Source organism: Gallinula chloropus (assembly GCF_964237585.1).
Source record: "Gallinula chloropus genome assembly, chromosome: 6".
Classification (NCBI taxonomy): domain Eukaryota; kingdom Metazoa; phylum Chordata; class Aves; order Gruiformes; family Rallidae; genus Gallinula; species Gallinula chloropus.
The window spans coordinates 31,981,590-32,102,655 of NC_140091.1; the positions used below are offsets into that span (position 1 = coordinate 31,981,590).

At 41.7% G+C, this 121,066-nt stretch overlaps 3 protein-coding genes across 4 annotated transcripts; 1 reads left to right on the plus strand and 2 right to left on the minus strand.

Annotated features, from left to right (window-relative positions):
* Window positions 1-43,853: 43,853 nt before the first annotated feature.
* On the minus strand, window positions 43,854-47,917 carry S1PR1 (sphingosine-1-phosphate receptor 1). The gene is made up of 2 exons (XM_084266205.1): window positions 47,849-47,917; window positions 43,854-46,675 (listed from the first exon to the last, which is right to left on the minus strand). The coding sequence occupies exon 2, from the start codon at window positions 46,541-46,543 to the stop codon at window positions 45,404-45,406; it is 1,140 nt and encodes a 379-aa protein (XP_084122331.1). The 5' UTR covers window positions 46,544-46,675; window positions 47,849-47,917; the 3' UTR covers window positions 43,854-45,403.
* A 3,524-nt stretch (window positions 47,918-51,441) lies between these two features.
* Window positions 51,442-97,800, minus strand: LOC311193221 (putative oxidoreductase ZK1290.5). Of its 2 annotated transcripts, none has more exons than XM_084265965.1 (8): window positions 97,710-97,800; window positions 83,012-83,260; window positions 76,060-76,161; window positions 65,332-65,423; window positions 60,286-60,468; window positions 59,710-59,769; window positions 57,455-57,556; window positions 51,442-51,697 (listed from the first exon to the last, which is right to left on the minus strand). In XM_084265965.1, the coding sequence occupies exons 1-7, from the start codon at window positions 97,792-97,794 to the stop codon at window positions 57,461-57,463; spliced, it is 867 nt and encodes a 288-aa protein (XP_084122091.1). In that variant the 5' UTR covers window positions 97,795-97,800; the 3' UTR covers window positions 51,442-51,697; window positions 57,455-57,460. The 2 variants fall into 2 exon arrangements, with proteins under 2 accessions (XP_084122091.1, XP_084122092.1); XM_084265966.1 differs by having other exon boundaries at window positions 57,426-57,556.
* Window positions 97,801-97,864: 64 nt separating this feature from the next.
* DPH5 (diphthamide biosynthesis 5) lies at window positions 97,865-117,828 on the plus strand. The gene is made up of 8 exons (XM_084265830.1): window positions 97,865-97,911; window positions 98,023-98,205; window positions 99,864-99,988; window positions 103,180-103,288; window positions 113,564-113,684; window positions 115,562-115,601; window positions 116,607-116,710; window positions 117,577-117,828. The coding sequence occupies exons 2-8, from the start codon at window positions 98,071-98,073 to the stop codon at window positions 117,798-117,800; spliced, it is 858 nt and encodes a 285-aa protein (XP_084121956.1). The 5' UTR covers window positions 97,865-97,911; window positions 98,023-98,070; the 3' UTR covers window positions 117,801-117,828.
* Window positions 117,829-121,066: the final 3,238 nt, after the last annotated feature.

Sequence of the window (121,066 nt, forward strand, 5' to 3'; positions counted from 1 at the left end):
TGGCAGGGACAAGGAGTACATGACCACTGCCAACACTGTTACAGAGCAGCCGGGGTCTTCAGGTAGGCACAAAAGCTGTGTTCCTCCTTGGTGCAGTCCTGCTGTGCTGTCTGCTCTGTGTGCTACAGCTGAGGCCAGGCTCCTCTTCTACCTTCTAGCCCCAGAGCATCCCAGCAGAACTCCAGCAGTCACTGAAGCACAGCCTGTACAATTTTACACCTTCTGCTTGTCTGAGTCCTGTTGACACTATGCCACAATTCAAGAAAGGTCCCCTACCTTGAATAGCAATAATATTCAAGATCAAACACACCTAAAGTTGAAGCCTCAGTCTGCTACAACACAGAGTAAACTGAACTTAGTGCCTGGTGACTATAACCTGATCATAAATCTTTATTATTCCAAAACAAGCAATTCCAGAAATTCTGTTCTTTCAAAGATACTGAGGTTTCCATTTTGTTCAGATTTCAAAACTGAATTTAAAGTGTCTCTTACAGCAATGAAACTGTGTCTCAATTGATTTTAATAAATCCTTTATAAAAGGAATAACTTCAAGGTAAAAAAAGAAAAAGAAAGCTTTGAGCTGTTCAATTGTATTCTGTTCCCTCACTGTAATCAGTTGTGAGCCTAGACTTCAAAACTCTTCCATAATAAGCAACCTATCAGACAGACCCCTTACCAGGACTTTTAGCAAATAAGTAAACCCTTTGAGAAGCGTCCTGGAATTCTGAACTAATTTAAACTGATTCCCTACACAAAATAATATCAAGAGGAAGAAAAAGTAATCAGTAAGCTAGTCCACAGTAAATAAATTTCTGAGGCAAATGTAAGGTGGACAATCCTTTGAAACAATGAAAGCCATCAATGGCAATATTCATTTAGTAGTACATGAAATAGAAACACGAGGCATTTATGAACTGTAGCTCACACCCAAGGCCTGACAGTCACTAGCCATTTTCACTGTCACATGCAAGGAACTAACCACTCAGTGGCAACACCACCTGTAAGGATGCTGTCAGTGAGGAGTGACTGACACTCAGGCAGGCATTTCTGACTAGAACAGTAGCACCTCACGATTTAATGATATTTTAATAGGAATGGTAACAGTGCTCTGCTGAAATGAATGGATGGGAACTGCTTTGGAAAAAGCACTGTATGGTCTGATGTGTTTATACACGTAATGAAAACACCACACAGCAGTACAGAAGGGTTTGCGACTCATCCAGCCATCTACCAGGCAAAGGTCAATGTAATTAAGAGTTTAAAGACTTGTGACTGGGAAGTGGAGACCAGACTTCACAGGAAGGAAAAAAAAAAAAGGTTCTAAACCAAGACAGTGTACCATTAATTTCTTCCTGAAAGACAGATCTATTTCCATAATAAAATGTTGTAGGAAAAGGTTGTTATAACCCTTTTAAAAGATGTCTCAGCCATATTAAAAACACCAAGGACATCGAGCTTTGAGACCTAGTTCTGGGACGTAAGACCATACAAAGAAGCTTACAGTCACACACAAATCACATTTGATCAGACATCAAAACCCATTCATGAAGCAAGTCTAAAAAGCCAACTCCTCCAACCTTTCACCCCCTTTTCTAGGTTGCCAACTTGAAAACATCACTTGTATTTTTAATAGATGATTACGCTGCACAGAATTAGGAAAGCACAAAGAAGGTGATCACAAGAAATGCTGGAAAAAGTAAGCAGCATTTGAAGAATACAATTCTAAGAAAATTGATTAAGAATGGTTAGAGGCCAAGACAATAATTTTGGTTAGAATCTCACAGAGCTGAAACTGCAAGGGAACGTCAGATGTTTCCAAACTGGCTGTGATCTACGTAGAGCTGCTCAGATTTACATACTCAACTCCTCTGCTTTTGCTAGCTGCAGTAAATTCCTGCTCCAAAATACCTGACAGAAGATCTGTCCAAGGCAGAACGCAAGTAAGGTGTGTACACAGAAAACCTGCATCTGGCTGCCTGCACGTGGCTATCAAGCACAGCACGCCACATCAAGGGCAGCTGCACTGAAGGACTGTTACATGTTTGAGAATCCCAGTGTTATATATGCTGTGAATATGCTGGAAGCTGCCAAACTTTTCAGAGTCCAGACATCTAGAAACTCTAATCAAAGTTATGTCATCTTTAAATGTTACCAAGGTACAAAACCCAGCCTCCACCAGGAAAACCCAGGTGTAAAGCATAACTAAATTAAATGAAGATGCATGTAACTAGATTATATTTCCATGTTAGCAGTTGCCAAAGGGATGTTTCCTTGGCTCTGTGAAGCTTGAATCTCATGGCATAAAAAAGATGAGAGCACACAACCTGCAGCCACACGATGTTCAGCACGGGTACTACTCCGATTCGCACTGCCGGGCGTGCCGCGAACCCACACGCTTAGGGACAAAGTGGTGTCACCAACCCAGCAGCCACCTGAGGTGTGACAGGGAAGGCTCAGAAGTGAAGCTTGCTCCTTTTTGTCTTGTGGAAGGGTTGCATCTCTCACAAATCCAGGAAGGTGGCAGCTTGAATGAGAATAATTCTGAAGCTTCTGATAAATATGTGAGAGCAAGTTCCAGCCAAAAAAAACCCCACATTCTGACTGCTGAGTGGTTACAAGAACTAATATCCAGTAGGGATTTTCTTAAAATAATACTAAAACTATTGAAAAGATTGGGCTGCCTAAATTTAATGCTTACTTAGTAGAAATCTATATAGCTTCGCTAAACTCAACACACATACACTGATTTTTCTCTGAATGAAGATGTAAATGCAACTGGGACACAAACAGGCAGGTTCTGTGAAACTTCATAGGAATTAGGCACACAGACTTCCACAGAAATTCATCTACAAACCCCTAGAGATGGAGAATGACTAAGAATCTCTACACAGATTTTTGATCTAAGTAAAGAAGTTTTGGAATGCCCTACTGTTATGTTACAAAAGAAAAAAGAAAAGAAAGAAAAAATTAGGAAAAGCCATGAACTCAGGTGTGCTTCATAAAAGGGTTTTAGCAATCCCATGAGGCAGTGAGAAACAACCTAAATTCCACAGGGCTGGATCCATAAACTCTACTCTGCTACCTATACAAGAAAAGTGAGAGCTCAAAATGCAGCTAGGTGACTACATGCAGCCTTCTTACATAAGCCTGCAGGTGGTGTTTAGATCTATTTAATATGAAGCAAACAGAAAAAATATGCTTTTATGATGAGCCCAGAATACAAGAAAGATGTGGAACTGTTGGAGAGGGTTCAGAGGAGCCACGAAGATGATCAGAGGGCTGGAGCACCTCCCCTACAAAGAGAGGCTGAGGGAGCTGGGCTGGGTCACCCTGGAGAAGAGAAGGCTGCAGGGGGACCTCATTGCAGCCTTCCAGTACCTGAAGGGAGCAGAGGAACAGGAGGGGAATCAGCTTTTTAAAAGGGTAGATAATGGCAGGATAAGAGGGATGGATTAAAGCTAAAGGAAGGAAGGTTTAAATTAGATATTAGGGGGAAGATTTTTACAGAGAGAGTGGTGAGGTGCTGGAACAGGCTGCCCAGAGAGGTGGTGGATTCCCTGTCCCTGGAGGTGTTCAAGGCCAGGTTGGCTGGGGCCCTGGGCAGCCTTGTGTAGCTCCAGGCCTGGAGGTTGGTGTCCCTGTCTGTGGCAGGGGGGTTGGAGCTCTGTGATCCTTGGGGTCCCTTCCAACCCAGACCATTCTATGATTCTATGAGGGATCCTATCCCACTCATTTACAAAATGCTAATTAAAGTGTTAGTCAACTGCTAGAGCATCATAATACTAACTCAGCTTTATCCCATTATTAATGAAGAAAGGCTTAACAGTTTGGTTAAACTGCTCTCTTTCATACCACTGGAAGGCAATGGAAATAGGTACCTCAAACAGAACTGCATCAGACTATATCAAAAGGTTTTGTTTCTAAACAACTTTCTGAATGAGTGGAAATTGGATTCTAGGGACTGCTTGTGCCAATTATTTGTTTGAATACCCATTATAAGCAGATGCTCTATAAAAAGCAAGGTTTTCAAGAGGTCTTGGAAACCAGAAGACAACAAAAAAATTCTGTCAATGCAGAAATCAAAGCTTTCATTAAGCAAGGGGAGAATAATTTTCTAACACTACTTACCACAATTTTAAATAATATTACCCCAAGAAATATATCTAAGCCCATCTAGCTTAACATCCTAGTGCTTACCAACTACTGCTCCCTATTTATTTACAGGACCCCACTGTATAACTCTCAAACTGGTAATCCTACCACCCTACCACCTACTAAGAAGCTTTGCTGAGTTCAGACATTGAAAACAGGATTCAGTTGCCCATGTACAGGCATGTAGCATCATTTTGGACAATCAAAGTCATCTCAGACACATACAGTTATTTTTGCATAGCACATAATACTACTCACTCAGTGCAGCATGCCCTGGAACTCACCATAGAGTCTCTGATATAATATGATTCATCACTATTTTTCTGCTTTTTGGTGCAAAGGTATAAACAAAACAAATGACTCTGAACCACACAGAAAGCTGCCATTACCACATGTGTAATAATCACTTGTATAATCCACTTCAGATTTCACAGGAAAGATCTACCCCATTGCCAGATCTAACCTGGCTTACCTGAGACACTGATCTAAGCAGTGGTGAAAACTGAACTACCAAATCCAAAGTACAGGTACAAGAATTTTAAGGATTCTGTGGGTTAAATTCTTATTGAGGAAGAATGTCCAGCCTATCTTACTCTCCTGCCAATGAGAATGGAGGGGGGAGCCCAAGAAGCTGGGAGGAGGCACAGCCAGCACAGCTGACCCAAACTGGCCAAAGGGGTGCTCTATACCATATGATGTCATGCTCTTGATAGAACTGGGGAGTTGGCCAGGAGGCAGATCAGCTTGAGAACTAGCTGAATATTGACTCTGGGTGGTGAGCAATTGTGCTGTGCATCACTTGATTTGCATATTATCTTCCTTTTCTGTCCTATTAAATTGTCTATCTCAACCCACAATTTTTCCTTTTTCTTCCTTTTTGATTCTCTCCCACATCCTACTGAGTGGGGGGAACAAGCAAAGAGCTGTGTGGTTCCTTTAGCTGCCAGCTGGGTCAAACCACAACAGAGGTTTATATACATGGATCTCCACATCCTGAAACTGCTAATGATGATGAAATATCCACCAGCTGCCATAATCAAGGAAATAGTAACTCAACTAGTTAAAATACTGAGAACAATTGTCTGCTAAAGTATATTAACTCCAGGTAGCATCTCTGTAATTCACCAAATAGACACCTATTTCAAAGATAATCCTCAAATTATAATTTTCTCACTCACTGGATTTATGTGATTTAGCATGCAGTCATTTTCTCATTAAGACTTAAACATACAGTACTTGAACAAGTGATTGCTGTCTTTAAACCATAATTGAGCATTTCCTTCCTGGTGCTCCTGCCTGGGATACCCAGAGTGTGTAAGGGTTTGTTTTTAAAAGCCAAGATGCTGTAGGTATCCACCACCCTCAAATTACTTCACACATCCAGCTGTTGTAGGAAACAGGAACCCAGTAGGGGCCTGGGCAAGAAGTAAGCCACAAAGCCAGTCAGCTTTTCTACAACTTCCTTAACTGCAAGCCAAGCAACCTCACTGCATATAGCCCATCTAAGCCTTTTAAAAGTTTTACCTTGAAACCTTTAGACCTTCTTTTGTTCTCTCAAGGTTCTATCAGATGACCCTGCAGCAATGACAGTTGCCCCACCAGTACACACATCCTGAGCCAAGGACCTGGTCATTACAGAGCAGCCTTTCAGCCTTCCCCAGGACAGCTGGAAACAGCTGGATGGGGATATATCCACACACTTCCATAGCAGAAGGAAGGAACTGACCAGATTGGCAACAACTGCTTTGGAATTAGCTAATACCAGGCAGGTGTAAAGTGACTTCATTTACTTTTAAAAAAAAAAAAAAACCCAAATCTGTTAAGAAAAATATTTTGCCTTACAGGTATAGCAGAGCATTAGAAAACTGGATTTACAACAGTGACAGAGTCCCTTTACATGGGGGATTCTGCAAGTATCTTAGATGAACAAATACCAGGATTTCTTAATTTACAGCTCACAGGCCCCAGACAATTTGCAAAGCAGTTTAGCCTGCTAGCATATGAAGCTACCAAACTACCACAGGAATTACCAGATCTAAACACCACCTGCCCCCTCCAGCTCCCAAATTGCCCTTCTGAGAAGTCACATAATAGTGTAGCTTTCAATGAAAAAGTAGCCAAAAAACAACATCCATATCTCTTTAAAGATCAGTATTTTCTTAATTTTCATGTAGTACAGTAAAGCATGACAGGGACATACTGGATCATGAATGATCCCTGAATTTTACAGAGGTTTCAAGCATTAAAGCATATTTCCAGCACAATACAAACCAAGTTTGAGATATGACATAAAATTAAGATGTTTTTCTGTTCGTCATATTCATTAATTCAGAGGAAACAATATATCCACATATATCCAACCATAGCTTCAAATGATGACATTACAAAATTAAATTCTGGGGTTTTGCCAAACAATAAACCTTTAATACACTTCATCAAAATGGTGGATACTCACCTACCAGAACTACCTAGGTAGCATGGGATTTGGGGGTGAGGGAGGACTGGACATCACACAACCACACCACTGTGAAAAGAGAAGTTTCAGATACCAAGGCACTGAAATCTTGCAACCACAGTTACAAGCCCAATCCTATTCTGCTTAGCTGGCCAGTCATACTTAATGAAAAACCAACTGAGGCAGGCACTGTGAGCTCCTAAGGTATCTGCTAAAAGATCTACTCAGTAGTGACACCTGTGTTACAAGAGGACTTATGGTTTGGCAAATGGTACATTAATTTCTTAATTAATATTCATAAAATCATTTGTACAGCTCTATTTAATAACAGCCTTGTTGCAGTTTTGCATAGTTGGGTGCTGGGAGAGAACAGGGGCTGTAGAAAAGGGCTGTTGTGAGGAGCTGCTGGAATTCTCTGCGGCCCTGAAGTGTAAACATCGGCCAGTTCAAGGCCAGAGTCGCCTCTGACCAGGACTCATCTGCTTCCTATTTCTTCTTGACCTGTTCAGTGTTTGCAAATACAACCTAAAACTACCAATAAGATTTCCCCAAGTTATTCAAGGATTTAGCACTCTATTTTGTCTCATTCTATTTTGTTCAGTAATTTGTATTCTTTAGCTAAAGGATATGGCTTTATAGCAGAAGAAAAGTTTATCTTTTGGGTCACAGAAAAAACATACCAAGCAAACATGCTTGCAGGTTATGGGAAATGTCAACAAAATTGCTGAATGAGCATTGAGAGCAGCATTTACTGGGTGCTGGAAACAAGGAAGGGGGGAGATGTCACAATTATTTTTGTGATAAAAATTCAGTTAGAATCATACAATGCCCTGTGTTGAAGGTACCCAATAAAGATCATCAGGTCCAACTCCTGCCTCCACACAAGGCCAAACAAGTAAGAGTATCTAAGAGCATCTGCCTGAGTGCATCGTCCAGACGCTTCTTGAACTCAGTCGAGCTCAGTGCTGTGACTGCTTCCCTGGGGAGCCTGTTCCAGTGCCCAACCACCCTCTCAGTTGCTGAAAATGAACAGCTTAGTCAATAGTCACACTGTCAAAGCGTCACAAATCCTCTAGCTTATCATATTACTATAGCCTTGGAAACAGAAAATCCACACTTGAAAGCAGCTACCCAGTGACTCTGCAATAAACAGATGGAAAATCTACTGTTACTGGTTCTTGTCTGAACTTACTTGGCACTAGCTTTTTGAGTTTAGAAAAAAGAACTCTCTATACAAGGGACTTCATTCTTTACAACTTTCCACAAAAATCAGTCTCCTACATAAAGGTTGCATAGAAGATTTTAAAAAAAAACCATTTCACAAGCAATGTCTCCCTTCAAAAAGCTTGCTTTCTCCTTGTGTGAATGATCCAAACAAGCATAATATCCTCTTTGAGAAAGAGAAAAACAGAAGGAACCTGCATGCCCTTCCTCCTTTACAATATATGCAGGCACCAACACAATCCCCCTCGAGGGTACTTCAATGACAACAGCATACATTGAATCCACATCAAAAAGACAAAATACATCTCTTCTATGAATTGTGTAGTGCATATTCTGCATACTGTGCCCAGCTCTAGAAACACATCAAAACAAGGGTCACTTTCCAGCATCACAGCTGACAGCTATGATTCAAAGAGCTTACCAAGGTCAAAGGAGGGAAGAACATTTGCATAAATCTCAACATAATTACACTGAATTATGCGTGAACACAATTCTTCAAGCAGATTATCTGCCACAATATTGTCTCTTGAACACCTCTCAGACCATACTAAATTTTCTACTTATAAAATCCTCAGATGCTATTAGCTATGATGGTTTTCACCCACATCTACTACCACATAGTACTCCACATCCTATTACAACTAACTTCACTGTGTACATACGTCTAGGCTGGCTACTGCTGCATAGGCATGTCAACACAGGCAGGAGAAATCCATTTGCAATTGCTTGTACTCACAGTCATCATCACAGTTCTGCAGCACTCTCACATTCAGTTGGAGTCAGGCTGAAGCATGGCCTTCCTTATCCTGTGGGATCAAAAACAGAAGTCTTTTAGAAAAATATCAACATAAGGACATATAGCAAGCTACTGCTAATGGAATGGCTGAAAGGGGTCACAGAGAGGATGTCCCGCAGATCAAAGAACTGAGGGACAATTGCAAGACAGCCAAAGAACAAACCAAAATGAAAGAATTCTGGCAGCAGTGAAGCTACTTGTCAGTGTTACAGAGCAGGGATAGAATCCTCTCCCAATCTGAAGGCACAATACATAGGTCACTGAGGACACATCCAAACTGATGAAGGTTGAGGAGGAAGATCTCAACTGCTCCTCCAGTTCTCAGATCAACACAAGAACCAGAAACAGTCTGAACTCCAGGAAACACTTTATGGCAGGTTTCATTGCACATTGGGGCAGGGGGAGCATTTCACAGCACTGCACAGTATAAAGCACAAGATTTCATATCAGCACCTTAACAAGTGTATTTCATAGGATTTTAACAGGATATTTCAGTTTGCACAACATCTTAAGAAGCAGGAGAGATTCTTTTGGGAGAATATGATGAAGCAGTGATTTGCATTCATGTAAGAATTCAAAAAAGCAGAGAGGTATCAGCCTGACAAGAGCAAGAGGCTGAAAACACTTACTCTCTCCTGTTCAAAGCATTTCCTGCTGTAATGCATTTTACCATATTTGCCAAAGACATAAAATGGTATTTTTAAGACATTATGTTTTACAATGGCTGTAATATTACAAGGCAGAACTGCCCTGCTATTTGCCCTAGCCTGGACAGCTATGCTTTACTGTATGTCCCAAGAACTACTCTGGCAAATTGTTTCATTCTGTATGTTTTTGTGCTTTTTTTTGACATCTAAACAAACATTCTTCCAGCTTATAGGCATTAAAAAAGCTAATAAATCCTTCAAAATACACACCTACACTGCTGCAACCCTGTTGATGCAAACTTCCCACCTTTGTTCTGCCACTTCACCAGCTCCCCACAGCTTTGCTACCCACCTCAATGCCAGACTCCCCTGAACAGCCACATGCAAGCAAATGCACACACACCATACAAAGTCATGAGGGTAAATTATACTTCAAATACAAGTTGCAAGGGAAGAGATTAAAAAAGTAAATGTCCAGTTTCCATACCAGGAAAAGTCCATAATAATGGTAGTTCAAACACAAGATTAATTATTTTTTCCCCCTAATCTGTGATGGACTCACTACAAGAAGGACATTGAGGTCCTTGAGCAAGTGCAGAGAAGGGCAACCAAGCTGGTGAAGGGACTGAAGGGCAAATCTTATGAGGAACGGCTGAGGGAGCTGGGGATGTTTAGTTTGGAGGAGAGGAGGCTAAGGGGAGACCTTCTCACCACCTACAACTGCCTGAAGGGAGGTTGTAGAGAGGTAGGAGATGGTCTCTTCAGCCAAGTGACAGGAGATAAGACAAGGGGAAACGGCCCTAAACTGTGCCAAGTGCAGGTTCAGATCAGATGTTAGGAAAAAATTCCTCACTGAAAGAGTGAACAGGCTGCCCAGGGTGAGGGTTGAGTCACCAAGCTTGACTGAGTTCAAGAAGTGTCTGGATAATGCATTCAGGCACATGGTCTGACATGTTTGGCCTTGTGTGGAGCCAGGAGTTGGAGTTGATGATCCTTATTGGGTCCCTTCCAACTCAGGGTATTCTATGATTCTAACAGAGAATGTGTTTAAAAGGTGGGTAGATGAGGTAAATTAGAGATATGGTGTAGCAGAGGACAGGAACAGTTGGACTCAATCTTCAAGGTCTTTTACAACCTAGTCATTCTGTGAATCTGGAAAGGGTAACAACCATCTGCTACTTTCAGTTCTCTTGTGGACCCTGTATTGAACGATGCAAAGGTTTGCCTTCCAGAGCTTCAAACACTGTGCCAAGATCTGGAGGAGAAGCTCAGAGGGGGAGGGAAGAAATAAGACTAAAGGTGGGACCAAAGTCTGATGCCCAGAGAGCTCAGCCAAGGGATGGTCCTTGGGCCTGCCAGGAGTCCAGTGAGGTGACTCAGCAGGACCCGACTGCAGCTACACAGCTCACAGCTCCCTGGAGAGCCTTACTGTGGGCCAGGACTTAGAAAGTAGCAAAAAGGGGCTCACAAACAAAAAGGTCACCCAGCCTGAGACCACGCTCCAGACAGAGGGACTGTGCTTGCACCAGAAGCAGCCAGCCACAGCGAGTTTCTGCCACCTACAAGCCTGAGCCCCAGCACTGCACAAAGCACCTCTGGTGCCTTGACCCACATGTTGGTGCTTACTAAGACAACTGTCCTAGACTCTCTTCAGAAAGCCAAGCTGAAAGCCTGGTACACACTGGCAACTCCAAGACCAAATATAAATGTATCCTTTTTTTTCCAAGCCCCAGCATATTCAGGAAGCGTGCAAATAAATGTGAACTCCTGTAGTATTTCTTTCCAAGTTCCATCATTTCAACTGTTGTTGACTGGACTCAAACATTTGCACTTTCATCCCAAAGCTTTCACAAAAATTGTAGTAATTCCTCTCAATAAAACTAAAGAAAAATACTAGCAACTTCAGCGTCTTTAGAATCATAAAATCATTTAAGTTGGAAAAGACTTTTAAGATCATCAACTCTAACTGTAAATCTAACACTGCCATGCCACCACTAAACCATGTCCCAAAGCATGATATCTACACATCTCAAATACCTCCAAGGATGGTGACTCAGCCACTTCCCTGAGCAGCCTGACAAAACTTTTGGTGAAGAAATCTTTCTTAATATCCAATCTAAAGCTCCCCTGATGCAACTTGACGCCATTTCTTCTTGTCCTATTACTTGTACTTGGGAGAAGAGACTGATCCCCACCTGGCTACAACCTCCTTTCAGGTAGTTGCAGAGAGTAATAAGGTCTCCCCTCAGCCTCCTTTTCTCCAGGCTAAACAACCCTAGTTGCCTCAGCTGCTCCTCGTAAGACTTGTGCTGTAGACCCTCCAGCAGCTTTGTGTAGGTTCATACACACCCCCCTACACACACACCCCCCTACACACACACCCCCCTACACACACACACCCCTCTACTTCTGAAAAGGTGCAATTGTTTTATTCAAGTTCCACAAAAGTCAACCTTCCCAAAATGGGGCCAGAAATACCAAACATGAAACAAAACATGAAAATTCATTAAAAGATAGTTACAAATCATTCCATAACATCATTCCTGACACTTCATTAACTATTTATGATATTCTGTAGAAACATTAAAAAGGAAAAATGTGCAAATTAACATTTATTAACATTCTATTTAAGAAAACACTAAACAAATAAGCTGGTTTTACTGAAACACATCATGAAGGTAATGAAAAATACCCATGAAGAACTCAACAGATTACCTCCCTATTATCTTTGCAACTACAATAATAACAAATTATAATAACAAAATAATATTCTATTACAATATTGATTTTTTTATACCACAAAGTCCAAATTATAATACACTCATAAATTTTCATACAGAAAAAATTCCAGAACACAGCTCACATACAAAATGTGAAAATATACTTTTCATATGTAACAAAACCATTAATGGTTTCATAAAAATACCCAATATTTCCCAACACTCTCATGAATCTCTCCTGATGTTTGCATTAAATAATTTCATAAAGCATTAAAAAAATATATCATAGTTCCAGATATCAGGAAAATTGGCTCCTGTGCTCATGGCAAGCATCCTCAGTGACTACAGTTTTGAGAAGGCTGTCTCAGTATCTTCTTGCAGAGCCCTAGCCTCTCAGTCTGCTAACTCCTGTCACAGACCAAAACCATCCTTCCCCAAGCCCCCAACGCATGCTATTATTCTGCAGCAGCTCAGATACTTGCATGTTTTCTTTCAGGGATTGAAATCAGCAGCAAGCAAGCAAGCAATTAAGACTAGTGATGGATTAGATGATCAGAGTATCTCAGAATAACAGGAGCCACAACCAACACTCATTTACACAATGGCTAGGGTAGCAAACCCATGAACAAACCCCAGGATCACAAACCTTCCTTGACAAAGAAACAGGTCTTTGATTTTCATTTTAGTGCTCCAAAGCTGGAGCTTCACAAATGTCACAGTGCAACAGGGAATAGCTTGCTAAACCCCAGATTTCCCAACATTTACAAGCCACCAACCACGAGTCAGCCAGCCATCACAGCCATAAGCTGAGGCAGGTCTCAGGGTGGTGACATTCCCCTGCTCCAAACACATCTGGGCAGCCTCAGGTCAGTGCAGGTGAGTTGTCAGGTATCTTGTACCAAGTGCCTGTGGCAAGGCTCTGGCAGTGGTGGCTGCAAGGGGGACCTCTGTGAAGCTGATGCCTCGAAAAGCCAGAGTCAAAACTCAATGGCCTTGGTGACTGTTAAGCAGGTATCCTTGTCATTGAATCAAAGCAAGGTCAGAGCTGCTCTATGCCAGCCACAGCCAGCTCTGCAACAGCCCCACAACTGGGCACAGCTGAGTCCCTCGGCCCAGCTGCTGGTGCCTCTGTGAAAAACATTTAAGAAAGGACAAAACACTGCCTAGCAGCAAGGCAAAAAGCTCTACAACCACTGAGGTCAAAGAGGACTGGAAGAAGGTGGTGACCCTGACACCAGAATGAATGGGTGTTCCCTTGCAGCCTGTGGAGGACCCCAGGTTGGAGCAGGTGGAGATGGCCTGAAAGAAACTGCAGCCCATACAGAGCCCACACAGAAGCAAGGTGAAGAGTAAGGAGCAGCAGAAAGCAGTTATGAACTGACTATAGCCCCTATCCCTCCAAATCACTCAGCGTGGTGCTTCAATTTTCTGTATTTATCACCATCCAAATCTACTTTAACATTAATATTTAATATTCCCCAAATTGAATAGATTTTTCTCATTACAATAATTGGTAAATGATCCAGAGAATACCATTATGAGGAAGACAGCTAGATAACATCATCTCTGCCCCCATCTCAACCTCCTGATATGGTGGTGGAGGAACTGCCAGGGCTGCTGCAAAAATTGTCCTGTAGCACTTGCAAAGGCACCGCCATGCAAAGCCATAGCCATCTCCAAGTGGAATTTCAAGTACACACCCACAAGCCCCTGCCTGCATTTGCCTCAGCCAGCCTTGCATTGCACTGTTTCAGTCATGCTGAAAGCTAGGCCAGTGAGTCAATCCAAGAGACTGAGCTAGTGCTCAGGGGATAACAAAGGAGGAATTGTATGAATTTATGAGATCCCAGCATATACAAATACAACAGCTTGCTGGTGGCTTTTGGGAATAGCGTAGCCCACAAAGATCAGGAGAAGGATAAGACATCATGGGATGCCAATTAAGATTACCAAGCACTTAATACAGGAAGCCCTACTATTTGAAAAGAAATACTAACTGTAGTAGCGCAGAGTTGGTTGGTTTGTTTCTGGCTACTTGTATTCTCATCTGTCTGCACAAGAATTCAGTATGAATCAGACTGCCAAGTTCCAGCAGCTTTGGAAATCATACTTCTCTTTCCTCAGGCATGGACAATGCATAGAGCTGTACTCAGGGTGCTGAGCCAAATTTAGTGCCTCAAGAAGGCAGTTCTGCCTGAAATGACTTCTCAAATTAGGATTTAAGCCTTATTTAAACCAACAAAACAATTTTTAAAGATTAAAAATTTAATTAAAAAAGGTAATGTAGCTCTAATTTCAAATGTATCTAGAAATACAGTGTTAGAAGTGGACCTCAAGAAATAATCAACTGTACATATATCACTCCTGACAAACACACAACTAATCCGGTCTAAAAAAGCTCCACCACCTTTTCACAGGTGGTCAGTTTCCTCTCTGCTTGGAGAAAAATGCCCCCAGGCAGACATCAGAGCCAGCTAAAAAAGGATAAAACAAGACAGACAGTGACCACACGTAAATACTCCCTGAACAAAAGACAGTTATAACAGTGATCACCCAAAAGCACTCACACGAGGGAAACAATCATAGAATCACAGAACATGTTATGTTGGAAGGGACCCTTATAGGTCACCTAGTGCGACCCTCCCTTTCCCCATTAGTGAGGGAGGACATCTTCACTAGATCCTGACACAGAGATGCTGTACTAGTCAGTTCAGCTAAGCCTTGAACCCAAACTATGCTTGTACCTTTTCCTGTGGCATTTATTCACATTCTGCACACTGACCCTTCACTAAACTTTAATTTTTCCTTGAAAGTACTAGTAAGCCTTATTCAACCCACTTATCCCCACCTCAGCCATGGGCAAAGACAGCTTGATTGCTGCACTTGATGTCATTTGCATTTATCTTGCTCTTGTTAGCTCTTAGTGCCAACCCTCTTCATATAATCCTGAATTCTGGCAGGAAGTCACGTGGGTTAATGTAAGTGCATTTGTTAAAAAATAAGTATTAATACACACACCACTAACTCGCATTCTTTAGTCACAAATAATGTATTTCCTGAGTAAATTAACACCTCTTTCAACATCTTTATAATAAAACAAATTAAAGCCCTGTACCCAAATACCTTCTGATTTTATAGCCAAACCATACCTGTTGGGGATGCTTTGCTTGGGTAAAGTTGTCTTCAATTTTCACTACAGCTATCAAGTCATGCAGTGGTATATATATAATTTTTTTATGATTCTCTAGTTATTACACCAAGAGGAGTAGATGGATAAAGGCATATTTCAGCCTTTTGTGATCTGATATATATTTGGATATATTACTTTTAGCTATATAGAGTCACGAGTTATAAGTACATTGAAAATCCAATTAGAAACAGATACCAGGTTTAAGAGAAACTAACTAGAAGAAACTTTTTGCTCCTATATAATAATAAAATACCCTAAATCCAAATCAGCTACCAAACTAGCATAAACTTAAAAACAATTGGATTTACATAACTTTTTTACTGCTCCTGAATTGAAAATAAAGAACCATGCTGCTGATGTCTTGATTTCTAATAACCATGTATTTATATACATGTGAACTAGCTAAGTAGTGAGAGACACTAGGTCTATAAAGGTGTATACCCAAATTAGCTGGAGAGTTTATAGAAGGGTTCACCTGAGAATGAGAGCAGGGCAGCTCCAGAGAAAGGCAGCCAGCTTTAACCATGACCTCTGCCTCTCAGGGCAGATCAAGTTCAAGTTCATGGTGATGAAGCAGATCTGATGCCAAGATCAGTGGTCAGCCCACAGGTCATGATCAAACACGACCTAGAGATTAACAGACAGACCCATAGTGAGAGGGCAGGCCTGCTACCAAGCCAGGTAATCTATGCATGGACCAAGGTCTGCATCAAAAGGGTCCATAAACAGGGGCAAAGCACAACTCTGACTAAGTTACAGCATTGCTCAAGACAAAACTAGTAGCCCAGGACTGAGCTTAAATAGTGCTCCTGGGCCCATGGGCTGGGTGGGGAGTTCCAGGTGAGGCTGATCAGGGCCATTAACACCTACCAGTGCTTCATTCACTCTGAAGAACTACAGCCAACAAGGAATAAATTGTTACCTGTTATCAGTGCTCCTGTTCCTTGTGGTATCATTAAAGGAAATTAAAATGGAGCAGGTGAAGTTGCAGGTATTTCCCAGTCTGCCTAAATCTCTTCTCCATGACAATCATAACAATTTAGGAGCTCTGTTAATATTTAGGTTACCCCCACACACCCCCTCTGTATCTGCATGGAAAGAATTTTACTCAAAGGACTGCACAGCTTACAGTAGAACATAAAAGTAAAATTAATTGGCACTTTCTAACAGAACAGATTTCCATTTAAGTCTTTCTAGACCACTATCCAATGTATTGTGCAAATTAGACAGGTGATTTTCTTATCTACAAGATCTTCAGAATGCAGCAAATATTGTGCTCATGTATAACTGGGAAAAAAGAGGGTAAAAGAAACCACACAAAAGTCATCTCAACCCAAGGAGAATCAGGCTCTGCAAGAATCAATTAGGTCTGCAAAAGGCAGCTGCTTTACAGCAACCAAAAAACAAGTAAAATTCAGAGAAAGCTCCTACTAGCAGACTTCTCCAGTGAACTCACCTCTCATGTTCAGATGGCTCAGGTTGTTTATACTATCTTCTGTATGAGCAACTGCTCCATTACTATGTTTTTCCTTGTAGTTATTTGGTTTAGCTGTCAGCAGAGTTTACTTTAAACTAGTTTGAAAATAAATAAATAAGTGCAACTAATGTAACACACCCCCTATTCAATACACAGTGATTCCTGCCCTGCACACAGGTGTAACTGTGACCCAAGCTATCTCACCAAGGCCAGAGTGAAGGTCACATTCTCAAGAGTCTGATGTGTTCTCTGAAGGCTGCTGTTGGAGCCATTTGGAGAAACCACAGATGGCGAGAAGAAAGGAAGAATAATTTCAAAACCTAGTCCAAAACTGTCCTAGCATGAAAAGCCTATCCTTAATTTGATTTGAACCCAATAGAGTCTTGCCTTTCAAATACCTTTTAAAATTAATTTCCTTCCTGTTTCCTACTTTTTCATCTCCACAGCAGACAAACTTTTTGAACATTAGGAGGGAGCAGTCCAACCTAAACAAGCATTAGCATCATTCAGCATTTTAATCTGTAGAGTCTGGAGCAATTAACTCAAAGTAACAGTTTATTTCACAGTGTTTTGGAAATTACACAGTATGCAGACAGTTTCACAGCTCATCAGTTTTAGGGCATTTTATAAACAAGTGCTTGTAATTTAATATTAATTATGATCGAACTCATGGATGATTTTCTAATGAAGTCAGATGAATAAATAATAATTTAAAAGATATTTTTAATTCCCAGTTAAGAAACCAGTAGTAAACTCAAAAGATGTTTCTAACAGCCCTTCTTTCTCTAGTGCTTTTGGCTTATTATTGAGGGCAGCCTTCTATTTATCTGCAAAAAACTGTTGTGTCTGAAAGTGATGTGTCACAGATGGAAGAAAGTTCATTTTGGTTCGATGTTTAAATTGGTTTGTTTTCTGCAAATTTATAGTATTTGGTGAACATATTTTTTAATTCTGTATAGCCCTTTCTAATAGTATTTATTACTAACACACAGCTGATTGAAACAAGCATTTATTTCTTTCTTAATTTCACACACATTACTGGCAAGTAGGCCTGGCCATGCTTATATCTTGATTTAGCACAAAGCAATCAAATTGTCTGCATGCAAAATTCAGAGCAATGTTGTCCCAGTTTTAACACAGTTGGAGGACAGCTATAACAAATGACTCAAGGATATTCTGAGTAGTGGTAAATAGAAGGTAACTGCTAGTGCATGAACAAAGCCATTTCTTCCCTGTCCCCTATAATTTGATTTAAAAATTAAAATGGGATAATTACTATATGACTCTTTTGTCAATGTCAGAATTAAAAGTGGTAAGACAATAGTAGGCTTTTCTCCAAAACCATGCTAGGACTACTTGTTTCTTGTCAGTTTATGTTCAAAACAACTGTATACTTAAATTCTGAGTTCTGAAGTTTACAAATATCTTCTAGTGGCAGTCAACAGTGCTTGTTTACATGGACAAAGGGCCCACAAAGATGATGTCTGGATCTTCTGGAGCATTCTCTGAAAAGCAGTGATCCTGTTTAACACTCACACATGAAGAGTTATTCAACGTCTGGTGCAAACGGGTTCCTCCACAATGCAGACCTGTGATAGGACTTAAACAGCCACATCTGTTGCAGGGATTAAAACCACCCTGCAGCAGCAGCTACACAACATTTGGCTGTGAAAGGCTGAGTAACATCAAGAGAAGGCCTCTGAGATGATAAAAAATGGAGTGGCAATACTTGTGAGGTGGCAGGGTTGGAGATGCTTAGTGCATGCTGTCCAGCCTTAAATTACTAGCTGGTACAAGAAAAGAGTTGTGCCCATATGCCCTTTCAATTCCCTACAGAAAGTTCTATTTGAACGCTTAACTTGCATGTTAGAGGAGCCAAGATTGTTAAAGCTCTTTGTGTGACCTTCTAGCACGTCAAGTAGAAGAACAAATGTAAAGAAAAACAGAAAAAGGCTAAAAAAAATATCAACTGTTAAATGATGCAATGTAAGTTAAAACAAAAGAAAAAATAAATAGAGGCCCTTGGATACAATAGTAGTAGCCTCTGCCCCTTGGGCTCATGTCTCCAGACAGTTAGTGAGGAATAGTTATAAGAAAAAGATGTGCTAATAGGCATAACCCTACAGGAATTATGAACAATGAAATCCCACATGGAATTTACCTGGTTTCAAGTTTCCCTATAAATCCCAGGTGTGGAGAAATTCCCTGGCATACTATCTAGGATTAACAAACTTTAAGAGACTAGAGGAGACATTCCAATGGACTGCTACTTCAGTCCTGTGGAACAAGCTAGCTATATATAGCTCTTCACATTTCAAAAAGATGCCCTCAGAAACCGTGCACTCCTCCTGCTATTTGCCTCTTTGCTGCTGCCAGTACCACAAAAAGTGAGGGCTGGCAACATGGAAGGCACCAGCAGCTTTTGTTAATTTGTCTTCATTATTTTTCCTGTTTGTAAAAAGGGTTGCTGTCCTAGTGTGTAAGCATAACAGATTAGGTTTTTGACAAGATGCAATCTCATGGAGAGAGAAGCTTAAAATTCGACTAAAGTTCAGCTTGCGTTCAGCACCCCTGAAGTTCACATTCCTCCTAAACAACACCTGTAGAAGCACTTGATGGAGAAACTGCACCAGGTGTCTTTCTATTCTCATCAAAACCTAAAACCAAGGCCAGCAGAAAGACTTTGCTCCAAAGCTCCACACAATAAGAGAGCACCTCAAGTTATATGCAAGTCTTCTGTTCTTTATGTAGCCAGTGCAAATCCAAAATTACTCCATTTCCTAAGGATAACCCAGATTGACGCTGATCTGGTAAAAATGAGACCAACCCATCAACTAGAAGAGAACCAGTGGCTTATACAACCATTGAAGTTTTCTTTTTGATGAGTATTTGTCATGCATGTTTCTAAATAATCAGTGCTGTTTATCTGTACCACTGAACACTTTATGAGCCTTCACTATTGTACACAAGGCTCTCATCACCTGTTATTGTTGTTGATGCAATTCTATCTCATGCAATTCAAAGACTCATGCAAACAGGAAAACGAGGACTTTGTTACAAAGACCTTACCATCTGTATGATGCACCTGGAGAGCTTTGTACCTAATGACAGGATCTCCTAAACCATGATGAGCTCTGAATTGGGGAAGTTCTCAGGTTGCAAAGCCCACTTGCCACATACTGCAAAAGAACTAGGGGAAGTTGCCACGTTTCACTTCCAAATAATACCCCTGTAACAGTAAGGCAAGATGGAAGAAGTTTCAGAATTTGTGCAGTAATTTCATTGCAGAGGGTGGGAGTAATTCTAAGAGTGACACTCCTGGAGATGGGAATGAGACATGAAACAGGTACTAACTGAGACCCCTACCATAATGAAATCACTACTTTTTTCTTGGGTGAGTGCTTTGGGGAACAGGTGCTTACAGTGTTTCTAACCTGCCTGCAGACTGATGGCTGATCTCCTAGCATACAGGAGGTAATAAGCTATCAGCACCTATAAAAACATGCTTTTGGTCTGGGTCATGTTTAGCCAAATGCCACAAAGTCACACCACCTCCTGCAGCACTGGGGGTTCAGTAGAGGGCATTGAGGGGCAGCCTTATATCTCAAACAGAGCTGTTATGTTAAATTTATTTATCAGCACAGAACTAAATATACCATAGGGCATATACTGAGGAAGTACAGCTCTAACTCTACATCAGGCTTTTAGCACAGCTACAGCTTGCTTTTATTTGTGTCATCACAGCAGGCTCTACGTGACCATGTGCCATTCAAGCACAGACAGACTGAGAGTGGGGTACAGACTTCCCTGTGCCCCTCCTCATCTCTCTGATCAGGACTTGAGATGCGAACTCCAAAGGCATTCCCAGAATACAGTGGTGACTTTAACAGACCGGTTCAAATCCTAACCTGTTAGTTCAGATCTGACTGGGTGATTATTAATTTATTAAATAACAGAGCATGCAAAAAATGTCAGTGGGTGCTGAAGCAGGCACCCGTATTATACTATTGTTACTTATTAACATTACCTGTGGAGAGAGAAACTGCAGCAAGATCCACTAGCCAAGTCTCAGACAGGCACTGCTGGGTAGCAGGGTTTGCCCTGTCCCCTGCCTTGCTCAGTGTTTAAGTGTCATGCACTGGTTGCCAGCAGGAAGCATTTTTTTTAAAGGAAAGTTGAATTACTTTCATATAAAACAACAACTCCTCACATTTTCTAGAGCTGATAGTTATTTTGATTAGGAATAAACATCCAACCCTTTTACTGCTTGTATAATTAAAGAATCACACTGTTCTTCCTGTGGTTTTTCTTGCTTATGATTTTCCATTGTAATCCATTAAGTGTTATGGTACTAGCAGGGATTTAATCAACAGTAAGTACTTCTCATACATCAGCATTTGCACTCAGAGTATTGTACATTAAATAGCGTTTCTAGTGAGTTAGCTGACCTTTCCCTCTCAACTCTGCACCTCCTAATTACAACTTTGCTTTTTTTGGTATGAAATATTGGCAATATCAAATCCGGCTGCAGCACTGGCAAATCTCAAGATGTTCACAGATATGGACTATTTGCTTTTACAAACCCAACCTGCAGATGTGTTCAGATTATCTACATATTCTGTATTCATGAGGTTTACAGCTCTAGCTTGCAGGCAGAAAAAATGCTTTGATTTTTTTGTAAGCCTCTGAACAGAAGGCAAATTAAAAAAATATAATATGCTTACTACCACACACAGTGCTTTAAACTCTTGCTACATGTCCCCTGACAATTCCTTTCCCATCAATTCTCCTGCCCTGGAATATCTCCCTGAAGTTTGCTGACATGGCAGGAAAGGACATCTTCTGGTTGACATCTTTAAAATTAATTCTACTAAAGAACATTTGTTTCTTCTCTTGTACCTAAAAGCAACTCAATTTCATTCCTGACTCAGAGAGAAATGAACAGCATGAATAAATGGTCTTGATCTTTAACACATCATTATTTTGCAACACAATGGGTAGTTTATCTAACTGTAACCCTAAAGTCCAAATATTGAGCCCAGCTCACATCTCACAGTCATCAGGCTGGTAGAAGCTGACCAAATACATTGTTATTGATGAACAGTACATTTCTCTACTTACATCAATACAGGCTTAAATCAATACAGTAGAGCTTCATGGATATATTTCCACAAAAAAAAATAGAAAAAATGTGGTCTAAAAAAAGAGCCACAAATTGCTCAGCAGTTAGGGCATTTAAGCAGGCCATGGAACACCTCCAACTGTCTCTGCCATTCCAGAGCAATTAGAGTATGCATAAGGTCGGTATCATCTGCACCTGAAGTCTGAGCATGACTGAAGTCTGTGGAAACACTTCCTGTCCTACCAATGGATCTCAGTGTTCAAGAGGGCAACCAACCACTAGCATCCACAGCATGCACAAATGCTGCAGGTTCCCTTCTCTGAAACTCAGCTGACACACAGAGATAAAATACCAGACTCCAGTCTCACTGGCTTTACTCACTGCGCCTTTTGTCTGTGTCATGCCCACACCTCACGCCTGCCTGTCACATCCCCAGGCTATGCCCACACACTCCTCTCCAGGCTTTTCATCAGGCAAACAGCAAAATGGCATTGGAACCTTGGAAAATTTTCTTTATTATGCTATAACTTGGCTTCTCTCATCTCATTTCCAGGTGGCTCAGTTTTGGCTGGGCAAAGGTTTTTCAACTACAGGAGACTGTAATACCAGTTTGTTTGCTAAAAAAAAAAGTAGCCAGTTTCATCTAGGAAAAGATTCATCTGCTTTGATTAAGAATATTGAAATCCCCATCCTTCTCCCTCACTTTGTGTCTTCCTTTTATATTCTAGCTCTAAATACATGACCTGAATTTCAGTAGGATGCTAGCAGGACTCTGGGGCTCCCTGAGGAACAACGGGGTATTTGAATCCTGGACCATCATTACTTCTGGAATACTAATATTTTTTGCTGTGTGTATTCCAGTCCATTTGATAATTATATCCACCATTATGAGGTGCAAAATCCAAGACAATGCAGAGGACAGTTGACACATTTGCATTTAAGAAAATATCACATATACTACAGTCAAACTCATACCCTGCTGGAATTTTAACGGGTTTTCCTCCATGAAAAGCCTTCAATAGCACTATGGTGTTGGGGGTTTTTGTCCATCCATGACTTATGTCAGTAAAGCAATCATGTTTTAATAAAAGAGAGTGCTTCTTTAAGACAGTAAGGGAAGTTGTCTTCTTGATTTAGTTTTACAATTTGGAACTGCTTCAATAAATACAGTACACCAAGTGCTGATGCAAAATATGTTTAAAAAAGAGGCCTTTTTCCATAAAACACAGAATAGCATTTACAGATGTGTGTCCACACCACAAGTACTAACAACTGAGTGAGGACAACAGACTGTTCAGCATAATCTTCAATACAATTTGTTCCTTTTGAAGTTTAAAATCTCAGTAGATAATGCAGAAGAAAAAATTGTCTCCTAATGCCAGTTACTAGTATTTTGGCCCAGTCAGGCAGCTGAGGAAGATTTTTCTAAAGCTATAACACGTGTGTGAGAAGCATGTTGTCCTGGTTATAGAGTGAAAAATGAAGGTAAATGTAGCCATGTTCACTGACTGCTGCTGTTGCCACCAGAGAGGCAAGCTGCAGGCTACCTGTCTTTTCTTCTCTAAACAGTTACAAGGAGCCTGGCATCTAGAAAGGGTCCACAAAGGGCTACCACTCTGTCAGCTCCATGAACTAGATTTAGAGGAGGTGCCTGAAGGGCACAGCAAGCCCACACTATCAGCACACAGCAGCACTGCCACCTATCCCCCTGCCAGCTGGTGCAAAGAGGAGACAAAAATTCCCTACGAGCTACAGTCACAGTTTTGATATTCAAAGCAGAGAGAGAGAAGACCCTGAGAAACAGGCTCAAGGGCTAACCAAAACCACTGAGTTTTGAAAGATAAAGGAAAAAGACATAGTGAGGATCAAGGATAGCAGAGAAGCGATTGGAAGGGCAAGACAACCTGGAACTTGACCATTAAAAAAAACAATTCTTAAAAGCACTGAAGAAAAAATTTGGTGAAGTTAGACTGCAAAAGATACATTCAGTGGAGATTCAGGAAAAACAGAGGAATGGGCTGTACAAAGTAGTCCCAGAAATGTGGAAGCAAAAGCATGGGAAAACATGAGGAAAATTTGTTCCTAGTCTAAAGTACATTCTTCTAGTATGATACGTAAGACTATTGAATGCTGATGGGAAGAAGATAATAAAACAGGGGGGTTTTCTTTAAGAAAAACTCCCTTCTGTACTACAGCTTCCTTGCAACTCAGTGGGAAGCATTTGGATAAGACAAACCAGCACACATAAGTCACTCCTCAGCAGAGCAAATAAACTCACAGTTCCTTATGCACTGGGTAGATTGCTGTCTGTACCTGAGTCACCTAACCTGAAGCTCATTCAGACATCTCCATGCTGCACTGCAGTCAGTTTGTTACTACAGCATTAGCATAACCAAAGCCTGAGAAATACGAGCCCTTACAGCTACCTGTACACTTTCAAAACCAGAAGGCTTGCCATCTTCCCGCTAATATGTTGCACTGGCTACTGTACTTCATAGAACTGATTTAGGGGAGATGAAAAAGCTCTTTGTTGTCATAGAAACAGTAGGACTTTGTGCTACTGTGCAGGCTGATATAGGAGGATATTATTGTTTGGTCTTTTTCCAGGCATCCAGATTGAAAAACGCTGAAAAGCTTTTAAAAAAAGCCCCTGAAATTTTGCCAAATGATCAGATCTACAATTTCCACAAACACATTCAAATATTTACCAATTGTTGTGGATAAACTGATAAATTTGAAAAGCCCTGGGTATGGCAAACACTGTTGAAAATATATATTCTTGACCTCAAAAAACAAACGAGCAATGGACGTCTTGTATGGCTACAGGAATAAAGTCTGTAATCAGTTATGAAAAGGCAATTAAAACAATCAGCCAGTTGTCTTCAGTTTCCACCCCTTAGCTGAGACTAATATTTTAAAAGCCTATAGTTAGCATGGTAATTAAGGTTAATACCACAAAAGCAGATATCCCAAGGGCTTAACAGCTGCCAAAAAAAAAACACCACTAACTGTGAGGAAGGTAGAGTGTTTACGACTTTTCTTTTACTTTCTGTTCTTTGTAACTGGAGAATAACAGTGTCGGTAAATCATTAAACAGAATGTGTGGTAGTGACCAAACTTCCTAATGTTCCAGGTAAACAGGTGTGTCCCCCTAATAGGGAATCATAGAATGGCAATGGGTTGGAAGAACCTCCAAGGATCACAGAGCTCCAACCCCCCTGCCACAGGCAGGGACACCAACCTCCAGGCCTGGAGCTACACAAGGCTGCCCGGGGCCCCAGCCAACTTGGCCTTGAACGCCTCCAGGAACGGGGCATCCACCACTTCTCCGGGCAGCCTGTTCCAGAACCTCATCACACTCTCTGTAAAATTCTTCCCCCTAATATCCAATTTAAACCTTCTTTCCTTTAGCTTTAATCCATCCCCCTTGTCCTGCCATTGTCTACCCTTTTAAAAAGTAGATTCCCCTCCTGTTTCTCTGCTCCCTTCAGGTACTGGAAGGCTGCAATGAGGTCCCCCTGCAGCCTTCTCTTCTCCAGGGTGAACCAGCCCAGCTCCCTCAGCCTCTCATTGTAGGGGAGGTGCTCCAGCCCTCTAATCACCTTCGTGGCTCCTCTGAACCCTTTCCAACAGTTCTATATCTTTCTTGTATTGGGGGCCCCAGATCTGGACACAGGACTCCTGATGGGGCTTCACAAGGGCAGAGTAGAGAGGGACAATCCCCTCCCTGTCCCTGCTGGCCACCCCTTTTCTGATGGAGCCCAGGATACCATTGGCCTTCTGAGCTGCAAGAGCCACTGCTGGCTCATGTTAAGTTTCTCATCCACCATGACACCCAGGTCCTTCTCAGCAGGGCTGCTCTCCAGGAGCTCTTCTCCCAGTCTGTATCTGTGTCCGGGATTCTTCCGGCCCAAGTGCAACACCTGACACTTGGCAGTGTTGAACCTCATTAGGTTCCCCCAGGCCCATCTTTCCAGCCTGTCAAGACCCCTCTGGATGGCTTCCTTTCCTTCTGGGGTGTCGACCACACCACTCAGCTTGGTGTCATCCGCAAACTTGCTGAGGGTGCACTCAGTTCCATCATCCATGTCATTGATAAAGATGTTAAAGAGCACCGGTCCCAAAACAGACCCTGCTTGTCACTGGCTTCCACCTGGACATAGACCCATTGACCACCACCCTTTGTCTACGTTCTGCCAACCAGTTTCTTATCCACTGGATTGTCCACCCATCAAATCCACTTCTCTCCACTTTAGAGAGGAGGATGTGGTGGGGGACTGTGTCAAAGGCATTGCACAAGTCCAGGTAGATGACATCGGTCGCCTTCCCTTTCTCTACCGATGCTGTCATTCCAAAGAAAAGACAGGTTTGCAGCCCAGTTACAGTTCATAGGCCACAGAAATATAGGGCAATTGGAAGAGGTTTAGATCATCTCATTTACTTTGGACAAAATAAGTTTCCTTTTACTGGTACATCTATTTTTCTTCCTTATATTTTTTCCCAAAAATATCTTCAACCTACACAATATTTCTTGGTTATTGCAGCATAGAAAGATAATTCTGAAGGCAATATTAGTTCATAGAAAGCATGGACTTAACTATTTGATTTAGCAAAAGGGTGAGTATGACTAGGATAGATTATAGTTTAGCTGTACACTGGGCACAGGTGGAGGGAAAAAGCAATTTAGAGTATAAAGGTGACCTCTTAATCCATCTGCATTGAAACTTCCCATTCTTATCACAACAGTCCAATTTTCTCTCCATCTGTTCCAAACAGTTCAAAACCATGTCCCATTTAGCATAGAAATCACTGCTGCCTTGCTAGAAGCCAGACAAAATGATCCAAACAGCCTTACATGTCCCATATGAAGAAAAAATAAATATCCTGTGGCTAGCAGTCAGCCTGTGTCTGTCATGAGGGCATGACATCATATGACATTTATGAGTTAATGTCCAACTGTTCTATTGCCCCATAAAAATATTCTGGTTTTCTTACTGAAGGAATCTGCTTCTATTACAGAATATATCTTACTCTTCTCCTGTCTCCACAGAAACAGAATGCTTTAAGAATTGTAAACATGCACTTCTTTAACTCTCAGGCCATGAAAAACTGGATGGACGTGACACTATATTGAGCCATGACAAAAGTAAAGCAAAACTGCTGGAGAAGCAGTTCGAGCAGGAGCGCTCTTCTTACATTTGATACCTAACTTCTTGGACAGCAGCCTAGGACTGCAGCAGCCAGCCAAACAGCCTCCTCCTGTGGCAGATCCAGCATCCATTCTCCTCCAGCTTCCTTCTGTGGGTTTAGGCCCTTCACATTCAACTTAATTGCCAGCTCCAGGAGCAACCTAAAGCGATGCAGGAGGCCATAAGCCATTGGGAAAAGAATAGCATGTGATTGACAAAATTGTCAGTAAAGGGCTAGTGATTTACCCTGTAACTGGGTTTTTTTACTATATATATAATTACATGAAACAGAAAAGCAGGGTAAATGGGGGGGGCAGGAGGGGAAGGAGGAGGGGAGGCTGCCATTTTCTAGATTCTCCTTATTTCGTTGACTATCAGACCAGTACCACTTGTTAGATCTCAACAAACAAGGGGAACCTGCAGCAATACTCTTTCTAACCTAACCATAGAGTACGATCACACAGTGACTTTTAGACTACAAGCCCTTTCAATAGAAATCCTGTGGTACCACCAACTGGGGGGAATCCAGTCCAAGCCCTTTTCCTTAATGCCAATTAAGAACTTTTTAAAGACAAAGGAAATTTGACTCAACATGCCACTTTTTTCCAAGGCAGAAGTAACATGAGTTCCAAAGCCCATGAGTTCGGGCTATGTACTTGATCAGTAAAATAACCCACTTGTTGCCTAAGCCTCTGATTATTCGAAAAGCACTGGATGCTCTGCTGACTCTGTAGTTATTCAGTGACTTGAACTGTAGTTCTTCACTGGCCCATATCTAGACAGGCATGTCTGTCACTGGAATTTGTAGTAATTATGACAACATAAATAAACAGTGACATCATGCAGACAAACACTACAAAGTCCAGTTGGCATTGGAATTATCCTTCATTTAGCAATATTATTACAACAGCTATTAACTGACATGACACACTTTTACTTTGCAGAAAGTCACAGAATTATTTAATGTGATAAAATATAGTTTGATCTGGAGCCCTTAGACGTCACTTAGAGATGTGGAACGATGTGAAAATACAACTGTATTGCATCTAGACATTTAAAGAGCTGTAGGTCAAGTGTCTTTTCTTCTTTTTGTCATATAGTTGTCATTGCTGGATTAAATCCAACAGGAAATTCAGGTCTATTTCAAATACACAAAATAATCATATGGGCAGTCTTATACTGAATTAGGTCCCAGAAATGACAGGACATGTCCACTTCAGGACATATGAAGCAAACTACAGTGACATAGTAAAAATCATAGTGCTCACATTATATGCATTTGTGCCACACCTGAATATGAGAAAATGGCAAATCCATTCAGGTGAATGCTTCTTCAGAATATTTCCTCAGAGCTAAAAACAAATTCTTGAAGAATATATGGTCTTCCCATTAGATGACAGGAAAATGAAGGTAGTCTGTACACAACAGACAAGGAGTCAAACTGAGACATAAGCAGCAGGTATCACTGGCCTGAAGTTAAATTCCTCTGAAATTTTCCTGCTTGAAAATTGCAGGCTTGTGAAATTCATGTAGCTACAAATTTTTCTTCTGTCATGTCCTGAAGGGGGGCTGGGGAAGCAGTTTTCCACAAGACATAAATGAATTCCATTGCAAGAGTGACACCCTCCTATTCTCCCAGAAGCCACAAATTCTTTATTGGAAGACACCAGAGCCTGTTATACGGTCAGTCTAGTGAGATACTGAAAAGACAGGTGAGATAAATTGCTTACAACTACCCAAACTGAAACTCTCAGATCCAGAGATTACACAGATTTTGCTTCTGGAAAGAAGTAATGGGTGTCCAAGGGAGCAGCATATGCTGTGCCAGGGTCACGCTCTGAGTGCTGCAGTACCAGCTGGAAGAAATCTGGCAAGAAACTTGTGGATAACCAGAATCTGCAACTAAGGAAAAATAAAGAGGAGACCTTGCACAACAGAGAACACTGACAGCAGATATAATTTTCCCTGCCTTATGTATCATTTATATAATGCTAGAAAATTACAGTACTAACCAAAGAGGGGAAAACTGGACAGAAAACTGCTGATGTCATGGCTTAGTATATCAAAAGAGTAAGGTTAAAAAAAGGGTGATGTTAAAGCATCAGCTGAAAAGCTGACGTTGCAAATTTTGGATCCTGTTTGAATTTACTTTTATATGAAAAGCTTGTTTTGATTTTATTTCTTCTTCTTACAGATTCACAATTTATTGCTGCAATATATAAAACTTACTGCTCATGTTTTTACAGTGGAACTTTCCTTTACAAATGTTACGGAGGTTGGAAAAGGTGTATTTATCTGCCCTCTGCTGGAAACACACAGCAAAAATACAGCACTGTCAGCACTGTCTTACCTGCACAGGAAGAAAATGGTTCTCCCTCCACATAGAGAAGACAAAATTCGTCACAGATTCAGCAGTTACAGGAGGGTTGGGTTTTGTTTAGTGTACCTAGTCAAAATAAACGTTGTCTTATTTGTCCACTGTTGACTTCACTCTACTACAGAAATACTGGGACTGAATCTAATCCCACTTAAACTGGATAGTTGAAAAGTATGGCTGTGGAAATCAAGGGAATTATACTGTTACAAAACTGTCTACATGAAAGCTGAATTATACTGTTTGAAATGTACCTGGTAAAATATAGTTTACCACATTCATGGTGGTTTACCAAAATCTGACTAAATTCTCACAGAATATTAAGATGCATGAAAACACATATGCATTTTGCAAAAAGCATTCCATATTATCACTACTTGCACTACAACTTCCAAGACAAAGTTTTAAGACCGTCCCACAAAAATTAATGCTAACAAAACTAAACATTTCAGGTTAACAACTGTTTCAGAGTGCAAAAGCCTCTACTGAATCTTTTGATACTACAGGCTCTGCAACACACAAATCAGCAGCACATGTGTGTCTGTGCATGTTAATATTACACACATACACAGATTCTACACAGAAGGAATACTGCAACACAAGTGGCACACTCTGCAGCAGAGCTCCCCACCTTTGGGCAGTGTGTGCACGTCCCACCCTCTTTCAGTCTGTGACCCTCCAGATGCAATGCAAACTGTCTGTTTCTCTGCAGCCAGGCAGGACGCAGCTGATGGGTGAGGCTCAGCAGAAGATTTGGGGGTCTAGTGGGGATTTATTCCATACTCAATAAGACTAGTTACTATTTTCTAAGATATTGCCAAGGATGTCTGGGCCATTCAAATTATATAAATAAATTGCAACAGGCTCCAACCCATGACTTGACAATTTTGGACCAAAGCAGGCATTATGAGGTTTAAAGGCTGATTATGTCCTCGTGGGGAAGGAAGGAAAAATTATTTTAAATTATAGCAACTGGGGCAGAAGCCATATCCTTTCAAATCATGATCAGCTGATGAAAACTGATGGCACAGCATAAAACCAAGCAACATTAATCCCAGCCAGTTACTTTGGTCCAGCAGTGTATGCCCTGTACTTTAACCATTATTGCTGTTCTAAAAGAAAAATTAAATAAAACCCAGAGGGATGTGGATTTTTGTAATGGCTTATGCAGCTTCAGTTGACACAGGCCTTGTGCGGGATATTTCTAGAGACTTAACATCTTACAGACAACACCGTGGATGTTGGGGATGGATGATATCTGCTAAGCCATCTGTTCTACAGCACTGCCAAGGCAAAACTGTTCCTACTGCATATTTATTTTACTTTTTCGTTAATTTTAAATACTCCAGAGGATGAAGCTTCCACTGGTCCCCTGGGGATGCTGGACTCATTACAGAATGCTTTTTACTGGTGGGATATTTTTCCTGGTGTTCAGCTTAAAGTTCCCCTTTTAAATTTCATTTTATGACCTTCATCATCCTCTTTTTTACGTAAATATGTTTTTAAAACAGTAAAGCATGCATACACATAAACTGTCAGAGAAAATAGCATCTACTCTTCTCCTAGAGAATGTCAGGGCAGTGAAGTCTTGTTTCGCAGGTATAGGCAATAACTATTGCAGTGTTATCCAATATTTCTAGTAGGAGGGAACAGACAACAGTTCCTGGACACTAACTATTTCTTTTCCTGTATAAAAGCATCAGCAGCAACTTGTATCTAAGCCAGAAGCTCTTCAGAGGCATAGTAGACAACATACCTCCAGTTGTTGTCTATTTACGAGAAGTGGCTGAGGAGAGGCTGCAGAGATGGAAGAGGGCTGGGTGCAGTCCCCACAGTCATCACCCAACCCCGAACTAGAAAAGACTAACGTTGACTCAGCGTCACACTTTCCACCTGATGCTCAGGCAGGTTCAGAATCACACAGCAAGCCCAGCATAATTGCTAATCTATTTGAAACTCTCAGGCTAGCATTTTAGTGTACACGTTTTGGGTTTGATTGTTATGTGTCAATATTCCTTAAATTTGGAGTGCTGGTAGAAGGATACCACGTACTGCTGTATGTCTGTACTGACTACATTTTGCTCTCAAAACTGATTAAGATCTGACATCTTTAATGTTTTTTCTTCACTGTTTGCTCTTTTAGCCTATTTCTCTATGCATAGGTTGTTCTCCAATGTAAAAGGCTGTTTGTTCTGTAATTAGGTTAACTGGGGGCGGGGAGGGGTTGGGAGGTGTCAGTTAATCAGCCTGCTACACCCTTACTAATTTAAGGATTAGGTTAATTTAAGTTATTCCATTACAAAACGCAATGCCTATTTTTGCTCTGTTTTTAATAGAGTAGAACCCTTCTGTGTTGTTAAATCTCATTTAACTTGGATATCTAAGCAACATTTAAAAGCAACTTGTTCATAATTGATGGCTTTTCTACATAACTTAAAGGTGGGGGGTTTGTGTTGTGGATTTTGGTGGGTTTTTTCGGGCAGATTAATTTAATTTTAGACAATTTCACTACAAATTATCTCTTTCACTATTTCTTGCTGCTTCAAATGGGAACATTACTTGTTTTCACAGAAGCCACTGGCCCATAGCAATACTGAGAAATTTATTAGCAGAGGCATAAAGTTCATCTACATTTTTAAAACAGTTTACTACTGCATCTGGGTACAATATACAGAGTCTCCATAAAATTCCTAGGAATCTAGGACAATTATTGTCTCTGATGAGGTTCCATAAGATTCAGTGGCACATTCTGGCTCATCTAGAAATAGATTTGCAGTCACAGCCCTGTAGCTCATTTATGGAAACTACTGTCTCAACTTTCCTATTGCCTTTACAATCAAAAATCTGGTAACAGGATCCTTTCTTCTGTTCACATCTCCCTCTTTTCCTCACTACTTCATAACAGACAGAAAAACATAAATGTTAAACGCCACAAACCCAAGAAGAGAAGCCTGAAATCTTCCCTTATAAACACTGACATTTTATCACCGAGCAACTACTTTAAATCCTTTCACTGTACACATTTGATGTTGTATCACAGTTCTTCCTTTAGCAAAATATCACACGAGACCAAGTCATCCCGCTACGTAATTCCTTGCCGGTAGCATTAATAGCACTCGATTACACGAATCAGGAGAAGTTTAACGCTCCCGTGTCCAATCAGTTCAGCCCGTACCCGCCTATGACCGTGGAAGCCGCGAGGTGGCGGTCGCGTCCCGTCGGCGGGGATGCCCTGGGCAGCCCGGACTGGGAACGTCCCCAGGCTGAACTTCCACTGCTGCGGAACAGCTCTGGAAGTTTGCTCAGAGAGAAGGGGCATCGCCATCGTCTCTCTCATATATAGCTGGAAGCTGGAAAGGTGTACTGGGAGGGATCCTGAAACAATTCTGCTCGGGCACCGTTCCCTTGACTCCAGCATCCGCCCGGTCCAACAGCGCCGCGGGGCCTCCGCCCGAGCGCTGCGGGACCACCCTGACGGCCGGCGGGAAGTTGAAGCTTTTCTCTCCTCCCTGCCACTGCTGCCGTGACAAGCAGCACGTCTGAGGCACTACGACCAAAACACCTGAGATCTTGAGAGCACCACCCTTCACCACTGAGGAATGTGGTTTTAAATTAGCTCACTAGTCACAGAACACAGTGGTTTTTAAATTTGATCTTAGGGCATAAAACAGCCAAGACAGGAAAAGGCCTGCTTGCTAGGCTGCCATAAACTGACCCGACCCAACAAACTCCCTGCAATCTTTACAGACCAGTTTATCATGCTGACCCATCCCTAATGGAAGACATAGCAGCGTTTCCCTACGTCCAGTCATGCTACAAACCCTTAAGTCCATTTTTCATGGACTTCTACAATTTCTTGCTCCATGCCTGGCAGAAACAAGAAAGGCAGAGGCAGGTTCCAAAAACAGTGAAATAATTACACCTGCCAAGTTCCAGGAACAGCCTATGTCTAAGGATGAGCAAAATCTCAACAGCCTCAGGAGTGGTTCACCTTCTCCAAAATCTTAAGTTTCAAACAAGGATGATAGCACATTCTTGGAGATTAAAGATTTAAACTAAAATAATTCACATGTTGTTTGAAGACTTGAGACAGAAAAAATTGATCTGGCACAGAATGAGGGTGCAGATGCCTTTGATCCATGGGAAAACCTTCAGCTTCACCTCCTAATCTGCTAGCAGGTTAAGCATTTAGTCTTCTGCAGGATATGACTTGGTAGAACCCTGGACTCACCTTTTTTTTTACTTTTTTCATTTTAACAGAAACCACGGTTTCATATGCAAAATACCAAAATTTGTCTATTTAAAAAATCCTGTAATTCTGCAGAGAAGTTGTGTGCATAAAGTGGGAAGTTTAACTTAGAGCTTGTCCTGACCAAGCAGTTCTCTTTTCTGATCTCCTGTAACTTTTGGCTCTGCAGAAGCCCCCTGCCCCTTGATCCCCACATTCTTCTGGGTTTGTCCAAGTTAACTAAGTTAGCAGAGACTGGGTTAGTTCAGAACTTAATTGTTAGGTACCAATACTTTCAGAGTACACCATCTGCAATGCATGTTCCATACCATGAATTAGACGGAGCACGTGTTATTTCACAAAATACCTCTATGACTGTGACATTAATCACTTTTCACAGAGAGAAATAAACTCTCACACAGCTGCCATTCACTCGTTTTGCACTATTCTGGATTCTCAAGAATGAGTGAACAAAACAGCTCATTTTCTGCTGATGCAGACTTTCTGGGTTTGCTCAAATAAACATTCAACCATGCCTGGCAGGGTGGGGCTGAAGTTGGTTTTTTTTTTTAAACCCTCACAATGTCATTCTGAAACTATAGGCGTGATCAGCTTTGCAGAATTTCCCTTTCATGCTCAGCAACAGCTGAGCCAGAATACGAGGAGCAGCAAAGGAAAAATTAAGACCTGCAGGTCATTCGCTTATTATCACAGTCCCAACAGACACAAGCTGACAGCAAATCTTTTATCAGTAGCAAGAGTTCAAGGTCTGACCTAAAGCCAGCCTCTGTATACTAGGCTGTGACCACTGCAAGAGTCAGGTGCAGGTCTGGTATAAGAAGTCCAAACTTCCAACAACTTTGATAGAATTTCCACCACCTTTTGCCAGGAACAAATTTGATCTGAGCACAGGTCCTGCATTTAACTGAGTATCACCCCTGTGCAGCTCTTACTGTCTCTTTTCTGCTTTACGAGGCTTTTCATTCATAGCCTCACTGCTAAGTAACTGTTGTACAATAATAAGACTAAGAAAAACGTGCCCTCTAGAAACCAGTGACCAGGACCCAGTGACAGACCACTGAACAAGGAGTAAAGAAGAATGATGCCTGACCTGCTTAAAAAAACCCAAACAAAACAACATGCAAACACTCCACAGAAAGAGGAGTCAAAGGCAAATGCCGGACAGTGTTTACATTCTCCTCCCATGTATCATCCATGACAGAAACTCCTGTACCTCAACCACAACTAGTCAAACAGGCCTGACATTTCTCTGTAATGGATACAACAGTAATATACAACCTGTGTGAGTCTGACTGAACCCCAAAGTATCATCTGACAACATGGGAAATCTGCTCATGAGCTCCTTGTAAATTATGTTTATGTTCACCTATGCTAGACCAAAGCTTTATTTAAATTGCAGGCCTCATCTGAGTCCTCCACTACCTCCACCTTAGTGTAAGTAACAGCAGAGTGTCACCAACCTTCGAGGGCTCTCAATTTAAATAAAGTATTTCCAGGCCAGCATGCCATGTGACAAAGAGAGTCACTGTGACAGACCAAAGCCAGCTCAGCAGCCAGCTACCCTGGGACAGAATGAAACACAAACCTGACACAATTGTTACTGCCTTCATGTAAGGAGTTCATATTGTGTCATCCTTTATACTTCTACAGTACAACAAACTGTAGGGATTACAGTTCTACCTGAATCTGCAGGTTTTGCAAGCTTTTTAAATTAAATGCAAAATATGCATCAGACATAAAATGTCATGGGATTCATACATCAAAACTCTGAGCATGTTAAAGCTATCATTGTACAACCTCAAAAACCCAGACAGGCATGGACCTGCTCGATGTACCCAACCCAGGGAATGCTCATAGGTGACAAGCTTTTTTTAGTTCCTTGGCTCTGCATAGAAAGTCTCATACATGCAATTATAACAGTGAAATTCCTACTTCTGATTTGTGGGAACTCTTCCACTTTCAGTTTCATTTAATTATTGCCAGATTAAGATCACAATGAGGAAACACAGTTAAGGCATTGCAGTTGATTGATGGATGGGGGGACAACTCATGCTAGTGGTTAGACTGCCATTATTTCATGGTTAATATCGTTTCTTTTCTGACTCACTGTATTATAACAATGACGTTCATTTAGAAGGCAAGTAGTTTTACTAGGTTGATTTTTCCACAACAGAAAGAGAGTAGAGGTCACACACAAGGTGAAGGCTACAAGTGACGCATATCAAAGTGCCTTTAAACACAGCTAAAAATGCTTTGCTATTTTTTCTGCTTGGTTCAGAGCTTTACTAACACAGGAATACAGTCAAATGGGATGAAAGCATGATCTCTAGGAATATTTACACTTTCTCCAGTGTACCTGAGCAGAATTGTTTGTTGTAGTCCCTACTATCCCTGCAAATAAACACTTCAATGAAATGAACAAGTCCCAAGGAAACTTCAGTAAGAAATACCAACACTTATTTTATCAACAGAGCATCTGCACAAACGCACACAAGATCAACAGAGTCTGGTGTGAAAGCTGCACGATAGTCTGCGTGAGAAAGCCTCCTCTGCCTAGCTAAGCATTCATTCGTATCGTAATTCCCAAGGTGTCAAGCAGGACTGGTGCCAACCCATTCTTTGCCTTGTGTCTTTACTGACCTGTTCCCAAAAGCTTGCCCACAGGTGGATCAGAGACAACACTCAGGCAAGTTTGGAGGACTACAGTAAAGGCAAAACCGAAATAAGCACTTTGCCTATGGTCTATGCAACAGGGTTTGAGCTTGTGCTCTGCGGGTTTTGCAATTAAACTCCAGCTACCAAGACCTTTTTTTATTTTGGGCTTCAACATCACATAGCATCGTATACTCACACTGCGCTTCAGCAGGGGAAGTATCTTGCAGCCACACAGACTTAAGTTCCCACACATAAACACCACAACTATGGCAGGTCGACACCGTTCCCACGCAAATATCACAGACCCCCATGCTGTGAGGGGAGAAATCCAGTGAGACCCAAGATCCCCCTTTCTCCTGTACATGGGCCACACAAGGGCCACTTCCCTGCCTCACCCAGCTCCTCTGTGCTGGGCCTCAGCCTTACCTGCTCTCCCTCCTTAACAGCCCAGGGACACAGGTTTCCCTGCAGCTCAGGCAGGAGCTTTCTCAGCTCTTACCTCTCCCATAGCAGTGCCCATGCTGAGGCACACCCAGAGCATGGCGGGTTTGAGGGCTCTCTCTGGCAGATCCTCAGCCTCATACAGCCAGCTGCAGTGTCAGTGCTGCTTAACTGGTCTAATAAATACCAAAAAAAAAAAGAAATTTCAATAAAAATGCCCTCATAAGCAATTCGAGATCTGCAATACACTTCGGAAAAACAAAACAAAACTAAACGTTCTGGCTGCTTTCACACTGTCCCAAAAGCTCACCCAGGGTCACTGTTCGTACTGAGAGAGCTGCCAGGGAGAGCCGAAGGTGTTCCAGAGCCGGGGGGAACCACCACCGGGCACAGCTACCCCCGGACAAGCGGGAAGCTGTGACCAGACCTCAATTTCTCCCGGCTCACACCCACCCCCCCAAACCCGCCGGTTCCCTCGCTGGCCTTTAAGGGTTGTACCTGCTCTAACGCAGATGACTTGGCGCTCCTGTGAAAACAACCAGCAGTAAACAGGAGTGTGTGAGCGCTTCCCACAGAAACACTGCCTCAGTGGGGGGGCTAACCTACTTCACAGCTGCTGCGCTGAAATTCTCACCTTCAAATTCAAGGCTTAACACCCATTAACCCGGCGTTCGCGGAGGCTGAGCGGTGTATCGCGTTTTACTGAGGCGCCGGTTGTAACCTTTCCAGAGCTGCGAAGCCCCGCGGCACTCCGTGAGGCGAGGAGGGGGGAGCTGTGAGGCGAGAGCGGCTCTGAGGCGCGAAGGGCCGCGAGGCCGGGGCGGGGTTGTGGCGGCCCACAGGCCGGGGCCCTGCCACCCGCAGCCCTCTTTAAACTTACTTTCCCGTTATGGCAGGCGCTTTATATTCGCGCACTCGTTACCGAGATAGATTTCGCCCTTTCTGCTTGGTGGTGGTGGCTTGCTTTCCGGTTTTTTTTTCTTGGGTTTCGGTGGGGTTTTTTGTTGTTGCCCCGCTGCCCTGCCCGCCGTGCGGGACCCGCGCTGCCCGCCCCGGCTGCAGGGATGGCCGCTGCCTGCCCGCCGGCCGGCCCCGACAGCAAAGTCAGGCAGAACACGGTGGGAGGAAAGGGGAGAGGAAGGGAAACGCTGCGCAGGGAGAGCCCAGCCGAGCCGGCTCGGGCCGCGCCGGTAGGAAAACTCGGGGCAGCAGAGGAACAGCACGCAGGGAGGGGCTGGGTGCGAGGGCAACGGGAGCGGTTTCAGCGGCCTCGTAAAGGGCCCAGGGAGGAAGAGAAGGGTGGTTTTCGCCTCAGAATAAGCAACTCGGAGCCGCTCCTCATCTCTCTGATGGCTGAGGGGCATGGTTTCCCGAAGGTGTCCTGGCGGCGGGTGGGCGGGTGAGGGAGGCCGAGGGCCCCGTCGCCCCCCCCGCCGCGGCGGGCAGAGGCCTGGCCGCGGGGTGCCGGGGCCGTGGGGTGATGTGCGACCTCGGGTGCCGCAGGAGAGCTCTCACCTTCAAGGACAGAGGTCGCGTTTCTTAAAAATAGCAATTAAAAAAAACCCAAAACCCACAACCACGGCACCCTTATTTACATTCCAAAGTACTATCGTCCTCTTGAGTCTTCAAACATTGAGATTCAGGTAAACACCAACCCATCAACTTCACACGTCTGAACCGGTTCTGCTCTCTACAGGCAGCCTGCTTTTCCTCTGCAGCTTTAAAAAAGTTCTCTCTCTGCATCCCCAGCACACTTCCACAGCGTCGCTGCTGGGCTGAGTATTGTGTTTCCCCATTCTCGTCTCTCCGGAGGGAAAAGGCTTTGGTCGCTGAGCCTTTTATGTTCGTTCATCCTATTAAAGCGCCTTGCTTTGTTGTCCTCTGAACCCTCTGTAATGCCTCCGCGTTTTTCAGCAAGTTTAGTGAAAAGCAAAACTTCACCCTGTATCATGAGAGTCCTGACTACAGCCGCTTCCACTGATGAACCATTTCGAGTTAAAAGGTGCAGTATTCCTTCTCTGCAGCCTCAGTTGTGCGGACAAGTTCCTCTCCCTCACACTGGTATTATTTATTAGAAGAATAAAGTGCAGCCACTTTCACGTGGGAAATGGACAGCCTCTGAAATGAAAGTAAATCTTAAAGATTTCTTCAAGCAACGTTTGTAATACGATGTGTAAGAACAGTAAGAGCTGATAAAATGCAAGCTGTATTGAATTTCTAAGATGGGGGGTGGGGAGAGGAAAAGTAAATGCTTTTTGGAACAGAGTTGTAGGCTGCTTTGAAGACACATCTCTGTGCCAATGTATAGGATTTGTTCAAAAGGTCTGTTTATCAAATAATCCCGATTAGAGAGAGAAACTGCGCACCAGCTCTGCGCAATTTCTTATCTTGTGTCAAAGTCAGCAGAAGAAGTGGGAGTTGCTTTGGAAATAAAAGCATCTGAAAGTGCCTGGTGTTTGGGAAACGGCTCGCATGTATTCATTGTGCAACAGGCATCTGAATGGTCTCCAGATTACAAGAAATCGTTAGACCATAGTTGTGTCTTCCCTGAAAGCAAGAAAGATAACAATGCAGCCTTTGGTGAGTTGTTTTTTCAATAATAGCACCTCTTCAGAATGTGTTTTCCAGCCAAGATCTCATCCTTCTTCCAACCATGAGGATAAATTTGCACATATTATTAGAATATTTTTTTTCCTCCCACTTTACAATAACTGTGATACAGCTGCATCCAGCTCATCAAAGCACAAGGAAATATTGTGAGTAGCTGGGCAATAAATAACCTGGCAGGCCATTCTCTCATACTCAAAATGCCACAGATGCCAGCTCTTTGGATTAGTACCACAAAATTATAAATATTCACTTGAAAACATTTTTGTGTGTGATTATATATATATAATATGTAATATATTTATTAATATGTCGATCACCATTTATGTATTTTATATATCGAACTCTGTGGGAAGGTGAGAATTCATGGGACTTTGCCCAGTTTCTTGGGAAAGAATTACAGATCTAAGGACAGAGTTCAAGAGTGACAATCCTCAGCTTTGTGTCTGTATTGCCAGAGAGGATTCCTTCCCTTCAAAGGGATAATATCAGACTGTAGTCCAGCCCACTCACCTATCCCAGGCTGTCTCTGAAACCAGTTCTCCTGTACACTGTCAATCACAATCTTAGGCCAAATCAGAGTTTCACGAAATCGTGGCTACACTTTCTCCATGACCATCTAAATTCTGTGTTTCTATTGCTTATAGCAATTCACATCCCCACCTTCCCATGACACAACTGCAGGAGCTCTGTACGGTCAAGAATTTGTCTGAGGCAGCATCCCAGCAATTGACAGCAGTGTCCTGCTCAGCCATGAAGTCTTGGCTTATGCCCAGTGTACCTGTGCAACGTTACCTTCAGCAGCCAGCTCAGGTCCGCACCAGAAAGTGTCAGCTGTCAGCTGTGATTCAAGCCACAGATATTCTCCTTGATGCTAACACTGCTTCCATCAGTCATTTTATGCTGTCTAGCAGGTAATTCTAACCCAGTGTTTATGCAGCAATTTCCCTCTAGCCTGTGTTTTCCAAATGCTCCTTATCAAAAACCACGCAGTCTGTGTTTTGAGCCTGCTTTTTGCAGAGAAAATGATTCCACTTAAACGCTGCAAATGCTACGTGTACGTGTTAATATTTAATGCGGCTCTGGTCACACGAGCTATTTAGATGTATAGTTATTGTGCCATCTACTTAAAAATGGTTCTTCTCCAAGGAATCATTCCTATAAGCTCAAAATAAATATCGGCCTTTGTATCAGGTTTCTGTTCCGCAGCTCCTAAGCCAGTCTTGGTGGAAGGTTTGCAGAGGGTTGAGGGAGCTTTGTCAGCTCTGCCTTATTAGGACTTTTCCATGTCGGAGCATTCCTGGGTGTGGCCAATGGGATTTCCTGCCTTTCTGTCCAGTGAAGGTAGCAGGGAAGATCTGAGTACAAGGGGATGTTTGCAGCTTCGTTCCTGTGCAAGATATTTTTTGATAGGGTGGGAGATCTGGCTGTGCAGAGCTTTGCTTGGGGGTTTTGTTTGTGAACTGCTGCGTTGACACGTCATCTCCCACAATTTGTGAATGAGCAAGTGGACACAAGAAGTATGTCACTCGGTTCCCACATCATAATTCATGCAGTGGATTCCCTAAATCCGCACTAATTATGTTCCCAGCTTGAAAATAAAAAAAAACAACCCACAAATGTTTTATAAATGTCTTAATTTATATTAGATGCTCGAGTTTCTGATCTCTCTAGGCACGCACTTCAGCAGACAACTTGTATGGGAACAAGGTAGCTGTGCCACATGCTCTTGTACCAAGCTCCTGTGCACAGAGTGATTTGATTACTGTTAATTATCATAGAAAATCCTGCACATAGAGTAGTAGTTGAAGGAAGATTTCTTGACCTTATGCATTTGTTGCAGACTGTGTAAAAAACAGGGTTCTACCAGAATAAATTAGATGATAGAGAACAAGCAAAGTCACTCTGTAAATTGAAAGACAGGATTAAAAGTGTGTGTGCAAACAGATTATAGGAACTGAATTTAGATGGATTTTGTTTGTTTCCCTGATGGCTCAGTTGTAGTTGCATTTATTTTGTTTTCCAAGAAAATCAGTATGGACAAGCACTGCAATATACTAGCTGTTCTCCCCGGGAATTTCAGGACGCCATAGACGACAAGGCCTGTCCTTGGGGAATTTCCAGCATTTCAGAGCTGAGAAGGTTACAAAGCTCTGGTCTACATACCTACGTTTTTGGATGCTTTGTCAGCCTGACCCTTTTTACAACATCTGATAATGCCTCAGCCCATACAAAATACAATCAGTATTGAGATCTTCCAGCCCAAATCAGGAAATTGGGCAATTGCTACATTTATTGGTTAACAGAGAAAGAAAAGGATAGAGAACAGTAGTTTTACACTTTTCTGACACGTAGTGGTCCTGGCTGCCTACATTGTACAGCAAAGCCCAAGGTTTGTTCCTGCTGAGCTGCCTGTCTGTCTGCCTGTGGGGCATTCTGGCTGCAGCCCCTCTGTTGCTCAGTGCACACCCTGCTGTACCTGGCTCTCACACAGGCATATACCTACCTGGGGAGTTGCCAGGGGAGCAACGGACAGGTTTTATGGTCATTTTCCATCCCTGTTCTATTCCTGACACTGGAAGGACAGCTAGGAAAAAAAATACAAATCAAAGGGTCAGGTTACTCTGGAGAATTCAGGCTATTTTATTTCCTGTAGACATTAGGAATAATGTACCTTTTCAGTCCTCAGTTCATTTTCTCTGCCTGTTTGTCACATGGCCAACAACCAGAGAAAGCCGTACGGCTTTTCGGTGCTCACAGGAGGCAGCCCAGGGCCTGGGAAGGGTGCGTTCATCATTACACTCTTCCAAACTGCAGTACACACACATCTGGCCTAACCTGCTGGCACATGGTAACGGGTGTCCTGGCCAAGGAGCTGCAGAGTTTCCCCTGTACAATTGACCTGCTTGCTTTTCACCCAGCAGGAAACCTTATTTTTATTGCAGTTATTATTTTATTACACTTATTGTTCCTGGTCTGAATCTTGTCTGCATGCATAGATGTGGCCTGTCTATGGAGGAAACAGATTTCAGTCATCTTGATCAAGAGCATAGGAAACGCTTCCCATGGCCCAGTGCCACACCCCAGGGTTTGGGTTTCTTTCACTGCTTGAATTACATACGGCTTCCAGTTCCCTGCCAAAACTGGGCTCCCAGCACACAGCCACCTCTGTAGGGTGAAACAGTCATGTTCTGCAAAGACCGGCAGCACAGGTAGGAGACACAGATAGGCAAGGGATGTAGAAACAAGGGCGAAAGGAAATGACTCACCTGTGGACTATCAGCTACCGATGGGCAAAGGACAGTGGTAGTCAGGAGAGGGCAGAGACACAGCTGTGCTGTGACATAGCTCTTCCCGTGTCACGGCATCTTGGACGGTCTGGAACAAACACCCTTAATGCCCGTAAGGCTTCAGGAGCGGAAGGGCCCCATCCTTGGGATAAAAAATCCCCAACGAATTCAGACATCCCTCCCTGTACGTTGCCTTTGTGCCTCACTGGTAGCATGTTGAGGGCTTAACTTGGATATTCGTGGTTTATGTACATCTGGTGCTCTGCAGAGAAGTGACTTTATCCCTGGGACAAAGCAGCGCTTTGCCTCATGACTGTCAGCACCCAGCGTAAACCATCCCTGCCCAACGACTGCCTGAGCCAAGAGAGACTTTATCTTGGGCGCAAATACAGATTTGACATTTTTTCCAGCCCCGATCAGGTCAGTAATTAAAAGCCTAGGAAGTGAGCACACATGAAATCATTCCTTCCGTACAGGCAGACAGATGGAGAGAAATTCCAGCCTGTTTCCACTCTTTTGTCTTCAGGGCATTTTTGGAATTTCCTTCAGGAAGTGAGGTTATGACCCAGAGCCTTCCTCGGTGAGTAGGCGCTTGTTTCCCACAGCAAACCTTGCATGGCGATGACATACAGTACGAGAAGGTAAGGTTTATCTTCACACTCCAACTGCATCCTGTACGAGCTCCGTGGAACTTAAAAAGTCACACTGAGTGGGAATGGCTGCAGGAGAGGAAAGGGAAGTCGAGCCTTTGGAAGAAGCAGCACAGTACCTATTCAACTACACTGCCACAGCCTTGGCTGGTGGATCCAATGGAGCTGCAGCAGTTGCGTAGCTGAGGCCACCGTTCCACATTTCATAACCTTCCTTGATGTTTGCAGGAAGCTGAGAATTAAACTTACAACTTGTCTTAGTGATCTAAGTGAATGGTTTCTTTGATTCTACTCAGTCCTGGTAAAAACGCAGGCATCTGGTTTTAATTCTGTTTGTACTTCATTAGCTGCTGGAGAAAAATTGCTACTGTAGAGATTCTTCTAATGGCATTTCATGGATACAGCACTTGCTGATGACAAATTGTATTCTAGCATTTATTTTGTGTTTTACATGATCCTGTAAGTGGCAATATGCATCTTAAGTCCCCACAGGATTGGCGTAACACCAGCATATACTGTAATCAAGGAATTCTTTCATTGACTTGTCCTCACGAAGCCGCACTTTGCATGAAACCCCCACAATAGGACAAAACTACCAGTAATCTGATAACAGAATCTTTAAAAAAATCAGTTTATTAATGTTTAGAAGTCAAAAAAAGCTATGTGCAAATTGAACAATAAAAGTCAGAAACATTTTAAATACTATGTTTAAACCAGGGAAAAAAAACCAAACAAACAAAACAAAACAACACAACAATTGCACTGGAAATTTTACTACAAAGGCGATAAATTTTACAAAATACCACTAGGGATTGCTGATGGCTGTGAATCAGCCACTTGCTCTCAGCTACCCCAGATATACCACTTTTGTTATAGTAATACTCTAGGTGCATGAAAACTCCTGCATCTTACTCACCTATTTACATTGTACAAATTCAACCCCATTAGCACAGGTTAGAAAAATAGAGGAGTAAAAATGATGCTGTAAAACAAATACATTCAATTTAATGACAGGTACTTCTTCCATGAACTGATAAAATACAGACATGTTTGCTGAAATTATAAACATTATTAAAATGTGCCAAAGTGTAATGCCTTTTGTTATAGAAGTGCATTTATCTATAGTCATTTCACTTCAACTTTCCGTTTGTTTTTCTGAAACTCACAGAACTCTTTTCAGATTCTCTGACCTATCTTTACCTTTTGAAAGACTATGAACCTGACACTGAAATGCCCCTTTAGTTTTTAACTCTTCTTAACTTAGGCAAAACCCCTGCTGCTGTTTAATAGTATCTTATACCATTAGATTTACTTTCAGTCACCTTAAAGAGAAATGACCTTTAGTTCTACCTGGCGTTTGTCATGATAATGCAGTTTAACGCTACAGAGTAACAAGGCATCGTGGTACGGGGCCAAATGCTGCTCCCAGCTACTCCAGAAAATCCAACGCAGCCAGTGGAATTGTAGAGGTGAAAGGAACTGCCGAGTCTGGCTCCTGGGCTTCAAATGTCATATGGACCAACAGCAAAGATTCACAGCTATCCTTGCTCAGTAAAACCCCAACAGCTTTGGACTCTGCAAATAAAACCTTACGACTTAACTAAAAGCTCTGGAAAACGATGCCCAATTCTGTTTGTACACGGTCTAAACTGTACTTGTGTCATCTCTTTCCTTGTTCCATGCTAAACAAACGCTTCTGACCAACGAAACCAGAGCCATGACCAAACTCAGTACAGAAAGATCTTTTATGTCAGTGGTTTGCTGCAAGTAAAGGAGAAATAACTTCACATTCTTCTCACAGGGGAAAAAAAAAGAAAGATTCATTCTCAGTCTCCCTCCTCCCCCTCTCTCTTTCTCTCACACACACCAGGCATCATTTCACCAAGGCATCAGTCTTTCAGAGTTACTAAGGAGATTTCAGGATATGAATGCGCCTGACAATCCTGAGCTGCCTCAGTGCAAAGACAAAACATGCTCCAGGGAAAAAGATTTTCAAGCCAGAACAGTCTGTCCCATTTCTTGAACTCCAGCCTCACAAGTGCACCGTTTGCCTCATTAGAACTAATGCTACTTGCTCACTTTAGCCCGGCGCTGCTGCTGTGAGCGGGAGGCGTCTCAGCTCCCCGATTTCAGAGGAAAGCTCTGAAATAACCCCAAAGTTACTCCTAAGAGGATGAGGTAACATTGCCTGATGACATGATAGTTTCGGGGTGGTCGCCTTCTTCCTTCTGTGGGTGAGAGGAGTTGTCAGACTTACTCCGGCTGAACTCCATCCCTCCGATGATGGGCCTCTTGAATTTGGTCCCAGAATCTGCCGGGGGACACTTGCAGCAGCACAGGATCTTGATGAAAGCCCTCCGCATCTCTTTGTTTGTCAGGGTGTAAATGATAGGGTTGGTGGCTGAGTTGAGCACAGCCAGTACTAGGAAATACTCTGCCTTATAGAGGATCGGGCAGGTCTTCACTTTACACCCCACATCCAGTAAAAGCAGGATGAACAAGGGAGCCCAACAGGCAATGAAGGCGCTCAGGACTATGATCACTGTCTTGAGCAAGGCTAGTGACTTTTCTGAGCTCCTGGTAGCTTTGGTGATGTTCTTCCGAAACGTCAGCCTGCGGCTCCTAGTCCTTACCATGGAGTAGATCCTGCAATAGAGGACGACGATAGATAGCAACAGGCCAGTGAAAACAGTGGTGCAAAAGAGAATATAGTGCTTGTGGTAGAGAGGCAGCACGGTGGAGCAGTTGGACAAGAGGCTGATGCAGTTCCAGCCCATGATTGGGAGTCCCCCGAGTATCACGGAGATAACCCAGCAAGCGCTGATCAGCAAGAAGGAGCGGAAGCTGTTGCTGCCATTGTGGAGTTTCATCTTCAGCATGGTGATGTATCTCTCAATTGCAATGGCCAGCAAGCTGAACACAGAAGCTGACAAGGCAACAAACATGCTGCCTTCTCTTACAAACCACTGGGCGGGGGTAAGGCTGTAGGTTTTGTGTCCAGATAGCAGGAGGTTGGCAGTATAAGCCACGCCAGCCAGCAAGTCTGAAAGAGCCAAGTTCCCGATGAAATAGTACATGGGTCTGTGAAACTTCTTGGTTTTCCAGATGGTGAGCAAGACAAAAATGTTCTCCAAGATTATAAAGCAGCAGATGATGATAAAAACCACCGATGTCACTTTTATTCCACTGTCCGCATTCTCATTTAGCTTTCCTGTGTAATTATAATGCTCTTTGATGACATAGTTGACATCGGTGTTGGCGGGGTTGCTGACGACCTTCAGCGGGGCAAAGGTGCCCGAGCTCATGGTGCCCGGCTGGGCGCCGCTTCCCCAGCGGCCACCGGATGGTGACACCGAGCGCACAGCGGGTGGCTGCCCGGCAGCTCCTTGGCCCCGCAGCCTGCCCGGCACTGCTGCACAGCCTCAGAAACCGCAGCCCTGAGAAGAGGAGACACAAAGCCCGGAGTTACAGGATGAAAGGCAAACAGTGTAACACAGCTGCTACTTCAATCGTACAGCAGAGTCATAAATGCAATCGCACAGGAATCGGTTTCATTCAGCTGTTAAAATACATTTAAAAGACAGGTAGGTGTATACTCAGTAGGTAGAACTAGTAGGACAAAGTTCTGTCCTGCAGAGCTGAACAGGCAAACTGGAGTCAGCAAGGACTGCTTTCCTGGACTTCCTCCGATGTGAAAGATCTCAAAGCTCCCCAGCAATAAGTCCCAGCCTAACTTTTTCTTCAGTAGGAAACACCTTATAGTACAACAGCAGAGATGCAGAGAAGCAAAGGGCTTGATTTGATTTGACTGCAAATGGGTGAAAGCCTGCACAGAAATTACCTGACAGGAGACCTGCATTCTTCTCCATTAATAGTCTGAGCGTGTTTTGGAAGGGCGCAGTTAGGCAATTTACTGATGCCGTCTCAAAGAGCGGTGAATTCACCGATGTACACATAAGCAAGAGAATATCACGTATCACAAAGCTGCAAACAGGAAAGGAGTGTCCTTGCTAAACAAAAAAACGATCGTGCTTTACAAAACCCACAGCAGAAAAAGTTTCGGGGGGAGAAAAAAAAAAACCAGGTAGCTAGCAAGCCCATCCTGTGCGTCTGAAACAAAGGAGAGCAAAACAATACCTCGCATTTGAATAACTAGCACTGCAAGCTTTTGAAATGGGCACGATGAAGGAATGCTGATATAGGGGAAACTCCCTTTATGTATAACTATTTTCTAGTGGGCACGTAAAGAGAGATCACGCAAGGGAAGAACGGGCAGGGCTGTTAAACTACTGCCTAAGCGGGGCAAAGCCGGAGGTGCGAGGCCAGGGGCCAGGCTCCCCGCTCCGCTCCCGAGCCCCAGCCCGCCCCGCTCCTGCACCGCTGCGGTCTCCAGCACGCCCCGCTCCTGTCCCGCACCGGCCCCGCCGGTCGCGGCACCAAGCCCGGCACGGCGGGTCCCGAACGGCCCCCCTCTCCTCTTTTGCTTCGGGACCTTCGGGGCGGAGGGGGGGGGACACGACGCACCGAAAGGCGAGTGGCGGCCCCGGTAGCCAGAGGCGACCCCCGGCTTCGCGGAGCGGCCCCGCGGTGCGCGGGTCCCCCAGCCTTACCTCGCTCAAGCGCCAAGCGGAGCCCATCTCTGCCCTGCACATCTTGCGTGTCTGCGGAGCCAGTCCCGCGGCGCGGCCGGGCCGGGGGCTCGGCGATTTTAATGATTCCGCAGCCGCTGCTCTCCACCCCGTTTCCGATTAGCCCTCCTCACTCCTCCCTGATTGGACCCGCAAAAGGACCCGCACGGCCAGCCCGAGAGCTCGCAGCGCCCCGACGGCGACTCGAACCCACAAGTCTTGCCGCCCCGCCCGGCCCCGGGGAGGGGACGTCCCGTACACGCTCCCGCCGCCGGCCCCTTTCCTGCCGCGCTCTTGCCGGCGGTCCAGCCTTCGCCACCACGCTCCTGCCGCCCGCCCCCTCTCTGCCGCCGGTGCAGCTCCCGCTGCGCTCCTGCCGCCGCCCGCCCCGCTCCTGCCACACCTCCCCTGGGAGAAGGCGGCGGCTTGCCTAGTGCTGCCTGGAATAGTGCAGGGGGGTGGGGGTGGGGGGGTGGGGGGGGCAGCTCCCACTTCGGCCTCTGAGCCTTGGGGGTGCACGTGGGCAACTCCCCCCCTCTTTTTCCACCCCTTTAGGTCGGCACAGCAGGCCTACGTCCCAACGACCCTGCTGCCAACGGGAGGGAGACAGAGAGGTAAGGAAATAACTGGAAGAGGCTCTTGCCTTTTGCCCCTGCGCCAAGCTGGGGCCAGGCAGAGGGGTGTTTTTGCCCTGGCAGGCCCGGTAGCTGCAGGGTGTCACCCACGCTCATGGCCTGCAGCCTCCCGCGGTGCAGTGTAAGTCTCATCCCGACAGGGCAGGGCTGGGTGCCAGACAGCGCACCGTAAAGGCAGAAGTCAGCACTGGAGGGAGGCCAACAGGGAACTCCATGCCACTGGCAAACATGACCTAGTGTTGCTGTTCCCATGTGCAAAAACTATCCTTGAAGAGGGAGAGGAGGGAGCAACATACATAGGTGTTTGCAAGTACAAGTAACAGTTTCAAAGTCAGTTTTTAAAATGGCCAGTCACAGCTACTCACAGTGGTGGATGCTATTGCAGAGAGGCTACCTGAGTTGAGGGTTTATAAATCCTCTCCTCAAACTTTTAAAAGAAAACACACCTCACTGAATGGGAAATTCCAACTCTGGGGGTAATCTACTGCTGCACTTAGGCAGAATTTTTTCCTCTTCCTTCTTTGCTCCATCCTCTAACTCCACTTCAAAGTGAAATGCAAAAGACTATCACAATAGAGCAGAGCTCAATGTATTTCATCTCATAGTTGGCAGCACTGCACCCATCACTTGGCAGTAGCAGTTGTTGTGGGGAAGCAGCTTTCCTCGTAAAGACAGTAACTCTACCCTCAGGAGTAGAGTCCCTCTCCTGTATGCTGACAGTCACGCTTCAATTGCCCCACACCTCTCCTGGATTGACTCAGATAAATTACACTGACATCTACTCTGCCACCAAAAAGACAGACAAAACAACACACTTGCTCACTGTGAGGGTGACAGAGCACTGGGACAGGCTGCCCAGAGAGGCTGTGGAGTCTCCTTCTCTGGAGACATTCACAACCTGCCTGGACACGTTCTTCTGTGACCTAATCTGGGTGATCCTGCTCTGGCGGGAGAGGGGGGGCGGGAGGGGAGGGGGGAGTTGGACTCAGATCGTTCCAGCTCTCTTCCAGCCCTTACCATTCTGTGAAAGAGCAAGAAACTAGATGCTTGGCCTCCTGAGAGCCTGGAGAAAAACACAGCCGTTGCATTCTGACAGTTGTAATTCAAGATAAATCATGCTTGAGGTTGACATATGCATCCCCTGCAACTGCCTGGCATACCCCAGATATTTCAAACTTTCCCCCTTATTTAGCTAATTTATAGAGAACACTACATAAATTAAAGTATATTCATTAAGCATTTTACTCTAGGAAAGAATTCTCTTATTATTTTAAGCATGAGGAACATTTTAAAGGACCGTGCTTTAATTAAAGGACAGAATGACTCAGGGTTTCAGCAGTCAGATGTATAGGCTTTCATGTTAAAAGTTGCTGGTTAGCCAACTGAGAGGCCCTCAACTCTGAAATGTGACATCCAACAAGTTATGTCAGAGGTGGTGTAAAATACCTGGGCAGTTTCAGTTCCACTGAGTATTTGTATCACAAAAAGCATCATTAAAAATAGATGACCACACACGTTCACATCCCTCTTGCCATCTGAGCAGAGAGGAAATTGAAATACAGCTTCATTCTTCTCAGGTAAATGAAGCCACACCAGCTGTTGAAAACCTCAGAGATGATAGGTTAAGTGCACAGGTTGCACCCTCCTTACAAAGGCTGAAACACCAACACAGGTTACATGCAGGTTGGTCTAGTCAAGTCTGCCAGAAGTATGCTGGTAAGTGTGTGACCTACACCAGGGGTAAACTCCACCCTCACCAACAGAGCAAGAACTTTTCTCAGCGCTCTCCCAACCACCAGATCCAGTAGTAAGGAAGCTTGTACTTGTATGAAATACACTACAGAAACCCAGGGTATAATTTATTTATATCTATCTATCTATCTATCTATCTATCTATCTATCTATCTATCTATCTACCTACCTATCTCCTTAGAACTTGACTCTGAGCTGCCTCCAGTCAGAATAAGGAGAAAGGCCCACACAATGGCCTACTTGAGTTTTCAGGATGAATATGGTTTAGGGTTTAGCATAAAAAATTAAAACTATTGCCTACCTGTGAGAGCCAAAGCTCCTGTAGACGCTTATTGGAACTCTGGGGCAGTGGGGATTTCAGAGATCTGGCCAGTTACACAGCAGTCTTCTTGCACAAAAATGCTTTGATCTTGTCAGATGAGGAGTTGCAAGCTGGGGAATTCCCAAAGCCTGTGTACTAACAGATTGAGGGGTTGCCTCTGACACCACCAGAAGACAGTCTTCTGGTGGTGTCAGAGGTTAGCACTGCTGAACAGCTCATGATTGCATCAGATGAGCAGCTAGCATCTAAACAGTACTCGTCTTGAAAAGATACATAAAATCCCTCCAAGACAGATTAGCAAAGGATTTTTTCTCCAGCAGATTATTCTTCTGTACCTTCAAAAAAACCCTTTAATTTTCCAGTTAGCCTTTCATTCACCCTGATGCAACTTCACCCACAGAACAGAGCCATTCTTCCTTGATGCGCTTGGTCAACACTGGGGATCCTTGAAACACTACCAAAGGAACAGCTCTGCTCACAAAGAAAGTACCAAGTGGACTGCAGAATCCACCAAGATTCTTGTACCTAGAAGAAACATAAAAAATACTGTACAAAGATTAAGTTGCTGTAGCAAGCCCCAAACAATATTCCACACTGAATATTTTTTCAAGATCTATGTAACTTGCAGCATGTTCTTATCTGGGTCTTTAAGTAACTAATACTCCCCAAAATCTGTAAGGAAGAAAAAACATAAACAGGACTGTTGTAACACCTATGAACAAATCAAGTACACGCAGGCAGAGGAAGCAATTCTAATACTGTGAGAGCTCAGCCTGTATAATATGCCAGAAAGTGTCCAGAAAGCAGAGAAAATGCTGGAATACTTTTTGTTACCGGTACGAAAGTAACACAGAAAGAGAGTAAACTAAATGTTTTTATTAATTTGCCAACCTAACAGTCAATACAATCCATTGATAGTGATTTTGACTGATATTTATTAATCTGAGTACACAAGAAAACAATTTCACTTGCATCACTTTTGCAGTATAGAACCATCTGGTCTTAAATCACCCTTCCCACAGCGGATGGGTCAGATGAATTCATTTTCTGTTGATATTCATAGTGTTCCAAGATTCCCTATCTTCTTCCTCCAAGAAGAAAGTGCTGAAGACACTGCAAAGACTAAAGCATACATTTGTTTGGTGTTAACAATCTGTAATTTAGGTGGGCTGGTTTTATTTTAATTTAATTCATTTATATTAATTAAATGACATTTGTGTTTTAAAAGGTTATTGTAAAAATATTTGTGAGAATTTGTACTTTATTTTTAGGTCACTAAGCTGAACATAACATTAGGAAAAAGCTGAAATCAAAGAGGAAAGAATTATAGTAGTTGAGGAACTGACATGAAATAGTTTTATCTGGTATCATTGCACCCAAAGCCATAGCACAAGGTATTGTGATCAGATAGGTGCATTAAAGTCTGGCAGAAGTTCTGCAGTAATTAAGCTATAATGCATTAAAAAACTCTTTGAAGGTTAATTTTTTATTCCAGGGATACAGATAAGCCAACTATAGTCCTACTGTGCCCTTTCCTCTAGGGTTTACTGGAGACATTGATGTACCACACTGTTCTGAAGGAACAGAAATTTTAGAAGGAAAATTCACAATTAATTGGCAGATCACAGATGTTACTTATCTCTAATAGGGTTGAGGGTGGTTTTTTTTGGGGGGGAGGAAGCAGCAAAATAACAATTTCCTGGGGAAAACCCCCACAAAACCAAATGAAAACCAACTGTGATAATTTTTGCAATTAAATATGAAATTATATTAAATACACTTCTTTTAACATCAGGTAAGTTAATTTATAGCACAGGATATGTATGATCTTGACAGCTATGCTTCAGGTTAATCTTCCACCACCTGTATACTGGACTGAATGCAAGTGATTTACTGTAAGTTCATCTTGGCAGCATTATGCTTATTCACTGGGATGAACCCAGGTCATGAAGAATCCTTAGGGAAGAATGAATTAATAGAAAAAAGAAAAAAGCCAAACCAAACCAAACCAACCATCTCTGCTCTTCTTGGTACTGGGAAACCATGAAAGTAATTGTATGGTCCCTCCACCCCCTCCAAATTTCACAGCCAAGTTATGAACTCAGCACTAGTTCATTATGCTGGAATTTTAAAGCCTCATCTAGAAAGTCCTGGAAATGTAGTGCTGGAGAAAATAATAGAGCATTCATTAATAGGATGATAATGCTGCTAATATACTCTTGAATTTCCTATTAGCAGTTCAGGTACTGGCTGGGTCTCAGAGGGCACTGAGTAGCAAAGCCACTACTACCTATTCCTCTTGGGCACAGCGATGGAGATCAGCACAATGGGTCTGGGCAACGCTGCTTAGAGCAGCACATGCCCCAGCACTGGCCTTGCCTACAGTGGGGTACAGAGAGATGTGTCTTACATCACGGGGAAGTAGTATCAGCATCACTGATTTAAATTAATGTCTGGCTTTGTGGGGTTTGTTTATTGTTTTTCTTCAATGGATAGTAGCAAGTTTTGGAGGCAGTACTCATTTTCAGGCCCCTTAGAAGTCATTACTGCCCTGAAATGTCCTGGAAGTTGTAATTAGTCCTATGTGATGCTGCAGATAGATAAGCAACCTTGGGCTGCATGGCTTACAAGGCAGTGCAAATACCCACATTTTCTTTACAAAGTGCAGACATCTTAATGGAAGTTGCAAAAAGTGCCAAAAGATTCAGTGAAGAAAAAAGTCTCCCAGCACAGCAACACAAAAGGTTGCCAGAAGGTTGGCTTGTCTGCTCTTCTTCCCCCACCTCCCAGTCAGATGAGCTTCAAAGCTCAGGGGTGTGGCAATGTGGGTAGAGTTAACTGCTTGTGTTCAGGTAGTGTCAGCAGAGCTTCTCCATGTTTTCAGAAACCTGAGGCTAATGTCAGCTTTCTTACCAGAACAGTTCAGCACTGCTATGGTAAAAAAAAAAAAAAAAGAGACTCATCTGGTGTTAACCACAGTGGAAAACAAAGGCAGTCTGCCTGGCCCAGTGGACCTGTGAATTCATCAGGATTAGAGTTTCTTACACATGCTAGCTGCAGAAGTAATGTACTGGAAGTTATGTTGGGGGTCAGCTGCAATAGAAACACTTCTGCCACCTGATTTAAAAACATTTTCACAAACCCATTCCCATTATCTTCCAACTAAAGGTGCTGAGGTGCCTTCATCGCCTGCGGTTGGAAAGATGACATTCGGAAAGGGGCAGGAGCGGGAGCAGGAGCCCCCCTGACCCAGGCAGGAAGCCGCTGGCCTGCAGAGACGATGGCCTCACCCTCTCACTGGCTCTCTTGAAACAAAGGAGGAAAGGAAAAACAAACTGAAAGTTCCCTTCCATGAAGAGCCACAGTGCTCCTGCAAAGCTACCTGAATGCACTTGCTGCCCAACGCTTGCTGCCTGGTTTACCTCAGCTAGACAGGTTGTCAGTCACTGCCATGTATGGCAGTGAAACCCCAGTCAGTCGCTATCAGCACTGACCCCACCTAACATGGAACAAAAAGTGCCTTCCATTTTCAGATCTGTTTCCTGTTCTTGTTGGCAAGGTGATGGGTTGCACTGGTAAAATGGATGCACTGCTGTATCTTAAAAAAGGTCGATGCAGAAAGGTGAAGTTGTTTTCTCTCTGGAGAGAGCTTGTCTTACAGAAACACAGGCAAGAGGAGGAGTTCCAGCCCTTGGGAAGAATACACATACAGTTCCAAGAATTCACTTGAGGGATGAATTCTGAAATAAAGAGGAAAGCCAAACAAAACAAACCCCCAAGTTAAAAAATGAGCACCTCCAGGCTGACCAAAGATGAAAAAAAAAAAAAAAGTGGAGTTAAATGTCTTCATTTTGTATGTTTAGCACTGTAATATCCTTCTGGTCTTCCAGGTTCTGTGTCTGTTACAGAAAACCACACTTCACAGCTACCCCTAAATCTCACTACTGTTTACTTCCCAATTTCTTTATACTGTCATCAAAGTTCTTGGTTCTTTAGAAATGTTCATTTACATGAGGTGATGCAGATTTCACTTTTTAGCAGCCTTTACTTATAAAGAAAACCATCTACCACCTCTGTAATGTGAACTCAATTGTTAAGAGGAGCAGAGTGTATGAATCCATTGAGTGTTTCCTTTGCAACCTGCTCAAAGTAAAAGAGGATTTGCTCAATGAGTCTAAATTAACTAACATAGTAAAACACTTGTGAATAGCATATTAAAAGGAAAGGCTCCAGTGATGAATCCCAAGCACACAGAAGATAAGATTGCTGACTCTTAATTACTGCTTCTGGCAGAACACAATGGCTACTAGTGATGGCAAAACGTGCAACACTGCACACCTCACCTGGGAGAAAGATAGCATGGGACAGCTGAGTCCTGGCACTTAAAAAGCTTGTATTGCCTCACTTGACTTTGTACACAGTTAAAATTAAACTCTTCTGTAGATGTAAGCCACTACCTTGTAGCAAAGGAATTGCTAGGAAAGATTACAAGACAAACCCCCAAAAACAACACAGAAAAAGTCCTGAAGTGACAACAATTAAGTTTGAAGGTAGGGAGGAAAGTATCAGCTTGAAATGGCAACTTGCCACAGCTGGTCCTTAAGAATGCTTTTTTAGTAATACTATTTCTATCATTCCTTTCTGATCATTCCTTTCATTACTCAGCATACTGCTTAGATGCCACTACCTAGATCACAGAAAACGGTGGCTTGACTTCCTAGCAGAAGCAGATGCAGACATAAAAACCACTGTCACATCTGTTTGATAGAGGGAAGAATGAAACATACCATGAGTTAGGAAACCATCCTCACTGCAGCCTGAAGTCATCTGTGTCGAGATGACTCAAAAACCACCTGGTTTATTTCTGTTTAGCTCAGAACAGGGACGTCATCAGTCAGAAGTTAAGTGCAGAAAAGAAAACAGAGCTGTTCTGACCAACTCAAGAACATGTAACTAGTCCATGCAACTGCCATGTAACTAGTCCTAACTGAGGCTGTTTTGGTAACACTGAGACTAGAATTTGCCACCACACAAAGATTTGGTTTACTCTGTATGCATCATTTGTGTTGGAAATAGTGTGTCAATCTGATGTCTCTCTCACTCAACAACTAGAGGTAAAACTTCAACTTCTGTTTTGTCAGTTCTGTGAAATTCTTCTCTGCTGGAAAGCCACAGGGAGTGAATACCGGGCACCATTCTCTTCTAGTCCTCTTAGGACTTCAAATCATCCCTGAAGCAAGGAGAGCCTCAACAGCACAGTAACAGGTATTTTTTTCCCACACTGCTAAGGTATTATTCTACTAAGAGACTTTTCAAAAACTGGATTACCTGATGACCACTGCTAGAAAGGTTTACTTCTGGGCAATCTTGCTAATTTTTACTTAGCCACAATTTTCTGCAAAAGCTAAAAAAAGCCTAAAAGTTAACCTTAAGTTTATAAGCAAGCTTTACTTTTTGGAGCTATTGAACCCCTCACCACAACAGTTAAGCCACGTGCATAGCTCTTCTCAGACACCCCAAGTAGCATTCCCAGATGCTGAAAGACCCTGAACTGCAGGTCGCACTTGAACCTCTAGAAAATAACCTTCCTGTGGATATTGTGGATCTTTCTTGGAACAGTACATTGCAGGGTTATTAGTGAGCACAGCATGTCTTGTGTTTTAAAATAATAAACAATACATCAGTGATTCTAGAGAAATTTTCACAGAAACGTTTACCAGGAAAAAACAGCCAACTATTCTGAGGAGCTGTTATCAAAAAGGTAAGTTTGCCTGCATTTCAGCCAAGCTGTACAGAAGCTCTACTTTGAGGACAAACAATGCAGGCTAGCCTGCATGATTGCTGTAACTCACTTCTTGATAAAAAACTAAGGAGCTTTGTTTCACGGTATGACTAAAGCAGAACAGCACTGGGAAAACTGCCTCAGGAAGTCCACACACAATATAAATCATACTCAGGTTTTCCATACCTTTCTAGACACAGGAACTCCTAAAATATCGAAGCAATGTGACTAGAATTTGAATACTCAGACGATAAAAGACTCTGCAGATGCAGATCTGTAAACTATATACCTATCTGAACCCATTTATAGAAATATGTATTTTAGAAGAAAGTCTCGGGGACCGTATAGTCTCCTAATGAGATTTCCTGGACAAATCCAAAATGAAAGCTAAACTAATTCTCACTAAAAGCTACACAAAGCTCACCAGAACTGCCAGTAACTGAAAAAGATCAGTATGAACAAAGAACCTGCTTTGGCTCTTAGAGGTTGCTGCTCAACTCCTAGCCATGCAGAGTTTGCTTGTACATGGACTTCTCCGGGAAGAGGGAAGGTGTACTCTGTTACACCTACTGGCTAGTAAATCATACACACAGACCCCTCTGGGTCAGTGCCATTATTATGAAATAACATGCCTAAAACTTTTGTGTGTGATGCTCAGATATTGCTTCTTCTACAGAGATTATATTTTTAATGGAGATTTTCTTCTTCGTACGTTTTATCCTTTGAAGAAAGTACTTGAAAAATTACTTTGCAGTTAACACCTATGTTGTACACCAGTAGGTAGCTTTTTTTTTTCCTTACATTTTTAAAGAAGGGGGTATCTCACACTCTGATTAAATGGTCTGATTCAGGGTCAGTGGCATAAATAAAAGGTTTTGCATGGGCTTCAATGAGTCAGGATCTCAGATGGAAACATTAGATCTCTGTACAAAAGTGCTACACTCAAAAGTATCTTTTATCTCTTACCAATATTAAGGATTTGAAAGAAGTTATTAATAGAAGGCATTAATCTTACAATTATACTCTACTGGAACTTTCTCTGAATTTAAGTTACACTGTGTGACTCACTGGTGACTGACAAAGGAGAAAGTTCAAACCTTCATTCACACAACAAGGCTTGGGTCCCAGGACACATGTCTCCCATCATGCAGTCCATTCAGAATTTCAGTATCATCTTCTGCTATTGTAAAATCAAACACCTACAGACAAGCATATATAGTTAACATCAGGAACACAGAGAGAATCAGGAGTGCTTCTGTTCTTTAAACTGACTATGATTCGTTTAAGTGTGAGGCAGACTTTTTTTGTATTTTTCCTTATGGAAATTCTTCCTATGCTTTGTCATGGTCAAACATTCCATTAAGCTGCAGCTTTGCTGGGCCCTTTGCTGCTTTTGCAACTCACCTTTATTTGTAGACTCTTAAGACTGTTGTGCAGCACTGTGGCCTCAGGCAAGGCTCCAAGACAATGGTAGCATCACAGCTGGTTTTCGCATCTATATGGCCACTGCCAGTGGTATATGAATACCCTGACTGCAATCCCTCCAGAAACCTGAGCTTAGTGTTTCACTTGGATCCCAATGTTTGGTCTGGAGTGTTACAGCTCTTTTCCTCAGACCTTTAGCCAAAGAGAGTTATTAGAAGGTATGAGGACAGTCAAATGCTAGCAAACCAAAGGCTACGTCTATCATATCTACATGTACAGGCACGGATCAGCTAATGCAGCAACAGCCAACACAGAGCCACAGAGCCTCAGTTCTAACTCAGGAGCAGCCACCTGTCTTCATGCACAGGTTCTTACCAGCCACCGACCTCTCCTGTGGGCAGACCTGCAACATGAATGGCGCTGTCAGTGTGTCCTCAGTAGGTGTCTTGTTCAAACATTATTGCTTCAGAACTGACGCTGCTTTAAGTCAGCCTGTGGTCACTGTCAGAGCACCTCCATACTCAATAAAAAGATCCTGTGGAGCATGAACTGCTGCCAAATGAGCTCTTCCCATCCTACACTATCGAGCAATCAACTGTTTGCTGGATTGGCCCTTGTAGTCAAATCTCAGTGCTGAAGCTTTTTAAACCTAAACCAGTAATCTAGGGACTGGCCAGAGAACTAGAAATACTATAAATGATGTACTGAGGGCTTAATGAGGTCCATGCTGTCACCAACTTCACTAGAAGTGGTAGAGACTCAGGCCAACACACAGGTATGGCGGCAGCCAGAAGTCAGGGGGGAAGGTGTGATGAAAACCACCTGGTAACTGTGCCAGTTTCTCCCTTCCTCCTCTTCATTAAAAGTGTTTTAAGTTTTGCTGCGATGCATTCCCTCCCATCAATTGTGTGAAATGAATTGGTGAGGCCAAAGAGTAAACTCCATAAAAAAAACAGAGGTAACCTGGATTTAAATATCACTGGGGAAAATAAAATTCATCAGGAAGGATTTTTGACTCAGTTTTGTTCTCTGATCTGGTTCACCATATAGTACCACAGAAGGCAGTGTGTATGTCAGAATAAATAGTCAAGACAGGAGCTATATAAACAGGCATAGTCACCAGGAGAAATCCTCATTGCATGTATGTGGATTTAAACCTACACAGTGGTTTAACTAGCAGACAGAAGTTTCCTATCTTACAAAGTTTCTTCCTGATTTGCCAAACAGTTCATACCCCTACGATATTTTTGATAGTGGTAATAAGGTTGTTGCGGTTTCCCCTCCCCACCCCCAAAGAAAGCACACTTGCAGATTAGAGAAACTGAGAGAACACTGAACTAATGAGTTAAAAGCATTTGGAAATGGGAAAAAAATAGGCTGGGGGAATCATGCTGCAAATCCTCATTTGTTTCCCTGCTTTTCTTTGTCCATCCCCTTCATGCTGGGACCTTCTCTGTGAGTTGAGTAAAAGGAAGAAGGCAGGGGAAGAGTTGGCTCCAGCAGGGCTGTGAAGAAGGCAGGGGAAGAGTTGGCTCCAGCAGGGCTGTGATTTCATAGAAGGTCTCTATCTGGGATGTCCCCAAGGGAGCCTTAGAGCTTTCATACCATGTCATACATACAACATATGTGCCTGTCACAAAAGGACCTAACCATAACTGGAAGTTCTGCAATCAGTCCAGTAATAAATAATCTTACTGTGGTCATACTGTGGGTATTTTTTACATACAGTGATTAACTCTCCAGCTGGTTCCTGACATTGGCGAATTATTTTCTGCTACACTGCAGTAATTTTATGGTACTATAACTTGCAAAGTTTAACTCAGTTGCCCCAATTTAGAACTGGTACAGGAAAATGGGCAGGCAAAGCAAGGTATTAAAAGCAGTAACTCAGGTGTTAGTCAGACCTGGGCAGATAACCAAATCTTACCTTGCAGTTCTCCTGTATCCTTTCTGCTTTTGTGGACTTTGGAATTGTGACAATCCCATTCTGAAAAACAATGGTTCTCATCATTACAATTTACATGGTTTCAAATAAAATGATCTCTCTTGAAAGCATTTCAAGACATTCCATTCCTTATGTCTTCTGAGGTTTTAGTTTAATTTTTCAGGGGGCACTGACATTTCTACATGCTATTTTTAATTGACATTATAGTTCCAACACAGATTATGTGCCTTATGTCAATTTAATACTATTTCACTGCTTTGTACTATGCATTGAGTGATAGAAATGGAATGATGCCCCATACTGCTTGTAACATTTAGGTTGAAAACATCTCTTTTTTTTTTTCCTGGTGGTTCTTTTTATTATCTACAGTTAGATTATTTGCATATTTGAAATACTGCCATGCTTTGAGTACTACATTCCAAATGTCTAGTTACAGCACAGTTAGTTCACACGATACCAACATACTGAAGGCATCACACTTTCTGTATAAATTCTGTTTTGATGCACAAAACCTGAAGCATTTACATTTTTTTCCTGAGAGAGGAGACCCTCCATTACCTGTATACTCCAGCGTATGCAAATCTGTGCTGGAGTTCTGCCATATTTCTTTGCCAGCTGAATGACAGTAGGATGAGCGAGTGCTTCACCTTTAGCTAACGGACAGTAACCTTCAAAAACAATATCTCTGCTCCTGCAGTAATCCACCAGCTCCTGGGGTCTTTGGAAAGGGTGGTATTCAACCTTAGATAAATAGAAATAGATAAATAGTGAAAAGCTTGAGTGTACATTTAGTAGAAAATATAACTGATAAATGAAAATATTTTTTCTCTCATTTTAAAATCAGAACATGAGTGAAATCTCTGCTTCTGGGAGACAGATCTAAGTGTTAGAAGACATCTCAAGGATATTAATCCACAAGCATTTTGCCATTAATTGGGACAGTAGTTTGTTACGTGTGTATTTTATGCTTCCCCTAGAAGTAGAGTGCATGGAGTAGGTGTCTGCCCTACCTGCAGTTGGACTTGCACTCTTGTTCTGCTCTGTGCTTGAGAAAAGTATGCAAAAGCATTGTGGAAGTCAGCAACAGGGCATTTTTACTGGTGATTTGAGACTACCTTGTCTTCCTGGAACCTACTTCCCTTCCTGTTGTTTCACTAATGATCTTCGAGTTTCACAGGCGAGGGGAGGGGGCTGGGCAGGGACTGAGTTTGCAAGAGACCAACTAGAACAATTTGCTTAGGATGAGGGCCTGACCTCAGGAGCAAAGCCTGTTGGCACGGGCTGTACATGGAAAATCCCGCATTCTGCGCGTGGCGTCACTGACAGTTTATGCAGGGAAGCAGTCACACTGCAGAATGAAGCGTGAAGGAGACTCTTTGTAGGAAGGAAGACCACAAATTGCCAAGAACCCATTAAAAGAGGAAAAGTAGCTAGGCTACAGAGACATAGTTTTTGGAAGCAAAAGGAAAGAGAAGCAATAGGAAAGTAAGGATCTCAGAAGAGCCACCTATTCTGGCACGTAGCAAAAGCCGAAAGAGAACCCCTGTAATAGTTCTTACTATGTTATTTAAGTCAGAATGTCACAGCTCATAGATCGCAAGAAGCATACCTTCCTCTGCATTCAGGCAAAAATGGGCAGTGATTTCTTTTATACAATACATAATCATGTGATGCGCTGTGGCGACTGGTCGTCACCACTGCTCTGGTGAGCTCCCGCTTGCGCATTTTGAAGGAAAATACTCTCCTGAACAATTACCTCAACACATGGAATCTGGAAAATTTCTTCTGCCACAAGAAGGACAAATGAATGTTTCCTGTTTCTCATCTTTAGTACATGTTGTCTTTTCAGGCAACAATAGTTGGGAACAATAGGCTGGCAGCCATTCAATATGCTCTAAGAAAAAACTGTGCCCCTCAAAGGCTGGGCTGAGTCAGCCGAAAGCTGCTATGATCTAAATTACTAGGTGGACTGGGGAACAAGGTTCAAGCACCAGACACATCCATGTCTTCAACCTTTGATGTTTCTTGACCTTTGGGTAGCCTTCGCATTTCATGTTCATGTGAGTAAGCCCAGCATTTAGGTCATACAGTTGTTCACTTGTTTGCACCTGAGCAGACTAGAAAATATTCTCATTGTTCATACGTAAAACTCTGAGGGGGAAAAAAGAAAGAGCAAACTGGGTGTATTACTCAATTATTATATTACTACAGTAATAAGCAATTTTAGGAGATGCCCTTTACACCACGTGTAACAAATAACAACCTAGAAAACATTAAGGAAAGAATAATGTATTTACCATCAAACGCTGAAAAACCGGCAGTACTTTTATGGCATCAGGTGACTTACTCAGCATTTAGTACTAATACAACTGCAAGCAGAATTGACCTGCTGGGCAAGTCAGATTTCTCAGCAGCACAGTTCCAGGTTACACCAGAAATATTTCAAGCAAAAAAACCCCATGCCTAGATGTCACCTGCCCGTTTCACAAGCAGAATACACAGCAACAACTACTTTCCACCTGGCAAGATTAAACTCTGTGCCTTTCACTGAGTCATGAAACTCCAAGATTTTGTGAACTGAGTTGTGGCACACACAGTTTTGTGTTGGTAGCAGCAAATATATTGCTAAAATAATCAAATGCATAAAGTATGCACTTCTGAATTTATTTTTCTTGCAGAAACTTTCTGGAAGGTTCTAACAGCCTCTGAATGCAAGGGGATAGCATCCTGAGCAAGAAGAGGCACAGGGTGAGTGGCCAGCATGTGCTTCCCCTCAAAATAATAATTCCCATTTCCTGGCCTGCCCCACCCTTGCTATTTTAGTCACCAAACCTTTTCTCAGGCAAGGGCTGTCCCTTGTATGGTGGCAGAGGAAGATCTTGATCTTTTCTGGCACTCCACCCTGAGTAATTTGTGCGTAAAAACTGTCATTTGTTTAATAAAAACATTACAGAATTTGTCCCAGCTGCTACGTGGTCAGTCGCAGGGGAGCTCCAAGTCCAGGGTTTTTTTTATGACAGACATAGCACAATGGGGAAAAGTTGAGCCTAATAACAATCCCAACACACAGACCCAGACAATCAGACCTCAGATGTGGTATACAAAAGCCTTGCCCTTTCCACCCTGCTATGGGCTCTTTTCGCCTAGTGACGTTTCCCTGCACCTGGGCTCCCGTCAGTTCCTCCATGGGAATGCACACTCTCACAATTCCCCCTATAAAAATGAAATGAAATAAAAGCCTGGCAATGTTCTCTAGAGAGGAAGAGTTCAGGTGTGTTTATACACCAAGGTGCTGTTTCCTGAGGTATCAGAACACTACAATGCATTTCTATCTTGTACGCAGTGACCGAGTTCAGTATTAATGACACTGCAAAATCTCTGATGTCATTACACAGTCATTTCCACTTCTATAAAAGTAGAAGAAAAATACTGATACACATCCATACATGGAATTTGGAGAGGAACAGTTTATGTTCAGTTTCAGTGTATTGCTTTATTAAATTAAACATATATATTAAATTCTTCTAAAATATAAGCCTGTCACTCATTAAGGAAAAAGAGTAAGAGCCTTCAAAGAGACCTCAAAGACTTCCTTGAGCATCAATCCTAACATACTACTGCCAAGTCAATTACAAACTGTGGAATACAAACATCTAACTTCCAGGCTGTAGGTTTCATTCTACATGATGCAAAAGTAAAGTACAATTTTTTTTACACAGCGTTTCACAGTATTTTTAACAGCTATCTAATTCTAAAAGGTGCTTACTTACTACTAAATACCTTTATCTTCTTGAAAAGTCATGATACTGTTTTTTTTTTCCCCAGGAACCAAGAAGAAAATCAGCATGTACAACTTGATTTGTAAAATAGAAATACCTGGTTTACAAAAGACTATACAAGTCTAATGAAAATCCTTCTTTCTCCTGCTTTCCTACTTCCTCCTCCTCACAGAAAAAATAACTTTCAATTTTACCATCATAGCAACTGTTGGAATTATAAGAACACCCTAAATTCTTTATGCAACTTTAACACAGCTAACAGGGAAGTGATTTTCCTTCACTTTTTCTTAAATATTTAGGCTTTGTGTACAATTATTGTTCACAAATGTCTTGTATTTAAAAATAAGTTCATTGAATGATCAGGCTATTTTATGCATCAATATAGCAAAGATCTTTTGTATTATAAATACTGGACAGTGAAGTAAGAATTCAGTACAGCACTTGCACTCTCAATTTAAATTTAGGAATTCCTTAGTTGTTTGATAGTGCTTAAGCAGTCTCACCAGACTCAGCAACTCTCCAACACTAAAAGCAAGAAGCAGAATAAATACTCCTTTGAGGATAACCTGAACTGTGGTTTATAAGATTCCTGTAACTCTAAAAAGTGTAAGTTAATGCTATGCCAAAACTGTTCAAAGAGGAGCAGTTTGCAGCAGCATGGGTATTTCATAGTTGGGTTTTTTGTTTGTAATTTGGAAGAACACTGTGCATCATCTCAAAGAAACAACTTAATACTGCAGGGATACCCTCCCACATATCGTTCTCAGACAGTAACAATCTCTGCCAAGTTCCAGTAAGTCTTTGAAGATCTGTATTTCTCTAATGGAGACACAGTTGAACCTTGGGGAACACACTGATTCTTAAACAGTCAACCTGCCCATCGAAGACCTATTTCAGTGGCTTATTTTGAATAACTGAATTTGAATATTTTATATGGTTTTACATTAATTTAACATTACTCATAATTGTCCTTTAGTAACCTTTAATCCAGCGGGCAGTGGAAATCAGAAGCTGTTTATGACATTAGACCATCTGGAGCTGCCAGAAATCCTCACCACCTGCACAGAGGGGAAAAGTGCACATGCCTGCACTTTACCCAGTCCAGCTCCCAGTTCCACGTTAGCTCACACACACTTTCACTGGCAGGAGGTGGGGGGAATGAGAGCATGAGCTTCCAGCTGTGGGAAGAAAACTGCAACGAGGGAGCAGTTGCCAGTGTCCTGGAAGCCTGCCGGTCTGCAGGTGGCTGCTTCTTATCTGCCTAGGGCAGCAAAAACATTTTGCCAGGGCTCTTGCAGCACATTCCTAAATGAGAAGTTCACTGAGTTTAATGGGATCTTGAAATATGGACATGAAATAAGGGGAGGGAGCAAGGAAAACAGCAACCTTGCATGGATATCTAATCACCTGAGGCTTTCAGAGGAATTATATGTTGTATTTGGACACAACCTCTCTAAAACAGTGTTCCCTCAGGAGTAGCTACACCTTCTTCAGTGCTCCTTGAATTTTATTTCTAAACTGTTGTATCATGAAAAACTGGCACACAGGCCATTTGTTTGTGCCTTAAAACCAGCCACAAACAAGTAGCCTGGGAGAAACTGGGGAGAAGAAAAGACGACCGACCTTCCCCCACTAACTCCCTTGCTTCAAGTCATCATCCTGAATGGTTTTCAGTATGTCCACAGAAACAAAAGAGAAGAAGCTGTATGACTAAGGCTAGTTTGGGTGTAGTTTCTAAGGCACAGGGGTGGGGAGGAGATTATTAACCAAAAAAGCCAAAGCAAAAGCCCAAACCCACACAATTTAAATACATTTACCCACTCACCTGATTAACATGGGGAGTAATCGCACAGTCCTCCTTTAGTTGCTCAAGGTGACTGATAAGAAAGTTGCTTACACCAATTGATCTGCACAAACCTAATGAGAAACAATAAAAACATTTTGGGACAATCCTAACTATTTGAAAAAAATACATGACAAATATCACTTCAATGATTGTACACACCATTTCTGTAAAAATACAAAAATATAGCAAAATAAGGCAATAAAATACAGAAAAAAGGCACCAAAATCTAGTTTGACAGTATTATCTGAAAGCATGGTTCTGTCACAGTCACACTAGGAAATCATTTTATAATCTAAACACACTGGAAACTCCCCAGTGTATAAAAACTCCAGGCTAAATTCTGGGAAAAGCTAACGTAGTATAAGCAAAGAACAATTGGACTCCACCAGAATGAAAAGAAGGAAATGGTGTTCTGAGCAGCTTGCCAAAACTAAGGAAAACTGGAACATTTGCTGAAGACTAATAAGGTGTGAGCAATACACAAGGACAAGCAGCCCCAGTGCACTAGGTAGCACTGCTTATATTCCTACCCGATCAGAATGAGGTGTTACGTAAAACTCCCCGTAAAAGCTTCAATTAAGCAGGCAGCATCTAACAACAATCAGGGTGGTTAAAAATGTTCCTAAGATTGTACAGCTCCTGTTGACATGTGAATCAAGTGAAATGGCACAGAGGTGATAGGATGGCTTCTTTAAAAAACAAGCCTGAAGTGTGTGTGTGCATGGGGGTGTATAAATCAAGTGCTGACAGTTCTGAAATCAGGTGTCTTCCTTCAAGCTTTAGATATGATAAAACACAGCTCCCAACACTGGTCTGCCACCACACCTCAACCCTGAGTCATCTAAGATAGTTTGATCCTTATTCTGTGCTTAGCACAGTTAATAGGGAAACCAGCTGTGGTCAGGCTGGCAGTGGTCTCCCTTGGGCTGTGGGTTCTGTGGACTATGAATCAGACTCATTTCTTCAGCATGTGAAGTTCGCCTTGATTGACTTGATCTGCCTTTTGGTCTGTAAGCCTGCAGCTGGGAAGCCTGTCTCAAGGGGTGTCAACACAGAAGTCCAATCCCTGTTGCCAATCCAAGGTCAGGCTTGATGAAGCTCTGAGCAACCTGATGTAGTTGAAGGTGTCCCTGCTTACTGCAGATGACCTTCAGAGGTCCATTCCAACCTAACACATTCTATGATTCTATAAATCCAGCATTTGTGCTGCCCAACTCTATATAACACATACACATGCTTATCTATGTATCATGCACACCACTATCTATTGGCTTAGTTCCTTTCTTTTTTGCTAGAGTTATACTGCACTGTTGTTTTTTTCAGGAAAAAAGCAAAGAAGAAGTAATCATTGGGCAATTTCAGACAGTTGATGACAAAGGAATGGTTTCTGGACCAAACTTGCTCTCATTCCAGAGTTAGAATCACCACTTTCCTGAGGTCAGCAGGGAACTATGTGGAGCTTCCTTGATTTGAAGAGAGATGCATAACAAGCATTATTAATGCAATGAGACATGAATACATTAAAAGGAAGAATTTCACTTGAAGCAAAAGCTAGCTAAAACGGAGACAAGTGTGCTAACCGAGTACCTGTTCCAAAAAATGCATGGTTTGTGTATGAAAACAATAACCTGCAAGGAGACTGTAAATCTGCATAAAAAATAGGAGCTATAAGATTTCAGAGTATCCTAAATTTACAGGTTAGATTTCCCTGGCCAAAATTTTTTTCTAGTCTTCTATGAAGTTCTGTAAGTGAAGTTGCCATTTGTTGCTCATCACAGTAAGGAGATCGGTAAAGCCCAGGAAAAAAAATAAATCCATTTTGCATGAGAAAGGGTACTAACCATGTAAATATTGGCAATTTGACTGCCACATTGTTTTTAAATCCTCTAGCAGCACAAGCAGTGAGCTGCACAGCAGCAAAACCCACACACATGCTATCACTTCTTAACGTGGCTTCTTTTGTAGTAGACAAAAAGGAGAAAAAAAACCCCAAACAACATGAACAACAAAAATGCTAGGCAGCTCTCCCTTACAGAAATTACCATTGTTCAAGCAGTATAATGAAGTTATAACCTGCACTATAGCAATTAGCATAATTTGTATGTAATCTGCCAGAAGGAGCAAAACCTGAGCTTTTGACTTCTACTGACAAACCACCCCTAGAGTGTCAACACTAATAAATCATTGTGTCAAAGAAATCAGAAAAACGCTTCCACTTTTAACACAGTGGTGAACCAAAACACTATACTCTGTTGTTGAAAGCTAAGGAGTTACAAAAATCATGCTGTCAAATTTTTATTTCAGGCTGAAATAGAACTCCATCACACATGAAAGATAAAGGACATAAACTTGTCCACTCCCACAGCAAGCCTCCACTTTTTCCCCCTACAGTGTATTTTGAAGATGTTTTGTTTCTCACACACTTCACATTGGAGACTTTGAAGTCTGTTCCACAGCCCCATTCCATTCAATGGTAAGATTTTTGTTACGTTTTCTAGCAAGAAATTTCAGGTCAGTACTGTTTTGCCTTACATACCATTTAAGTTGCTCCTAATAAAATCAGTATTATGGCAATCCTGTGTTGAGAGTGATGTCTCACAGACAAAGCTAAATTAAAAACTGCCCAGAAAGTAAACATTTCCCAAGACAACACAGAAACAATTAGAATTTCTACGTGTTTGTGGAACCAGCATTTTCTTAAAACTTTTAAGGAAATACAGTCAAAACATCCCATGAAATCCACATATTTACCTTTCATAAAGTAAAACCTCTTCATTTCAACTTATTGCTTTGGTTTTAGAGTCTAATACATGTAAGTCGAAGCGTTTTGACTTCTGTATTAAATTACAATATAAAGTACAATAAATATGAAAACAATTGCACACCCTTATTGTATTAAAAATCTTATTTCAACGCATGGTGGAAACACAAATTCAAACCACTGGAATTTCCTGAAGAATAAAAGTCTCTAAATTTCAATGAGCAATCAATGGATTCTACCCTAGACCACTGGTTCCATCTGCTTGATAGAAGATTACCACAATTGCTCTGCATGGTCCAAATCTGGGAAAGACTACCTTAAAGCAGGGGATTATACAGAATTATTTCCACATTTACATCTGATGGACTATTTCCTAAGAATTCAGAGTTAGAAAGTGATGGAAATGAAAAATGAAGGTCTGGTTAGCTCCTGGGCCTTATCCAGCAAACCAACGCTTCTGGCTACGTGTATCAAACCAGGTCCATGAAACGATCACATCAGCAGTAGAAAAGCAAAACCAAACCAAACTGAAACGACAGAGAAATTTGTATAAAAGGGTCCTGACTCACTGCCTTTAAACAACTGGCAGGGGCACACTTCCTTGTATTTCCCCTATCACAGAACTTGCGTCATGGGTCTCAAAAACACCAGTATAGTCTTGAGAAGACTGGTGTGGGGGGAGAGGGGGAGGGAGGCATGCTTAAAAGTCCCATTTCAGGCCATTCAACGCAAATCCTGTCTTCGGTATTGTGATAGCAGGTGGTTTGAAAGTCGGGTTTTTTTAACTTAACCAGTTTAACTAGTCCTGAAGTTCAGTCCTTTTGAGATAAAAGTTTGCAGTGTGCTAGCTGCAATCCTTCTACAAAGTACACTTTTAAAAGGTGTCTCTATGCCTTGCTTACAAAGTCACAGAGCCTTGAGGCAGAGAGAAAGCACCCTCCTTATCTACGTGAGGAAATGAGTGGTTTGGCCCCTAACAAAGACAATTTTGAGAAAGTGCCAGGTGTAATAAACAAAGAGTTTGCAATTCTCCATTATCCCCCAAAGCTTACTGCAGCTTTGTCCTAGCCCTTGCGACTCTGACTTCAGAGGCTCGAAGGAAAACTTGGCAGCAGCGCTTCTGTTATGCGCGTTAAGAACTGACCGCAGTGCTCCCGCTTTGAAAAAGCCATCAAGAAACTCTTCAAGACACATTAGAAAACACACTGGGAAAATAATGGGTGATTATAATGGGGAAAAAAATAACATCTTTTCTCTTTTACACAAAAAAAATCTTGGCATCCGCATTAGTAATTTCACCAGGCTGTATTACCCCCAGCTGCTGTGAAGCAATACATCATGCTAATAGACTGGCTCGCAATGTAGCTGCATATGAAGCTTAAAGCACTTTTTATAGCAACCTAGAGGACGCTGGGTGTTTTCTTCCTTCACTCGGTATAATACCAAATTATATCAAGTCTGATGGGCCCTGTTAGTCTTGCAACAGAAAAGCATAAATATACTGTCTTGGCACCACAACATTGTTTTAGTACAATAGTCAGCCTTATCTTTCTCCAGCACTACTGTGGACTTTTATCAAACTTCTGAATACTCTCTGGAACATTAAATGTGCAACGTTCAGATCAAAAAGGTTTTCTGAACGACAAAACTGGGTTTGTGGAGCCCGTTTTCCTCCCTTTCCCTGCTGCTCTACATGAGGCAGGGAGAATTCCCACGTCCAGCAAACACTGCCCATGCTGTTACATCTTCATTCAGGCCACAGAAGAAAACCACACGTGGATTTACGTTTCACAAGAGGTGAACAGCAGTAACTGCATCTTTAATAAGGAAGGTTACACAGGTTGGAGATGTCCACATTCTTTATGATACACACACTAACAACTTCTCAGTGGGTAAATGGTATTACTCATAGAAACCATATAAGATCTGATTTCAGCACTGCTTGCTAAACCCAAGCTGTAGGCTGAGTGTGCCCCACATGCAGATGGCAAAGCCTTGTTAAGTAAAGCAGATGACTCTTACAGCCAATAAGGAACTAAGTTCTAACTCATAAAAACAAGACTTGCTCCCATTTCACAGACTGAAAACCATGAACACCAAAGGCTAAGTGTTCTATGTAAGACTGGAAAAATCAAACCCACAAAAAACATGCTGCTTCTTTTTATCCTATTCAGTATTGGTGCTGGTCTGCCTTACAGTAACTTTCCTGCTATTGCAATTCTGTGATCATTGGTCCTGCTACAGATCACCTGTGAACAATGATAAACTGTGAGGATAACAGGACAGGAGGCACAAAAAGTCAAATTGTCAACTTCTGCGACTGAAAACTCATTACCATTTGGTTTATACAACTCCTAAATGGCTCACTGCATAGCACAGTGCAGCAATGCTAGGCTAGTGTGTTCTATCTCTCTGACCCTGCCTGCTCATACTCCCTACTTTAGCACAACACTTAGTTACATTGACATATTTTATTTGAGTTGACATGACAAACCAGGTAAGATTAAAAGAAAAAAAAAAAACACCACCTAAAAGGCTGGGTTGGTTTGTTTTCAAAGTTGAATCAATTCCCTTTGTACTCTTCCAAATTTTCCCTTCTCAGGCTAGCTTTAAGCATGTAGAATCACAGTGTGAACAAAATACCAGTTTAAAAAAAGGCTGAAAATACATTTTTATTTCTAGCACGTTCAGCAGCTGCTCACAAACAGCTGGGCAATTAAAACTGCAGAAGCAACATGGTACAGAATCAATCCCACTGTAGCTTAAGTGAATATTGCCACTGCATGCTTTTTTTTTTGTGAAAATGCAATCAAAATTATTAGCAACTCAGCTAAGTGCTTAAAGGCTATTAGAATATGTACACTTCATACCAACACTTAGGAAGTACTATGGAGAGCACATAGCTAGATCCTAAATGGTTTGTCTCCCCTGTAACTATGATGGCACAGGTTCCTGAACCCGGATACTTTTTTAACTCCAGTGTCAGATGGGATAACAATTCCCAACTGCTATGAATAACAGCAACCAGACTGCTATCAATAAAGCAAGACGGATTTATAATAGCTAAGAACCTAAGGGCTTAAATTGAACATTCACAAAACAGACAAATGATGCCTTTTCCCCAGATCATGTACATTATTTCCTCAGACAAAAAGTTCTTTTGGAGAGGGACTTTTCTTTGAAGTGTATTTCAGCATCACCTTCTGAAGACGTCCCTACTTGTGTTCACACTGGGACCTCAAGACCTTTCTGTACACAAGTCTGTACATTTCCTTTAAGTAAGCTAAGCAGAAAGATTTATAGACATGGTTGACAATAAGGATTTGCTAGCTAGTAAAAAAACAAACTATAAATTGAAATATATCATGAAACAAAGCCGTTTAAGGGCTTACTGTTTTACTTAGAATTACCCACTAAGTCCTTAAAATTAAAGAAAAAAAGAAAACCCCAAAAAATAACAAATGAGGATAGACATTCACGCAAGTTTCGACTGGTTCCCGCTTTTATATCTGCACCGAAATGAATTGTTTAACAGCAATTTCTACTTCTTAAACAAGATACTGTACATTAAGAAGACTTCCTTATAGTCTTCACCGTATATCTTTTGCATGTGGCTTTATTTTCTCTCTTATCTGATCAACAGGGTGTGGTGCAACCAACATTCTTGTTAACTGCAACCAGCATCTCCCATGAAACACATCTCAGCTACGTTTCTGCTAACAACAAACCATGAGAGCAATCTGACTTCTACAGACCATGCTAAAAAATATGTTGGTAAAAATTAGTTTCTTGCTTTTTAATTATTAAAACTTTCATGCAAATTACTTACATTCACGTTACTACTACCAACAAACACTCCAGACAAACATTTTGTGGAGCTGTAACAAGTGTTTGTGAATTATCACTTGTTTATCGTTTAACAACACAAGCATAGATTTAAAGTACTTTTTCAGTAGAATAAAAGCAGAATATGTCATCTAGGAAAGGATGTACTAGAAATTTGTACCACCTACACAAAAGCTGTACTCAGTTTATTGAACCCTCACTCATACTTTTAACAACTGATAGAAGACAGAGGAAGAAAAGATGATGATTGAACCGGTCCATGCCCAAAGATGAAAAGGATAACAATATTGTTATGGTTGATTAGATTTCTTCTCTCACTTGGAATTAGGCAAAGCATAACTTTTTTTTTCCAAGAACATAGTGACATGGCTTCAATTACTGGGCTAAACAATTTCTACTTCCTTACTGAATCCTCTTCAAGTCATACATGAAGGCTATTAAAGTAACATATTGAGTAACTCTATTTGTTTTGAAGAGCATTTATCACATTTAACAAAATGTTAACACTTTCTGATGCAAGCACGAGTACTTCATGTCAGCATAAGCTACACTGCTTACACTAAAAAGACAAGCAAGAAATGTTAGGCTTCATAAAATGGCACCAAGCCCCAGTGGGATCTGAACCCAGAACAACCACCATGTTACTACTCCTGCCAACTTCAGGCAAAGGCTGGCTGGAGGCCCTCATTCTTCCCTGCACTTTGAGATGGAGGGACAAGTAATCATGTGCATGTGTGTATGAAAAGCTTGCTGAGATGATAGGCTAGCCACAATGCCAAAATCAAGATCATTAAAGGCACTGCATATGGGAAGGGTCATTTTGCTAGGCACAGACCAATTACCAACCAGTGAGCACATATAATGACTATTCAGAACGTCAAAGCAACTTGCCACACTGCTTTCATCTGCCAGCAGACAAATGCCTACACAGGAATGCTGCAGCTGTCAAGGGAATATTTGACTCGGTGTATCTTGGAATGGGTTCTGTAGGCAGTCTGGCCTCTGTCCTGAGGTACTGGAGAGGATAATTCCACAAAATCACAACATATGACACCACAAAAATTCAAACTATAGCCTTGATGCTACAAGAATCCTACTTGTTTTCATCTGTTACAACAGAAAGAACCAGTTATTATACACAAGCATCTCACTGACCAAAATTAAGAATTTTCTTCTCCTTTTTCCCTCAGCACTGTTTATCCCACAACTCTTTAATGGAAAACATATATGCAGGCTGTTGAACAAAGACATGCATCTAGAGTTCTCTGCCTCTCAGCCCTGCAGTACAGATAGACACTTCTTTATTCTGCCTGTGACCTTAAGAGAGATTCATATACAACAATCAAGTCATCTGGCTCCTCTGAAACAGCTCCAATCAAATTGGAGCAGATTAACAAATCACAGATTAAAAGAAGCAATAGTATTTTTTTAAAGCTACATTCTCTCACATAAGAACATTTAAGAAACTAATTCTTGAAGCTGTAAGGTTCCCCTCATCTAGTAATCAGTTTAACAGTAAAATTTTAAGTGCTATGAATAAAGAGCTATTAGCTGGGTTTATCAGAAGTCACCTTGTGTTTTTAGTGCAGGTAGTGCCTTTATCCTATACTGTCAGATACACACTACAATTCTAGAAACAGTAAAGAAAATAGTTACCATTCCCTGTTTGTTCATTCCTAATTCTCATAAAGAAGCTGCAGTGATACAGTGGAAATTGCTGCAGTTCCTCAGGAGCTTTTCCATTAGAATAATCTTCCAATCAATAAAAGATGATCATGTTTAGCCAAAGACTCTGTAGCTCAAGGGCAAGACACAAGACCATATTCCAGACACAACGCAGAGGAACTGATATATCTGAAATGGATAAAAACTTCAGGGTGTGTGATTTTAGCATAGGTAATAAAAGTACTATGTCACACTGTTACAGTAAAGGACAACAGCGGCTTCACAATCCCAATGAGTGTTTTTGGGTATGCTCTCATATCTGCCATGGTCTCCCTCAGGAAAAATCTGAAGAAAAATGCCCAGGACTCTGGGAAATTGCTTTTAACCTGAAGCGTCATCTTGAGACAGCTGCTCCATTGCATTAGGCAGATGAATAGGGGATTTAAGAAGGGTGAGAATGCTAAAATATGAAGCCTTCTTTTAAGTGTGCTCCTGAGACCCCAATCTTGGGGCAGAAACCAGGTTCTGTTTAGTTTCCAATGATATGTAGCATACCGGATCCAAGGAGCGCAGCTCAGAGCTCCAGTATGGTAAGTCACCAACTGGAGCGAGTAATCAGTTCCCCAACACATACTATTCAGCTTCTTATTTTAAATTGTGTGAGTTTCCAGTTCAAATCTTACCAGAACAAGAGAATCTTTTGAAGAATATTAACCTCAAATTCCTTTTGATGCAATACAAAATAGTGGTAAGCCACAGTGGGGATTTTTCAGTGATAGCAAAGGATCTCTCTCGTCACCTGAATCTATAGTTTTCTATTTATGAGAATATCCTGATGTTACAGATCAACTCAAAACCTTCATTTGGAGTATATCAATCATGGGTTGATCATGTCTGGATGCCAGGTGTCCACCAAAGCAACTCTGTCACTCCTCATCTCAGCTGGACAGGGGAGAGAAAATACTATGAAAGGCTTGTGGGTCGAGATAAGGGCAGGGAGAGATCACTCACCAAAATAGATTCAATTGGGAAAAAAATAATTTATTACAAGTTAAATCAGAGTTAAGTAATGAGAAATAAACCAAAATCTTAAAAGACACATTTGCCCCACTCCTCCCTTCTTCCCAGGTTCAACTTGACTCCTGAATTCTCTATGTCCTCCCTACCAGTGGCACAGGGTGATGGAGAATGGAGGCTGTAGTCAATTCATCACACAGTCCCATAGCAGAAACCATTTTCTCCATGGAGAAGAGCATTTATTTTCACTGCATGTTCAGAAACTCTTCAGCATGGACACAGCTAGTTGCTAAACCCTCCGGCAAGTTGAGTAATTTCAGTATTTCCTTTGCAAGTTGACTGCAGAAGCTTCTCATTCAGATAAATGGTCAACCCTTAAATGTGAAGCTTTTAGTTTATACTATGTTTTTCACAGTAAACATTTAAAAAAAAAATCAACAGGATTGCAAACAGGAACCAATGACTATCTGAACCAATGTCAAGTTCAGTGAAGCCAAAGAACTTTAGTATAGAACTTACAGTTTTCCCCCCAATAAATGGATATGATTTTTTCCTCATCAAGGATTCTGACCAAATCCTATATTCACTTCATACCAAGGCTAACATATCGCTCACATAACACATATCAAGTCGCATAAAGGTATGTAGCAAGTGTTTTAATCTTCAGTGGAAAGTCTAGTGGTTAACCATGCAAACAAATTATTTAACATTTTCCTCTGGAATCATTGCATTTCCATCTCCAGAGTGGTTAACTTTCTCTATCGTTTCCGTAATCATGGTTATGGTCAGGACATCTAGAGTCTGTATTCCTTAGAACAAAAATATGGAGGTTAATCTTCTAAGGCACTTGATTCAACCAGACTAATAAATTTTCCTTCCCTTGTAGATGAGCTAACTGAGGTAATTTAGACAGCCAGTGCTGGAAAACTTAACGCTCAGCTAAAGGAAAGAAAGTCTCCAGAATGTTTAAATTCAGAAAAAGACTGAGGGTAGCTACGTGCAAATTGACAAAAATACTGAAAAAAGGCAACTGCAAGAAAAATAAACATGTGAGATGCTTGTAAAGAGGTATGAATGTCAAATGAAGTTTTCAGTGCACAGGAACCAAATTGCCAGTTGTAAGAACTCGAGAGAATTGTTCCCTCCTTTGACTTTTCTTCCCCAAAACTTAGGATCAAATAATCTGGAGTTGCATATCTGTTCCTCATCATTCCATTTCTTTTGTTGACCTTTTCTAACACACAGATAACTTACCAAAATGCTAATGCTGCAATTTCCAAACATTCAGAACTCAGACACCCAAGTCCCAGTGAATAAGGAGCATCACATTCAAGTAAGTTTTTGAACATCTCTCACTATGAATTCCCCAAATGAACCATAACTTCTTCTGCCAAGACAGGTTTTCATTATTCTATCACCTTTCTCATAGAGCTCCTCCATCGCTCTCCAGGTTTCAGCTCGGACCTCTCGATTGCTTTTACCTGGAACATGAGCATCAGGCCAGTGTATTAAATAAAGATCTAAAAAAGAAACAGAATGAGTCTATTTATTAAAGTGTCAAAATAATAGTAATAATAATAATAAAAAAAAATTAAGCCATGTGAAAGCATTTCCCCCACACCATGGCCCCTAGCATATTTATCATCAAAATAGTTACCATCACTACTCCATGCTCATTACTGGATACATGTATTTAGTTTTAATAAACAAAATCAACATTTCATTAACAGCTAAAGGTAGCAAAAGTTGCACATGTGCCACAGGTTTCGGCCACTGTAATCAGAATTCCATGGTCACCTATGAACTGACAAACTTCTCCCATGTAACAAGCCCCATTTAAATCAAAGGGATTTTCATCACCGGAATGAAGACAGGACTACTGCTGAAGTACTACAGATCTTCATGTTTTGGGGGGCTATAACTTTGTGGCAGCATGTGTGACATTTTTAAAAGCATTTTTAAAAATTATTATTCTAAGGGAACAAAATTATGTTTTACTAAATTTTATGAAATGTTAGACCAATGTCAAACATGATTAATATTTACTGCTGATGAAATCAGTCAGAGGTGTTGGTCTCTGCTGCATACATCAGTCTTACACAAAACAGGAAAAGGAAAAAATGCATGACTGAGATGCACATCACTGCCTTTCTGCTTTTCAGTATTTGTTTTTCTGGCAGTTCAAATATAGAGTTAAGAAATAAAAAAGCAGACTTGTTCTTTGAATGCACACCATGCATTTACAACATCTCTTTCTGAAAACACAGATCCTCTGCCACAATTTTTTAACTCACATTTAAGGACTGCACTAATCAGCATTATACCACTGTGTTGGTATATTAGCTTTCCACCTCTATAAAGGTATATCCAACCTCAACTTAAGAGGAAAAGGTAACAGGAAATTCACTATAATATGCTAGCTCTCCTTCGGGTACATCATTGCAACACTCTAAAAGATAATATTTTGCTTACACCAAGAATCTAATTAGATCAGTACAAAATTTTGTAAAATAAGATACATTACAGACATATTGTGGAAAAAATATGTTGGGTACTTCACAAAAACAATGACCTAAATATGCACTTTGCGGTATCATTTTAAACACAATTGCTCAGACAAGCAAACAGCAGCCCTGTGTAATGATTTGTATCATCTGGAGTTATGTCATATTTACAGGAGCTCATTCTTTGCCCTTACATACATAAAATCCACCCCCAATTTAGAAAAAGAGTAAAAACACCACATGGCAGTCTTTTTTGTCACTGATCTGTGAATAATTACTACTTCTCTAATTGCTCAGAAGAAAAAAGTTGTATTTATAATGAATAAATACCCATTTCTGTGACATTTAAGGGAAAACTAATATTGGGATATTAAAGCATTTGTTAAGGTTATGTTCAGAACACAGAACTACTCTAATTCTGTTGCCAATAAAGTATCTTAACATTTCCACCAACCTAATATTAGATGCAAACCCAAGAATCAGCATCAGAAATTGCTCATATCAAGTGTTCATTTTAATCCAAAATGATACATGCCATTGGCAATACTAACTGCATAGAGACTACCATGTTTTAATGTTAACTTTTTTTCTTGGATAAAGCAAATGTCATGTATATATAGAGGTTTAACTTCACATAAAATGGAAGAACTGCATACCTTTAATTGCTGCTTGTTATGTTCTCCAATTGAGACCAACAACAACTGGTTCACTATGCAGAAACATGTCATAACAGCATAACAACCTCCCCCAAATATTAATTTTTGCATAATTTTACCAAAAGCTACTTTTCTAAAAGCCTGAATATTCAGTGAGACATCACAGTTTGTGAATGCTTGCAGAGCTACACCAGGGATTTCCACAAACAAATATGCTTTGTACTCAGCCCAAGAAATCGAAGCACTCAGAAGAAAGACTTCACAGTTTGATAACTGAAAAATCTTTGGCCCTGGGTATTTAAAAAATGTAGTACGTCACCCTTCCCTGTATTAGCATCTGAGGCCTCTTCAGTGCAAGTGTGATTAGCTGTCAGTCCTTTACTTCAGAAAGGTGATGTTACCAGGTATGTGATGTCCACATCGTCCCATTTACCTTAATTTAGGCTTTTTGTTCAAATCAAAGTAACTACACAGTTCTAAACGTAACACGTTTAGGGTGAGAAAGCATCTGTGGGACCACAAAATGCAGTCATCCTGACTGTAAGAAGTGTTTGCAGAAGATCTTGGAGATAAAAAGTCTTTTTGACAGTCAGGCACAGAGCACCCCAGCAGAGCTAGAAGCAGAAGGAACACGACCTTGCAGCAAGCAGAGGAGCTGCCACTCTAAACCTAAGCATAGTTCACTTCAAATTAGGATCTGCTTACTTCTATTGCACTGTTAGAACACACCATAATACCTCCAAACCAATAAAAAGGGTAAGCAGCTCTCAAACCAAGGTCTTCATTTTTACACATGTTCACGTCTACACCCACACATTCTTTTGCTTAAAGTATTTTCCCTCCTGGGAGATCATGAACACAAACAATCTCATTTTCATTTGGGATGCAAAAAGTTAAGAATTAAATTCTTTATCAAAATAGCTTAAGGTTCCATTCATCAGTAAATGTGTAACTGTCACTGGACACTTTTAAGAGCAGACTGCATTTTTATCTGTTGAGAATGAAGAGGCTGTGCCTTGCAGTGCAGGAGAGATAAACCAATGCTTTGAGATGTTTTCCAACCATATTTTGTAAAAAAATAATTCTAACTCAAAATAAAAAACCAACCAATGATTCACAACACCAGGATACATTTGAGAAAGAAGAAAACAACCCCTAACATCTACAAATTTTCTATTTACCAGCTTTTTAGAGTATCCTCTGTGGACAGTGAAACTGTAGTAGTGGTGAGGGCCTGAATTCAAATGTCAAAACAGAGTGCTGCAGGAAAACTGAAATTAGCATACCCTGCTTCACACAAATATTTAAGTCAAGTGGTTTGTTACTTATCAGTGGTTGCAATATCTACAGTCACCAAGTCCCTCAACTCAAAAGTACAGGGACATTTTACACATTTAAAAGCCAACAGCGTGCTGTCATGGAAGTAAGTTTGTAATTCTATTTAAATTCCTAATCCATGATTAATAAAAGTGTCAAAGCTCACTGTAACAAACCTAGTTTTGAAGAACAAGCCATGGCTCATATCAAACATAAAAGCAGAATTGCACTTTTTCGGTGTTCAGCAGTTATCTTAAGGCAAAAATTGTATTTTCCCTGCTTTTCTCAGTTGTGACTGCACTTGGGTGCGTACATGATGCACTCTTCTCTCCTGCTCAACCTTTTTTGTTGTTTTTCTATTCTATTGAATCAATGTGAACTAACCTCCAGAGTATTCTCAATTCATACACAATCTGAACTTGGTGTGTTATTGTTCATGTGATTAACCTATTACCCTGACTATGCTGATAGAACATTCATTCCCCTCTAGCTGGGGATTTGTAGGAGGTTAAATGTGCCTGAACATAACACACCGGAACAGTCAAAAGGAAAATCAAATTGTTTATGAATTCAGTAACCCACAAATCACTTTCAAGCAGCTACTTGGGATTTGGATCAAACCTCCAAAGAAATGTGTTCTCCTACTGCCAAACCTGTAAGATTGGCTGCCGTTTCATACTGATTTACTGTGGCTGCAAGCTGAAGACCACATTGAGAAATTGCAAGGAGCAGAGTATCTCTTACAACCACTGCCCACAAAGAGTAAAAATTTCCAGCTTCTCATGGATATATAATCTACTGATTCAAGTAAAAACCCTGGAACACTGCTCTTCTAATACCATTTGCCCAAAAAGCATTTGTTGAAAAGGTTTCATAATAGTAGTTTACATGGAACACTTCTGCTTTTACAAAGCTGTGACTACTTTAGGCTTTTTCAACAGCTGGCGTTCTATATACTGCAGATGCACAAATCCTGCCAGATTAGTTCCCCAGTCTCTAATTCATGGACTGACTGCACAGCCCATAAGGATCCTCAAGAAAGTGATCACAATCCTCCTTGGAACAAAGGGCTCAGCTGCACATTTAGCTGCCAGGGCTCCTACAGCTTTTTTTTTTCTTCAGTCTCCTGAATGACTAACTTGCTCTCCAACATAAAGGTCCAACTTCACGTTACTCAGGATATTTCGGTTTTCTAGATGAGCAACAAATCTTCACAGAAACGCTGCAAACCACCACAGATTGGGTTAATATCATATAATGGAATCAGAAATTCAGATTTAGGTATATTTCATGCACCGTTATTTCACAGAAAACCTGCCAACCTTAACACATTTGTAATTAAAGAATTTACTTTCCTAAATAAGCTTGAACAGTAACAGCTCTGTTCATACCAGATCGTTCCTTGACAACAACCTGGTACAGACTGGCCAGCATAAAGACATAAAACAGAGGTATGAATGAAAATAGAGCTAGGATTATTAAGCTAAGTTCAGCAAGTTTTAACCGTATTTTCAAACCAATCTTCTGCATTCCAATTACTTCTGTTACAGACTGGAGATAACCCTAAAAGTTTCCAGTAAAAAAAATCTCTTGTTCTGAGAATTCTTCAAACACTTGAAAAGTTCACATTTCAAGATGCTGCCACTGTTTGCTTAAAAATCCTTCTAATAGCACCTTCCAGCTTCTCCCTTCAGACAGGAGGGACAGGACTCCCTAAAGCACAATATTCTCTATGAACCCTGTGAAACACACCACGTACTGTACCTCATCTATGGGTCTACTTCACCAGCATACCTAGCACCACTAAACATGGAACTCAACTGTACCTCTTCCACACAAGTGCAGATCATACTGTGTTCAACAAAACGGTCTCTGGAGCTGATACAACATGAGCAGCCAAAACTGTAACTCCACTTACCGTCCTATCCTTCTTGCAGAGGTCACCATCCTCCCTGACAGATCAGGAATTGCAGGTGAAGTATTTCATATAAGCCATGACAGTTTACAAATCATCAAGTTAAAGCAAGCTGAAGCCAGCCTTGATTTAGGTCACTGTGTCAGACTAAATAGTGGCTCAGGAAGAGCTTTATGAATTTTTCAGACACCTTCACATCAGTGGAAGAAAGGTGTGTAAGGCAGGCAGATGAGTGTGTAACAAAAAAAAAAAAGAGAGGAAGAAATCTGGTATGGACTGTAATACTCTTTGTCTTAGTAATATGAGCAAAAGAAGTCTGAGCTGAACATATCTGACAAAACAAAGTAACTGTTTATGCCAGCCCAAGGATTCATGCCCATGGTGACAATATTTATGCATCTATCTCACTCTGGTATTTTTTCTGTGTCTCATGTACTTCTGCTTAGCAGCAATATGTAAACTCAGTATTTGTGTGAGCACCTACTTTAAACAGTTTTGAGAAAATAAAGGCAAATTAGAATACTAAAAGGAATTGCTGAAAATGATTTCCTGGAAGTGAGTCAAGTTTTCCTCTCATCGACATTCAGCACTAGTACCATACCAAGCAGGGGAAAAAAGAAAGCAAACACAAAACATAACTAGCAGAAAGCAGAGAAGAGGAAATGCGTTATTTCTTCATTTAGAGGAGAAACTCAGGGCTTAAAATATTGTTTCTGACAGTCTCCTTCCAGTAGAAAATACAAAAGGAGATTTTAATTAATTTTTGGTAAATCTGTACCTGTGCAGGAGGCTAAGGGATATATTTCTATAAAGAATGGAGCCAAGGATCTGCATGCAAACATTTCCACCTCTAAGAGATATAAGATTTTTCCCCTTCAACTTACAAAGTACCCAAGCAAACAAGCCAGTATATACAGTACACAGCTGCCATTAATATTGTATCACATCAATTCTGTCAAGTTTGTGCTTCATAAAAGCTGTTCATTTCCTCATTAAACTTCATTTATTAGTAACAGGGGGACACGGTGAGGAAACAGTAGCAAAATGAGGGTCTTTAGGACACTGATAGAGGATGGTTGATGTTTAGGTCAATTATTTCTTGATTATCAGCATGAGCACGATCTCAACCGGAATCATTATTATAGATCATTACTTTAAATACTCTTCCTCAACCTCTACTTTCTTTTCATTGTTCCAGCTAGGGAAGAAGAAACAAAAGCATTGAAAAAAAAAAATCATGTTTATTTTTATCAGCTACCTCCTCTCCTATGACCTACTGCAAAGAATTAATTGGCATCACTATAGCAGCACTTTGCCTGTCTAATAAGGGAGTATATATCACATCTTTAACTACAAGAAGCTTATGAACAGGGTAAGTCTGAAAGCATGTAAGTCTAATTCAGTGTTAGTTAGATTTAGTCTTCTAAAGTCTTGTAGATACTTCCAACATTTTCCCCAAATTACATTGATTCAGACAGCCCAAACCAAAGGCAGTTATTCAGAATTTTTAAAGGTTAATAGACATAAAATATAAATATAAATAATATAAATAATATAAAATATAAATTCTAGAAAGCATTCCCATTCCTTGAGATTCAACTACAAGAAAGACCACACAAGCAAGTAGGTATTTTTGTCACCCTGTAACTATGAGTCCTCGTTTCACAGTTTTCGAGTGTTCTCAGCAAGATATATAGAACTCATGTAGTAAATCCTCCAATCAATTCAACAGTGAAACATATCTTTATGAAGCATACCATGATTTGCTCTAAAGCGTTTGCAATAATGCAAAATTCTGCACTCTCAATTACATACATATGAAAAAAGTGAATCTGCAAACGTGTAAACAAAAGGAGAGTTTGGCTTCTGTGATCTATCTGTAGTACCTTCTATTTTTCTTCAGGAATTCATTCATCTTTGCAAGTACTCACAAACACAGCACAATGAATGAGCTATATATATATAGATAGATTCATACCAAGATATTCAACACCAAGTCTTTCACATGACTCCAAGCAGGCTTTCTTTGTGTTTTCATAGCCATAATCACTATGCCACAGTTTGGTCGTTATCCAGAGGTCCTCCCGCTTCACACCACTTTCTTTGATGGCTCTTTGAAGGAGAGATTCACAGCCGTATCTTTTTGCTGTGTCAATATGACAAATGCCACATTTTTGTAATGCATGGACCACAGCATCATGGGAGTAGCCACCTTGATGGGAAGTACCTAAACAAATGAAATCAGAAGTGATTTGTTAACAGTGAATCACGAGGGACACGTTTCTTCATGATGTTCTTTTTCTTTGGTATATTGTCACAGAAACTTCTTATTCAATTTTCATTGCTTAAAAAATAAACAAACGGGAACTGACAGATCTCTAGGCTGGAAAAATGCTTAAAGTGCTAGGATGTTGATCCTGATCAGAAATAACTCCATCAAAATTAAATATGAACAGCATTTAACTGTAAAGAGCTGATCTCACAAGCCAGGCTTAAGACCATTAAAGAGACAACATACTTTGTGGAAAATTAGTATACGAGACTTAATCTGTAAACATTGTATTCCTATATGAAAATTAAAATATTATCAATAAGAAATAAAGTACAACTTTAGCAAATTACTTGGCAGAAAGGTTATCTTGAAACCTTTGCTCTGTTGAACTCCTGGTAGCTTCAAGTTATTATGGCACTGCATAACCCCAGACCAGGCCATACCACAGGTGCATTTCACACAATGTCAAGCTCAGCATTAACCAAAACAACGGAATCCCACACAGGAGTTACAGAATGGGCATAAAGGGAACCAAGTGCTGAACTCTCATTGTGTAGGTATTCACTGGATGTGCATTTTGCATGTCAAGGGGACGGAAGGAGGAGGAGACTCAGCAGGAAAAGCAACCAGCAGGAGGACTGTCAGATAAAGAACTGGTTGAGAGCAAGGAGGATAATGTTTCTACTTACCCTTTCCTGTTAGTTGTTTTTCCTGCCATGAGCCCCTCACCGACACACTTCCCACAAACAGTATTTTCTACAGTTTGCTGGAGGAAATGCTCAGTCAGTTCCAGTCAGCTACCAAAGCCACCTTCTAAGATGATTAGTCCTTAAAGGCCCTAGTGCTATAAACATCCAAAGGGTACGTCACTAACTTCAGAAGGGCCCTGTGCAGTCCAGACAGTCGACAGCAACAGGCTCTTCAGCCACTGATCAATCTCAATAAATAAAAGGACCCCGGTCAAAGAATAATATTAAGTGAAATTTGTATCTACTGTTAATTTTCTCTTTCCCCCAAACGCATTTATTTCTACATCAAACACTGCCTGCATACTAGTAAATTAACACATGGATTCAGCCACCCAGACCGTCAGGAAAAGGCAACAAACGAAAACACACACTGATCTTAGATGTATCCTTAGAACCTCCCACATCTGAACTACAGAGAAAGCGCCTGGGGCAGCCTGTGCGACTCTCTCACATGCCCTGCCACAGCACTCACAAGAACAAAGCTCCCCAAGCCCTACCTGCAGGCAAGGCAAGCCAGGCTCCCCGAAACGCTTATCGTTTGTGTTCATTCCAGCCGGAGAAGGAAAGCCAGTGACACCTCTGTAATCTTGCTCAGCACAAGTCCTTTCACATAAAATACAATATGGTCTGATACCACACAGCCACACCTGAGGATCAGGACGTTCTGCTGATCACAATGGGACAATCCCCACTTCGTGTTCATGACCCACAAGACCGAATGCTTGATTTATCTTCCTGCATTTCAGAGTGATGAAATTACAATACTGTATTCCCACAATTTTTACATATGTATCCTGTGTTACCTTCCACATGTAAACAAAGTTTTAGAGCTTTTAAAGGCAAAAACTTTTACTTATTTCCTCCACAGCCACCAATGACAATTAATAGCTGGCTCTGTGAAAGACGTCCCTGCCCACGTCAGGGGGGTTGGAAATACATAATCTTTAAAGGTTCCTTCCAACCCAAACTATTCTGTTTCTTTGATAATTTCTGAATCATCTAGAAATAATGTCTGTATTTTGATGTAAAACAAGCTAAAGAGTCAAGCTAGATCAACTGCCATTTTCAAAATAACCATTTCACAATCTCCAGGAATATTTAAGAATTCCAGATCAATGCAAGGCTACTACATTGCAACTATGGGCAAAGAACATACATGCAATTATTATTACATTATTCAGATCCTAAAGGAATTTTGTCTAAGAATTATGTAACTAGCATAGAAAAATTACTATACTTTTTCATAAGAATCCCTTCATTTTCAATACGCTGGTATTGGTGCCAAATAAATGAGGTTGTAACTATTGTGTCTGTTTCTGGCTGAATGGACATTTCTAAGCACAGAATGAATGGAGTTCATTTAGAGGTCTTGCAAATGGACTCAGACTCTTTTCATGCATAATGGATTTCAGTAAGAACATTTAGGACAAAGAACTTTTTTTTTTTAAAGTTTAACCCTTTTAAGTTAGAGAGTGGGAAAGAAGGAAATTTCAGAATAATTTTGTTATTGTTCCCCATTCAGTGATGGCATGCACACTTGTTTCAGAGGGACCAAGATCAGTCTGGAGGGGACTAGCTCAATTTCTGTGCCTAAAAACGAGCTACAACAGTCCTAATGCACAAAATAAGAATTAGGAAAAAAAAAAAAAGCTTAATGATTTCATATTACCACTTTGCAAGTCAACTTAGTTATGAACAACAGGTTTCTAAATTATGTCACTAACATAACAGCCTCTAGATTTTAGAAATCAGTTTTCCTGTGTTTACTCACGTGATTAAATATTACAATTCACAGATGCAGACCTGTGACTTTAACTTTCTTACATGTTTGGGATTACCCTTTGTTCACAGATGTAATTCACACTATGCATTTAAACACAAAATTCAGTTTTATGGTTAAGACTAATTTGAATTAGTACCAATTCCACCCTCTTGTTGTTTTTAAAAAAACACTAAATTAATATAACAGATTTTAATTTTAGAATTCTCTGATAAAAACAGGAATTCAATTTAATAAATGAAGTAAAATATAATTAAGCCTAGAAAACACCCTGGGTTTTAGCTCGTATTTTAACTTGTTTTCCTAGGGAAATAATGCTGTTCTCTCAACTGACTGAACTAACCCAAATCTGACAGAGCTGAAGATGTCTGAGATAATTACATTCCTACAGGTTTTGTGAAAATTGCTGATTGGGCGAGACAAAGAAACTGCAGTGAAAAAGTGATAGGCTGAAGGGCAGAAATCCATTGAAAACAAGTCTTAATTAGTAACGTTGTTCTTTCTGTCACGGTTTCTCATTACTTTCTTGATATCCTGAAGATCACAGCTATCCAAATGGAACAAGTAACACACTCTGGCAATCCATAAAAACTTCCAAAGATTATTAAAAAGGCAGAATCCAGTTGCTAGATACCATCACCCACCCCAAAACAAAAAACAACCCAAAAACTGCTCCACAAAAAAGATCAACACCACCCACCCCCAAACCACAACAAAATGTAAAACAACTAACAATACAAACCAAAACACTGCCTCCTTCCCCCCACCCCCCTCCTGTTTTATTCTCCATCTCAGCTGACTCTCAGCCTCATTAAACTTTCTGCTCTCCTTCACGGAAGCTGTAGCACTACAGCTAGAGATTCAAAGCACCAACAGTTTTTCAAAAGAGAATCAAGGACCTACTTTCTCTCCCTGCTTTCTCCCTCCCTTTGTGAAAGAATGTGTCTTCATGTTCTTTCTGAAATGTGAAAGTATTACTTATCTGAATATATAAAAATGCTCTGTGATATGAGTAACTTTGGCTACTTGAAATCAGTAGAATCACTTAGATTAGATTAGTTGCTGTTAGTGAAACTGCACCCAGGATATTCAGAGATTACATCAGGAATGAATTCTCTTCTGACATCAGTACTCAGTACTGAAACCAGCCCGCAAGTAAAACACCTACAAAAACACCCTCTGATTTTATCTTCAAGAAATCACTAAAGGACTCTCAAAAGCAAAATTTCAAACATCCTTTTATCAATGTTTACATAGTGATTGTGTGTATATGGTGGTGTACATCATGGTATGCATGAAATACTTTCTTCTATTAGTTCATTTTTATTACTTGTAACGTTACAGCCACATGAATATACTAAAGTTCTTGGCATCAATAAAGTTTGATTTCACATTAGGAGTAAATTTGATGATAAAACATAAAATATTGCCTGTAGCTACAGCAAATGAACATAAAACATTCACAAAGCCATATACATAGATCCTCTACAGAATGGTTCACAGACTGGCAGTTCTTACTGTACCTTGCTTACTGTCATAACCTCCTCCTACACCATTCACATGATCCTCTGACAAGCTGATTCAGTGTTAAATGGCCAAAAAGTGTATGCTTTTAGAATTATTAATGAACAGAAAAATTACGTGATGGGGCAAGGAAAGCTCCCTTCTAGCAGAAACAGTTAAATAATTTGATTCAGTGTTCTTATTAAAAGAAAAACAATTACAGATGTGTTGAAGAGAAGCACCAAATGGCCAGAAAGACTTCCATTTCTTTCTTTCCATTATGTTCCCCAACACCATCCCTAGAACTACTCTTCAGCAAACATTTATAGCCATCAAAGCTGTGTAAAAGTTGCAGGAACAGTTGCATTTTGTGGGGCTACAACACAAAAATGGCAGTGCAGAGCTGTAACTCCAATACACAGGTACCAATAGAGGCTGTTGTGTTCAAACATGGTGCCACGTGAGCTACAGTAGTAGAAGTAGGGACATGAATTTGCTTCTGCAAACCTCAAAAGAGCAGTGAGGACAACCCTGCCAGCACCACAGCAAGGCAGAGGCTTCCATCCTGTAAACATACTCAGATAAAGAGATTTACCAAAGAATTCCTGAGAGAGGTCTTCATTGCACTACACAGGTTTTAAGGCATTACAGTTGTACTGTACTTTCATGTTCCTGAATGATATCACTATGCTAATTAAACACTGCTAATAGACCTGACCTATGTAAACAACTATATAGCAAGAAGCTTCTCTTGCCTCTATAAAAGCTATCTGGATATTACTTCATATAGGTAACGTTTTACTTTTGTAATGATTCTCCTTTATTTTGCTTACTAGTATCCATTGTTTAGTGCAAAAAGGATCAGTCTGGGACTGTGCAACTCAGAATAAGCTCAGAGAATTCAATAACATGAGGAAGAAAAGCAGGCAACCTTGATTTTAAACTCTGCAGTTCTCCTCAGACAACTCTATGCAGGCATCAAGGAACAGAATGGAGGAAAACAGCTTTGCTGGGATGCAAAAGGGTGAGAGAGAGCCATCACATGTTTATTATGTATCCAGGGAAAGGGAAGCCAGAATGGCTAGTTTTCTCCCTTCCTGAGAGGAAGGAAGAAATGGCAATGAGCCATTGTTGACAGAAGCACTCTATTCCCTCCATCCCAAAGAGGCTCTGACTGTAAGAGATATTCAGATCATGTACTGTAAAATGACTACACATCTCTGATCACTGACTTACCATTTATCTAGTCAGAACTTCAGAAGAAGAGGTATAAAAATAACTTCTCAGAATATGTCTCAACAAGCTCAGAAAGGTGCCAGTAGCATCTATCATCACTGGCAAGCTATGGCTCCAGTATGACACCAACTCACTTGTGTATTTCTGGCAGCAAAAATGCAGTCACACATAAAATGCAAATATTTTTTCTGTAGGAGTAAAGAAGTTTCCACTGGAAAATGCCAGCTGTTTAAATGATTCATCTGTTGCATACAATTATTTACATAATGCAGAATTCCCAGATTTATAGGGAAGGACAACTTTGGGAAGTGACCTATACATTAGAAAAGCATTTATGAATGTGTAATGCACGCAGAAATTTCATAAGCAGAGCAGCAGCACATGTTTATTTAAATGCCTTTACAGACAGACTGCCAAATCTTGAAGCCTTTTCTTTCACTCCACACTTTCCCACCGCCGTAAGAACTACTTCTCATTAACAACCAAATTGGTTTCAGATGCTCTGCTATAAGATGTTACCTTAGAAACCATTTGGTAAAAGACTGTGGCTTCCTTCCATAGAAATCTCAAGCAGTGAAAAGGCAGATTTTCTGGCATAAATCAAATCCAATTTCTAGGGTTCACTAAACCTTTTCTGCTGAGAATAATGTTTTGTGACTAGATCTTAGCAGTTAATAGTGCACGAAGAATTGCTGGTGTGAACCAGTTTTAAATGATTTTCATTCTACTCCTTTAGTTAACTGAACTGAAATTACTTCCAGTATTTATCATACCTTGATAGAGCTTTTAACTTCATAACTAATAAAAATATGTACTATGTACAGCAAATAAATACATTTTCAATAAAAACATTGATGTAAATCTCCTCCCTTTCAATACATCTCCTTAAACTACCTAATTAAGATTATATTAACTGACAACATTAGACACTTGGAAATACCTTACAATGAGACACCTATGACAATTTTTTCCTTATCCAAACAACTTGGACAAAACAGAAGGATCAAAAGGAAAAAAAAATAAATCCATATTCTGTACTTAAGTAGGACATTATGATAATCATTCCTGCTGTGAAAGTTTGACTGAATTGTAAATTATTTACATAACTTTTAAGCATAACCAACATAAAATTAAGTAGAGGGATAGCAATTTTCAAAAGCATAGTTGACTGAGAGACCCATTCAAATCCACTTAGAATAATGTAAAGATATTATTATAGAAAAAAAATAGAGAACGACAATTTATAGTGCCTTGTATCTTACAATATGAAAATATATGTAAAATAACTCATCATTGTCAGATCCTAATTCAATGTTCTGTTCAAGCTGATAGTTTTTTACATCATAGCAGGGCTCTTTATAAATACCAGGCTACTCACAGAATAAGTGCAATTGTAAATCATGACAAGATCCTGCTCCTGCAATATCATGTGACACTGCAAGGTCTGAGACTTGCAGAGTCCCACTGGTAACTGCATTTGTGAGTTCAAAGGACAGCAGCAACCCAGCTATCCCTAGTGCAAACGCCGAGTGAACAATGAAGAGTGTTTCTGATCAAATGCTGGGGTTTTTTTCCCACATCATCAACGAATTTAAAATGTTATTTCCTCAAGGTTTCCAAGACAAACATTTCTTGCAGCCCCTACTCTCACACCACACATTCAACCTTAGAATAGTATGTATTAGAATGCAAAGCACTTCCATTTGGCTCTTCAGCTGGGTGAACAGAGCTTACAGTTATGAAACTGATGCAAAGCTAAAAAGGTGGCTTTCCCCTTTCTCCTTCCTCTCTTCCTTTTAAGGAGGATTTCATACCACACACTGTGCTGGACATACTTAACACAAACATTAGAAGAACTGAAGAAAGTTTAGAAATCAGTACCTCTCTCCTCCCCATTTGCAGGAACAAGGAGCTACTGTAATTAACATTACAGCAGCATGAGACATCACCATTTAATGCTGACAAAATTATGCTTGGGACCTCTGGCAAAGAAAAAAGGTATCATAACTAGAATCTGCTACATGAAGGTTGAAAGGTAAAAAACAGGTGTTTTTTCCCCACAAATTTTGGTATAATTTTTCTACATTACAGAAACATGTTGAAAGACAAAAGTTAGATACAGTGGAACTTGCTTCTCAGTTCAAATTGATTATTAATAACCTGGTCACTTAAGTGGGCAGTTGAGCTTGTAACATTTAAAAGTACTGATGGCAATAGAAATTTAAAAACATAAAGTGCCTCAGCTTACACTGATAAAGACTTTAATTACTAAACAGTGATAGAAACCTTATTTTTTTTTTATTACTTAAACTTAGCAACAGGCACTTAAGTCATCCATGTCACAGCAGCACCTGTATGATTGCCAAAAGGAATCCAGCACGAGAAAGGAAGTTATCTTTCTACTATTAAATCACAGTCAATATGTCAAAATATAAATGAGGTAAAATACCCAGCAAAATTATGAAAAGCTGATTTGTAGGTGTACAAAGAGAGCAGAGACAAAGAAGCAACTTCCCTCAGAAAAATAAAATTATTTCTGTACTGAGTATACTGTTATAAGCAAAAATTGGCCCAGCATTTATTAGTATCCTTTAAAACAACATTTATACGGTGTTTGGTCTTTATTTAAGAATAAACCACCACCAGACTGGAAGCAGGTGAAGTTAGAGAAAAGCAAGGAAGGTTGGAGCTCAACAGGTCTAGTCTGGTATAGAAGAGGCTACTGCTTTGTTCCACTGTTGCAAACACACAGCTGCCTGGGATATGGCCACATTTTGTACATGAGAGAAGTTAAATATCTGGAGGCCCTCAAAGCTCAAGTACAGCTTCTCAAGGTCAGATCTACTGGAACGGTGGATGAATCGAGACAGAAAGATTTATAGACGTGGCATTTTGTTCATCACAAGAGGCTATTAAGGAGACTTGGTAACCATGGGTGAAAAGCAAAGTCCCACAGAGTAAAATAAATGGTTGAGACATAAAACAAAGGGAAGAAATAAACAGCCAATTCTTATTACAGGATAAGATTAATAGGGGGGAGTGCCATAGGTCTTGGTATCAGGGCCACTGTTCCATAAATTTCCTTAAGAACTGAAGCCACGAAGAAACAGGAGCCATGAATAAGAGAGGCAGTTAACAGTGAACGACAAGGAGTGAAGGCTTGATTCTGATGCCATTGAATTGAAAAGCAAAAATCTCATTTGATTCCAATCCCAACAGGACTGGCTTTTTTTTCCACCTAAGCTAAATTTAAGAATGAATATGAACAACTTCAGGATTAATTACTAAGAAGTAGGTAAGTGGATTAGTAATGCATAATGGAAGGAAATGCTACAAGACCTCTACTCAGTGTTAAGAGTAAAGTTATACATAGCATTTTGATGAAGAGAAGTGCAACACAATGTGAAGTACTGGAAGTGGAGGAATCTGATTCTGGTTTTTCTCCAGAAAAATCCCACTTGTGAAAAGAACTGGGAGCAACACAACAAGTCTTGTATGGTTGCAATGCAAATGATGCAATGTCTTAATGCAATCAGCAAAGTTAGTAAAAACTCAGGATTCATTTACTTAGACAAAGCTACAGCTGAGTATCAGTAATCTTATCTATGAAACTCCCTGAAATGAGAACAGGAGATATTTTAATCATTTCCCTTGAATATGGAGGTATTCTCTGTATTTTTTAAATCATGTTCTTAGTGCAACATACTGACAAATGCAGTAAAAACACAATTTAAGCAAGTTAGTAGTGCTGTAAATTAACTGACATCAGATTATTTATTGGAATTGGGTTTTATTCCTCCCAAGCTTTGTCTATTTGACTAGAAGCTGCTCAGAGCAGTACCTGTCTGCTTTCCAGTTACAGCGCCTGCCATAATGGCACTGTGCATTTCTGAATGATCTTCCATAAAGAACATCATAGCTAATAATAAAATACTCATTTGTGTGACATGGGTAAGGCACAGTGAATATAAAGACTTATTTTGTTTAGTAATTGCCTGTCCTGAAGATGCTTCCCAAACAAGCATGCAATAAATTCCATACTTTAGTAGGAGGGGATCATCAGAGAACTTTTAATCTAATCAAGTTATTAATTTCAGCTACCCTAAGGATTACACAGCAAGTGACTTTGCAAGAAGACATTCTGTGAATTTTTGGTATCACTGGCACATCTTGTCAGGAAATCAGATGCTACTTGACCAACCTCCCCTTAATTTCAACCCAAAACCAAAACCTACCCCACCAAAAACACAAACACAAAAAAATCCTCTTCTAATGAGAATATAGCTACTGCATCAAAGAGATAAGACAGTTTTGCTAGAGACAGCCAGAACAAGCCTTAAGAGATGTCTATAATCGCTATTCTGGGGACCTTTTGTAGTATGACTCTCTATATATGTATTTCATAGAATAAAAAAAGAGAGAAGCACACTGGTAAAGTTCATGAACAAATCAAACACATTTTACCACAAAGAGACACTATCAAGTTTCCCTCATAACACAAAGCCTTCCAACAAAAGCACTGCCATACTGAATTTCACTGTTCCTCACACGACCCTGAAAAAGCCTCCTAATACTTCAATTACAGGAAGTAAAGCCCTTGTGCTACCAAATATATCCAAATGCTTTAGAGGATACCATTTTTGCCCTCAGACTTAAAAAAACCCAACAAAACAAGAAACAAGTTTCTAAGTGGGGCTTCTAACTTACCAGAAGTAAGCATGAACAGATTAAGACAATGTAAACATAAGTAATTGTTTACCACAGTACAAAGACTCACAAAGTATATGAATCTTGAATATGAAAAAGTGTAAGTACACCAACTGCAATAGTCATTTAATTTTAGTTATTTGCCCTATATTTCTTAAATACAAATGAAGACAGTCTTGCAAATATGGAAAGAAATTATAGCTGATTATCAAGATCAGGAATGTATCACTTCTCTAAAGCAATCCAAAGCCACTATGAGGTAACACACTCTCTGGGGCACAGCTCTATACTTACATAAACTATAAGGGTCAAAGTGCCAATTCATTTTAGATTTAAGCCTACTTTTGTTGAAAGCAGCCTTTGTAACAAAAATTACTCCTGACCATAAATACGCCTGACCTTCTGCATATGAACAGTATTTGCTAACACAGCTGTAAAAATCAAGGCATAAAAAATATAAAGTTATCAACAGCTTTTTTTTAATAATCATACAATGAACGGGCTACAAATTATTTTTATTTATTAGTTCAAACTTTAGCTATACAGCGTATTTATAACACAAAGTTGGGCTCCCTTATAGTAATGGGTATCTGTCTCAGGAAAGTTTGCCATTTCTAGTAGGCTTTTCTTTCTGCTGGACACAAGACAGATACAGTACAGCATGAATATCCACGTAGGTAAATACAGAATGGCATGTTATTCTAAGTAATCTCAGACTGATCATTAAATTTTGCCTTTGGGGTACAAATCTATTTCACTCACTCAAGATTTTAATGGAAATGGATCCTCCTCATCAAGTTTGTGCAAGCGAGCACAGAGAATGGCAAACTAACTAAAGACCACTTTTCATTTCCCCTTTTGCATCAAACACCCACCAACTTACCAAACTTCTCCTATACAAATATGGAAACCAAAACAGCTGTGACATGGAAAGCCATTGAAAAAAAACCCACAAGACCCAGTTAAGAAGCCACCACCACCACCACCACCACCCCAGCTTTTGACAACTGAAACTTGAACAGAAAAAAAGAGATATGTTTTGACAGAATGCTGCCCTAGGCTGCTCCCCCAGCAGCATGTTCTGGCTGAGAAACATTTCACATCTTCTACTCCAGCTTCAGCTGCAACAAGAGCTGTTTCATCACATGGAAATAATTTGCATATCTACCTGAGCTGCCTTGCAGCTGACATGAGTGGATAGTTGCTACCATCTTAACAGCATACTTATCTCTCTCTCCAAAGCTTTTAGAAAGACTATCTAGCAACAGAGACAACTTATGTATCTGTACTCTCAAAGGCAACCTTTCAGAGATAAAAGTTCCATCTGCATGTTTACAAGGATAAGAAATAACAAAGAAACAACCAAATCTTAAGTCCTGCAGAAAATGGCCTTGCATAAAACTCATCCTCATTGAATGAAATCCACCTCTACTTCATACCTTTTTTTCACTGCAAGCATTGTTTAATGCAGTAAGGTTGTAACAGAAATAACTACTCTCTCTCAAATCAATGGCTTAAGTGGGAACACCTACCAGCAATAAAGATCCCATTGTGTTAGGCTGCATATTATGGTGTGTATAGCTTCAGAACACATATGAGCATGGTGAGTCTTGAGTTTACCCTTGCTTTTCTTAAATCTGCCCTGTTTTTCTTAAGATTACCTGTCTGGTTTCTGTTACAAGATCCTCCAAAGAGCTGCAGAATGCATAAGCAATAGGTCAAGGTTACTCTAGCGAGACAAGAACAGGTTAAGTGAAGTCAGAGAACCAAATCCTGCTCCTACTGACACTACTGTGTCAAGCTCCTTGAAAGCCACACCTGACAGAAGTTAATCAGGCGAGCGGATTTCAAACTTCATTCTCTTGATCTTACATGTTACAATCCGTTTACTGTGGTTTGGTTCAGGCTTAACAATCAACTACTCAGTGCTGACTAACAAAAAAAGCAGCAAGCAGCCTGTGGGTAGAGAATGCAAAGGAGTTTTCCTGGCCAGCTTAACTCTTCCACTTAGCTTTTTTCATTTTGCCAATGAAAAAAAAGGTGGTTCTGCAAGAAGTCTGAAATACAGTTCAGCATATACTGAAACAACACACATAAGACAACTGCATCCAGTCTCTAAAATTCTTATAAGAAATCTCCAACCTAAATTGGCAAAAAAAACCCTTCCAGGTTTGAACAAACAGCCAGACAACCCAAAAAGCAGCAAAAGGAAAAAAAAATACTAATTTTGAAATAGGCCCTTTTGCTCTTTATGTAGGGACTGTGTAAGGGACAGCTGCATCAAGTACTCTTAAGGGATTTTTTAATAAAAAAATTTATACATTGAGCTTACATGTACCATGTGCTTATGAACATGTGTGCACATAAACACCAGGTAAAAACAATTCCAAACATTTCATAGAAATATAAGTTTTTACTTTTTTTTTAATCTTTTGACTGATTATGCTGAGTTGCAAAGACTTTATTTAATATTGCAACTCAAATTACTTTGGGTACTCTGAAAGAAGCATTACAAATTCTATCTATTCACTTAGTGTTTCTGGATGAAAAAGCAGCCCTATTAAAATCCAGGCCAACTCCTATTGACTTAAGTGGATTAATATGCTCTAAAATCCACAGCTCGAATTTTGCCCTCCTTTGTGCTAATGAAAATCCTAAATAATTGCTCTGAAGTCAGTACACACTCATGGGATAAAGATGAAGAAAGCACAAAGGTAACTTTATTTTATAGCTTAGCTTGATACTTGTGTGACTGGTTAGCTCCAGTGTCACAGGCAAAGAATGGAAGTGCCTTTGATTTGCATGTTTATGGAGAATAATTGGGAGATCAAATTGACCCACGATAAAATTACATCATGAAAGACTGATTGGAAAGAGTATTTGTGTTTTAGGATGTGTTACAAAGAAGCTTCTGGAAGGTCTGCAGGAAGAGACAGAGATGCTCAAATACTGTGCCAAAAGAATCTGAGGCTTTAATCATGAGACAAATTAACTCTTTACTTCCACAAGGAATAAAAACTAGTTTATGTCAACTATCTAGCAAGGCAACTATTCAAAAACCCCCAGAAAAATCTGGTCAAGCATGCAATAGTTGCTGGTACACATATGATATATCTTTGCCTCTTTGCAGCACATTTTCCAGGCACTCTTTGCTAATTCTCCTGTTTTGGGAAAGTTAACAGTCTCTATCTGTTATGCATACAGCATGGATAGTCCTCTGACATCACAGAATTACTGGTATTAACCCTTCTCTGCTCACATGATCCTGTGGCGACTTAGAAGAATGGCCTCTGATCATGTAGTAATTTGGCATTGTTGAACCACTAGCAAATCCACCAATTAGATTGATTTGGAATTTGGAATACAGTATAAATCTGATATTCCTGTACACAACTAAAAGGAGTAATCCATTGCAAGCCAAGCTTGAGTTTATACTATCTACAACTCAGTAAAAAGCAAAGCCTTTCCCCCTTTTCCCAAGCAGCTCAGAGACAGTAAGTTTTCTGCTATCACTAGCATTAACTCAGACAACTAACACGGTCTTACAAAGAATTCTAGTTGTTTCCCCCATGTTCTTGTTTTAGAAAACAAGTCCTTTAAGAGCTTAACCAATTCCACTGCAGAATTTACTGCACAGCTGATTAAAACACGAAGTGCAAATGATAAAAAACCTAATTTTCCTTTGTATTTTCATTTTTTTGGCCAGACTTTTTCCTTTCCAAAACACATTAAGAGTCTCATGCGCATGTGTACGCGCAACAGGCAAAGAGCACCTTTGTTCAACTTCACCAGAACACCACCAAACACGGGTTTTCAAAAAAGAAACTGAAAAAACCAGCATCACACCCCAGATTCTGGTGCTCTGCCAGGCTCTCTTCTTCAGTGCACTTGGCACCTTTCACTAGGCACGCAGCAGCCCCTGTGTTCCCACAGCTCAGGGCACAAGGGTCACACAGGCCTCCCCACTCCACCGCAACACGGGGACTCCTGCACAGGCCCTTCAACTGCAACAGGTGCTGCTGGTGAAAAAAACCCCACTTTCCAGTGAGATGAACTGAGGCCGAGAAGCTGGCTTTTTGAGCAGGGCCCGCTCCCCAGCCTCACAAACCCCTCCAGCAAACCAAAACCACCAAACAACGCCCTGGGGGAAGCGGGAGGAGGGCTGTGCACTCGGCAAGCAGACAAGCACCTGCTCTGCAGCTGCCCTGCTGCAGGGCAGCAGCTGGAGCCACAGAAGGTCCCGCTTAAGCGGACGGGAAGATTCCCCCGGTACCGGGCAGGGCTCTAGCGGAGCGCAGGCTGCCTCACCGGCAGCCTCGCTAGGAGCCGGGAGCCCGCCCTGCCTGAGGCAAGGCCTGAGCCCGGGCCGGCCTCAAGGCGAGGCCCGTCCCCTCGCAGCCTCTCTCGCTCAGAGGGCGGCGGCACTTACCGAGCCCCAGCACCGGGATGCTCCGGCTGTTAGCGAGCGGCAGCGTGGGGCACCCACCCGCTTCGCCCTCCCAAGCCCCGGCCATGCTTCCCAGCCGCCGCCCGCGACTACAACTCCCGGCGGCCCCCGCGCGCCGCAAAGCGCGGGATGCGGAGGCGGGCCTGGCCTGGCCTGGCAGCGCGGCGCGGCTGGCGGGAGGCAGGTGGGAGAAGCGGCGGCGGGTACCGGGACGCGGGGTGAGCTCTGGGCGCCTGGCGGCGGCCGGCGGCGCGGCGAGGCACGAGGCTGACCCCCGTTTCCCCTCCCGTGACAGGCAGAGGCGGCGGCGTTGGGCCCAGCGGCCCCGAGGGCCTCCGCAGGCATGCTGTACCTGGTCGGGCTGGGCCTGGGAGATGCCAAGGACATCACGGTGAAGGGGCTGGAGGCGGTGAGGCGGTGCCGCCGGGTGTACCTGGAGGCCTACACGTCCATCCTCACGGTGGGCAAGGAAGCGCTGGTAGGTCTGGGCTCTGCTGTCACACCGAGCCCGCAGGCCTCGGACAGAGAGGGTGAGGAGGGGGCTGGGGCTGGCCGGTCTGCAGGGTCGGCCAGAGAAGCTCCCAGGAGAACTCCTGTCCCTGCCTTGTGAGGAGACTGGAAGGGAAAGACCTTTTCCTTCCTACAAGTGATGGTTGTGCTTGTTTTGCCACTGGCTGCCAATACAGCAGTCCTGAAAGGCTGGAGAGCTTGGCCAGAAAGATGCCATCTCATCTGGTTTGAAAAAAGCCCAAAACCTCCCAACACAACACACATACCAGAAGAATGCACGTTTTGGAGCCTTGAACTCCTGTATCAGCCTGAGGTGCTGGGAAGAGTAAACTGAGTGTCACAGGTGCTCTCTGTGCTTCCCTGTGGTCCAGGCTGGCTCACCAGCCACACAGACAGTTCAGCCAGAGATGGGCTGTTGAACAGCATGGAGATAAGCTTCTGGTTAGTAAACACACCCCGTGTGGAAGTAAACATGTAGAAATTACTGATGGGTTTACTGGTCATAGAAAGAGGGCTTACCTACCCTACGGGCATCTTGCCTCCAAATAAGCCCTCTATCACTAAACAAAGATTCTGTCTGGGTCTTGGAGGCTGCATAGCCCTAATGTGTGCATATCTGTATGTACACACAGCCTGTGAGACTTCTAGCTTGTAGTCAGCATTATGTGGTTCCCAAATACTAACTAGGCTAGAATATTGGGGGCCATCTCTGGCATACCTGCTGTGTTTTGAAATGAAGATACAGTCCCAAGTTTTTCAGGGCTTTTTTTCAATACACTGAAGCAATCTGTAATGATACTAATGTATTCAAAGCAAAATAGCTTTTTTTTTTTGGTGTGTTGATAGTTGAAAAATTGCAAAAGAGAAGTGATTACTGATTATTTGGATATTATTACTTTGCAAAGTCTGCATTTGATATCAAACCTGATGAAAATGAAACTGAATAAAGTTGAAAATAAACCACTAAGTAATAGAAAAACACTATTTTTGGCTCTTTTTTTAAAATGTTTTAAGTCTTTTGGAAACCTTTTAAGTCCCAAAGATGAGGTAATCGGGGAAAAATTAATAAAAGCAAGGTAAAAGATGCTGTCTCACCTGAGACTGCTAAGAGGGACTGTGGGAATGAATCACCAAGCATTGATAATACAGCCCAGTGTACATACAAGCAACGATGCTAAACTGTTTAGTAATCTGAAGGTCAGCCCCTCCTAGGTTGCTACACTAGGCTTGTATCGAACTCACCCAAAGAGCTGGGCTCAGACTGGTGAGAGGGGATGGTTTACAGTAGGATGACCAGTTACATGATAGAGTCCACCCAGGTACCTTCCTGTGTGGGTGCAATTGAGCTAGTGTTGGAATAGCTCCTCAGCTGACACAGCCTAAAAACCCCAATACCAGAATAATGTGCCTGACTAGTTTTTGTCAACTCAGGAGGTGCTTTATGGGAAGCTTGGTTGGTCTTGCAAGTGGAGGGTGGGGGGCAGCTTCTTCAAGACATGGGTCGGTCTGCTGGGGAGAATAATAAAGTTGGCCTTGCCAGTATCCAATACTTGAGTTTCAGAGCGAGTACCAAGAGAGAGATGAACACACACAGAGGTGTCTTGTTTTATTTATTTCCATTTCTAGGAAGAGTTTTATGGAAAAGAATTGATTTTGGCTGACCGAGAGACAGTGGAACAAGAAGCAGATAGCATTTTAAAAGAAGCTGATGTTTGTGACGTCGCATTTCTTGTAGTTGGTGATCCTTTTGGGTAAGAAAAAGCAACATTTTCATTATTGCTGTAGCTTGGTCACTCTTTTCAATAGACAGGAACCATTCCTCATAACCAATCCTTTGTGAAGAAGCTAATTTTCAGATCAGAAGCCCTTTTTTTGTGTCTCTCCATATTTTTATTGTATTAAATTCATACATGCAATTCTCTACACTTTATCTTGGCCAGATATAGACAGGAATATGGACCCTCCAGGATGCATAAATCTTTCCTTCAGTGGTTGCTTATTTCAGTCTCCATTGTAGACTTTATAGACTATTTTGTCCCAGGTTTTATCTGCTAGCACATTCTGGGATATCACATACTGAAGAAGCATGCTGTGTTTTGGGAAAGTATTCTTACAGTTGTCTTTGTACATCTGCAGCTTTTATGCAGGCTTGTTTTTAAATGAATACTGATTGTTGGATGTACAACACTTCTGCTTTGATGTATACCAGTGTTTAAAATCACTTAGGTTGTTATATATGTCATCTTCTTTTGGTTTATTAAGCCTTTTGTTTCCACTTTTTATTTCTGCTGAAAAGTATGGTCTTCTATCACCAGAAGGATGTCCTTCTGTCTCTTCAGTCAGGCATCATCAATCTGTAATGTCAAGCCATACAGAAGAGCTTTTAGTCTCCAGCTGGTGATTCAAGATTTATACTACAGTGTTCAGGGGCACAAGAGGAATCAAATCACTGAGCACCCTATTTTTGAGTGAAAAAACAGAGTTTATGAAAAATAGGAGCAATGTGCACACCTGTCAGAACCAGATAATTTATGCAAATACAGGTTGATGAGAATTAGCAAGAGAATATTATTTTAAACTAGTACTTTTGGGCAGATGATGCTGCATTTTGGAAATACTATAGTTTCAATGCATGTTCAGATTAAAATTAGGATTCACGTGGAGTGTAGAATCACATTCCCTGGACCCTTGTACTGTGATCCAGTGACTGATAGAAGTACACAAGATAAAACAAACCAAAACAGCTACATGTGCTGAAATGCAATTGCTACTTTTAAGAAGTATCTTGATCTGCTTCACCTATCGCTAGTTACAGTGTCAAAATGTTTCAGTTCTGGTTAACAGACATCATTGTGGAAAACCACCTTTTTCTGGATAAGCTGCTTCTTTCTAAACGCTTATCTTCTTGGCTCTTAACTTTGCAGCTAGAACTGCTTCTACACTCATGTAGAGCCCTAAGGATTTAGGGGTTCATGAGGTTACTAGGAAAGAGCACTGAATGTTTCTGTGCTCCAAGAAGCCATATGGGAAGGTAGAAGTCATGTGCCTGCAGCTGGCTGTAGTGTTTCAAGTACATTTGTGGGTAAGAAAAGAGAATGAGCAGCTTTAGGAAATGGCAGGTGTTTGTGCTTAATGGTTAAAGTGACAAAACAAGCTGTGCCTCTGTTCTCCTCAAGTTTTTAGCTCATGTGGTAACAGCCATGGATGTGGTAGCAGGAACCTGGCAATTTCAGCAGCAGACTGGAAAGCCTGCCTTCATCTACCTTGGTGCTATTTCTATTATTATGAATAAAACTGAAAAATTGGTATCATTGACAGAAAATACCACTGCAGCTCTGGTGCAGAGAGCTGATTCCATGAATTCCTTTGCTGGTATTGGCTGGGTGCTCAGGGGAACACTTCTGCTTTTAGCTACAGTCATTACAGACAGATCTATTGGGAGAAATACTGTCTGGAGCAAATGTCAGTGAATAAAGCCAGCTGATCCCTTGGTCAGAATTAGCATAACCACAGAATCCTCCAGTGCCTCCTTGTCGTATGTATGTAATGAAATGATACAAAGCTGTAGAACTAGCCCCCTCTTCTCTTAGAGCAGGCACTCTTAAGTCACCTTTGCGTGTGGAAGGCTGAAGACTAATTTGTTTACTAACCAAAGTGGTGTTTTGGATCACTATCACACTCTTCAAGGTCTGGGAGCCTGTTTGTTTCAGAGTCTCTGATTTCCCAAGTTCAGATTCCTCTGTGGTTTCTTCCTCCAGTGAACCTGATTTCTTTTCCAAATGATAGATCCTTACAACCATTCCAGCTGCTGCTATGTTTGTGTTCCTGTCTGAAGCACCTGATCTGCTGGCTGGTGCTGGTCAGACATGCAGTGTCGAAATGAGACTAAAAACCAGGGGCGTTCTGTTGGGGTGCCTGAACCAGACCAGGGCGAAAGCAATCTCCTATTTCATTATTCTATTGTTTCTTTCTTTGCTTCCTCCTTTGGAACAGCCACACAGAAACGTGTGTTATATCTTGGGAATGAGTTGTTCAGGTTGGATAAATTTAGGCAAGGGGTAGGTGAATTTTTGTATCTGAAATGGAAAATGGAGCACGTATGTAAGCATACATGTGTGAGCATTGTGGCAGTTCAAAGGTTTCCTGGATCTATGTATACTTACCATCTTAGAAGATCTCTAATCCCACTTCATTAACTACAAGCCCAGTAGTTCTTGCATCAGTCACCGCAAGGTGTTTATCGAGCGTTAGACCTGGAGCCAAACCTAGCTCCATCCTAAGCTTAACTGGCATTGTCGTAATGATTCCAGAATAAACTTGATCACTCCCACTTAGGCATTGTTCATTTGAGTCATTTGGCTTAAATATTAGGAAAAAAAAGTCCTTAGACCGAATCATCTGTTCCAAGTACTGCATGCAGCTTACTTCAGTCTGTTCAGAGTTCTTGTTTGAATGTGTGGCTTGCTTAGAGTGCGCTGGTGCAGATGGGAGAAGGCCTGGCTGTGCAGCAAGTAGGGAAATAATGGAGTTTTGTTGAAGTCTGTGCCAAACAGAATTGACCTTCACAGTTCAACGGATGTCCAACAGACACCTGCAGAAGGCAAAGGATAAACGGAACTTTCCTTTTCAAGTACATGCCAAAGCTACTTTAAAAAGTAACAGTTGTGTTGGTGTTACAGTTTTAATAATGTCAGAAACCTGAAGAGAACCGTATCATACTGAGGATGCCTGTATTTCCAGCTAGGAAAGATCACATATGGAAGCCTTATTGAAGGTTTTACTTCCTCATAACAATTTGTCAGATTGTTGTTGCCCTTTTGGCACTTCTGGATTGCCCTACTTGTGAAGGGTTTAATTTTACTTTCAAAACAAACTATAACACTAATAATGCTTGGTCACTTGATCATTTCAGTCTTTTAATTCCTTTCTCTTCTTACCACAGGGCCACAACACACAGTGACTTAGTCCTACGTGCAGTGAAATTGGGGATTCCATACACAGTCATTCATAATGCTTCAATAATGAATGCAGTGGGCTGCTGTGGTTTGCAGGTAACACTTTTGTATAAGCTATTCCACAACTCCTAAACTTAGAATCCATCAGCTCTTCTGCTGTAGCCGTGGATGTTGCAATCTGAAGTTTGAGGATCTGTAGCAACTGTACACTTCTGTTGTCAGAGTTTGTTAACACTTCCTTTTCAGCATGCTATATGTCAGCAGAAGTCTCCTTTGGTGAGAGCACGTGTAAGTGAATAGTAACATTTGTATTCTCTGCTAACTTCCCTCTGTCCTAGGAGCCTGATATATGAGTTATTTCAGAGATAAAGCTTTGCTTATGTTGACTTCCTTCTTGGTCACCCAAGAAGTTTATTTTAAGTTTAGTTGTTAAAACAATGGGAAGGATGCTGGTCTTGTCATAAAAGGAGTACGTGCACAAGCCTGTCTGTATGCCCAACTCAGATCATAACTAATAACCAAGTCTTGCATATGGTGCATTCTCTCTCTGAGGCTGACCTGTCTTCTCTTTCTCCCCATCTGCTGGGAGAGGTGGGATTTGCCCAGAAAAGGACTAGAAGAACAAATGACAATTTTTGTGCTTTTTGAATGGATGAAGTAGAAGTCTAGTGTCCCTGAAGAAAATTCTTCAGGTATTTTATACACTGATACATCCATTGTTACTTTTCTTGTATGATAAACATTATGGCAGTGTGTGTATCATGGTTAATCAGATGTAAATTAGTTGAGGTTTCCCCCTCTTTTCTTCATTCATTACTTTAACACAGAACCTGCCCTCTTGAGCTTCCCTGTGTTTGGGAACTCATAAGCCAAGCTCCCACCCAGAAGCAAGCACGGGCACGCTAGCGTACTACAGGCAAGAGTTGATAGTTTGAACAGTACCTTACCATCACTGGCAGAGGGAACAGTTTTAAATGTCAACAAACTGACACTTTCAAACTTACACCAGCAAACTTCAGTAGCTTTATTTCAGTGGTGCCCAGCAGCAGAAAATTAGTTGCAGGAAGTTGTGTATTATCTGGCTTTGTTCACATCTGAATGGTTTAGAGATGTGAGAGCCCCGACCTGGCAGTTCAGCAACACTCTATTGACCCCTATTCTGAGCTAGGAATGCTGATGCTGAAGGGAATGCAGGCTGAGGTCTGTGTTCTTCATAAACCTTCTCATGAGCCCGTTCTTGGTGATGCAGCCACAGGCAGGTAAGACTCAGGCAAGATTATCTTTAGAAAGGAAACAGGCTCCTTGGTGTCTGGAATCTGCACATACAGCACAGATGGCAGCTGTCGCATGACTGCACTTACTGGGGTGGGTAACACAAGAGCTGGGGCACATCCTTTCCCCTTCTGGCTTCATGGTGATGCGAAGTTTGCTTCTGCTGTCAAGCTGTTGACAAGTAGTTTCTACTACTCACTATCTTTTTACTATTCATTTACGCTCATCAGGAAGAAAGATGCAAGGCTCATACTCCCAAAGAGAAGAGGGAATTAAGTTTCCTTTAAGTTTGCTTCCCCCACAACTCCAACTAGGCATAGGAAGGAGAAGTACAGTGCTTCTAGGCTAATTGAAAATAAAGAGCAGAAAACTAATAGAATATATTGCAAACAGTCTGTAAGGTCTTTCCCCTATGCAGAGTTTCAGAGATTAGTTAACTATTTCCTTATCCTATGCCGAAGGGAACAGACCACAAAGGAAATGTGATGTTATTCACTCTGGCATTAGTCCCCTTTTCCATTCTGGCTTGGGAGGGGCTGCCTTCTCATCAGTCAGCATTCCTGTTGTTATATAAATCATTTTAGGAAATGGTGATTGTCTTCTATTACCGGACAGACTATAGCCAGCTGTGTGTTTAACTCATGGTTGCTTACAAGCATAAACAGCAAGTGAGAGGTATCTTACAGCAAAGCAGCCTGTGATTCAATTAGAGTTGTGGTGGGAGTTTTTAATCACTTTCAGCAGTCTTTATGTTCATGGCTGTCTCCTGCAATCAATTTAGGTTTGGAGTTACTGTGTTTCAAATTTCAAAGTTGCTGTCAAGTGTAGCAGGGATTCCTCTTTTGCTTCACCACAGAAAAGGCTTGCCTTTTTTTTTTCTTCTTCTTCTTTTAATCAGATTGTGATACAAAACCTCTTTCTTACTCGAGAAAAACAGGAAACACCTTTATACACTGCTCTGCAAGCCATGTGCATGGCGAGCTGTAACTGCTGATTAGGCCCTCAGTAACATGTGGCTATAGCCCAGTCCGTTCACAATAGAGCCCATCTCTTGTCATGAGACCAATGTTTCTGTGCAGCCAACAACATTCTGGTAGTTGTGCAGTTTTCCTGCACAGCAGTGAGTTAATAAAGTCAGTAGAACATTAGTAATGGCTTGTCACCTTCAATTTGTAAACATATGTCTTGCCGAATTGTAAAGAACAGATGAATATCTATATTCAGATACTTCTTTTATAATGTGTTGTCCATTTAACAGAATCAATGTTGCTGTTTTGATTACTGCACAAGATTGTATTTTTATAAAGAACAGGATTTATTTATTTTTTTTTTAGTTTTGACAGTTAAAATTTAACTTCTAGGAAGCTCTCAGTTTGATACGGTGACCTACAGCTGTTGGAAACAGAGTATATAATTTAGTAAACTATTAGTGGGCTCCTGCTGCAGCTCCCTCTCTTACACTGTTCTTGCTGTGCTTTACTGTGTCAGATTTTTTCCAAGGCTGAAGAACACCTTTTCCTTCAAAGACAAATGAATGGGGGTGGAGGGGAAGAAGCCAGGAAAAGTGCCTGTGTGCAAGTGCCTCTGAGCACGTTCTCTGGAGGTCCACCTGTCTTTTCTGGAATCTCACACATGGGTGTGTTGATCCTTTTGACTCCTGTTGTACTGGGGAACAACCCCCAGTAAAGAGAGCCCAGTATCTGCACATGGTGCCAGGGAGTGGGGACAGAAGTCCCTATGGATTAGCCAAAATTCTCAGAGAGCACTTCTTAGTAGGCAGTAAGGAGCAAGACAATCCAGCTTTCCTCAGCAGCAGCTGCACTGCAGTTCTGTAGCTTTGGAAACCTGAGTTTTAGGTAACAGGCTTACCTCTTCTACCACTGCTCAGCTACCCCAGAAGCAGGATGGTGCCTTGGCTCTATCTGATTAGGATTCACCATTGCAAGTTAACAACAAAGGGAGAGTCTAGCCTGACTTCCATGGCCTGCCTATACCCACGCCCAGTTGTTCAGGACTGGGCTGGCTGCTAAGGCCTTTAGCCCTAGAACAAAGGAGCAGAAAACTCAGGATCTCCAATCTACACCTTTTTCATTCCTTCATGGTCTGACATCTGGGTTAGTTTGGAAAAGTCACTGGCCAGAATGGTGTTCTTGGGACAGAATTCTCTCTGACCCGGCTCTAATAACGTAGCGTAGAGGTAGCAGCTGGGTGATGAAGTACACGAGGAAGAGTCGGCATCACGCTGACCTGCGATGCGTACAGAGCCGGAGTGCACCTCGAAACGGCTGGAGATCAGGGCATTGCTGAAACAAAGAGGCTTGAGAACTGCAGTGCAAAGCTGGAGGCAAGCCATGGGATGAAACAAAAGACTAAGGTGAGCCTCTCATATCTGGGAGAGTGGTGGTGTTAAGCTCTGAAAACATTAACTTCATATTCTGGTAGGGTAGCTGGGAAAAAAAACCTGTCATGGCCAAGACCAGCCTGTCTTTTGAGACATACCCACTTTCCACCTGAATAATCTCTGAACAAACATCTGCATGTCCCCTTGTTTCTTTCAGTGACTCATTGTGATGGAGGTTGGTTTTTTTTTGCTGACAGTCCAGTTAATTCTTGCAAGACAATTGCAGTTATGAAATAGTTTTGTCTTTTTGCTACTAGCTGACCACTTAAATGCAAGAGCAATGATTGCTGTGTTAGTTTTGAGTCATTACTGAACAGGTGAATAGATTTTCAGTGTCAAGTGAAAAAATACTGCTTACAGATAAGGAAGCTGAAGGGTGCAATTGTTGCTCTCTGTGCTTATAGTCAAATGGAAAACCTGTAGTAGCTGAAGGGTTCCACCCTTTCTCTGGGTCTTCAAAAATACTCTTTGCTCTAATAGGAGGGCTACTATGCAAAATATTTTTTATTCATTGACAGTTAAAACAAGCTTGTTTCCATCACTGGCTGGTTTTCTCACTTACAGCCAGGTTCTGAGACTTTTAGAAATTGTTTCTAATTAACAGTCAGTCAGTGCTAGTCACATGACTTCGTTATTTGTAATTACTGTTCAGCTTAGTGCCATTTGTCATCAGCAAACAGAACCCAGAAACATCCATTTAAACAGAAACTTTTTTCTCTGTTTAAAAAGCTTCACTTCAGATTAGTAACCCAAGTGACCAAGGCGAGAAGGAGTCATTTGATATTGCTGGGAAGAATCGTAGGAGGTTAGATGAAGTTATCTTGGAAGGAAAAATCCCACCATGTTCAAGTTTCCTTGGAGTTTCTTATCTTTAGGTAGCTGAATTTTGCTTTGTTTCTGGAGTGGCTGTTTCCTAAGTGCTGATCCAGGAGGCAGCTCCCCCCCAAAAGAGGTGTTCTTCCCTTTACCTGCTTTTATGTAATTTGTCTCAGCTGCCTCTTGAAGACTGCAGCCATGTGGAGTGGGCTTCCCTCAGCCAAACATCCTTTTGTTCACAGTTCCTCTTCCCCTGGTAGGTGGTAAGGGGACTGGAGGATTTTTGGACAGTGGAGCCAACCTGTTGGCTTGCAGTACAGAGAGTCATAGCCCATGTGTGTGTGAATAGCAACAACTTTCACAAGATGACAAGATCACAAGAATCACAAGGTTGGAAGAGACCTTTGAAGATCATCGAGTCCAACCATTCCCATCCTGTGCTAAACCAGATCCCCAAGTACCTCATCTACCCTTTTTTTGAACACATCCAGGGAAGGTGACTCAACCCCCTCCCTGGGCAGCCTGTTCCAGCCCTGACAACTCTTTCAGTAAAACATTTTTTTCTAATATCCAATCTGTCCCTGCCCTGGCCCAGCTTCATGCCATTGCCCCTTTCCTATCTCCTGTCACCTGGCTGAAGAGACCATCGCCCACCTCTCTACAACCTCCCTTTGGGTAGTTGTAGGTGGTGAGAAGGTCTCCCCTCAGCCTCCTCTTCTCCAGGCTGAACATCCCCAGCTCCCTCAGCCGTTTCTCATATGATTTTTCCCTCCAGCCCCTTCCCCAGCCTGGTTGCCCTTCTCTGCAATTGCTCAAGGACCTCAATGTTCTTTTTATGTTGGGGAGCCCAGAATTGGACACAGTACTCAAGGTGCAGCCTCACCAATGCTGAGTACAGGGGCACAATCACCTCCCTAGGCCTACTGGCCACACTGTTTTTGATACAAGCCAGGATGCCATTGGCCTTCTTGGCTGCCTGGGCACACTGCTGGCTCATATTCAGCCTGCAGGCACCCAACACCCCCAGGTCCTTCTTTGCCTGACAGCTCTCCAGCCAGTCTCCCCCAGCCTGTAGCGCTGCAGGGGGTTGTTCTGTCCCATGTGCAGCACTCTGCACTTGGCCTTGTTAAACTTCATCCTGTTGGTCTCAGCCCATCGGTCCAGTCTGTTCAGACCCCTCTGAAGAGCCTCCCATCTCACATGGAGGTTCCTCCAAAAGGCATTCAAAGCTGCTAAAACTCTGTGGTACTAAATGAGAGAGTGCAAAGGGCTAAAGCTAGGCATATGGTTGTTTCATGTGTCCAACTGCAAGCAGAGTGAAGCTTGACTGGTTCTTGCTACAACTTTGTTGATAGTTGTCCTATTTCCTAAGCTGCCCTCTGACAATACATGATATGAAGAAGAGTATGAACCCTTTAATTTGATGTATGTGATCTGGTGATTTTTTTTGCCTCATTATGGAGGATAAGGGGAAAATTTTTACTTGTTAGGTCCCTTTTTTGAGGGGATGAACATTGGGTAGCATCATGTCAAAACTTATGGCAAGGAGAAACAAAGCACATCTTAGCTTTGCTGTGTGTGTTCATTGGGATCTATCAGGCAGCAGCCTGGGATAATGCAGCGTGCTCTGGGGTCTCCAAAGTCCACTGAGTAGTGGTAGCCTTAGGAGAGAAAGGCTGTCAGTGCCTGTCAGTGGGATGTGATCAGACTGTGTGGTATCTTCATCTGCAGAACACACCTGTCCTGTGAGAACTGTCTGCAGGGTAACCTGTGAGCATCTCAGCACAGAACACAGCTGAGTAGTGTTTCAGTCCCACAGGGTTTACAGGTATTTCCATGTGTACACAAGTGCCAGGTCTGAAAAATGAAACAGGACTCCTCTTTACCTCCTGCCCCTCACGTGCATCCAGTTCTGAGCCAGTCTGAAATTTTAGGAAAGGAGGTAGGCTCCTAAGTGAGGAATTGCTTTGTCACTGTTGCAGCTGATACAGCAGTAATTCTGGGAAAGATGCTGTAAAAATAAATGTCTGCATTTTGAAATGTTTGCTTCTTGATTTCACTGCAGCTGGTGCCCTCCTGACCCTTAATTATCTTGCATCTCTCCTCTTGCTTTAGTACTTCTCAGAGGGCATGGGGGTACTTCTTTCTTTAATTTCCCTATTCAGTTTCAGCCTGTTATTTTATTTCTGCCCCATATTTTTATAGTGATTAGCTACACCAGTGTTTTAAGTGAGGGCTGTTGATTTGGACAGCTTCAGGTGTCTCATGTCATTCAGACTGGCCCTTAATGAAGTTGCTCAGTGGTTTCATTGAAATTTCACTAGGTGCAGGCTTCCCAGGCTGGGATCCTGGCACAGCACTCCTTCCCTCATAGCTTATTCCAGCCTGTCAATTAATCTAAACCAGTTAAAAATACTAACTAAAACCAGGTACCTCAGTACTGAAAGTTGCCAGATGTTCTTTTGTATTGTGTGTGTAAACAAAATAGGACATCATGGCTTGTTCTGAGGTGATGAAAGTGTGAGCTGAGGACCAGCTTTCTGCAGTACTTTGTGAGAGTCAGAAAACTCGAGCAGGCAGAGTGCTGCCCTGGAGTGGAGCAGTCTGGCTTCCTTTCCTGACTTGAGCTATTGCATTGCAAAATGTAAGTGCCCAAAGCTTTGCTTAAGCCAATTACTACTCAGGAGGGTGGGGGGGAGGGTATTTCCAAAGACTGAGGTCTTTCAAAATGACCTTTTGAAATTTTTCTGTGAAGCTTTTGAGCATTAGGGAGAAGGTAAGAAGGTTACTTTCCAAGCTGAGAGCCCAAAATGCCTGTCCAACCATTTCAGCCAGCCCCTTTGAAATCCTGGCACTTTTGTGCCTGAGCAGAATGTAGGCACTCTTAACGAATCTGATAATTAGTGCAAGTGTGATGCTTGAGATGTTTTAGCTTGTACAGATCTTGCCCACTCCTAAATCCCAGCTGCTCAGTGGTGAGTGCAGCATGCGGAAGACCACTGTGAAAATTCACTTGCTGTTGCCTCTCTCTAAAGCTGTGCCAGCAGCTGTACAGCATGATTGTTTCACTGACATTATACAGAGCTCTTCATTGTCTTACTACACTTGTTAACAATCTCAAGGCATGACATTAATCCCTAGTTGTGTTGCAATACACCTGGGTTAACAAACTTGTCACAGCTCTATTCCAATGACAAGCACGAGTTCAGGAATTTGGGGGCCCTATTCAGTGTTTTATGGTTGATGGAATGGATCTCTCTTAATTTCAGTCGGCTCTGGCTCTAGTGGACCTGCTGTCCTCTGTAACCAGGGTATCCATTTAATGCTTCAGTTTGACAGCATTCATAGATTGTTGGTGTACCAGAAAGTTTCCCAAGTAGCATTTTCCCCTCTTTAAGTAAAAATATTTATGCACTAATGCTAGGAAATCTGTTCTTTAGAAGTTTAGTGAGTAGAGGGGTAGTAGTTGCAGAGGCATTTCTAGGGGGTTGATTAAATATGCCCCATTCCATCTTGGTGTAGAAGCTACTTCTGTGCTGCCCAGGTGCTGAGAAAACAAGTGTATTGGAATGAGACAGTAAGTGGAGTTTTCTGTGATGTCAATACTTTGTGAAGAGATGCTGGAGTTACTGCTGCTGAATAGACAGGCCAGTCCAGACAAAAATGTTTTATTCTTTTTTGACATTCAGTTTTGCTGCAAAACCTGGGAAACAAAGGACAGATTGAGAGGATGTGGCTGGCAGTGCTTACCCCAGAAGGATAACTCACTTAACTTCTTGTTGGCAAAGATGATGGAGAATCTGGGTAATGATCAATGGAAAAGAGAAAAATAACAATCAGAACAAGTGCTGTAGGGTATCAAGTTGAATGCTCCACTTGTTTTTAATATGTGGCAGAGAGGTTTAAAAGGTCTGACTCCCAACAAAATCCCAGTCAGATAGTAAGGTTTTGCCTATTTCTGCACATCCTTTTCTTTGCTAAAAGGCAGAGATGGAAGTTTCTCTCCTTCAGGTTATCAAAATGCCAAAGAGACTGGGCTAAGATGTGAGGTTAGTTGAGGCCACTTTCTGTACTGAAGGAGGGCTGCTGCTCTTAGGGGAATGGCTGCAGTGGCTTTCAGGTGGCAGATGGACTGTGAGTTAGGTTGGTACTGACATTTCAGCAGTTGTTGGTGACTGAAGGTACACTAGCAATGAGATGAGAGGTTAACTTGCTCCCAGGTGCTCTGACAGTGAAGGGGAGAAAGAAACAGCTTGTTCTAATAGTTTTTCTTCAGATGTGGTGTAAAATGAAAGAGTTGTAGCTAGACACATGAAAAATAGGCAAAACATAGCTTGGTGGGGTTTTTTTTTTTCCTTTTTCTAGAACAAAGCCTTGCAATAGGTAAGAAGTTACACCAGGAGCAATTCATTTGGTTCAAGCTATATTTAGTTTACTGGAAGAACCTTTAGGTTGTGAAATGTGTGCTGTGTGTTCTTGTCCTTCTGCTAGAATGAAATAGTTAAAAGAGGAAATGTCTTCAGTAATATTCCAGGAATCTTTAAAAAACACTGTTCCTATCAGAACAAATGTTTTAAAATTTGAGCTTTTGGTCCCTGGTAAACAAACATGTTTTTGCTTTGACTGAAATCCTGCTCTGCCAACCTAAAGGAGTTAAAGCTGCAGCCTAATGCCACAGTATGTATAGGGGAATCCCCAGGTGGCACAGAGCTGTCCCAACTGCTTCTGCCTAGGGTCCTTTCCTCTGCTAGCAACACACACACACTGTGCCTCCTGCAGCAGGCTTGGAAAGGCAGTTTTTCCTTCCAGGTTTACAGAGGAGGTGGGGAGGTTAGTGGGTACAGCTGTTGTTCCTTGGGCTTGAGCAGGCAGGATATTGTCAAGCTGTAAACACCCCCGGGGTGGTCCCGTTCCAGAGCTGAACTGGCAGAACCAGGGCAGGTTTTGCCATTGTCCAGGGTGGGTGTGAGAACCTCCAAGCCACACACTGCCTGAGGTCACACAGGGCTTTTGCATCAAAAGTCTTCACTGAGATGGGGGGCTTCTTACAGTGATAGCATTAAGAGTATGAGTAAAAGCAGCAAGTTATGTTTGAGAGAGAGTCTGCTAGCAATAGCCTGCTTACCAAACATCCATAAAAATGTGGTGTGTCTCTGCTTCATGCATGATCTGTCCCTGTCTTCAGCCCTTCACATCCACTGTCTCTTTAGACTGTGACTTCTTTTGCATGACACAGCAGTCATCTACAGGGAAGTGCTGTTTTAATACAAGTACTCCTGTATCAGCAGAATCAAAACATACCAAGTATTGTGGCATTAGAGAAATTGTCTGGCCTCAACCAAAATAAGAAATAATAATTTTGGTGCTAATCTTAGGAGGTTTTTGCATTTAAAAGGAGTTAAGAATTAAGTAACAAGCAACAGAAGGCAGATTGAAAGTGAGTTATGCAGAAATAGGTAAAATTTGTACTGGTAGTTCATTTGTCACTCTCTAACATGCTTTACTGTGTGGAGAGTAAAAGAACCACAGCACATCTTTATTGTGAAGAAGAACAAAACAGCTCAACAATTGCAGATTTTGTTAGAAAGCTGGAATGCAGAGGAGCACACTGGAAGTAGTCAAGACAGGGAGAATCACAGGCCAGCTTTATTTAAAAGGAAGCATTATTTTTAATGTGATGTTTTGTTATAGATCTGCCTATGAATGAGCAAATTTAAGCATCTCATTGAAGTGTACTCTCCTTGTGCTATGAAGGTGCTTGCTTAGCCAGGCTCAGGACCTTTCAGTGTTAACAACTGTTCATGGCTTTCATAGCATTTTATTGCATGCCCTATTTTTTTCTGGTTGTGTATGTGTGTCACTGCATTTCCTTTGTTTTACAGCTGTACAATTTTGGAGAGACAGTTTCTATAGTTTTCTGGACAGACACATGGAAACCAGAAAGCTTTTTTGACAAGATTGAGAAGAACAGGCAGAATGGAATGCACACACTGTGCTTACTTGGTAAGCAGCAGCTACCCTGGTTCCTTAGCTACCATCCTCTGTGGTGTCCAGAAACAATGGGGACAGGCATGAGGCTGAGTCTGTGACTAAACAGCTGTTCGTAACTAACATGTGTATACCAAAAACTGGAACGTTGGCATGTGTGTACTTGGAGTCAGTTCAGCCAGTGTTCATGCTACAGCAGCCAGGAATTTCTTAATTCCCTTCAGAAAATCTGAGAGAAATGATGCCTTTGTAGAAGTCAAACAGGAGCAGGAGGCCCACATTTGCTGTAAAGATCAGTGTGATTGCAAGCTAGACCTAGCACAGGACCCAAATCAGATTGCAGTGAATAGCAGGCATCTTTTATTGACCTTATTAGGTTAGAGCTCAACATGTTTGACTTTCTGGGGACCTAAATGGTACATTTAGCCTTGTTTCTATTTTGTAAGGTGATAATCTTTTTCCTAAATTATCTCACCTAAGGATGCTCTGGCAAAAGGTGATTGTCCTGTGAGAAGCTTCAGTGCTGTATAAAATCCTTGCTGAGCATGGAGCTGAAACAGAGCAGTGCTCCCACCTGGCACTGACCCCAGGCCCTGCCACCGTGCTGGCTGAGCCTTACCTACGACCATCCTCAGCTGAAAAGCCACTGCACATCAGACTTTCCAATGCCTTGACAGTTGTTTGTTTGCAAAATTGGCTAAAATCAGAAGTTTGGTAATTTGTTTTGAAGGAAGACTTCACAAATGTTTTAAACAAGGATTGGTACAACTATAACGTTAAAGTATTCTTTAGATACCCTCTATAGTCATTTCTATGTTCTCCCTTGAACACAATCACAAGAGAGTAAAAATTCTGAGACCATAAGAGTTAACTGTTATGTTTCAGGGACAGTTGGGGTACCTGCATCTAATTGTAGCTCAGAGCTGAAAACTACCAATTTCCAAGTTAGTTGTTGCCTCGATAGTACTTGGTCATTCTGGTCTGTGTGTTTGCTTGTTTACCCAGCCAGACCAGAGTACCAGGTAGCCAGACTAGAGCACCAGATACGCCAACGGGGCATAAAAAAGGTTGGTGCCAATCAAATTCTGAATCCAAAGTGACTCCACAGACCTGTAAGCAGTTTGGTAAACTGCACTGGTCCTCTCATGGCCTTGCATCTTAAACCCCTTTCTTCAGAGTTACTTTGCTTTAACAGCTGGACTTAAAATTTAAGCAATACTTTTTAATCAAGATTAAAAATGTATCCAGCTTTCACTGTGATAATATTCTGGGGAGTATTTGAAATAAGTAATATTTGATTCCCTCTTGGAGAGATTGTGGTCAGCTGGAGCTTCGTAGACTTGTAGGTGTGCAGAGTCTTACCTGGCTCCTCCTCTATTTTTGTCCAAATCCTTTTTTTTTTCTTCCCTTCCTTCTGATAACAGACTGTTCTAAACTTTGACTGGGAGGGGAAGGAAGTGCTAACGAAAGTCAGGCTTCCGCGTGGCGGCGGTGATGTAATCACTGCTGATCAGACTGTCTTACCTGTTGTGACCGCGATGCGCTCAGCACCTGAGAGGGGTAACCCCAGTGCCCTGGTGTGCCCGAGCCTGCTGGTGGTTTGCCATCCTGCAGCAGATGAGCCTGCTGCTTGCACACAGGGCAGAATGTGACTCAGCTGTCTTGCTCTGGAATCTGTGAAACGTGCCCTATCTTGGGGTAAAAGCATAAACTCACAGTACTTTGTGAGTAATTAACATATGAAGCATGACAATGTAACCCTTATTCTCTACTCCTGCAACAGCTGAGATGTTATTAGAGAATCTGCTGATTAAATTAGGCTTCACCTACACAGACAACTGACTGGGAAGTCTGTAGGGAAAACCTGCATTTTCCTGTGTTCTGTTCTACAGATATTAAAGCGAAGGAGCAGTCCCTGGAGAATCTAATGAAGTGAGTCACCATTTTGAAAATGTATTGAAACCCACAGTGCTTTTACAAAGGTTTTTTGTGTGAGGAACAAAGGTTCTTTGCCCATAGTCTAATACCAAACTTACCTGCCTTCCCCTCTTGTACTTCTTGGTGGTTTTTTACAAGGAATGGAACTTGTTTGTTCATTACAACAGGACCTGACTTCATACACAGTAACTGGATGAAGTTGCAGCAGAGCATAATAGGGTTTTTAAACTGTTTCTGTGAGAAGCATTAGGTCATAATGGGGTAAGCTTTCTGCTTGGCAAACAAAGTGTTATTTTACTACTGGTCTGTCCCATCCTGAGCCAGATTAATAGCTCAAAGAGCGTTCTGGATTCAGTCTTCCTTATCCTGGCTGGAAACAGTGTGCAGCACTGAACACACCCCACCCTTTTGGAAGAGCTAAATAAGCAATGTATGGCAAATGCTCTTAAGTTCATTTAACTGTATTCAGTGTCTTAATCACCTCTGTGCAATCCGTATGCTTTAGTAGTGGCAAATATAAATGGTTACTGCATATGTCTGCTGTAACTCTGGTCTAAATTAACATTTGTGAAGTCTCACAGTATCATTGAGGTTTGTTTATTCAGGAGTTTCAAAATAAAATCTGCTGGACTGAATCCACAGTTGGCAAAGAAAGCAGCATTTCATTTAAGAATACATTTCTAGTCTGTAATCATCTGTCTACAGGACATTTGACAGGAAAAACAGTAGTTTGTCCTTGGATTTAAGTCCAGTGCATCTTTCAGGAGTAGCTGCAAAATCTGCATACTGCTTCCAGCAGCTGAATTTGCTTTTAGGACTCAGATGATCTGTGAGCTGGAGGTCCTGCTGTTTCACAAGTGTGGCAAGAGCACAAGAGGCTTCTGTCTGCCTTAAAAATTCCACTTTTGTCTATTTACTGGTCTAGAGATTTCTTAAACCATAAGAATGCTAGGGCTAATGAAATGGGCTTATGTTTAATTTCTCTCCCTTCCCTTTCAGAGGAAGAAAAATTTATGAACCACCACGCTACATGAGCGTGAATCAAGCTGCAGAGCAGCTTCTAGCCATTATCCAAAACAGGAGGCTCCAAGGAGCAGAACCAGGTACCATTGCTGCACCGCTTGTGTCTGCTGCTACCCCTCTCAGGTCACGCTTACTCCTGAGCCTCTGAGCTCTGCTCCCTTCCTCTCAATCCTGCATTCCCTTCATCTGGCAGTGGACTGGGGCTGCCTTAAATCCTAGTCATGGGGTGGATGGGGCAGCGCTTGAGGGGAGAGTAGCTCAGCGAGCACAGATGAAGGAGCATGAGTGGCTCCCAGCGGTTCAGTCAGCGCCCGAGTGCGGTAGCCCTGCACAGCTTCTGTGTGTCTCTCACCACCACAAGCTCTTTGAGCCCTCGGAGCTGCAGGAGGCAGAAGGATTCTGAGCATCTTGGAGCAGTCGAGCTTCAACAATCTGCTACGTTTTATATAGACAGGTCACACTCTGCTGGATGTGAATACCCATGTGAAGCCAGGGCAACCCAGCATGCAGAACTGCAACTGTGAGCCTCAGTTCTTCATGCTGCTGAAGAGCAAACTCTGAAAGATGGCTATTGAGACTAAGGGTGAAATCACAGCAGCCATGAAAGACGACTCAGTTCATGTCCCAGAAAAATTCTGTAACAGAAATTCACCTAGCTATATTCCTTCTTTAAAGTTTCTTTCTTAAATGCTGTTAAAATACCTTTCATTTTACCCTTTTTGTAGCATGAATCGGAAGCAGCAGGTTTCTCAAAGTGAACACAATTCCTGAAAGAATTTCATATTCTACTTCTGTTGCCTTCCCAAGTCGTGCTTATAAGCATCCCTAACACACAGCTTGCTTTGAAGAACAAGCTTATTTCTAGGCCACTCCAGTGATTTCAGAAAGCAGCATTAAGGTAGTCCTATTTGTCAATAAACTAAGTGTTTAATCTTCTTTCTTACAGGAGTTACTGAGAGGACGGTTTGTGTTGGCCTCGCACGCGTGGGTGCCCCGGATCAGAAGATCGCCTCGGGCACACTGTCACAGATGTCCACAGTGGAATTAGGTGGTCCGCTGCACTCCTTGATCATTACAGGGACAATGCATCCTCTGGAATTAGAAATGCTTCAGCTTTTTTCTGTAGATAGTTCCAGTTTGGAAAGCAATGCATCTCAAAAGACTACTTAAATAAAAGGCATGTATATTTTTTATTCCATCTCCACTTTTGTGATGGTGTAATTGTTATTCTTGTGCATATTTAGAGCTGCCTCTGTGCAGTTATATGTCACGTTGCTTCAAAAAACAACACTGCAGGAACACAGACCTGCTTTTACCTGAGGCCAAAAGCTGCACTGCTGGTGTCAGTGTCTAACCCACAAGCATTGCCAGAAACCTCCAAACCTCACACCCTTGTGTCTGATTCAGTTCACGGGCACCTGCACACATGCAAGGCTGATGACCAGCCTAGGAGCACAAGTGGAGCACTGAAGAAGCCCACCAGGCATCTCCCTGGCTATGCCAGCTAGCCCAGGTTTCACCAGTGGAAACCTTTATTGTGCCAAATGCATTAGGTCAGTATCCACCTTAACACGTGGGAGAGTCAGTACAGACAGGTAAGAACGTTCAAGAAAAATGAGACCTCACCCTTTGGACAGTTGGTGAAACAGGAGGAGAAGGTCTGCAGGATGTCTTGTTGCAGAAGGTTGCAACTCCAAATAGAACCAGACTTCTTCCTAGCATTTATGAAGTGCTGGGCTCGAACAGCAGCATCCACAATTCCCAGAAGATTGCAAGCGTTCTCTTTACAGTCAGCTACATGTTGAAGGAGGTTTCTATTTCCACCAGCCTTTGCAGTGTGCAGGACAACAAAGCAGACCTGTATACTTTTTGTTTAAACTGAAGATTTATTGGAAAGAAATTTGATCCCATATCTTTTCAGCAATACAGGACATTTACTATTTCATATAGATTGTATTCAAGTAGAAAAGATTACATTAAAAATTTCTGATATTGCACTTGGGACAAGTCATGGCTAAGCTACTAACATCAGCATTCCAGAACAAAATCGTACACCCTCTTCAGAATTTGAGCAAGCTGCCTGGAAACTTTGCTGCAGGTACTTCCCATACACTCTGCTGTTCTGCTTTAGCTCCCTGCCAAGAGCAACTCCTGTAGTCTCAAGTCAAAGGCAAGCAGTGTGCTGAATGCAAGCAACACGCTGGACGTTACCAGCAACGATTTCTTCATTCACAATATTTCACACTTCAGCCAGAATAACTGCAGCGATTCATTTAACTCCTGTACCAGATCCCAGCAGACACATGAAAGACTTCAATGCACATGGGAAATGAAATACACAACTCCTTTTGCACATTATTTCCGCCAGATTACCACACAGGCAGGAACCTTTTGTGGTTCACTGAAACAGACAAGTGGATTAACGAGTGTTTGTCGGCAGCGAGAGGCGGTGTGGTCACATGCCGGGCACAGCGGCCGCCCAACCGGCACCTTTCGCTGTACAGCTGCCTCTGGCCAACGGAGTCCCAAGGGATGGTCACCACAACCAGCCTGAATGGGGGAGATTCCAAAGGGAATCCCGGCAAGTCCCAGAAAGGGATGTTTGCAGCAGCGCAAAGTAGTAATTCACCCCCGAGTCGGTAGCGGGGATCAGAGAAATGGATAAGAGTAAACACCTCTACTCCTTCCCAAACATGCTTAGAAGGGGTGGGATAATCGAGGATCACAGCAAGAGGCAGGCTGCAGGGGGAAACGGGACAGGGCTAATGAGTACCTAAAGCTGCTGCTCTGAACAGGTATTTGAAGACCCTGTTACACCAGTATTGATTAGGACAAAGCATTTTAAAGAAGCATAAAGGTGTCGGCATCTGAATCTGCACTGTGAGAGAAAAGCTGTGAGCATCACAGTTTGATGGCAAAGCATGAAAACTACAGTTCAGCAGCAGCCTCCCTCCCCTCTGGGATCTTATATATATACACACACACACACACCCCCAAACAGGTTCACTTACAACAGATAGAAGTATGAGACTCTCTTTCCTTCACTTTAAACCTGGCTTTAGTTCTTCAGAAAAAAAAGAAAGTAAGAATGTGAAGAGTCACCAAGGTCCCTTTTTGTTAGTAGCAGCAGTTTCAATCTATGTATAAATAGTGTCAGCAGCTCTTACTAATGATGCAATGAAACTTTTGTGTTAGTAAGCAGTATTACATAAAATGCAGAGTCATTTATTTGGACCAGCGTTTTTTGCCTTAGTTTAGCAAATTACACAAGTACTCTTGCTCTTTGTAGGGGCCCTGGTTTTGCAGGAATGAGCCTCACTGTATGCAGAGACTTCCAGGATCAGCCTGGGAAGGACTGGCCTGCGCTGCACTGCATGTACTCCTAAGAGTAAGAGCAGTTTTCTTCCACTGTTACATGCCACAGCCAAGGTGGGTGCATTTTAACAGACACTCTGCAGCACTTGTTTTATCTTAATTTTGCTATAGGTCCTGTAAGAATCGGGCAGTTTGCAGGTGTGGCCTTTGGGACAGTGTTATGGTACTGGCTTCAGTCACCCCCTCCCCTGTAACCCCACAGGAAGCCTCAGCCACATGGAAACAGGAAAAAAATCCTACCCTGAACACTGGGTTCAAAATCCAGCACCGGGTACCAGGAAGTGGAGCCTGCAGACATTCTTCTGTCTGGCTGTCAGGCATTCACACAAATCTCCTTAGATGACGCAACCCATCTCCAATAAGGCATTAAAAGCAAAGTGTTAGATAAGCAGCCAAGTGTTAGGTAATTAGCAAAATATAAAATAACAAAGCTTTGACTCTCAGGATAAGAAAAGCTGCACTTCCAATTGTAGGATTGTACAGCTGTACTCTCCTAAAACCTGAGCAAGGAGCACCTTTTTGGGTGAACCCAACCCCAACCATCAGATGTGACTGTTTACTGACATATTAGAGTTGACTGTAGTTACTGCACATCCTACTGTCTCTTGCAGACTTTTGTGATGCCTGTACTTTTTCTGAAAGCCTAAAAAGGCCTAAATTAATGCCTACTATGATTCTGAGCTCCCTACTCTACCCTCAATTACATTTAATGATCAAACAATACATTTCTTACTATAAAAACATCACATCTTAAAAAATAATGAAGAAAGTGCTGTTTATCTTGGCTGGAAAACTCAGGCTCACACATAGGATTTTATGCTTCCAGCAGTCAGATAAGTCCCCATTAGCAAAAGATGTCTAAAATCATTACAATGGCTCTTGTGGAGCAATAACCAGTTTACATGCTTTTTCACTCTATTGCCCATAATTACAATTTTTGTAGACATCCATCTTAAACCAACCAACACACGATAAAAATCCCCAAAAAACCGTCCAAGCCCACTGCTGCTCAGGCAGAGTCTCACTTGGAAACAAGCTGCAGCAGTTGTGGTTTCACTGAG

Excerpts from the sequence above, each read along its gene's own strand:
- LOC311193221 (XM_084265965.1), bottom strand. The coding sequence starts at position 97,794 with ATGGCCGGGGCTTGGGAGGGCGAAGCGGGTGGGTGCCCCACGCTGCCG. Across the intron at positions 76,162-83,011 it reads ACTTGGTGTTGAATATCTTG|ATCTTTATTTAATACACTGG; the intron begins GTATGAATCTAT and ends TTTCTTTTTTAG. Across the intron at positions 60,469-65,331 it reads TTACTCCCCATGTTAATCAG|GTTGAATACCACCCTTTCCA; the intron begins GTGAGTGGGTAA and ends TATTTATCTAAG.
- S1PR1 (XM_084266205.1), bottom strand. The coding sequence starts at position 46,543 with ATGAGCTCGGGCACCTTTGCCCCGCTGAAGGTCGTCAGCAACCCCGCC.
- DPH5 (XM_084265830.1), top strand. The coding sequence starts at position 98,071 with ATGCTGTACCTGGTCGGGCTGGGCCTGGGAGATGCCAAGGACATCACG. Across the intron at positions 98,206-99,863 it reads CGGTGGGCAAGGAAGCGCTG|GAAGAGTTTTATGGAAAAGA; the intron begins GTAGGTCTGGGC and ends TTCCATTTCTAG. Across the intron at positions 113,685-115,561 it reads GCACACACTGTGCTTACTTG|ATATTAAAGCGAAGGAGCAG; the intron begins GTAAGCAGCAGC and ends TCTGTTCTACAG.